Source organism: Balaenoptera borealis (assembly GCF_965194805.1).
Source record: "Balaenoptera borealis genome assembly, chromosome: 20".
NCBI classification, from domain to species: Eukaryota; Metazoa; Chordata; class Mammalia; order Artiodactyla; family Balaenopteridae; genus Balaenoptera; species Balaenoptera borealis.
In genome coordinates, this window is record NC_138879.1 from 53,521,825 (window position 1) to 53,640,597 (window position 118,773).

The 118,773-nt window shown below is 50.6% G+C and overlaps 4 protein-coding genes across 13 annotated transcripts in view; all 4 read right to left on the reverse strand.

Moving 5' to 3' along the window:
- Positions 1–6,261: 6,261 nt before the first annotated feature.
- Positions 6,262–26,517, reverse strand: CCDC42 (coiled-coil domain containing 42). Of its 5 annotated transcripts, none has more exons than XM_082372913.1 (9): positions 24,681–26,517; positions 23,915–24,061; positions 22,254–22,369; positions 21,854–21,959; positions 21,440–21,544; positions 18,821–19,018; positions 14,400–14,621; positions 14,080–14,238; positions 6,262–9,646 (listed from the first exon to the last, which is right to left on the reverse strand). In XM_082372913.1, exons 3-9 carry the CDS (start codon positions 22,334–22,336, stop codon positions 9,569–9,571), a joined length of 951 nt encoding a protein of 316 aa, XP_082229039.1. In that variant the 5' UTR covers positions 22,337–22,369; positions 23,915–24,061; positions 24,681–26,517; the 3' UTR covers positions 6,262–9,568. The 5 variants fall into 5 exon arrangements, with proteins under 5 accessions (XP_082229039.1, XP_082229040.1, XP_082229038.1 ...); XM_082372914.1 differs by having other exon boundaries at positions 24,253–26,517; XM_082372912.1 differs by having other exon boundaries at positions 23,915–26,517.
- Positions 26,518–26,546: 29 nt separating this feature from the next.
- Positions 26,547–48,986, reverse strand: MFSD6L (major facilitator superfamily domain containing 6 like). Of its 3 annotated transcripts, none has more exons than XM_082372902.1 (3): positions 46,584–48,986; positions 39,663–43,573; positions 26,547–29,198 (listed from the first exon to the last, which is right to left on the reverse strand). In XM_082372902.1, exon 1 carries the CDS (start codon positions 48,838–48,840, stop codon positions 47,068–47,070), a length of 1,773 nt encoding a protein of 590 aa, XP_082229028.1. In that variant the 5' UTR covers positions 48,841–48,986; the 3' UTR covers positions 26,547–29,198; positions 39,663–43,573; positions 46,584–47,067. The 3 variants fall into 3 exon arrangements, with proteins under 3 accessions (XP_082229028.1, XP_082229029.1, XP_082229027.1); XM_082372903.1 differs by having other exon boundaries at positions 39,663–40,600; positions 41,932–48,986; XM_082372901.1 differs by having other exon boundaries at positions 39,663–48,986.
- Positions 48,987–49,174: 188 nt separating this feature from the next.
- On the reverse strand, positions 49,175–78,007 carry PIK3R6 (phosphoinositide-3-kinase regulatory subunit 6). 2 transcript variants are annotated; one of them, XM_082372895.1, is made up of 18 exons: positions 77,037–78,007; positions 76,345–76,433; positions 75,600–75,664; positions 74,997–75,129; positions 74,783–74,852; positions 73,591–73,774; positions 68,844–69,009; positions 66,626–66,712; positions 64,316–64,739; positions 63,931–64,009; positions 63,155–63,277; positions 60,396–60,506; positions 59,053–59,143; positions 58,688–58,758; positions 58,106–58,196; positions 56,798–56,913; positions 52,495–52,607; positions 49,175–51,938 (listed from the first exon to the last, which is right to left on the reverse strand). In XM_082372895.1, exons 1-18 carry the CDS (start codon positions 77,330–77,332, stop codon positions 51,785–51,787), a joined length of 2,463 nt encoding a protein of 820 aa, XP_082229021.1. In that variant the 5' UTR covers positions 77,333–78,007; the 3' UTR covers positions 49,175–51,784. The 2 variants fall into 2 exon arrangements, with proteins under 2 accessions (XP_082229021.1, XP_082229020.1); XM_082372894.1 differs by lacking the exons at positions 76,345–76,433; positions 77,037–78,007.
- Positions 78,008–105,376: 27,369 nt separating this feature from the next.
- The window catches only part of PIK3R5 (phosphoinositide-3-kinase regulatory subunit 5), an 82,383-nt gene continuing 68,986 nt past the window's right edge, over positions 105,377–118,773 (reverse strand). For 2 of the 3 annotated variants that reach the window (XM_082372892.1, XM_082372891.1), the window contains exons 7-19: positions 118,169–118,343; positions 117,463–117,616; positions 116,737–116,820; positions 115,739–116,459; positions 115,448–115,610; positions 114,987–115,112; positions 114,377–114,505; positions 114,126–114,219; positions 113,796–113,872; positions 111,374–111,467; positions 111,072–111,154; positions 110,472–110,584; positions 105,377–110,368 (exon numbers count right to left, since the gene is read on the reverse strand). In XM_082372892.1, coding sequence (XP_082229018.1) covers positions 110,221–110,368; positions 110,472–110,584; positions 111,072–111,154; positions 111,374–111,467; positions 113,796–113,872; positions 114,126–114,219; positions 114,377–114,505; positions 114,987–115,112; positions 115,448–115,610; positions 115,739–116,459; positions 116,737–116,820; positions 117,463–117,616; positions 118,169–118,343 — 2,161 coding nt within the window. In that variant the 3' untranslated portion in view covers positions 105,377–110,220. The remainder of the gene's footprint in view (positions 110,369–110,471; positions 110,585–111,071; positions 111,155–111,373; positions 111,468–113,795; positions 113,873–114,125; positions 114,220–114,376; positions 114,506–114,986; positions 115,113–115,447; positions 115,611–115,738; positions 116,460–116,736; positions 116,821–117,462; positions 117,617–118,168; positions 118,344–118,773) is intronic. The other variant, XM_082372893.1, reaches the window with a different exon arrangement.

The following is a 118,773-nucleotide window of genomic DNA, read 5'->3' on the forward strand; positions in this document are numbered from 1 at the left end:
GTTAGGACAGCCTTACCCTCCCTCCTTCTCCTTCTCCTCCCCCTCCTCCTCACCATTGTCTGGCTAAGGAAAACACCTATTCATCGCATAAGTCGCATTCATCGCATCGCATAAACATTACACAGCTTCCTCAGAAAGACCTGGTTGGTTCCCCGCCTCCATCCCCTTATAGGATCTCAGCACCCAGCATTTCCTGACAGCCTTGCAGTGATAATTATTTAGTTATTTATAACTATTGGTTTAATATCTCTCGTTCCCAAAAGACCGTAAGCTCCAGGATTCAGGAACCATATCAATTGTTTGCTATGTGCTTGGCACATAGGAGGCACCCAATTATACCACTGTTTGTTGACTGACAGAGGGTGCTGATGCCCAGGTGTGAGGGTGGCGGATGGGAAGGGTGGGTGGGAAGGGCAAGGGCACACATGGGGGGGCGTGTAAGTGATTTATGGGTGGGGCTGGGAGGGCTGCCTGCTCTCTAATTCATGCTTCAGCCTCCTTCCCTTGAGTCCAGGCAGCCTGTAATTGGATATTACAGTCATCAATCTTGAACCACTGCTTCATCAAATCCTGCTTTTCCATCTGACTTCCCTGCCAGCTGGCCTTCCTTTTTGCTAACCTGCCATTAATCCCTGAAATGAAAGTGCTCCCAGAGTATTTCAAAATGCAGTAGTTCCAGACAGTTTAGCAGTTTCTCAGAAGGTTAAACAGAGTTACCACATGAACCAACAATTCCACTCCTAAATATATATATACGTATATACCTAAGAGAAACAAACACCTACATCTACAGAAAACCTTGTATAAGAATGTTCATAGCAGCCTTATTCATAATAGCCAAAAGGTAGAAAAAACCCAAATGTCCATCAACTGATGACTGGATTTATAAAATGTGGTAAATCCATACAATGGAATATTATTCAACCATTAAAAAAAGCAATGATGTTCTGATACATGCTACAACATGGATGAACGTTGAAGACATGCTAAGTGAACGAAGCCACACAAAAGACAACATATTGTATGATTCCATTTATAAGAAATGTCCAGGGACTTCCCTGGTGGCGCAGTAGTTAAGAATCCGCCTGCCAATGCAGGGGACATGGGTTCCATCCCTGGTCCAGGAAGATCCCACATGACGTGGAGCAACTGAGCCTATGCGCCACAACTACTGAGCCTGCGCTCCAGAGCCCGTGAGCCACAACTACTGAACCCGCGTGCCGCAACTACTGAAGCCCGTGTGCCTAGAGCCGTGCTCCTCAACAAGAGAAGCCACCACAATGAGACGCCTGCGCACCACAACAAAAAGGTAGTCCCCGCTCGCCACAACTAGAGAAAGCCCGCGTGCAGCAACGACGACTGAACACAGCCAAAAAAAATAAAAATAAAAATTAGAATTAAAATAAAAAATTTTAAAAATTAAAAAAAAAAAAAGAAACGTCCGGAATAAGCAAATCCAGAGAAACAGAAAGTAGATTAGTGGTTGGGTAGGGCTGGGGGTTTGGGAGGAAACAGGAATGACTACTAATGGGTATAAGTTTCTTTTTGGGGGGGGTGATGAAAATGTTCTCATATTGATTGTGTTGATTGCACGACTCTGTCAATATACTATAAACCACTGAATTGCACATTTTAAATTAGTAAATTGTACGGTATATGAATTATATCTCAATAAGGCTGTTAATTTTAAAAAAGAAAGAAAGAAAGGCAGTAGTTCCTAACCTCATTGGGTTAAGATCCTTGGGAGAATCTACTGAAAGACATGGACTTCCTCCTGCCCCCACCCCACCCCCTCACTCATGAAAAATCCATATGTGCATGTATATAAAAGTTTCATAAAACATCAGGAGACTCCCAGACTGGCTAAAGCCCATTTATTGCCTCCCTGGACGGGTAACAGCCCCAGGAGAACCCTGTCTTGATGAAACTATCATGAGTAAATGTTAGGTCAGCTGCACATCTGGAAGGTTCCTTTCCATCCACGCCTCATCTTGGCCTTGGACCACCATTGTCACATTCCCTCCTAGCCTTCTCCTCCTCTTCCTCTTCAAGCAGTCTTGACATCTTTTTTTTTCAATTGAGGTATAATTGACATACAACATTGTATTAGTTCCAGGTGTGCCACATAATTATTTGGTATTTGTATATACTGCAAAATCATCACAATGCATCTAGGTAACATATGTCACCACAGTTACACCACTTTTTCCTCTTGTGATGAGAACTTTTAAGATCTACATTCTTAGCAACTGTCAAATATGCACTACAGTATTAACGATGGTCGCCACGCTAGACATTCCACAGCCATCCACATCCTTTCTTGATCAGTAGGGTAGGTACAGTTCTAAGATGGCCTGCATGACCTTCACACCCTCGTGTTTCTCTCGTTGTATGACAAAAGGGAGATGGGCCTAAACTTATCACCTGAGCCCTTTAAAAGTGGAGAGTTTTCTCCGGATGGTATTGGAAGAGAAATTCGGAGGGATCTGACGAGTGACAATGACTCCATTGCTGGCCTTGAAGATGGAGGACATCACACGTGACAAGGTAGGCAGGCGGCCTCTAGGAGCAGAGAGTGGCTCCCGGCTGGCAGCCAGCAAGGAATTGGGGACCTCAGAGCCCCAGCTGCGAGGAATCCTGCCAACAACCTGGACGAGCTGGGAAGTGGATTGTTCCCTAAACCCCCCAGACAAGAGCCCAGGCCGTCCAACATGTTGATTTCAGCCCTGAGTGGAGAACCCAGTTGAGTCCACAGGGACTTCTGACCCACAACTGTGAGACAGGCAGTGGGTGTTGGTTTAGGTCTCTGAGTTTGTGGCAATCTGTCACGCAGAATGGAAAACTAATACCATCAGTTTCACGTCACTGTGCAGCTGGCTTTCCTTCTGTTGGATGTTTCTAGATCCAGCCTGTTTCCTCCTAAAATTCCTAAAATGGTTATTTGCCTCCCTGGAAGGTGGAACCCTCATGCTCTGGATGTCTCTGAGCCTGGCTCTTATCATCCCTGACTCTGCAGTTTGCAGTGGGACACTTCTCAATTTCAAACAGTTAAAAGTTTCGAAGAGTTAAAGCTAGGGAGGAGTGTCGGGGCGGGTGAGGAAAGTGGAGGTGAGGCCCACAGCTGTAGTGAAGGCTCATCTCCCAGGGGAAGGAGCTGCCTGGGGCCTCCTGGGACTCGGCTTGCCTTCCACACCCTGCTGTGGACACTTCTGATAGATATCACTGCATCGAAAGTTTCAGACCAGAGGTGCCTGAGGGATGACCCCTAACTAAGATGGCTTGAAATGACAGGAGGAAGGTTCCAGGCCCCCGCAAGCTGCCCAAAAGCCTTGGATGTAAGATGTGGGACCCCAGCCTGGAGTCTGAGAAAGGGGTGTGAGGGATGGGTGTGATCCCAGGGACCAACAGCTAATCCTACAGAAGCATGAACTCTTCAACTACTCCAGAGACACGGATACCACTCCGAAAGCTTTCAGCTCTTTGTTCTACGCCCGTTCCTCACCAGCAGCTTTGGGACATTGACTGCTGGTTGGGGGTTGCGTGTGTGGCGTGGCGTAAGTGCCAGACATGGAGATGCCCTCCTACCTGGCTGCTGGCGGGCTGGGCTCTTTCACGCCTCGAGGCCCTGTTCCTCCTTTTTCCTCCCCCCCACCCCCCGCCCCCAATCAGGAAGCACTAACAGCATTGAGAGTTAAGTCCCTGAAGGTCTTCCCTCCTCTTGCCTCCCGTTACCCATAAAACACCCGGAACCCTACTTCCTGCCTGTGCTGATGAGAACCATTCATTTCTGGAACCAATCAGTTATTTCTGCTTTAAAGAGCTGGTGTCTTTTCTTGCTGGGAAAACTCCAATCATCTTAACTCCATCTTTTTTTTTTTCTTGGAACGCTCTCTCCTGCTACTGGGAGCCCCAATCCCTCTTGAGTGGGGGGTCTTGGGCTTCTTTCTGTGGGTCCAGGGCCCGGGGTGGACAGGCTGAGGGGCTGCGGGAGAGGAGTGAGGGTCTGTCCGTGACCCCTGCCTGTGCCCCCTCCAAGGTGAAGCCCTCGCGCTCAGGCTCGGGACAATCGCTGGCCCTCCTGGAGCGGCTCTGCCCCTTTCTGTGGGTTTGGGAATGAGTCTGTGGACCTGTGGCTTCGCTTGGAATCAAGAAATCTGCCTATAGACCCACAGCATTTCTTCTGCTCCCGGGCTGGGCCCCTTCGGAAACCTGAAAAACGCGAGGAGTCTCCGAGTGAGTTATGCACACGCGTGTAAAGCCGTGTGGGTTAGGGTAAGCTCGTGTGTGATCACAGGCATCCTGAGTGTGACTGTTCACAATTCCTCACTTCCGGGAAACGTGACACTCCAAGACAGAGGAGCCAAGAAAGAGGGAGGGAGGGAGGGAGGGGCCTGGGGCAGGGCTGGGCCCCCCCCCGCCACCCCAAGGCCTCCCGGGAAGTGCGTTCAGCCCTTACAGGCTGAACTTCTCAAACACCACCTCACAGATACAGCAGAACACGGTGGGGCTGTGTGCATGGGGGTTGGGTAACGATCTGTCCTGCGCCCTTTCCTGCCTCCCAGGAAACAGCCCAGGAGGCTCAAAGGTGAGGGGAAGCTGTATTAGAGGCATATCCTTCACCCCCAATCCTGCTTCTGGAGGCCCAGACATCCCCTTCCAGTGAGAGACTCTACCCATCCCCCTCTCAGCACCACCCCCAGAACTCGCCCGTCCTGGGTCTGCGGGATGACCTCTGCCCTCCTGAAACCCAGTCCCCCGAAAACTGAGCTCCCCCGCCAAGTTTATGATGAACCTCTCTATCCAAAACTTTATTCCCTTTCTTGTCCTGCCCCTGTTCCTCTCACGATAGAGGAAGCTCAAAGAAAAGGGGGGACTGAAAGCAAGCAGGACCCTGCGGGGCCTTCCTGGTACAAAAGCCCCTCTGTGTTCCCTGTTTCTTCTTTGTAGAAAAAAAGGCTTCACTCTCCTAGACCCTCCCCGAGTTCCAAAGGGCAGGCTCAAGCAGTTAATGGTCAGGACAATAGTCCCAGGACTCCTAGGTCCTCCTGAAAGGGACACAGATAACAGCGTGACACATCTCTGAGTTGTTCTGCAGAAGCTAAGACCTCCCCACCCGACGGAGGATGGTGACTCTCTGCTGACCACAAGCACGCAGACCCCAGACCGGCTGCAACCAGAAGGTCGATGACTGAGATTCCCAAAGCATCACCCTGTTACCTCACCACCAACCAATCAAAAGGAGGTCCATGAGCTGATCGAGCACCCTACGACCCTCTCCCCTCACACTGTCTTTTTTTTTTTTTGAATTTTTGAATTTTATTTATTTTTTTATACAGCAGATTCTTATCAGTTATCCATTTTATACATATTAGTGTATACATGTCAATCCCAACCTCCCAATTCATCACACCACCCCCACCGCTTTCCCCCTTGGTGTCCATACGTTTGTTCTCTACATCTGTGTCTCTATTTCTGCCCTGCAAACCGGTTCATCTGTACCATTTTTCGAGGTTCCACATATCTGCGTTAATATACGATATTTGTTTTTCTCTTTCTGACTTACTTCACTCTGTATGAGTCTCTAGATCTATCCACGTCTCTATAAACGACCCAATTTCGTTCCTTTTTATGGCTGAGTAATATTGCATTGTATATATGTACCACATCTTCTTATAGGTATTTATTTATTTATTTATTTAATTTTTGGCTGCGTTGGGTTTTCGTTGCTGTGTGCGGGCTTTCTCTGGTTGTGGCGAACAGGGGCTACTCTTCGTTGCAGTGCGCGGGCTTCTCATTGCAGTGGCTTCTCTTGCTGCGGAGCACAGGCTCTAGGCTCGCGGCTTCAGTAGTTGCAGCACATAGGCTCAGTAGTTGTGGCTCGTGGGCTCTAGAGCACAGGCTCAGTAGTTGTGGCGCACGGGCTTAGTTGCTCCGTGGCATGTGGGATCTTCCTGGACCAGGGCTCGAACCCGTGTCCCCTGCATTGGCAGGCGGATTCTTAACCACTGCGCCACCAGGGAAGTCCCCCACATCTTCTTTATCCATTTGTCTGTCGATGGGCATTTAGGTTGCTTCCATGACCTGGCTATTGTAAATACTGCTGCAATGAACATTGGGGTGCATGTGTCTTTTTGAATTATGGTTTTCTCTGGGTATATGCCCAAGAGTGGGATTGCTGGATTATATGGTAGTTCTGTTTTTATTTTTTTAGGGAACCTCTATACTATTCTCCATAGTAGCTGTATCAATTTACATTCCCACCAACAGTGCAAGAGGGTTCCCTTTTCTCCACACCCTCTCCAGCATTTGCTGTTTGTAGATTTTCTGATGATGCCCATTCTAACTGGTGTGAGGTGATACCTCATTGTAGTTTTGATTTGCATTTCTCTAATAATTAGTGATGCTGAGCAGCTTTTCATGTGCTTCTTGGCCATCTGTATGTCTTCTTTGGAGAAATGTCTATTTAGGTCTTCTGCCCATTTTTGGATGGGGTTGTTTGTTTTTTTAATATTGAGCTGCATGAGCTGTTTATACATTTTGGAGATTAATCCTTTGTCCGTTGATTCGTTTGCAAATATTTTCTCCCGTTCTGAGGGTTGTCTTTTCATCTTGTTTGTAGTTTCCTTTGCTTTGCTAAAGCTTTGAAGTTTCATTAGGTCCCATTTGTTTATTTTTGCTTTTATTTCCATTACTCTAGGAGGTGGATCAAAAAAGATCTTGCTGTGATTTATGTCAAAGAGTTCTCTTCCTATGTTTTCCTCTAAGAGTTTTAGAGTGTCCAGTGTTACATTTCCTCTCACTGTCTTTAAAAGCCCTCGCCTGAAAGCCACCGGGGCGTTTGGGTTTTCTGAGCATGAGTTGCCCGTTCTCCTTGCTTGGCATCCTGCAAATAAACCCTGATTTTGCTGCAAACACCCGCTGTCAGAGCTTGGCTTTCTGCGCTGCCAGCACAGGAGCCCTTGCTCGGTTACATTCCAACCCCTTCCAGAGAGAAGTCCCTTTGGCAGGGGACAGCCAGCCCCTCTCCCCTCCCCTTTCCCTCACCTGTGAAGCAGATGACGGTCGTGTGGAGGCTTGGGGACGTGGCAGCTTGGCCAGGCTGTGCTGTGTTCCCCAGAATGCCTTTTCCGGGGTGTTTCTAAGGAGCAGGGGTCACAGAGGCTCCAGTGAGAGGCTTGAGGGCAGAGGTGGAGGCTCCCACCCGCTGTCCCTGCACTGCCCACTCCCCTCATTCGTGGGAGGCCGTGGCCCCAGCTGTTCCTCCCTCTCTGGACCCTCTTGCAGCGTCTCCGGCTCCTGGGCCAAGTGTGGGTGCTCAGCTCCGGAATCCAGGTCCACCTTCTACAGACGCCCACCCCTCCCGGCTTGGAGGCCACAAGAACTACCATGGGTTTCCGTCCATCCTCACGGGCCCAGCTTGTGAGTGTGGATTCCGACTCACTCTCCATCTCCCCCACTTTACGTCCATATTTCTTTCCCAACTACTCCCCGTCCTCGGGCTTCAAGCTCCAGCATCCGTGGGAAGACGACAGGTGTGCAGAGACTGCTCGACTGGCGGCCTCCCTGCCTGGGGTCGAATCCCCTGAACAAAGCCGCTGATGTCCATCTGCATCTCCCTTCTCCTGGTGCTGCTCCTCTGACTGCACGTGGACCCTACAGGTGGCATTACTGATAGGTACGACCTCACATGGTGGGATCCCAGGTCCTTGAAAGTGTTTGGTTTACCCTAAAGTGGTGGTTCTCAAACTTGAGCTTGTATCCGAATCACCTGGAGGCCTTGTTAAAACCCAGAGGGCTTCGCCCCACCTCCAGAGCTTCCAATGCTTGGGTCTGGGATGGGGCCCGAGAATCTGCCTTTCTAATAAACTCCCAGGGCATGCTGACGCTGCTGGCAGATGGTGAACACAAAGGTGAGGGGTGACCGCGGCCCACAGCAGGATCCGGGCAGGGGTGCTGCCGCAGACTCCCCTGGAGGTGACGGTCTCCCCGCAGGGCCTCTGGGATCACAGGGCCAAGGAGGAAACAAGCAGCCCTGTCCAGGCCGCCCCCTCGGCCTGCCCCTGGAGGGGAAAGCAGCCTGGGGGAGGGAGCACAGGCTGGGGGCAGGCAGACCCAATGCGACTCCCGACCCTGTCGCTGGAGCCAGCGTCCTTGGGCAAGTGTCCTGTTTGGTAATTCAGGTGTTAATGGTGCCACACGGTTCTCACTGGGATGATGTATGTGAAACATATGCTCAATAAACGCTGCTCTTGGGCGTCCCTGGTGGCGCAGTGGTTGAGAATCTGCCTGCCAATGCAGGGGACACGGGTTCGAGCCCTGGTCTGGGAGGATCCCACGTGCCGCAGAGCAACTGGGCCCGTGAGCCACAGTTGTTGAGCCTGCGCGTCTGGAGCCTGTGCCCCGCAACAAGAGAGGCCGCGACAGTGAGAGGCCCGCGCACTGCGATGAAGAGTGGCCCCCGCTTGCCACAACTAGAGACAGCCCTCGCATAGAAACAAAGACCCAACACAGCCAAAAAAAATTAAATAAATAAATAAATAAGTCAGGAGCTCTTAAAATAAAAATACAGATATTAAAAAAAAAAATACAGATAAATATGAGAAGATCTTGGCAACTTCTCCGACACAATCACCTGTCCCAAACACAATTGCTGGAACAAGTACCATTCAGAAACCTGCAGGCCCTTTGGATGTTCATTTAAATAAGATGAAAACTTAATTATCAGTGCAAATTCAATCACTGCTGTGTGGGATTGGGTATATGATTGGTAAGCAAAAATAAATAAATAAATAAACGCTGCTCTTTCAGTCCAGTCCCTGACCTGCCTTCTGCCATTGACAACTGATAACAGTGTCGTTGAGTTTTTGACCGTTAAGTGCGAGACTTCACATTTACCTCCACTCAGTTTACTTTTGCCGGTTTGAAGCCATCATTCCAGCCTGGTAAGATGCTGTCGCCTGGCAACCTGCCTGCTATTCCTACATCAGCGTTGCTGATACCATATCGCATGTCTTAGGGTCCAGCGGGGGCAGGACAGCAGGGCTTCCTCCCGAGGTCAGGGAAGAAAGAGTTCCTAACTTACCACTTCCGGTGCTCTGACCCAGGAAGCTGCCTTCATGGTTTCTAGTGAGTCTTTGCACCCCAGCTGGAAACACCAACTTAAAAAAAAAATGGAAGTGGTAGAGGAAAGAAGGGTCCTATGTACTCACCCCGCTGTGTGTTGCCACGTGGATACTTCCTGTGTAAACTGCAAAGCCTAAAAGATACCAGACCTGGGCAGCCTAAGTGACCAGCTTCAAGAGGGGGTGCTTTGGGGGATTCTCCCCTCAGTGGACCCTCTTCCCTGTGAATAAACCACCAAAAAGAGAGAGAGAACTTAGGAACAAACTTCTCATAGAATTTAATGTTTTCAGGGATGGGACGGGCTGCGGCCTGAGGGGAAAAACAGGGATTTCCGAAAGGCACAGCGGTCCCAGAGGGCTGGACTGGGCTGACTGGACGGCAAGGTCACCAGGAACTTTCTCTCTCCCTTCTCTGTCTCAGAACATTCTGGAACCATGGCTGCTCCTTAAACCCGGACTTGCTGTTGCTCCTTCTTCTTCACCTCTGCCCAGATGTCTGACAGGTCCTGGATAAACTGCTGGATCTAGCAAGGCCAGGGGACCGCAGTTAATCCCAGCAGGCGACAAGCCACCCATCCAAAAATGTCCGGGCATAACCTGCTTGCAAGGAGTCACCATTTCCTGTGACCGACTTTCCCTCATTTGACAATTATTCTAGTTGACGTGGAGAATGAGGCTTAGCAGACTAGAAGTGATGAACATGGATGGAGTTGGGAACCCCTAGAGGAAGACGCAGTGAAAGGATGAAGTACAGGCTGACAGTCTAACAAAGGGAGACAAAGCGAGTATCCTGAGCGGACTCGGAGGCTACACGCACTTAGCAGGAAGGGGTCAGCCAGGGTCAGGACAGACGGCTCTCCACTATTTAAAAGCCTTCAAGGAGGTCATTTGCTTGAAACCCAGAAATGATGCTCGTTATGATAATCTTGAGTCATCAAGGGAAGTTTAAATTCTGTTCACTAACTTTTGTTGTAAAGAACATGCAATCAGTATGACACAGTGGAAAAAGCACAGCCTCACAAGTCAGAAGACCTGGGGTCCTGCAACCTAAGCACCCATCAGCAGACGAATGGATAAAGAAGACGTGGTATACACACACACACACACACACACACACACACAATGGAATATTACTTGCCATAAAAAAGAATGAAATAATGCCATTTGCAGGAACATGGATGGACCTAGAGATTATCATACTAAGTGAAGTAAGTCAGACAAAGACAAATATTATATGATATCACTTATATGTGGAATCTAAAAAATAGTACAAATGAACTTATTTACAACACAGAAACAGACTCACAGACATAGAAAACAAACTTATGGTTAACGAAGGGGAAAGTGGGGGGAGGGATAAATTGGGCATATGGGATTAACAGATGCACACTATCATATATAAAACAGAGAAGCAATAAGGATTTACTGTAGAGCACAGGAAACTATATTCAATATCTTATAAAAAACTATAATGGAAAAGAATTGGAAAAAAAAGAATATGGAGATATATATATATACATATATATATATATGTATGTATAAATGAAGCACTTTGCTGTACATCTGAAACTACCACAATATTGTAAACCAACTATACTTCAATTTAAAAAAGGATGACGACCTGGGGTCCTCTGGGGAAATCACTTCATCTTTTTGGGACTCAGTTTCTTTATCTTTAAAAAGGGAAGAGGGAGAAAAGGTTGGCCTAGATGGCCTTTAAGATCTCAGTCCTAAAATTTCTCCTTTTCAAGAATGTTCCTAAAGATGGGGCTACACAGACTGTCCAACACTCTCAAAAACCCAGTTAGTTGCTAATACTGTTACTATTACCAACATAATTCCTATTTTGCAAGAGAGGAAAGAAACAAACAGTGACTGAATTAGAGCAACTTTCCCAAGGTTACAGAGATGACAAGTCCAGTATTTCCCAAACTATGTTCTTGTAGTAAGTAATCCCCTACCCCAAAAAGGGTCTGTGGTCAAGTAAGTTTTAGAAACTTTACCTGCGGGACTTCCCTGGTGGCGCAGTGGTTAAGAATCCGCCTGCCAATGCAGGGGACACGGGTTCGAGCCCTGGTCCGGGAAGATCCCACATGCCGTGGAGCAACTAAGCCCGTGCGCCACAACTACTGAGCCTGAGTGCCACAACTACTGAAGCCCACGCACCTAGAGCCCATGCTCCACAACAAGAGAAGCCACTGCAATGAGAAGCCCGCGCACCGCAACGAAGAGTAGCCCCCGCTCTCTGCAACTAGAGAAAGCCCGCGCACAGCAACGAAGACCCAACGCGGCCCTAAATAAATAAATAAATAAATAATTTTTTTTAAAAAAAAAAAAAAAAAAGAAACTTTATCTGCTTGGAGAGTCTCAGGGCAGAACCATAGCAAAGGCACTGTGAAGTCCTGTATTTTAAAACCAGCCAACTTTGTTTAACTTGAGTTTTCTAAATTTTTTAGACCGTACAGTCCGTTTATTTCCCTGGAGGAAACTTACTACCATCTTGGGATTCTAGGATTTGCCAAGCACGGTTTGGAAAATGCTGCTCCAGACAGTTTGGGTTTTATTCAGAAATAATAATGCTCGACCTTCCGCACACAGTACACTGAACGCAAATCGTCTTGGCCTTTTGCAAAATCACTTTCCCTGAGTGGTACCTTGTTCCTGATTCTAAGTAAGTGGCTGCTTTCTGAAGCCCATGCGTGGATCTGTTGGAGGAACACTGATGAGAACATCATTCACTGAGTGTCTCTGAAGCCTCCTTGAAAATTTTCAGCTAGAGGTTAAGTGCTGGGAAAGTTTTGCTCTTTCTGAAGAAACCATGTGTTTTCTTATTCTGGTACAAGAACTACGTGTTGCTTTTCCTTCTGGTAACCAGGAAGCTCAGAGCCAACTACTGTCCCTGTTGAACTACTGTCCTCTGTAATCCAAGAATCCAGAGTCCATACGTCTCTCTCTTGCCTTGACCTCAGATTTTAACTTATATTTTCCCAGGTCTTTATTTTTCTTTTTTCAGGCTACTTAATCATGTGTGTGTAGGCTCATATCCTACAGGAATGAAGTGGAATATTTAAAAATAACATTTGGGCAATATGAGGAATTCCTATCGAAGCAAATCAAGGTTGAGAACAGGAATTCCCTGGTAGTCCAGTGGTTAGGACCCCGCACTTTCACTGCTCGATGCTGGGGGACTGGGTTCGATCCTTGGTGGGGGAACTAAGATCCCACAAGCCGTGCAGCCAAAAAAAAAAGAGGTTGAGAGGGAGTCCGAAAGCTCAGAATTTGGAGTGGATGTACTCTAAGCTATGGTCTGAGCAGGGGATGCTTGCGCAGGGCCCATGGGCTGGAGATCACCACCTCCTGCCCCATCTTTCTTTACAACAGCTAAAGGAGAGGGATCTGAGGATGGCTGGGCGTCCTGAGACCCTACTGCCGGGGAGAGGGGTCTGCAAGGCCAAAACTCTTTTTATACTAATACTAAGATGTTACTTGTCTTTTTTGCTCTTACTTTCTCAAGAGTCTACAGGGGCTTTTACCAGAGTGGGATGTTCCCATGGCGTAGGCTATCACGACAGGCTGAATGCAGAAGCAGGTGTGAGAATCCACCTGTCCTCCAGGAAGCCAGGCATTCAAGGGATCTGCAAGTGTCAAATAATGCCACTCGTCCCATAAAATACTTTTTGAAAACGTGTTTTTCATTAAAAATGCTATTTGTGTTCATGTGCTTCTTACTGTCATTTTTAAATGAATTATTTTTACTTTTTCTGCTTGAGTTTCTAAAAAGGTAAACATCAGTTGATAGAACCCATATAAACAAAAGCTCTTTGAGGGTCTTCAGTAAATTTTATGAGTGTAAAGGTATCCTGCTACCAAAAAATTTTGAGGATCGCTATTTCAGAACAACTTTGCTTACAAATTCCCTTTTCAGTCTTTGGACTGTTAATAATTCTGCTCTAATATGCCTTACGATGCAGGCTGATTCTTTGGTTTAAGGAAATCCTACTTCCTGGCTGGTCAGTGGGTGAAATTCTTTACATTTCATGAGTTTCACCTTTTTTTTTTTTTCAACAGAGGAAGCACCTCTCAGTCAATTGCTTTTATCGGCTTGTGTTTCATATTCATTCACCAAATACTTATTGAGTGCCTGCTATCTGCCTGGCATTGTTCTAGATGCTGGGGATACAGCAGGGAACAAAGCAAACAGAAATCCCAGCCTTTAGGAGCCTACTTTCTACTATTTCATGGCAGAGCTAAAGGCTTTTGCCAAAAAGGATAAATAATTAGTCATGGTTCTCTGCATGTTACAAGAAGCACGGCTAATGCATCTGCTGGTGCAGTTTCCCAAATCGCGGGATGCGGGTACCTTTGGTCAGAAGTGAGACAATTTCAGGTGGCACACGGATATGGCATCCAATAGCTTTGAATTATACAGTGAAAAAGTCATTTCCTTTCAATTACTTCAAAGAGAAAACCTCAGAACGGTACTAATATGACTCTGACACTTCCCTGCCCTTGCTGATTTCCCTCCCCGCACCACCCGCCCATTTTCTCTTTTTCCCAAGCGTGGGGGTCAGTCACAAGCCTTCAGCATCTCACTAGAACTTAATAAGACTGTTTCGTGTAACTAATGAATGCAGTAGTGGGTCCCTGCTACTGCCCGTGTTGATTGGGGCCAACAGAGCCTTAGCGCTAATGCAGTGGTTCTCAAAGTGTGGAACCCAGACCAGCACCATCACCTGGAAACTTGCTGAAAATGGAAATTCATGGCTTTTTATCTCAGACCCACCGAGTCTGAGACTCCGGGGGTGGGATCCAGCAATATGCCCCAGCCCCCAGGTGATTCTGATGCTGTGAAAGTTTGAGAACCACTACTCTGTAGGAATCATGCCTCTGCTCAACCCATGGAGAACCGTCGTGGCTCAGTCGAGCCAGCTGGTCGGGCACTTGGGCCTCCTCTTACCGTGTCCAGCTGTTTGTGTGTGTCCTCCAGGGACACGAGGCTCGCCTCCTTCAGCTGCTTGCTCACGATCTGGAAGAGGTTCAGCGTTGCCATCTTAATGGTGCCAAGCAAGAGGGTCTTCTTGGCGGCGGTGTTCTGGATGTGTGCCCAGCGAGATTCCTGGGGAGGAGAATGAGGGCGGGGCGTGAGCGCTAGGAGAGAGAGAGAGAGACAGAGAGAGAGAGACAGAGAGAGAGAGAGTGTGTGTGTGTGTGTGTGTGTGTGTGTGTGTGTGTGTGTGTGTGTGTGTGTCCCTTACCCACCCGCCCCGGGGCGCTCACCCAGATGATGACATCGCTGCGGGCGCGGTCGAAGCGCATCTGCAGGCGCGCCAGCTCGTTGTTGTGCTGCAGGATCTCGTCGTCCTTCTCCTCCTTGTAGCGCGCCAGCTGGGCCTTGGCGCGCTCGACCTTCTCCTGGCCCTCCTGCGCCGACTGCATGAGGTCACGGTGCATGCTCACCAGCGTCTTGTAGCGCGCGATCACCTCGTGGATCTCTTCGAACTGCGGCGGGGATGGGCGGGGCGGGGAGGGGCGGGGGGGGGGAGGGACGGACTCGGACCAGTGCACCGCCGCTCCGGGGGCCCGACCCCACTCTGCGCCCTCCACTCCCAGCCTTGATGCCTCTGCCCGGCAGGGAGGCCCTGGGCCAAGGGGCAGAGGCTGTGAGGCCCTTGGAGTCCCCCTGCGCTCCTCCTGAGTTGGTATGGGCCGTGGGCCACGTGTTGGGAGCACGTGCATCTAGACCCGGGGCACGCAGTCTTGCCTGCAGGTTATTAGAATCACCTGGGAGCTTTAACAAAGACACGTGCCAGGCTCCACCCTCAGAGACCCGGATTAATAAACCGCTCTGAAGGTTCCCCAGCTGAACAGGAGATAAGAAAGCCAGACCCTGCTTTTAGGAAGCCTTACAACTTGGGGTGGCAGGGTAGGACAGACGGACAAGTAAATAGTCAGTTACAACACAGAGTGCTAAGCCCGCTCGGTGACTGGGGGATGGGCTGCAGGCGACGGCTGGGTAGTATCTCCAGCCTGGTGCTCATTTGTTCATCAGGGGCTGAGGCCTCCCTCCGGCGGGGGCTGGAGAGGGTGGGTGCCAGTGGGGCAGGTGGCTGGCCAGGCTCAGCTGCCCCGTCCGCCACAGTGCAGAGCCACGCTGCTCTGGCCCTAACTCAGCAGAGCGGAAGCCCTGTAACCCTCCCTCTCTAGAAGGCGCTGTGAGCACCAGCTCCAGCATGCCAACTCACATCCCGGGGGGGGTTATCAACACGTGACTTCCACCCACCCAGGGGACACTCCCTGAGTTGTCTCTCCATCTCATGACATTTCCAGTGATGGACTGGTGTTCCGGGAACTGGCCTTTCCCCAGATACATCCTCTGTGGGCAAGGCCCACTTAACCCAGCATTAGAGGAGATGGGGACAGCCAGAAAAGGCTTCCTCAGGAAAAGGATGGTTAAAATGAGACCAGAGGTATGAAGAGAAGATGGGCAGGCCAAGGCAGGTGGGAGAAAGTGAGGAAGTAGTACAGGTAGACGGAACAGCCTGGGTAAAGATGATGGGGTATGTGTGGCATATCCAGGATGAGCAAGAGAGTTTAATACGAATGGCCTGAGTTCAAGATGGGGAGGGAGAGATCACCCTGGAGAAGTTAAAGAAGTGCCCAGTAAACCCTGAGGAGTGTGAACTTCATCCATTGAAGGAGAGAGCAGAGAGAGAACTTCCTGTCTGCGTTTCTGAGAGATGCAATGGTATACAACAGCTAAAACGAATGGGATACATCAGAGCAACCAGGAGCACCTCTCCCAAACTGAACGCTGATGTCCAAAGGTCTCAGGTGCCAACTTGTAGAGGCTCCCCCTGTCCAAAGATGGGACCCTTTGAACATCAGTAAGAATAAGTGCAAAGGATTGAACCATATCAAATGTGTTGTTCGCAGTGATACTAACAACATTACAGGGCACTTTTCAGAGGATGCTGGAGAACCAACTCATTATTCTGAAGGCTGTAAATAAAGAGTCAAGCATTTAACAAGATTTTTCTTTAAGGCCCACCTAGTCATCAAATAGTTGATGACGGGAAGATTCTCTTTATGAAGTCCTTTTCCTGATGGTAGTATTCTAGCTAATATGTGAAGAGGGGGACTTAGAACATTTCCAGCACCCTAGAAGGATCTTTGGCCCCCTTTCAGTCAGTATCTGCCCCGAGGAAACCAGAATTGTGACTTCTATCCCCAACGATTCATTTTACCTGTTTTTAAACATATCAGTGGAATCATACAGTATGTCCTCTTTCATGTCTGGCTTCTTTTGATCAGCATAGTAATAATGTCTGGGACACTGGAGAAACACATCAACCAAATGCAGTTTGGGGACCTTAATTTGGACCCCGATTGGAACAAACAAGCTGTACAAAAAGCATTTGTGCAATAACTGGGGAAATTTTGATGTCGGCTGGATATAGGTATTGTGGCTATGTTAAAAAGAGCTCTTTTAGAGCCATATAATGAAATACTGATGGATGAAAAAACTATCATTTGCATCAAAATGGCAGAGATGGGGATCTGACAATGAGCTTATGATTGCTGGAATTAGGTGATGAGTAATGGGCATTCAATAGACTATTTTCTCTGCTTTTGTATATGTCTGAAATTTCCCATGATACAAAGTTTTTGTTTTTTTTTAAATCATTGATTGGAAAAAAGAAGCCATAAAAGGACATGTACATACTATTCATAGTTTATGGATAATGTAAACTGTGGCCCAAAATAATAACAACAAGCCTGAGAATGAGAAGCTTAAAAATCTGGATTACTGGTTACCTCTGAGGAGAGGAGAAGAATGGTGTTTGGAAGGGGGGCACACGGGGGGTTTCAATTACCAGTTGTGTTTTATTTTAGAAAAAAAAGGGGCAAATTGGGGGAAATACTAAGATTTGACGAAGCTGTCGTGAGTACTTGGGTGCTGTTATATATTTATGTATACTTTTCAGTACACTTAAAATATTTTGAAAGAAATAAAGGACGAGGAAAGAGAGAGATTGGGATCCCACTGGCTGTAGAATGCTGGACAGACTGGTGGCGAGGAATAACGCAGAGCTGAACTCCTGGTGAGGTACATTGGTGGTCTGGATGAGGAAGGGGCAGGGGCTGGATTCCAGAAATACTTAGGAGGCAGAATAGACCAGATCTGCTGATTGATGGCTGTGGGGAGGGAGGGAGAAGGAGGAGGAGTCCAGGAAGAAGCCCGAGTTCTGGCGAGGCTGTGGGTGGGTGGTCTTGCCATTCACCAGCACCGGACCCACCAGCAGCGGTGCTGGCCTGGGGATGGCAGGAAGCAGTTGTGGACTCAATAAATTAGATGTAGGGGCCTGAAGCTTAGGAGGGAGCTCCAGGCCAGAGAGATGCAGGCCAATCTCCTCCATTCTAAGACACACTTTACTAGCTCTAAATTTGAGTCGTGTCCTATAATCTATCTGCTGCTTTAATATACTAGTCTTCTCTCACCCCCCCACCTCCCCCAAAACCCAATTATTAAATGAACAATTTATCATACAGTAGGTAGTACCTTAGAATGCAGGAAGTAACACAGACTTGGGACTCAAGCATAAATAAATTAGGTTAGTGGTTCTATATGGAAATTGCCAGGACTTTTTAAAGAGTTGTGCATCCTTTGTCTCCCTGTGCCCCCCACAGGACATGGATTCATACCCCAGAGGGCATACCTCATACCTCTCTCCACCCTGGTGAAGGGCGGGCCCTGCTGCTGTCACATGGGAGGATGGGGGACATAGGTGGATGGCCGTTGACATGGGTGGCATCCATCAGAGGGAGAAAAGTGCAGGGTGTGGGACAAAGACCCGAGGAACTTAAGGAGGAGGAGCCCCAGAGGAGCCTGAGGAGGAAGGGCCAGAGGTAGCCTGAAAGTAGAAGGAGGGAGGCGTCCCAGAGGAAAGGGCACAGGTATGTTTCAAGCAGGAGCAAGGACAGTGTCAAATGCTCCAGAAAGCATGGGTGGGCAGAGGGCAGACAAGTTCCCTTAGCTCTGGCAACAAGGCAACTTTCTGAAGAGCAGTTGTCAGTGGCTTTGTGGGGCCCACCGAAGGGTGGTTAGAAGCAAGGGCTCTGCCACTTATAAGCTGTGCATCCCTGAGCAGGTTACCTAACCTCTCTGAGCCTCCGCTTCTTCCTCGTAACAGGGTGAAATGATGCCTTTCCTCTGGGGGCTAGTGAGTGGACTGAGCAAGGCTACGCTTGCAGCACCCACCCAGCCCAGGGCCCAGCACATGCTAAGTGCCCAGCTTTGCACAAGTCTGGCGCTTTCTCTGCCCATTTACTCTCAAGTAAACTAAAGAACACCAGGGAGGAGGGGAAGCAGGGAGCGTGTGGGTCACATCCGACGCAGGCCAAGCTGATCGTTGGTGCTCCAAAACAAAACCTCGCTCCTAGACACAGAGACGGGACCCACGTAGAGACAGGTCCACAGATGTCACGCACACAGACAAAGATACACCACCAGGTCCCCACCCTTGAGAAATGAGTCCAGCCTCGCCAGGGGCCTCTGCCAGCTGCCCTCCTTGGCTGGAGGCCTCTCCCCAGAGCAGGTGACCATCCGTGCCGAGGGGCCCCAATCCCCCCAGAGCCCAGGCCCCTGGGGAAGAGTAGGTGGGCCTGGAACCTCCCACCCCCCTCAGCCCTCCATGCACCTCGGAGTTCTCCACCACCTTCTCCAGGTACTTGTTGAAGATGGAGTATTCCTGCAGCTTGGCGCTCAGCCGCTGGTGCTCCAGCCGCAGGGCCGCCATCTCCTGCTTGGCCTTGGCCAGCTCGTGCGTGCACTGCTTCTTGAGTTCTCGCTCCTTGTTGGCCTTCTTCAGGGCCCGGATCCGTTTCTGGTCGTTCTCCTGGGGCCAGGGAGGTGATGCCCATCTGGCGTGGGTCCTACCCTCCCTGGGGCCCAGGCTGGTGGGGCTCCCACAAGGCCTCTGTCCACCCTGAGGGTGGACGGGGGTGGCCAGGCTGCCCATGTGGCGGATGAGGTGTAAGGAAGAGCATCTCCAGGGTTATTTGAAGCTGGTTGAGGGGATTTCTATGGACTGAGGAGGCTGAGAGGACAGAGATTTAATCCAACATCAGAAGGTGGCCTTATGGGGACGAGACAGGAAGTGATCCTGACTCTGCGGGATTTGAGCTCTGGAAGCCCCACGCCCCACTGGGCTCAGTGTCTGGAGAGAACTCAAACCCGGGGAAGGCTGGGAAAATCTTCTGATAAAGTTTCCGTCTCTATTCTTTTTTTTTTTTTTTTGGCCGCGCCGCTCCTCTCACGGGATCCTAGTTCCCCGATCAGGGATCGAACCGGAGCCCCCTGCAGTGGAAGCGCGGAGTCCTAACCGCTGGACCACCAGGGAAGGTCCCTCATATCTATCCTTAGTGGTGGCCATTTGTCACAGGGCAGAGTCCTGGGCCCAGACTTGGGGAGCCCAAATTTTCTCCTGATTTGGTGCCTCAGCTTCTCCAATTGTAGAAATGCGAGGCAGGAGGCCCTCTCTTCCTTTCAAAAGCTGGGGCAACCCTGCTGGAGCTCTAGGGAGACGAGCTAGGAGGTGGGCCCAGTCCGGAGCGCCTGGTGGGGCAAGGCCATTCCGGAGACGATGTTCCTGTAGCTCAAGCCTGGCATCAGGCGGGGACAGGAGGAGATGATGCAGGCAGTTCAATGCCCAGAAAGAAAAACATGAGGCTCAGCTGCTGCAATTGGGCTGATCCCGTCCTCCTCCCGTCCTTGGGAGGACAAGCTCTGCTCCCAAGATGAGGGGCAGACCTCTCACACTGCATGTGTGTGGCTCCTTTCCCCCTTCAGGGGCTGCGGTGCTTCCACACAGATGGGTGCCTGTCGTGGTGGCATTTGGAAGACATGGAAGAAGGCACCCGGAGGATTGGCATTCTGCCCTGTGGGTCCAGGAGAGGACAGCGGGGCCCCAAACCAGTGGTTTCCAAGTCCAGCTGGGCATCACAATCCCCTGGGGATACTTTTAACAATACAGTCGACTGGGCCTGACCTCAGGCCTGCTGAAAGCAAGGAGAGGGGAGGGGCCCAGGGTCCGTGTCTGTAACAAGCTCTCCAGGATTCCGACGATTTGCGGAACCCCTCACCCCCAAATCTCCTGCCACCCCAAGCACTCCACGAGCTTTTCTCTGGCCAATGAGGAAGACTGGACCTCTGGAGAATAATGCCTGGACCATCAGCCTCCTTTCCCACCTGGTTTAGGCACAGAGAGAGACAGAGATGCTTGAGAACAGCACTGCCCTGTAGCAGAGGCCAGAGGTTACCCCCTGGGGCTGGGCCAGCCCTTCAAGGCTCGGCAGGTGCCCGGTTGGAGCCAGTCTGGAGAAATCTGGATTTTAAAATGGTTAAATCCCTCCTCTCAGGACACACTGAGAGGGGTTGCCTCGGAGGGGACTCCAGTACCTGGTTCTTCAGTGCCCCCTGCCTGGGCCTTCAGTGCAAGGATGGAGGGGTAGGGTGAGCTGGGGGGACTAAAACCCTGTCTGGGGGCTTCCCTGGTGGCGCAGTGGTTGAGAATCCGCCTGCCAATGCAGGGGACACAGGTTCGAGCCCTGGTCCAGGAAGACCCCACATGCCGCAGAGCAACTAAGCCCATGTGCCACAACTACGGAGCCTGTGCTCTAGAGCCCATGAGCCACAACTACTGAGCCCATGTGCCGCAACTACTGAAGCCCACGCGCCTAGAGCCCGTGCTCCGCAATGAGAAACCTCCGCAATGAGAAGCCACCGCAATGAGAAGCCCGCGCACCGCAACGAAGACTAGCCCCTGCTCGCTGCAACTAGAGAAAGCCCGCGCGCAGCAGCGAAGACCCAACACAGCCAAAAATAAATAAATAAAATAAATAAATAAAAATAAAAAATAAAACCCTGTCAGATTCATCTTTGTACCCCCAAGTGCCTGGCCCTAACCGTGGCACATTCATTCATTTATTCATCATCCATCATTCATTCATTCACTGTATAAACTGTATGTGCCAACCACAGGCAAGGAAATAGGAAACAGCAATCTAGAGGGGGCAGTGACTGACAGGGCAGCAGGAAACTATCAATACAAACAGAGCAATAGGAGGGGGAGATAAAGGGGAAAGCCCCAGGCACTGGTGAGCACCAAGGAGACCTCTAACCCAGGGTGAGGAGTCAGGGAAATCGAGGATGAGGAGGGAGGGGGAAGAGGTGGAGAAGGTGGGGAGTGGGAGGAGGGGCAACTTGACCAACTGCAGAGTGTGACACCCCTGCTGCAGCAGGCCACACCCCTCCGTACCTGGATGAACTGCTCAAACTTCTGTACGTGGGCTTTCAGCTGGGCCTCCTTGACTCCCAGCTCCTCCCAGCGCAGGTTCAGGGTTTCCATTCTGCGCTGAAATGTCTAGGGGTGAGGGGGAGCAGAGAGGTCAGGAGGACCCCCGAATGGGAACCGAGGAAGGCCCCAGCATCTCCTGCCCTAGAGCCCCTGTCCCCAGGTGCCCACTTTCCACCCCACGTCTGGTTCAGAGCAGAGCATCGCAGGACACTGGTACCCCAAGACTCGGATCCCTTCTGCGCTGTGCAGAGGAAACACAGGACCACCACCCACGACGCCTGGCTCTAGCCACCACCACCCACAAAACAGAGGGCCGTCCTCAGGCTCTCCCTGAGCCCTGTGGCCCTCCCCGCATCCAACCCTTGCGTCTCCCACCTCCTTCTTCTGCTGCATGGTATGGTGCATGATCTCGGCCTCTTGCTTCTTCTCCAGTAGCCGGATGGATGGGGAGTCTGAGTGGTCCTCAACGCTGGGGAACTTCCTGCCCAAGACACAGGCAAGAGGGACTGTGGACTCAGCGCCTGGGGCAGCCCGGGACCGGGAGGAACCCGTGGAGACAGGCACCCAGGGGGAGGAAAGGCGCCCTGCCCCATCTGAGCGAAAAGAACGCTGTGCTGAGAGGGAGAGAAGGCCGTGCCGGGGAGCAAGCTGGGGCCGGGGATGGGTGGGATTGGTGCCGGGGTGATGTGGGGTGCTGGGTTATAGGAGCAGGGGGGACAGGTGGGAAGGTGGGGCGCCGGGTGGGCACGGTGGTCCCAGGACCTCCGACACTCACTGCAGCAGCTGCAGCAGCCGTTCTCCATACTGCAACCGGAAGTACTCGGCCAGATCCTCCTCCTCCATGATGCCCAGACTCATGGCGGCGGTGACCTAACGGCCCAGCGGCCGAATCTTCACAGTGAAACGGGGGTGGCGGAGCTCAGGGGTGGTGGCAGGGCTTGCTTCTCCCCTCCTCCTGCTTTTCAGGGTCCCACAGAGGGTGGGTGTCTGAGAGATTCAGGGAAGATGGCTGCAGGCTGCCTATCGGCAGCTCAGGATGTGTCGGGAAGGTGCTGGGAGATCTGGTTACCTAGCAACAGGTCTCTGGGTTCTGTGAACCACAAGCGGAACCCAGACTTTGCCCTTTGACCCCTGTCCATACTGACCCCACTCTGGCTGGGGTCTGGCTCTCTGCTCCTGCATTTATCCCTCAGGAACTCTGGGAAGAAGTTCGGCCCGATTTGAGGCCTGATTTGATGCTGGTGCCGGGGGCCGGGGAGGCAGGGGCTGGGCGTCCATGGCTGAGAAAGGGGGGTTTTGGTAGAGGCATGTTTTTGGAGGGCAGCCCTGCCCGGGGGGGCTCCCTCCTGGGCTCAGGTGTGTGTGCGAGGGCGAGGCAGGGGGCTGGGGCTGGGACAGATGGTCGAGGAGAAAAGAACTGAAGGAAGATGTTTAGCTGAGGCCGGGGTAGGGGTGGACAGAGGCGCATGGGCCTGTGGGAGGAAGTTGAGAGACAAGTAGTGGGCGAAGGATGTGTAGGGGTGTATGTGTTGGGAGGGGGCTGGGGCGGGGTGCAGATAGGCGATAAGCCTGGGGACCAAAGAGGCCGTGCCCCGGAGAGACGGAGGAGGCCCAGGACGAGGCCCCTCGTAGGGTAAGAGTCTCAGGTCCAGTGCCATGTTTTGAGGTTGGCGGAGTATTAAAATAGGAAGAAATGCTGAAATGTGTTAACATAAATGTCAGATATTTTACATGTCTGCTTTCTGACGCCTGCCTTCCTTGATCCCATCAGGGCATCGTGCATCAGCTCATCTGGCGCGAGGTCCAGCGTCTAAATCTGAGACCCTGTGTGCGAGGCGGACACCCCGGGGCCCCCGCCCGGAGGTAACAGCCGTGACCTCGAGCCCGCCGCTGCCGGGCACAGGCTTCCGGGCTCCGCTGGGTTCTCTCTGCTTCCCCCGCGCACACCGGCCGCGCGGCCCGGGTCCCTTCCGGGTCTGGGATGCGGAGCCGGGGTGGGGCGGGGGTCTCGGGCGGGGCAGCGTCCCAAGCCCGGCAAGTCCTCCGCGAGGCAGTGCCTGTCCTCTGGCGCCCCCTGCTGGCCGCCCGAGCCCGCCCTCAATCCCGGCCGGGGAGGAGGAGGAGACGTGGCGGGGCGCGGCCCACCCCGCCCTTTCCCATTCCCTCCCCCAAGTCTCGCCTCCAGAGCCAGTCCGGCGGGATCTGCAGAGGCAGCATGACGGCCCCCACCGCACTCAGCCACCCCCTCACCATCCCACTCCACCCTCAGCGCCTCCACCCGAGAGGGTTCTCCGTCGGGAGCACCCGCAAGAAACAGACCCTCTCCTTTTTAATCCCTAGAGTTTGGCACAACGGGGGTTTCCCTCCCTTTTCCCCCAAGAGGGTGTGTGTGTAATGCCCGTCCTTGAGGAGGAGGCTCTCTGTTTCTCGAATCACCTGCTTGCCCTGGTATTTTGACACGTCCTTGGTTGCATCTACGAATCGGGTGGTCCAGGGCCAGGTTGGTGCATACAGGCAGCTGCTAAGGCATCTTCTTCTCCTGCCGGTGTACGTGCCCGTGTAGCGTTTCTGTTGCTTCTGTACCTTGTGGGAAAGTCATGAGAATCTTCATCCCCATCACCCACCATCCCTCCCTGGGGTCTCACTGCCTTTTCCAGAGCTGTGGGTCAAGATGCAGGGCTGTCTGGGATTCACAGAAGTCTGTGCTCTCCCCCACTCCTCTCCTCTTCCCTCCTTGGGTGAGCCCAGCTTTCTTACCACCCTTCACCGCCTACCTCCACTTTTCCATCTTGATATTTGCCTCGGAGGCATCTAGGAAAATCTGATGGATTTAGGTTGTCGGGAACCAATAGGCATAATATTTTCTGTTTTCTATCCTGTCCCATCCTCCCTCTGAGACAATTATCTGCTTGAAAAGGGAGAGGGGGAAAAATATCAGGAGGAAAAAAGATCTAGGTTAATGTCTCAAAAAATATTTCCTGCCATATAGACCAGCACAGTGCTAGGTACACACAGAGTACTGGGTGTGAGGAAACCACTTTTTGTCTGTTATTTTCCATGTCTTAGATTCCATGTAAGTGGAATCACACAGATAAACTATATTAAATACATTTCAAAATGGACGTTATGGAAATTCCTTGTATTGGTCAACTATGTTGATGTTAGTTGTTGTAACAAACAACCTCAAGTCTCAATAGCTTACCAAGGTCCAAAGTGGATTTTCTCAGTGGGGCAGCTCTCCTGGGAGATTCTCTTCCAAGCAGTGAAAAGTGTAAGCCCCTTCCATCTCTCAGCTCCATGACCTCCAAGGTCGCTACGGAAGGGAAAGAAAGAAAGCAAAGGCCCTTCTGCTCTTAACAAACCCATTGCCATGTCCATTCACTGACCTCTGGTGGGAACCGGTCACATGACTAGTTATGTTGCAAGGGGCTAGCGATGTGGTTTAGCTGTGTTCCCAGGAGCATCAAACCAGTTCGTGCTGTACTTCTTTTGAGAATTAAAAGAATGTTTGGAAGTAAGCTGAAAGCAGAGCTTTATAGAAAAACTAATTATAGACAAAGAAAGAAAAAAACAGGCTAGTCACAATCTCAAGTATGAAAATCCTTGTAAATCAACTATACTTCAATTTAAAAAAAAAGAAAATCTTAATGAAAACATTATCAAATTTAATTTAGTGTAATGTTAAAAGAATAATTCACCAGGACCATGAATACAAAAATGGTTTAATATTAGGAAGTCTATTAATAAAATTAATTCTATCAATGTGTCTCAGGAGAAAAGACTTATGATCATTGGGATATATGCCAACAATGCATTGAAAAATTCAACATCCATCCTGATTTTTAAAATTCCAAATTATTAGTACACAAAGACACTTTATCAACATGCTAAAAAATATCTGAACCCACCAGATAACATTAAAATTTACATTAAAGACATTTTTGTTAAAGTTAGAGACATGACAGGTTTTCTTCTGTCACTACAATCATTTGACATTGTTTTGGTTGCTCTGGCTATTGCAAAAAGACAAAAAAAAGTTTTTTGTTTTTTTTTTTCCTTTTTCTTTTTTTCATAATGGCAGATGCTGTGATCATGTACTGTGAAAATCCAAGAGAATGGTTAATTAGTGAAAAACAATTAGAATTTAATGTAATTCTATGCTATTTATAAGAAGATTGAGGTTGATTTATATGCATGGACATGGAGAGGTTTCTGTGATAAATTGCTATGTGACAAATGCAAGATGCAGAACAGAATATGTAGTCTGTGTGTGTGTGTGTGTGTGTGTGTGTGTGTGTGTGCGCACGCGTGCATGCATGTGTGCCTGCGGGGTGTGTATAGTTAAGCACAGCCCTAGAAGGATAGCACCATATTTCTGGGGACAGAATGACAAGGGGGTGGGGTGATGGTTCTTTATATTCCTATATTGTTTAATTTCTTTTTGTACAATGGCCACATGTTATTTTTGTAATCTTGAAAAAAAATGAGAAAAAAATATCCATCCATATTGGCAGCAACAAAAGAAATTCTTAGAAATAAATAAATTTAGCGAGAAATATGCAGGATCTTCAAAAAGAAAATTTTAAATTTTTACTCAGTGATATAAAAGAACTGAGTATAGAGACTTACATTTCTGAATAATGACTCAATATTGTAAAGAGGTAAATTCTGTCCAAATGGATTTAGGAACTTGATGTACTTGCAATCAAAATCCCAGAGAGATTTTTTTTCCCCAGAAGCTGACAAAATAATGTCTAAATTATTTGGAGAATTAGAGCACTTAAATATTGAAAAAGAAGAATATCAAGAGAGAATGTCCACTGCTCCATACTAAAATATGTTATAAAGATAAAATATTAATGTTGCTAGTGTCACTCCAGACAGAAAAAACTCAATAACCTAAGAGCTTGGGCGAGTAACTTGGTCTAAGACAGAACTGACTCTCTAGACCCCCTAAAGCAGGGGTCCCCAGCCCCTGGGCCACGGACTAGCACCTCCGCGGCCTGTTAGGATCTGGGCTGCGCCGCAGGCAGGAGGTGGGCGAGGACCCCATCCCCATCTGCCCCTCCCCATCGCTCGCGTTGCCGTCTGTGGAAAAATTGTCTTCCACGAAACCGGTCCCTGGTGCCAAAAAGGTTAGGGACCACTGCCCTAAAGGTATTAAAATTTACAGGCTTAAAAAACACCTCTGGCCAAAACCAAAACAAGTTGGAACACACATCTGGAGGTCTGTTGAGCCCACAGTGCCACAGTTTGTGATTCTTGCTACACTGAATCAGAATAGAAAGCCCAGAAATAGACCCAAGTTTATATAAGTATGCATTATACGCTAATGTGGCATTCAACCAGTGGAGAAAGTGTGGATTATTAAACAAATGGTATTAGGGTAAGTAGCTAATTATTTGGAAAAAGAAAAATATATACAAATTTATTTTATTTTTCAAGTAAGAATCATATATACTTAAGGAGTACAACATGATGATTTGATATACATCTACATAGTGAAAATGATAACCACAGTCAAGCTAATTAACATAGCTACCTCACATAGTTACCATTTTTGTGTGTTTGGTGAGAGCACCTGAAATCTACTCTCTTAGCAAATTTCCAGCATTCAGTACAGTATTATTAACTATAGTCGTCATGCTGTACGCTAGATCTCTAGACTTATTCATCCCACACAACTGCAACTTTGTACCTTTAGACCAACATCTCCCAATTCCCCTCAGATCCCCACTGCTCGAACCACCATTCTACTCTCTGCTCCTTTGTATTCAACCTTTTTAGGTTCCATGTATCAGTTAGATCATGCTGTTTTTATCTTTTGGTGTCTGGCTTGCTTCATGTGGCATAGTGTCCTCGAGGTTCACCCATGTTGTTGCAAATGGCAGGATCTCCTTCCTTTTTGAAGGCTGAATAATATTCCATTGTTCATATATACACCACATTTTCTATATCCATTCATTGGCTGACGGACACTTAGGTTGTTTCCATATCTTGACTACTGTGTTTGTGCTGCAATTAGCATAAGAGTATGGATATCTCTTTGAGGTACTAATTTCATTTCCTTTGGATATATACCCAGAAGAGGGATTGCTGGAATGATTGATATGGTAGTTCTATTTTCAGTTTTGAGGAACCATCATACTGTTTTCCATATCGGCTGTACCATATAACATCCCCACCAACAAAGCACAAGAGTTACAATTTCTCCACATCCTTACCAATACCTGTTATTTCTGGGTTTTTTTGAAAGAAGCTATCCTGTTGGGTATGAAGTGATATCTCATTGTGAAAATATGTTATTTTTGAATTAGAAGGGTAATGAGTGAATATATTCTCATTGTCCATCATTCAAACAAAATTGATACAGCTGGAGCCCTATTGATCCCTATTGATCCACCATCCAATCCCATTTCCCAGAAATGAGCATGCATTCAACAAATACTTATGTTGAGTACCTGTGATGTGCCTGACACTACTCTAGGATGGGGATACAGCAGTGAACAAAACAAGGTTCCCAATCTTACGGTGATTGGAGGAGAAAATAGGAAATAAACTCTGGTGACTACATCTGAGAATGTTGTCTTCAGGACGCTGCCCTTACTACCACCACAAGGTGACCGTGAGTGGGGAGGAGTAGGGAGTTGGGACAAAGGAGCCAATCAGGGCCCACAGACCCAGGCACCTCCCAAAAAATCTCCCCAACTGGGTTGTCTATCCTCCAGGCCCTGTGGGCCCAGGGCCCAGGGTCTATGAGCTTTTCAAGAGCTTGCAACAATGTTTGAAGCCTGGAAATGATTGTTGGCTCTAGAACACAGAAAGAAAACCACAAAATAAAGAATAAATGTTTAATTAAATGCACACAAACACAGTATTCCAACTTCATGAAGTGTTAATTTTAGCATTCATACAGTGTTTCACACATTTGAAAGTAATCTGTGGATTTGATTTCCTCATGTCTCAAAAATTCCCAATTATGCACAGATTTTTGGAGAAAAATCAAAGCAAATTGCGAATTAAATGAGTTATTTATAGACAAAAATTTCAAAAGTGTGTTTACAAAAATCCTCTCACTTTTTTTTTTCCCCCAAATTATATTTAGTGTAGATGCAAATTATACTTAGTGTCGATGGGAGTGCATTTTTAATCTGTTTGCTGCAGCAGGGTTTAGGGCTGAGTGATGTAACCAGCAGGTTTGGGTTGTCTACAGATGGCCCAGTTGGGTTGTCACTAGTAGGATCATGCAAAGCCAGTGGCCTCCCTGACCCCAGCCATCTTTTCACAGAATGGTTCTTATTCCCTTTTGGCAGTCTGCTGAGGCTGAGGATGACAGGCCTCTTCAGAGGCAGTTTCAAGGGCCTCTTACAGGGAAAGGATGAGGCAGAACCTTGGTTGTATTCATCTCAATGACTAGTCATGAGCCAACTCTGACCTTGGCGCCTGGCCCCAAACCTCAGCCTGCTCCTGGGCTTGTCCCTGAAATGGTAAATGATTCCCTGCTGTGTTCTGATGCCTTATTTCCCAATGCTGGTGTTTCTGAGAAGTGAACTCCCACTGGTCCAAATGAACGGCTCTGCTAGGCAGCAGCTGAAACCATCCCTTTCCTTCTGATCTTGATGTTCTAAGAGTATGGCTCTCTCCATCAGGAAGAGGACCAACGCTGTCAGTCCAGCTATGGGAGCTTCTGCCAGTCACTGCGTCATCACCTTGGACAGACCTAATGAGCAGAAAGAAGTTTCTCATGCTCTGATCCAAGTTATTCCATCTATTTTATTATTCCCCTCTCCTGGGACTCCTTCAGCACTGACTTTTTTTTTTTTTTAACCTCAAACAAGTATTTCAATACATAGTCATCATACTTCTGTCTTCAAACATGAAAACTGATTTTTCAAAGACAAAATATTGTCTTGCATACATATATGAAGTAAAAGTATAAAGAACTACTGAGAATGATAAACATTGAATTAGGATAATGGCTACTACATCTTGGTGATGGTGGAGAGGAGGTTGCTATATGTTGGTCATGAGTAATATTTTAGATTGGGCACTGGGCACACAAGTGTTCATTATGTTAATTCTGTGCACTATTGGTAAGTCAGAAATATTTCCTAATAAATTAGAAAGAAAAGATGGCATCTGCTCCCATGGTGGGTTAATCACATTTGTCATTCTCAACACTTGCTGATTCTCCTCCAAACCTTTTTCCAATCAGTGGTTTTTCCCTTTCTCTTGTGACATCTTTCTCTTTCTCTGTCAATATCCTCCCCTTCTCATTCCTTGAAATTTGATTGACATTCCACCCTCTAACTCGACATTCATTTTCGTTAATAACTCTCTCTCGTTGGGTGTCCCCCCCATTATGTCTCTATATCACCTTGGAAACTGTGTGGTCTTAAAATAACTCAATGTCTCTTACCTGCCGCCTCTGCGTGTACTGCATGGAATCACAGAATTTTAGAGCTAGGACAACTTGAGATCATCTATTCCAAACTTCTCATTACAGAGAAGAAAAGAATGGAGGCTTGGAGATTAAAATTCATCTTCAGCCACAACACATGAGGCTGACTTCAGGTTTCCCACAAGATTGCAAACCAGGAGAGGTTCTTTGCTCCTGTCCTGAGATGCTGCAGAGATGGGAGGGAGGTTGAGGGATACCAGAACTGAACATAAAAACTAAGAAGAAAACCCTAGGGAAACAGAAAGTGGTTGGATTTCTTTCTCTTTCTCTCTCTCTCTCTAATGGTAGTCTAGAGCAGAAGAGGGCCAGATACCAAAAAAAAAAAAAAAAAAAAGTTGGGGGGGCTCGGACCATGCCATTTCTCTCCTTTACATTGCTGGGAAGATCACTGCACACCCTATTTCCACTGTTTGGTAAGAAAATAACATTAGCCCAGTGCCAATGTGATACCAGCCCGGAGCAGTGAGGTGAGGGGGAGGCAGCCTTGGAGCAGATACAGGGGCACCCAGGCTGGACACACCTAAATGTTCCCTCTTTCAAGGGACAGAGAGTTGCAAGAGGGAGGTAGCCCCTGGAAAAGAGCAATGTCTGGGGAGGAGGTCCTGGAAGATTTACTGAGAAAGAATATTGCCTGGTTGGGAGAGGGAAGGGGGAGTGGTTGCTTTCAGACAGCAACACAGAGACTCTCTGACTGCCCAAGTACACACCGCCAAGCCAAGGTCATTGGTGGTTCCAAGGACACATGAGTTCAGAGGGGAAAATAATGGGATCTCTGAGGAGGGTAACTGTTATAAAAGAAAGGGAACAGACAGAAGAACCTGTACCAAGGGAAACAGAATGAATGGATTAAAGGAATAAACATTTAAAATAAACATAACAAATATCCTCAGAGAGAGGAGGGAAGATGTCAGAAACATGAAGCTAGAAGCAAGCATAAAAGATGAACGAATTCAAAGGACATACTGGATATGAAAACTGACTGAAGTACTTAATGGAGGCATTGAAGAGCAGATGCCTATAGACAAAGAACAATTAGTAGGTGGAAGACCATTTTTAGCAACTCTCCCAGAAGGCATCAGAAAGAGACGGAGAATAAGCTAAGATACAGAGGATTGAAGTAAAAAATAGAAAATCTAAAGTAATAATGGAAATTTTATAAGAAGAAAAAAATGGAGAGGGATGAAATATTTGAAGAGAAAAATGACCAAGAATTTCCAGAAGAGACCTCAAATTGAAAAAAGTTCATATCTAAGAAGGAGAAAACAAAAAACAAACAAAACCCAAAAAACAAAAAAAAACCCCAAAAATCAACCACACCTAGACATAGTACAACAAAACTAATTTTTTTCATCAAATTTGGGAAGATTTTAGTCATTATGTTTAAAAATATTCTTTTTTTTTTCTTTATTTTTCTCTTCTCCTTCTGGGACTCCTATTATGTGTATGTTACTATGCTTAATGATATCCTATAGGTCTCTGAGGCTCTGTTCATTTTTATTCCTTAGATTGGATAATTTCTATTAACCTACCTTCAAGTTGCTGATTCTTTCTTCTTACAGCCCAGATTTGCTATTGAGACCCTTTAGCAAATTTTTCATTTCAGTAACTATGCTTTTTAACTCCAGAATTTCTATTTGATTCTTTTTTTTTTTTTAATTATTAGCACCTTTAATTATTATTTATGTATTTATTTATCTTTGTTGGGTCTTCGTTTCTGTGCGAGGGCTTCCTCCAGTTGTGGCAAGCGGGGGCCACTCTTCATCGCGGTGCGCGGGCCTCTCACTATCGCGGCCTCTCTTGTTGCGGAGCACAGGCTCCAGACGCGCAGGCTCAGTAATTGTGGCTCACGGGCCCAGTTGCTCCGCGGCATGTGGGATCTTCCCAGACCAGGGCTCGAACCCGTGTCCCCTGCATTGGCAGGCAGATTCTCAACCACTGTGCCACCAGGGAAGCCCTATTTGATTCTTTTTTGTAATTTCTGTTTTTGTTGTTGCTGTTGATATTCTCTATTTGGTGAGACATTGTTGTCATACTTTAATTCTTTAGGCATGGTATTCTTTAGGTCTTTAAACGTATTTGTAGTAGCTGGTTTAAAGTCTTTGTCTACTAAATTAAACATTTGTGCCCCCTCAGGGATATTTTCTGCTGGCTGTTTACTTTACTATTACGTGGCATATTTTTCTGTTTCTTTGCATGTCTTGTAAATTTTTGTCAGAAATTAGATATTTAAAATAATATATTGTAACAACTTGAAATCAGATTCTTTCTCCCCAGATTTGTTGTTGTTGCTGTTTTTTGGTTATTGTTTTTCTAGTTGCTGCTTATTTGTTAGTGACTTTCCTCAATTAATTCTATAGATTCTGTATTCCCTGAAGTGTATAGCACTTGAGTTCTCTGTTACGCCCCCCCCCCCCCATTTTTTTAACTTCGTATTTTAAAGTCTGGTTTCCTAGGGTTCACTCCTGGTTCAGTATAATTTAGTGGTAAGCCAATGATCGGTCTAAAGATTTCGCTAAATGCCTTGCTTATATGTCTTCCACCCTTTGACAAGGAGATCTGTGTCTGAAGACACACATTCAAACTTCAGGCAGTTAACAGAACAGACTTAGCTTTCACTTCCTGAGTACACAGGGCCTAAAGGTCAGTCAGAGGTGAGTGCCTGCAGCCTTTTTCCAAAGGCCTTTCCTAACCATGTGCATGTGCACAGCCTTCTAGATCCCTAGGAATATGGTGAAGCTTTTCAAAGTTCCCTGTGGTTTTCTAGTTCTCCAGGGCTTACTTTAAAACTTTTGTTGTTGTTGGTCAGGCTTCTGTTTGCTCCAACCAAAATCACAACCTTAGGCAGCTGAGATATTATTAGAAGATTGCTGTTGTTTTTGGTAATGCCCTAGGGATACCACCTGCCCTCCCCCGCCACCCCCAGCTGTGAGTCAAATCAAATAGCCATAACACCTTGGGAATGGAGATTTTTCAGGTAGCTTCTAACTTGGAAAAAATATTGACTATGCTCTAGGAATGGGCTTTTAACAGAACTCCAAGAGAAATCAGACTTCTCCATCAGCTTTGAGACTGCTAACTTTTCATGGCTACTGACCCACCAAGCTGGGGAGGGACTGTGGGCTGGACACCACTGTCTTGTTGAAGTTCAGTAGTTTCTCTTGGATAGATAATTTTCGGTTCAGGCAGTGGCTTTGGTACATTTCTAGAGTTCTGAAATGGTTGACTTTAGTTGTATTGCCAGTGTTTTTGTTGTTTTTATGGGAGAGTGGTTCACCAAGACCCTCACTTCACTGTTCTAGAAGTTGATCTCCCTTGAAAGCATTTTTTAAAAAAGTACCTCAGGAAGATGGGAAATGAATCCAGGATAAAGCAATGAGATATGCAAAGTAAAGAGGAGAACATACCTTAGAAAAGGGTAACATTACTTAAATTAACAATGCTTCTCCCCTGGTGGGAATATATATATATTGTAAAAATGAATTATTATATATATTAAATAAATAAATATAAAAACCAGATAATTCAGAAATAAAGCTGTATACTAGAAACGTGGCTGGGGAAGGGGCTTGCGGAACTGATGGAGGGAGGAAAAAGTGGAGGGTGCTGAAATTATGCTAGGGAACTTGTCCTATTTAAGGAAACATAGAGATTTGTTAAGCTTAAGAAGCTGACAGGGGCTTCCCTGGTGGCGCAGAGGTTGAGAATCTGCCTGCCAATGCAGGGCAAACGGGTTCGAGCCCTGGTCTGGGAAGATCCCACATGCCGCGGAGCAACTGGGCCCGTGAGCCACAATTACTGAGCCTGCGTGTCTGGAGCCTGTGCTCCCAACAAGAGAGGCCGCGATAGTGAGAGGCCCACGCACTGCGATGAAGAGTGGCCCCCACTTGCCACAACTAGAGAAAGCCCTCGCACAGAAACGAAGACACAACACAGCCATAAATAAATAAATAAATGGCCCCCGCTTGCCACAACTAGAGAAAGCCCTTGCACAGAAACGAAGACACAACACAGCCATAAATAAATAAATAAATAAATAAAAAGAAGCTGACAGGGGAAAGAATAAACATAAGTAAGGGTCATAATAAGCTAAGGTTAACCATGAGAAGAGTATAAATGGAATATATTATTTTCTACAGAATAATTTGATCTTGCCAATGGAAAGTAGAAAATCCAAACTTTTCAACTGAAGGAAGGACATTTTGAACCATTCCAAAGATGGAAAGGAGTAGAAAGAAAGTATATTAAATAGAAAACACAAAATGAGATAGCAGAAAGAAGTCCTAACATAACATTAATAAATATAAATGAGGATGAATTAAACTCACAAATCAAAATATAGAGACTCTGATGCACTCTAAAAACAACATGCAATAATATATTTTTTAGTAAGAGATCATTTAAGCAAAATTGGAAAATAAATGGTTAAAAAATCCTGGCACATTAAAAAAAGAACTCCATGGTAGCAATTTTAACATTAAAGAAAAAAAATGAATTTAAGGTGATAAATAATTAGAGATGTTATATGCTACTAAGGAATAATAAATCAAGAAGAAACACCAGGGAGTTCCCTGGTGGCCTAGTGGTTAGGATTCTGGGCTTTCACTGCCGTGACCCAGGTTCAATCCCTGGTCGGGGAACTGAGATCCCGCAAGCCATGCAGCATGGCCAAAGGAAAAAAAAAGAAGAAATAACAATCATAAACATATACATGCCCAGCAATGTATCCTCAAAATATATAAAACAACAAACAGCTAAAATGAGGAAAGGGGGAGGGGCAATATGGGAGTAGGGGATTAAGAGGTACAAACTATTATGTATAAAATAAACTACAAGGATATATTGTACAACATGGGGAATATAGCCATATTTTATAATAACTATAAATGGAGTATAACCTTTAAAAATTGTGAATCACTATATTGTATATCTGTAACATATAATATTGTATGTACATCAACTATACTTCAATAAATAAATAAAACAAAACATGAAAAAAATGAGGGAAATGAATATATCAACAATTATATTGGGAGATTATATCACAACTCGTTCAGAATATGATACATCAAGCAGATCAAAACTAGGCAGGATAGAATATTTGACTAACACAGCTAATAATCTTGAGCTAAAATATGTGTACACATATAGCTCTTTATACCTAGCCAACAAAGAAAATCTCCACAAATTACAAAGAACGACATTGGTTACATTTTCCAACCATACTGAAATAACGTTAGAATTTAATAAAAGGAGAACTCTTAAAAATCCCATATTCCTAGGAAAAAAATTTGAATCACCTTTGGGCTAAAGAGGAAATGACAAGGGAAATTATGAAATACTTAGAACTGAATTACAATGCCAAGGTTTGTGCTGAATTACAATGTCCAAATTTGTACTAAAGCAGTACATAAGGGAAATTAAAACATGGAGTACATTTATTGGAAAACAAGAAATACTGAAGACAAAAGATGTTACTGTGTAACTCAAGAAGTTAGAAATAAAAAAGAGCAACATAGTGAGCCCACAGAAACAAGAATGAAGGAAATAACAAAAATAACGGCACAAATGAAAAGAGAGAGCAAAAACAGTGGATAAAATTAACAAGACCAAACACAGGTCCCTTAGAAACACGAAATGCAAACTTCAGAAAAGAATAACTAAGCAAAAAGGACTGTGTTCAGCCGGGTGTGGGATTTTCTTGCTCATGCTTGTTGCCTTATGGCTGCAAGATGGCTGTTTCTCCTCTAAGGAAAGGGGAAGAGGAGGGGATGAAGCTTATGTAGGAGGTGGAACCTGTGTCTGGGAAAGTTTTTGCTTTCCCCACCTGCAAGGGTATCTAGAAAGCTATGCATTTTACTTGAACACAATTGCCGCCAGGAACACGATTTGGGTGAAGAAGAGAGAAGAATGGATATTGGGTAGGCAAGCAGAAGTTTCTGCCTCAATAATTATACACCAATGCATCTGAAAACTTGGGTAAAAAGGATAAATTTCTAGAAAAATGTAAAATTTCATATGACCAAATAGAAAACTAAGTGTATAAACACTTGTATGTACAAAAAAACCCCTGTTCTACTGACCTTCAAGCACAACCAGTTTTTACCATTTATTGAGGTTTGTCTTATACAAGTTGTTCCATACAATAGAAAATATAAGAGAGAGGGAAAGCTGCTTTACTTATTTTAGAGGCTAGTATAACCATAATGACAAAACTGATTAAGGAAAGTGAAAGGAAAGAAAACAAAGTGAACATTAATGCAAAATTAATTAAATAATTAACTAATCAATTAAATATTGGCCAGTCAAATCCAATGGTGTGTTTTTAAAAACATAATTTATCAGGATCAAATAGGGGTTATCTAAGATTTCATGGTTAGTTAAAAATCCAAAGTATTGATATATTGATGTAAAATTCATCACACAAATGGAGTAGAGAAGAAAAATCACTTCATCTTCTCCATACATGCAGGAAATTCTTGACATAGTTTATGATGAAATGTTATGAAAACTAGGGAAAAGGGGGAATTTCTTTAACTTAATAAAACCTTCAGCAAACAGCATACTTAAACCTTTAGATACTTTCTTTTCAAGGTCTGGAACAAAACAAATATGGTTATTTAACCATAACTATTCAATATGGCATTAGAAGTCCTCACTAACCAAGACAATGAACCTCATCACCACCATCACCACTGACAACAAAATGTTCAAGTGTCAACAGGGTAAAGACAAAACTGATATTAGTTGCAGATGATATGCTCTTTTACATAGCAAACCCAACTGAGTCAAGAGACAGAGAACTAAAAAGAGGGTTCGGCAAGATAACTGGAGATGGTGCCCAGCATACAATAACCAATAGGGTTTGTTTTGACAGCAGTAGTCAATACCAATTGAAAATACAAGAGAAAGTAAAATTACCTTTCACAATAGCATCAGAAACTATCAAGTATTTATGATCTTATATAATGAAAACTACATAAGATCTTTTTGAAGTAAAATTTAAAACTTTATTAAAGGATATAAAAAAGACCTGAACAAATGGAGAGATATACCATATTCATGGATAACGTGACTTAGCAATTGTAAAGATGCCAAATTCCTCCAAATTAATGTACAAATTCAATGTAATTCCAATAAAAGTTCCAGACTTTGGGCGGAGATGGTGCAAACTAACTCCAAATTTATAAGGGGAAATAAAACTTGAAAAAGAAGAGCAAAGAGGAAGGACACACTGAATACTGAGACATATTACAAAGCCAAGTGCTAAAAACAGTGTGACATTGTGCAGGAATAAATAGATTAAAGAAACTAAACAGAGAACTCAAAGGCATGTCTAGGTATACAGAGGCAGTACCATAAATCAGTGGAGGAAAAGGTGGGCTGTTTAATATATGGTATTTTAACAATTGGCTAGATGGAGAAATATAAAGGTGGGTCCCTATCTTAAGCATATGTGAAGGAAACCCCAAATGGATTAAAGACCTTAATGTGAGAGACTAAAACTGTGGATCTAACATTGAAAAATGTAAGACATATCTTTGTAACCTGGTAGTCAGGGGTAGTAGATTCTTAAATACGATCCTCAAAACAAATTGTAAGGGGAAAAAAATTTTAAGTTTGATTACATCACAAATCAAGGCTTCCTGTTCAGAAAAGGATACCAAAGTTAATAGATGGTGACAGACTGAACAGAGATATTTTCTGCATGAAAATCAACAAAGGATGAATATCTATAATGTAGAAGACATTCCTACAGAACAAGAAGAAAAAAGACAGGATTATTAGGGAAATGCAAATCAAAACTACAATGAGGTATCACTTCACACCGGTCAGGATGGCTATCGTCAAAAAGTCTACAAACAATAAATGCTGGAGAGGGTGTGGAGGAAAGGGGACTCTCCTACACTGTTGGTGGGAATGTAAATTGATACAGCCACTATGGATAACAGTATGGAGGTTCCTTAAAATACTAAAAATAGAGCTACTATATGTTCTAGCAATCCCACTCCTGGGGATATATCCACAGAAAACCATAATTCAAAAAGTTACATGCACCCCAGTGCTCATTGTAGCACTATTTACAATAGCCAAGACATGAAAGCAACCTAAATGTCCATCAACAGAAGAACAGATAAAGAAGTTGTGGTACATATATACAATGGAGTATTACTCAGCCATGAAAAGGAATGAAATCATGTCATTTGCAGCAACATGGATGGAGCTAGAGATTATCATACTAAGTGAAGCCAGTCAGACAGAGAAAGACATATATCATACGATATCACTTATATGTGGAATCTTAAAAAAAGGGACACAAATGAACTTATTTACATATCAGAAACAAACTCACAGACTCAGAAAACAAACTTATGGTTACCAAAGGGGAGAGGTGGCAGGGGAGAGATAAATTAAGAGGTTGGGATTAACATATACACATTATTATGAAATAGATAAGCAACAAGGACCTGCTGTATAGCACAGCGAACTCTACTCAATACTCTGTAATAACCTATATGGGAAAAGGATCTGAAAAAGAATAGATATATGTGTACATGTAACTGAATCACTTTGCTGAACATCTGAAACTAACACAACATTGTAAATCAACTATAGTCCAATATAAAATAAAAAATTTTTTAAAAAAGAAAAAAGACAGGACACCAGACAGAACACTTTACAAAGTATATTGTGGAAATATGAGCTGTGAGCTTCAAACGCTTTGATTTAACCTTGGCTAAAATTATAGTTGGAACCAAAGGTCACAGACGACAAATTGAATATCTTGGAAGGAAAATACTTTTGAAAATGCAAGGCATGATCCTGGCTCACAGCCCTGGAGATAAGTGTAGCCGGGCTGTGAGTCCCCTGAAATCCTTTCATTTCCCAAACGGTTCAAAGTGCTCTCAGCGTGGAGAAGAATGGCCCTCCTGGCCCTACAATTGCTTGGGCCTTGCTAAGTCTTTTGGTAGCTGGAGAACAAAGTAGCAGCTTCTTTGCTGAAGGAAGGAGGCAATATCCACCCCCACCCCCAGTGGAAACTCAAGCTCTCTTAGCGCTAAAGGTGCAGAGCTGGGACGCCTACTCCCTACCCTTGAACCCTCAGCTCCAAGAGCTAAACTCAGGAAGAGACAGAGCCTTCCTCCATTAGACCTACCTCTTTATTATTATTTTTTTTAATTTATTTTATTTATTTATTTTTGGCTGTGTTGGGTCTTCGTTGCTGCGCGCAGGCTTTCTCTAGTTGCCGCGAGCAGGGGCTACTCTTCATTGCTGTGCGTGGGCTTCTCACTGTGGTGGCTTCTCCTGTTGCAGAGCACAGGCTCTAGGCGCAAGGCCTTCAGTAGTTGTGGCTCACGGCCTCTAGAGCGCAGGCTCAGTAGTTGTGGTGCACGGGCTTAGTTGCTCCGCGGCATGTGGGATCTTCCCGGACTAGGGCTCGAACCCGTGTCCCCTGCATTGACAGGGGAATTCTTAACCACTGCGCCACCAGGGAAGCCCCGACCTGCCTCTTTTTAAAAAAAATTTTTTTTTAATTGTGGTAAAACATAAAATTGACCATCTCAAACATTTGTAAGTATACAGTTCAGTAGCGTTAAATCCATTCACACGGTTGTGCAACCAACCTCCAGACTCTTTCATCTTGGAAAACTAAAACCCTATACCCATAAACACCACCTCCCATTTCCCCCTGCCCCCAGCCCTGGTAACAACCATTCTACTTACTGTCTGTATGAGTTTGACCACTGTAGGTACCTCATGTTGTCTCCAAGCCAGGTTTGTTTGTCCGACGTGCAGCGAGCCAAACGCTGAGACGCTGAGGTTTGCACCAGAGAAAGGGTTTATTCACAAGGCCGGAAGACGGGAGAACTGATCTCAGCTCCACCTCCTTGAAGGCAAGGGCCTCGAGGTATTTATGAGATAAAGAAACAGGGTGGTCTGAGGTGTGGGGAGTGTGGGGAAAGGGGATTGGAAATAAGAAAAATGTGAGGCAGTCGTCCTTCTGCGCCGGTGCAGGTGCAGCTAAGTTACAGGCTTCCTCATGAGATGTATGTTTAGAAAAAGGCAGGATTTTTCGTTTCCTCTAACAGTGTACAAGGGTTCCAATTTCTCCATATCTTTGTCAACACCTGTTATTTTCTGGTTCTTTTGTTTCTGGTCTTTTGTTTTTTTGTTTTTGTTTTTTTGATAGCAACCATCCACAATGGGTATCTCATCATGGTTTCGGTTTGCATTTCCCTAATGATTATAGACGTGGAGCATCTTTTCATGTGTTTGTTGGCCATTTGTATATACTCTTAGGAGAAATGTCTATTCAAGTCCTTTGCCTATATTTATAATTGGGTTGTTTGTTTTTTGTTGTTAAGTTGTAGGAGTTCGTTCTTTATACTGGATATTAACCTCTTGTCTGATGTAGGATTTGCAAATATTCTCTCCCATTCCATAGGTTGCCTTTTGCTCTGTTGATTGTATGCTTTGATGCTACAGGTGCCTGTTTGCAAACTTTGTCCTCCACCTGTAAACCCCATCATGTTTCCATCGGTGGACGTCATGATGCTGGTGGTGGGCCCCAGTTTGGATGTAGTAATGGTACCCGGTATCTCTTCTCTCCTCTCCCAGGTCACCTTGCTTAGATTCCTTTGATTGTAGTAAGGCAAAGATTTCTGGGCACCAAGTAACACAGAAGAGTTCATTTTAAAAAATGGTTTTGTTTTCTAGATGCTTCTTTAGTCTCTATCTAAGAAAATGCCAAGCATATTCAGATATTACCCTCTCTGTGGAAGACAGTATTTCTTTAAATGTCCTGAGCCCCCGAGTTGGTCTGGCTCACCAGCCCCTGGGACAGACACAGCCAAGTATGTTTGCTGCCCACAACTGGCATGGTGGCAGCTGTTGTGAGGGGGGAAGGCATTGAGATCCCTCTCACAACTTTCCTTAGAAATGGTGGCCCCGCGTGGCCATTATTTATGGCAAGTTCAGTAGTGACACCACCCAACCATAGCTCTCTCACCTAATTCACCCCACTGAGGGCAAGCATCTCACTATTCTCCAATGGAAACCTTGAAAGCCTCTACAACCTCCAAGCAAAAGATTCTCTCCTGGGACTTCCCTGGTGGCGCAGTGGTTAAGAATCCGCCTGCCAATGCAGGGGATATGGGTTCAAGCCCTGCTCTGAGAAGATCCCACATGCCACGGAGCAACTAAGCCCGCATGCCACAACTACTGAGCCCGCGTGCCACAACTACTGAAGCCTGCGAGCCTAGAGCCCGTGCTCCACAACTAGAGAAGCCACGGCAATGAGAAGCCAACGCACCGCAACAAAGAGTAGCCCCTGCTCACGGCAACTAGAGAAAGCCCGCGTGCAGCAATGAAGACTCAACACAGCCAAAAATAAATAAATTAATAAATTAATTTAAAAAAAAAAGATTCTCTCCTTACTGGAAGTCTAGTCTCTTTTCTGGGAAAAGGGCACACAGATTTTAATATATCTTGCCAAGAACAATAGAAAGAGGCAGTTTGTCGATGCCACCTGCTTCCGGAGGGAAAGGAAGAGGTTGTATCTTGGTGGTATCAGAGGGTCTCAGGTTTTTCCCAAAGGTGACAAATCCTCCCATCTTTTTCCATCGGTAGGGGGTGAGGGCTGGTGAAAGCAGAGTAATTGGTAAACGCTGGTGAGGCCCTCACTGCAGGCATCCAGATATAAACAGGTGAGACTCGAGGGACAGCCAGGGTTGGAGGGATGGAGGCTGAGGAGCAGGAGGTGAGGACCTGTGAAGCTGATATTATTCCTATCAAGGCTGTGATCCCATATGGCCATCAGCCCTGGGATCTTCAAGTGGTACATGCAGTCTTTTGTTCTGTTTCTTTCACACTTACAGGGACTCCCACCCAACCTGACCAAGACCAAAGCAGCATAAGGGTAGCTTGTCTCCTCAGGAAGAAATACCAGCAGCTGTTCTGAGCTGGCAGGGCCGCTGGTACTTGTGTCTCTTACCTGCCAAGTCCACTGCAAACCCCGCAGCCGTCACCTCTCCGAAGTCCTTCTCCTGGAGGTGTCCTATCTCTCACTCAAAGCCAGCTCAACAGTGGCACCTGATCCTTGTTTTTTTTTTTTTCCTGTAGTTCCCAGCTTCAAGATCTAAAGGGTCCTCAGGGAGCTGGCCTCACCCTGAACTGGAGCTTTGGGAAGGGCCTGGGCCCATGTTTGCCAAAGGAAGCCAGGCGGGTGTTTCCCCGTGTGTTTGGTGCCCCCTGGTGGAACACTTCTGAATTGCGGGCTGACTCCCTTCCTTCCTGTCCTGGTTTGTTCTCCGCGGTCCCAGCTCACGGCCCTCAGCTTATGGCCCTCGCACTCCATGTGGAGGTAGAAAATGGCCTCTCTGGCCCGAGAGGATGCCCTCATCCCGGGCACAGGGTAGAGGGGATGCAGGAGTCCAAGGTTGCAGCCTATGATGGTTGACGTGTGCAGAGGTGGAATTCGGATGCTGCTAGGAGGGAGTTCCCTGCGCTGAAGGTGCCTGCCTGGGCCTCCCCCTTCCACCGCAGACCCCCACCCACAGGCTCGCAATTCCAGCCCCCAGGGACCGCCCCTCGGGTTCATCCCATCACTCCTCTGGAGCCCTGGTTTTGAGGGCAGAGGGTCAGTCTAGGGCTGGGACTTAGGGCTCCACGTGGCCACGCTGCACAGCAGACCAGGGGCTCAGTGCCAGGTTCAGGGAAGGAAATAAACATTCATTCAGTGCATCCCTCGGGTTCCAGGACGCCATGCCGTTCTGCTGGATGAGAAGGGCCGAGGCTCAAAGGAGGAGATCATGTCCAGTCAAACGGCACAATTTGGAAGATCATGGAGGCCAAGGCCCTTGTTTATCAGACTTGGAAGGTGAGACCTTGGAAGGATAAGTGTTTGCCCTAGGGGTCACATCTTAAGCTTCACTTCTGTAACAGAAGACACCTCACGACATCACCCTCCCATCACAGATCACAGGCTCCCAGGGTCCAGGGGAACTGCAGTCCAGTCCAAACTCATGTCTCCAAGCTATTTCCCAACCAGACTTGAAAAGAGAGTCAGGTTTCCTGAACATTGCTCTGGAAAAGCCCTCTGATTTTGGAAATGTCTTCTGCTCTGCCCCACATCACAAGTATCACCAAACAGCCATATCCCTGGTCTCGGTGACAGTCATCCATTGTGGAAGGGACCTAGCAGGCTTAGGAGTAATGTTTCTTCTGTATTGTCTTTCATTTTATGATATAGGCACTGGTTTTCTGTCATTCTGGACTCTGCCATTTCTACAGACTTTTTCCCTCATCACATGGGTTCAAAATTGCAAAATCTTCTGTGATCCATGATACCTCGTTCTTCCCTAACCTCCACATCATTAGTCGATCAATAACCAAGGGCTATATTGTTGTTTCCATCTCTGAAACTCCTTTGCATACTGCATTAGTCTTCTCTGGCTGCCATAATAAAATACCATGGGCTGGGTGGTTTAAACTACAGACATTTATTTTCTCACAATTCTGGAGGCTAGAAGTCCATGGTCAAATTGCTGGCGAATTCAATTTCTGGTGAGGCCTCTCTTCCTGGCTTGTAGACAGTGGCCTTCTCCATGTGTCCTCACATGGCCTTTCTTCTTGCACTGGTGGAGAGAGAGGGAGAGAGAGAGAGAAAGAAAGAAGGAGGGAGAGATGGAGGGAGGGAGGGAGAGGGAGAGAGAGCTCTCAGGTGTCTCCTTTTCCTCTTATAAAGACACCAATCCCATCGGATTAGGGCCCCACCCTATGACCTCATTTAACCCTAATTACCTCCCAAAGGCCCTATCTCCAAATACCATCACATTGGCAGTTAGGGCTTCAACATATGAGTTTGGAGGGGACACGATTCAATCTGTGGCACATACATTGTCACATCATTAGATCATCACATGCTTCTGAGATGCAGCCCCCTTCCTGCCCAGACAATTGCAATGGTCTGTCCAAAACAGACGTCCCAGCCCTGACGGAGCTCCCGCAGCCCAGACCCATTGTTCACAGTGCAACCCGCAAGAGACAGTCTAAACTTTCAGTGCCTCTCAACTGGCTGGTAAAATCTTCACTTCCAGGAAGCAGCGTGAATATTCAGAGGAAGGACCATGAGACTGGGTTCAATCTATGTTCCACCATCCAAATAGTCATGACCCTGAGCAGCTAAGTCGGTTAACCTCTCTGAGCCTCAGTTTTCCCTGCTGTAAAATGAGCATTTGTGTGGTGAGAATTATGAGCGTGACATGTGCAGGTGTCAGGCACAGAGGGGGTGGGCATGGTTCAACCTGTGTGAATTCCCTTTCCCTTAGGGTGATATTGAGGGTGTCCACAATCTGACTCCAACCCATGTCTCCAACCTATTTTCCACAACTCCTCATACAAAATCCACAAGCAAGTTTAGTGTCTTGTCCCCGCCATGCCCCTGCCTGGTCATCACCCGCTACCCTTGTAGAATAGCCTCTCCACTTATCTGAGCCAGTTTCAACATACAGCTTGAGCAGGTGGGCTCAAACAGATCTGGTTTTGAATTTTAACCTCCTGAGCCTTAGTTGCTTCACCTGTAAAATGAGTGGATGCTCTGACTTAATGAGATAGCTTTGTAGCACGGATACCCTCGATTCTTGCCAATCTGGGTATGGGAGCCCAGATTTGTTCCTGAGTCGAAAAGGTCACACAGAAAACTACCAACATTGGTGTTTTCCAAGCTTCTTCTAGGGAACACTAGTTCTGCAAGATAGTGATTTGTGTACCTGGAAGAAAGTTGTGATACGTGTTATGTCAGGGGAATTACAGGGCCAACAAAGTTAAACAAATTTGTTGGCTATAGGGCTTTCCAGAGTCTTTCTTTGCTAATATGTATTGTAAGTTTCTAAGAGGTGACATCATTTACATAATTTCTTAAATTGTTTGGCACAGAATTCTTTTTTAGTGCCCCCACCCCCCTCCCTGCTAGGATCAAGTGTTCTGCAAACTCACCTGGGAAATGAAGGTTTAAGTAAGGCTGAACAGAAAGGTTAATGGCTCATCCAATATTTACTTTCCTCTTAGCCGGAACTAAGATGTGTTAGAACTCAGTATCTCTGATAGCCACGAGGCTGCGAGCTAAGGATTTCATTTGCTTTTAACTTTATGATGCTGAACTGATCTAGTGGCTGGTTACTAGCGTAAAAGTCACACCTCTGAGGTCTAAGTCTTTGTGACCCGATCCTTCCTTCAATATGCAGGCCTATTTCATCATCTCCATGAGGTTTTCTCCCAGCATTCAACCATCACGCCTGCCCCACACTTCCTGAAACACTGTTTGAACTTCTCACTTGACATTCAGCTTGTCTTGTCTTGTTCTGTGTGTGTATATGTTTTCTGTTGGGCCTGCTGGTTGCCCCTTGTCCCTGGTTCCTGGAAGGCAGCCTCTAAATCCTTGGAATTTCCTGAGTTATAAGAGTGTCTTTGTTATTTTTGGTGGGTCTCTCTGGACCACACCCGTGTTTATGCTGATGCGTGACTCCAGGAGGGCCCCTGGTTTATGTTAATGAAGTAACTAGTGAGGGACCCTAATGCTAATGAGATAACTGGGAAGGGAACTGCTGTGCCAGAAAGAGCAACCACGTGATTAAATAGAAGTTTGGGGCTTTGAGCCCTGTGACAACAGCCTGACTTCTGGGAAGGGGACAGGGGCTGAAGATTGAGTCACAGACCAATGACTCAATGAACCATGCTGATGTAATGGAAACCACGGATGCCAGAGTCTCCCGGGATGGCGATGCTCCGTGTATTTGCACACATCCGTGGCTCAGAGGTGGTGGATTCTGACCCCGTGGAGAGAGGACGTGGCCGCTTCATGTTCGGGACCCTCCAGACCTCACTCTATGTGTCTCTTCTTTTGGCTGGTTCTGGTTTGTCTCTTTTGGCTATAATAAAACTGTAATCATTTGTGTAGTACTTTCATAGGTTCTGTGAGTCATTCTAGTGAATTATTGAACCTGAGGGGGAAAGTGGGAACCCCAAATTTGTAGACAGTTGGTCAGAAGTGAGGGTGGCCCTGGGGACCCCCGAATTTGTGGCTGGTGTCTGAATCCAGCCTTGGGAACTACTGGCATAGCGGAAAATGCACCAGATCTGCGGGAAGGAGATCAGGGCCCTGGAGGTGTTTCCGCCAGTGACCCAATGTGTGACTTTTCTGAGACTCTGTTTTCTTGCTTGTAAAATGCAGTGAACAACTTTGATTTATTCATAGGTTTGTTGTGGGAGGTCCAATGGCACAGGTACTAGCATCCTAGCCCTAAGGAGGCTGCCGCACCCTCACGAAGCAGATGCAAAAAGTCTCCGTGTGCTCTTGAGAGGTGGAGCCTGCAAAATGGGAGTCCAAAGGACGTGAAATGGCTCTTGCTCTCATCTAAGTATGGAAGACGAGTCTAAGGATCTTATTTTGGTGACGCACACGTCTGAGAGTAAGAATGAAAACCTACTCACTTCCACCCCCTATCCCCCCCCAACACACATTACACTTCCCATCATTTTCTCTTCTTGGAGACTTAACTACCTGGGTGTGAGTGTGGGCACCTGTATATCAGTGGAGAGAGAGAGAGAGACAGAGAGAAGAGTTTTGGTTCTCATTACCATCCTTACCTGCCCACGGCATGGCTTTTACAGGCTCGGGCTCAAGCCTTAGGATCCACAGGAATGTACATGACTCATCGAAGCCTGCTGCCCCCTCCGCCGACTGAGTCCTGCAGTTCCATCGCCTTCCCAGCCCCGTCAGTTTCACCTGAGCAGTTCAGCCGTGACTGAAATCAACAGCACCACGCAAAGCTCTTGCAAACCGCATACGCCAAAAAAGAGCGACCACAAAGGGAAATTTTTTGTTTTTTAGCAAATGTATTCTTGCTCCATTATTTTAAAAAGACTGAACAGCCAAAAGTTAAATCTCCTTTTACTACAAAAGTAAAGAAAATCATGCGATGAGATGATCCCGTGGGGCTTTGGCACAGACGTGCTTCTCTCTCCCCAGGCTCCCTGCCATCCTGGCAGGACTCGTGGGGTTTGCCCTCAGCAGGCTACGTGCTGTCCGTCCCTTTGGCTCCTTCCCAGATCACCGCATCCTGACTGTCTCTCAGCCCCTCCAGTCTGAGTGTTCGTCCCTCATGGCCTTCACAAGCCAGTCCCGTTCGGTCCCCTGCTCAGAGTCACTCGTGTCACTGGCCTCCACGGCCAGCAGCTTAGAGTAGTTGATTTTCCGCTCTTGGGGCAGTCTGGGCTGCATGAACAGGAACAAGGCCAGCCAGAGCAACAGGACCACGCAGCAGGCCCGGTAGAGCACAGCTAAGCTGAAGCGCATCACCACGAAGCCCCCCATGAAGCTGCCCAGGCTGGCCCCGCCCCCGTAAAAGTGGCTTCGGAACATGGCACTCAGAGGTCTCTCTGTTCCGGGAGTGGCCAGATGCTCTATGGAGGCCCCGACTGCCCACCACAGAGCCCCGTGGCTGATGGCGCTCAAGATCTGAGCGGGGAGGACGGACCACCAGCTCCAGAGGAAAGAGAAATACAGCAGCTGCCCCGCCAGGCAGCCCAGCCCCAGCCCCACCGTGCCCACCCTGGACAGCTTCCTAAGCAATGGAGTTTTGAGAGGATGAAGTAGAATTTCCCCCAGCCAGCCCAGGGCCACTGAGAAGCCCATGACCAGCTCGCTGCTCTCGTGGTCTTTCATGTGCCAGAACAGGAAGTTCTGCACGGTGCTGGTGGCGGTTCCTATCAAGAAGACAGTGAGGGCGAGGGTGATGAGGCGGGGGTCACCGCCTACGAGAGACAGGGCTTTGACCATTTTGTAGCTGGGCTCCCACCGCCTGCAGACGGGGACGGGAAAGGCAATGCTCACCAGTAAAGCCAGGGTGCTGACCAGTGAGTAGCCGTAGAAGTGCACTACACCCCGGGGGCCATTTGTCGTCAGGAAGCAGTCCAGCTGCCCCACCAAGGCTGAGATGCCACACACGCCTGCCGACATGCCCAGCAGCCTCCAGATCCACAGGCTTCTGTAGCGGTCAGTGGCGTCCACAAAATCCAGGTATTCATAAAGGCTGTCATCTGCCACCTGCTCCAGAGGGGATGTCAGCAGCTCCCAGAACACCATGGAGCCCAGGGAGAGGATGAAAGTCCACCGCAACCCTTCCAAGGAGAGGTCGAGGGCCCCCGCCATCCCCTTGGCTGCCGACTGGTTGGCCGGACTTGCCAACGCCATACCCCCAGCAAGCAAAGGGAGGGCAGGGCTGACCACCCTAAAAGCACCTTCCTGGGGAGTATCTTTCACTCTTGAAGTAATAGGATGGAGGAGAACTCGGGATGTGGTCCTGGTTCCTTGGATGGAGCCCACAAAGGAGCTGGGCAGACGGCTGAAAGGTTCTTGGCCACTTTCCCCAGGCCCTCCTCTGAAGCCATCGGCTGGGGCGACCCCAGTACTCCTCTCGGCTGGGAGGCTGGGCGCTGGCTCTGGGGCGGAGGTGACGTTCACAGTGAGTGCGACCCCCGGTGGTGGGACCGTGGCGGTCACACTGTGGCTTCCATTACACGAGCGGTACCCTGGGTCTCTGTCCAAGGGCGGCACCAGGACCATCAACAGGCTGGCTCCCACCGAGCCGAGCAGCGAGCCTATCAGAAGCACCCTCCGCTTCTGGTAGCTTTTGGCCAGGAAGGCACAGAAGGGAGCCCAGAAGGCTGAGATCAGGTGCTTGGTTCCCATTAGGATGCCCACCCAGGGCGCGGCCAAGCCCAGCTGCCGCAGGTAGAGGGTCAGGAACGGGGTCACGCAGGCATCCCGGACCCCGCACACCAGATGGAAGAACCTGGCCACCCCCAGCGCCCTGCTGATGTCCCACTGGGGGTTGGCGCTCATGGCTGCCCGGCTCCGTCAGACCCGGGCGGGCGGAGGGCGCGGCGGGGCGCGGGGCGGGCGCGGCGTCATGTCCCCTGAAGGGAGGCGGGGAGCGAGCCGCACGGCACCTCCAGCCTCCGGCGGCGCCGCGGTCACCGGGTCAACGGCCGCCCCCACCCCACGTCCGGCCACCGGCCCGGAAGTGGCCCCGCCCGGAGGGCACCGCCCCTAAGGGGCGGGGCCGGCGCACCTGCGGGCCGCACCTGCCACGCCCCACGGCCTTCGCCGCCGCACCTGCCAGATGTGCGCAGGTGCGGGAGGGTCGCGGGCTGAGGCCTGCAGGGTGCGCTCGAGGTCACCCCCAGGGCCCCCGCGTAGCCCACGGTGCTGAGTTAGATCCCTGAACTGCTTCAGGCAAGTAAAACTTGGCTGGGGAGGAGAGAGAGTGGAATTCATGATATGCCCCCCTGCCGCGTGTTCTTTAGGTCTTTACTCATGGGCCCCCTGATCAAGGACGACCCTGTTTCCCTCAGGGACCGTCCCTGTCTACCCTCGCTGACAAACCACCGCCCCCCACCCCACGCCCAGACTCACACTCTCCCCTTCCCTGCTTATTTTCCTCCGTGGTACGCATCGCTGTCAGACACACTACCGGTTTCTGTTTCACGGCTCTATCTTGTTGATTGTCTGTCTCCATTGGAATCAAGGTGCTATTTTTGTCCCCAGGGCCTAGAACTGTTTGACTGGATGTGAGCTGCCTCTGGAAGAGGCACGACCTTAGGTGACACGGTTTTCTTCAGTGGAGACAATCCCCAGAGAGGGACTGAGAGCTGAGGGTGGTCTCGAGGTGGCATCTCCTCCAGGCAGCCTCGTCCAGCACCCACCCTCAAGCCCACCCCCGGCCAACGTTACGCATGTACTGGATCGTTTTAATCTACACCTGAGAGTGCCTAGTTGTCCATTTGGGGAATACACACGCCAGAGGTGGTTAGCTAACATTTCATCCAAAAGTCACGCTCCAGAGGCAGTGAATATAAGCACATTAATGATCTCAGATCAATGGAAGTGGATTCATTAATTATCCCAAGAGATATTGGCAAAATTTCATTGGTGAAATTCGTGGTGTCCAAGTCACATAGATTGTTTATAACTTTTGGAGGCATTTCCTCCCTTGGTGAACAGGATTAAGAATCCGGAGATTCCAGCAGTCCAGACCCTTTGGAAGGGAAGACTTTACTTTGAGATGGCCCAGCGTCCAGCCACCCAGTGTCCTTGCGTGAATGTTTCAAGCAAGGTTTGTTCGGAGCACCTAATTTGACTGGGGGTGGGGATGAGGAGGGCTACTTGCCAATGCATATCTGAGTGTGCAGCAGAATTTGGTCTATGACGTACTTTCTTTGTAAGCTGGTGGAGAGATTGTTGGGGGAGAAGGCCCAGAGCCCTCACCTAACTCTAACAGCTGGTAAACCCTGCAGCTGTTTGTTTCAAGAACCTAGTACTTGTTGCCCAAATTGATATGAATCAATTTACATAACCCCAATGACAGAAAAAGAAAATCTAGCCATGTTCAGATAAACTCACTCGAATTCAGTGATATCAGTCATTTCCCGTTTAAAACCACCTCAGTTACATTCAGGGCTGTCCCTAGTCCCTCTCCTCCCTGGGCTCCGCGGGGGCAGCTTCGGTGGAGGACCGCACATCCATCAAATTCTCGGTCTTCACCTGTCCAGGGTGGATCGCCACTGAGGGGCAGGGATTTCACCACGTAGTGTCCATCAAGGTGCCTGCGGTCCACATCCAGGCTTCAGGTCCTGTGGTCCCTGTAGCCACTCATGGCTGCACCTCTTACCTTGGGCTTGTTTGCTTTCAACTACCTGGGGAAAACCGTACCTCCTTCCTGTGCCCACAGAGGTGCTGGGACTCTCTTTAAGCTTGCTCTTGGGCCCATCTGCCTAGGCCCCCAGGCAGCCCCTCTTACACCATGCCCCTAGGCTCTGAGAATGTGCTCTGAGACCTGCCCCCACTCCCAGGGCAATAAGGCCAAAAGGGAAGTGCCTACCTCTCCACTCTTGGGTCCCAAAATTGGAAGGGACTCTTCCATCCCACTGCCACCATCCCCTGGGATTGCCCAGGTGATAGGTATGGACTTAACATCTGGATAACATCTGGACTTAACATCTGAACTCAAAAGCCAAGAATTTGGATGTCTTTAACCTCTGGCTCCTCTGAAATGACCCTGCATTCCCCCCTCCGTTCTGGGGACATCTCTGGTCAGGAGGCCCTCAGTGAACGCGAACGAGGAGGGGGCCGGGCAGGTGGACGGAACACACCAGTGAATGTTTCACCAAGCTCTTACCTGGGCCTAAGCAGAGTCATTACGTTAGACTACGCAGTGCCTCTGCTCTCTACTAAAACACAAGTATTGCTCGATATAGATGAGAGCAGAAAGACTGTAGTGTGCATTTATTGATCTGACATTTCCTCTCAACCGGGAGAGACGCCTGCCTGGGAGTGGGCGAGGTGGGCAGTGGCCCGCTAGAGGGAAGGGAACAGACTGGGCGGGAGGGGCTGCCACTGCCCACGTCCTGTTTGCCCCAGGCCACGGGGCCCCAGGCCACGGGACAGCAGCTCTCACCTTGGTTTTAAGGGCTGGGTGGGGAGCTTGAGTGGGAGAGGCAGGGATTGGAAATCAACGAAGGAGTGGACACAGGCGCAAGGAGCTGGGCTTTGGATGCACGGCTTGGCCAGGGCCTCCTCGGCCCTTCGTGTGGGCCCTGCTCCGTTGCACCCGCCACGGCCAGCTCCCTGTGCTCCTGGGACTTGCTGGCTTTTAGGTGTGGCTGGAAGCCGCCCCAGGGAGCCTTGTTCTAGACGTTGGTGTGAGTGTTTGGGGCGGGTGGGGTAGTGTATCCTTCCTCTCGGGCCCGCTGCTCTCAGACTCAGCGATTCTGCAGCCCCTTTGGGCTCACTGGACGATGCCAGAGAACGTGTTGATGGGCATTAGAAGGGGCTTGGCCTTGGCTTTGGTTCTTTCCATCTCCTCCTGGTGTGAGCTGAGCCCCAGCACCTTGGATTTCTGGGCCCCAGAACACGGCTCTGGGCAGGGAGCAACCTCGAACCTGTGGGCGGAGAGAGGCCAGCTCAGGAGACCCATCTCAGGGGTCAGATCTGCCTGGGCATTTTAAACGTAGCCCCTTTATTGTCGGGTCTAGACAAGGGGGCTCCGCAGAGGGAAGAGGAAGAGTCAGAACGAGAAAGAGCACCCTGAGCCTGGGGCGAACGCGCGGAGAGGAGGAGACGCCTGAATGGGTCACCCTGTGTGCCTGCCTGACCCAAATACACCTCCCCGGGGGACACCAGTAAGTGTCGTGTTAACTGGGTCGTAGCTGCCACAGAAGGGCAGCCTGTGTTGGGGGGCCAGTGCCAGCACGGGGGGTTGGATCAGGAGGCCTGCAGGCTGAGCATTTGTAGAATCTCGGGAAAACTTAATCTCAGCTACTGCCCAGGGTCAGCCGTCATTTGCTCTTCTTCCTGGATTTAAGTCATCACCTGAGTCCACACCCATCAGGGATACCTGCCTGGCCCACGATCCACCCCGACAAGGCGTTCAGGCAAGAGCAGGGGCGGGGCCGGCAGCTGGGAAGCTTTGCCCAGGGGCACGGAGCCCAGCCTCACCTGGCCACGTCCCTGTACATGCGGCAACTGTCCTTGTCCAGCAACAGTGTCAGCAGCCTCTGGTCCTGGCTTTGGATCTGGATGTTAGCCGTCCGGAAGGTGTTTGTCACCGTCTGCAACAGAGACAGCTTGGGGGGCATCACCTTGGTAACAGATGGCCCAGCCAACACCTCCTAGCCTGGAGTCGTGTGTGTTTCAGTTCAGTACACAAGGGTCCCGCCTCTCTTCTTGCAAGTGACCCTGAGTAGTGACGAGCCTGCATAAGATGCTTCTAGGCTGCCCTGGTCCTTGGCTCTCCCATCATTTCCGCAGTTCTTTTTCCCACCTGTTGTCCTTAATTTCAAACACAACCTGGGATGTTACAGCTAGAGCTTGCCAGGTGCTGAAGTGACCTGAGCACCTTCTATTTGACAGGCATGTTATGTATGGAATTTGGGGATACTTCAGGGTTTTTATAAGTCCTGACCCCTGTACTCAGTGTTGGATTGCGTACAAAATTATTTCCCTGGGGCAGAGACAGAGGGTCTGGAAAACAGCCACCTATCCCCATGACTCAGACTAAGCCTGTACCAGTTTGTACCATGGGGCTAGTTACATCCTCTGCACGGGGAACCCGGGTCAAGGTGTTCCCACCTTTCACACCCACAGCCCTGCGCAGCTTCTCCAGAAAGTACCAGTAGCAGAGGAAAGCAGCCCCGAGGCAGACCTCCAACCCGTGACCTGAGGGGGCTGCTCCCGAGAGACCCCTCCCCCGGACAGAGAATGTAGAGCATCCTGGGCTCCAGGTGGGGCACTGAGGGCCTTTCCGGTCACTGGCCCATAGCACATGTGGACAGCAGCTTTGCATGATTCACCACCACAGAGCACTGGAGTTTCTAGAGCCTTAAACTGCATCTCATTCAAGTATTCTCAACCCTGGAGTCACCTTTCCAAAACATAAAATTAGAAATTCTGATCTAAGTGGTCTGGAGTCCAGCCCCGGCCTGGGCATTTTTCATAAGCTCCCTATTGTAGGCAGGGCTGATCCACTTTCCTGCTGTCAAACAGCAGAGGGACAAACAGAGCCTCAACCTGGGGGGTCAAGCATGTCCAGGCATTTCTGCTGGACTTTTGTGGGGTGGAAGGTGGGCTTGGCTGCCAGGAGTCTATGGGCAGAGTGTGTAAGAATCTCCCGGGAGACTCTACACCCAGACCACCGGGTTTCTCATCCTGGCTCTGCCACTTATTAGCCGTGTGACCTCGGACATGATTCTTAATCACTCTGTGCTTTTGTTTCTCCCCTACTGAGAAAAAAATACGGTAATACTAGCAACTACCTTGTAGGTTGCAAGACAGTGCAGAGGTAAAAGGGAACTCGCCAGGGTGGTAAGTTTAGATTTTCAAAAAGCTCACAACCAGGTTATTTAAAGAGGTCATTAAAAATAGAAACCGTGGTAAGGAACTGACTTTGAAAGAGGAAATACATAAAGGTAAATGGGTCCACCCTGGAACCTGAAGCTCAAATACACAGCTGTCCTGTTGCAAGATCTCAGCTCAATACAAAGCTCTCAGCCCGTCAGAGCGCTCCTCCAGTGCATAGGCTGCCCCAGGAACAATGAACTCTGGTTAGAGGTGAGATCCTGCATAGGTGGAGGCTGGGTCAGATGATCAGGGAACGTCTAGCCAGCTTCTGCTGTGGGCCATTCCCACAGTGAGTGCTGGAAAGACGGAGATAGGGCCTGAGCCACGAGATCACGTCATTGACAGTTTTGCAAATGCTTCAGTGGCTGTGTCCCCAGGGCTCTGGGGGAGCACAGAGGTGGGGTCCCTAGCTCTCCGGGGAGTGGGAAATGGGTAGTGGGGTGGAGGAGGTGGAGGGAAGGGCCTCCTGGGGGAGATAACACCTGAGTTTCATCTTGAAAGAGAAATAGGGGTTATGAAAGGAAGATGGGGAAGAGAAAGGGAGGAAGGGGGTTTCAGGCCAAGCAAAGCGCATGAACAAAGGCACAGAGGAAGGTCTGCCAGTACACTTCCAACTGTAACCGAGCAGGACACTATGGGACCTTCCCTGGACAGACCCCCTCCCCCACATCCTCTGCTGTAGCTCCTCTCTGAAGTACCTAGATAACAGTATCTGATGCACATTTCCTGAGTTGTTTTACAGATGCTAAAACCACCACCAAACGGAAGAAATTAACTACTTGATGATCATTAGAAGGTAGCCCCCAGACCTACTGGTGCCTAAGGATTGATAATGTTAACCCCTGTGACACCACCCTGTTACCTCGCCATCAGCCAATCAGAGAACTGTGCACCAGCTGATCACATACACTGGGACACCCTTCCCTCACCTGGCCTTTAAAAGTGCTTTGCTGAAACCCATCGGGGACTTTGGTGGTTTTGAGCACCAGCTGCCCTGGACTCCTTGCTTGGCACTCTGCAATAAACACTGCACTTTCCTTTGCCGCGACCCAGTGTCAGTGTATTGGCTTTGCTGAGTGCAGGCGAGAGGACCCAGGTTTGGTTCAGTATCACAGATACCCCCGTGTAAAGTGCATGCAGGGGTGACCAGAGTTGCAGATGGAGAGAAAGAGGAACCAAGCTATGCAACACTGAAGTTTCTCTGCCCTTCTGCCCTGGAGAGTAGGAAATGGTCGAGGGATTTTAAGCACAGAGTCATGTGTCCGAGTTCTATTTTAGAAAGATCACGCAGGCAGAGGTATGGAGGGTGGCTTGGAGAAGCGCTGGAATGATATTGGGGAGACCGGCTGGGAGGCTGTAGAGTTTGTCCAGGAGAAGGGGGTGGATGAAGGTCTGGCCCAAGGGTGACCAATTCGTCCCAGGAAACCCCTTAGTCCCTGGCAAATTGGGACAGATGGTCAACCTCACTGGACCACAAGGAGGAGGATAGAGAAGAAGGGAGAGGTGTGAGAGTGTTTGAGAGAGAAAACCAGTGGACACGGGAGGTGAGAAAGAGGAGGCATCTGAGCTGATTCCAAGGTTTCTGGGACACGTGACTGGTTAATGATGGTCCCGCTGAATGAGAGACAGGACACAGGGGAGGAGGGGATGAAATAAAAACAGCCGCTAATACATATATAGCTCTGACTTGGCCAAGCACTCTTCTAGAAGCTTGACACGTCACCATCATTTAATCCTCACAACAACTGGATAGGTAGGTACCATTATTGTCCCTGTTTTCCAGATAATGAGACTGAGGCACAGAGAGCTGGAGTGACTTGCCTAAAGTCACGTAGCTGGTAAATGACAGAGCCCAGATCTGAGCCCAGGCAGTCTGGCTCTAGAGAGCTCTTAACTACTAGAAAGCACTGGCTCTGGTTTTGAATATCTTGAGTTTGGGGTGTCATGGGACACCCAGTCATGCTAACTTAGTTGAATGCAGGAGTCAGACACTCAGGGATGAATGTCAGAGCAGGAGATAAAGGTTTGGGCACCCTTAACAACTTGGACTAAAGCCATGGACGTGGTTTTGAGAGTCCAGGGAATAAGAAAAGAAGTGGGCCACGGACTGAGGTGGAGAGCAGTAGCTATTTAAGGAATTGGCTTAGGAAAAAAGAGTCCAGAGGAAAGGGTTGAGTGATGCCAAGCATCGGGACGAGGTGGAGGGTCACGACGGCGCAGCGGCCCTGACCTGCATGGATGCAGGATATCGCGGAAGCACTCAGACACCTGGGCATCAGACCGAGTAGGCGGCTTGACCTAAAGATAGTGTCTGCCTGGCAGGCGATGTGGGGAAGTCGAGGCTGTCTTGAGAACTGGTTCAGGTATGATCATGGGCTCCAAGCCCAGCCGAGTAGGGCAGTGAAGTCCAGAGAGGCCATCAGATAGGGAGAAAATGGGCGGGTCCTATGTCTGTATCAATAAGGGACTCTCTCTGAGAGTATCAGTAAGGGTTAAGGCAAAGGGCAAAGGGCAAAGGGTGGCGGTAGGGTGATGAGGTTGAAAGAGCTGGTTTGATATGGTCAAAGGCTGGGCCATTGCTGTTTGGGAGTCTGGCTGCTGTGTGCAGGGGACGCCAGAACTCGGGTGCATTTTGTACTATCTGGGTACGTCTTAGGTCCTCAGATGGTCCAGGTGGAGGCGGAGGGCGGGGCCTTAACTCTTCCAGCGCCTTACTTATGCCAGTTGGTGCTCAGTATTTCAAACAGACTGACTGGAAAGCGGATTGTTTCCAACAGGAAGACCCACTTCAACAGCAAAGGCTCAGAAGAGTCCATTCCCCCTTCGCTGAAACCCTCCCCCTGGGCTCCCCGCCACCTACCCTGCTTGAATCTCCCCAGTTCTCACTCTACCCAGTACTTACAGAGAAGGACCTTCCTGCCAAGTTGGAACTCTTGACAACCTCTGTCACGCTAATATTCAGGCATGTGTGGTCTATATCGGGAGCAGCAGTTGGGGGGCAGTGGGTGGGCCCTGAAACTGGAAAGAATGAGATGGTGGGTGAGGGGCTGTGAATGGGCCTCTAGGGAAGTAGGGGAGCTTGAGATTCCACCTCCTAAGAAGGACATGAACCCACCTTGACTACCGCCCCGCCCCCTTTTAACCCCTCCCCACACCCTGCTCAGCCCCTACTTCCTGACTCCACCTTGGTCCTCACCAAGCCTCAGTTCCCTCCAGATCATCCGTCTCCCTCCCCTGGAGAATCCACATTTCTATATCCTGAGGCATAGCAGCCATCACCAACCTAAATCCTTTCTTTCACCTCCTCCTGTACCCGTCTCCAATGGGAAGAAGTTCTTCTGAAGCTACTGGGCATGCTCAGAATGGCAGGAACACGTAGCCCAGGATGGTGTGTAAGACAGATGGAGGGCATCTGTCCCAACACGTTGGGAGCATTTCCTTGACTTTCCTCACAGTGTATAATGTGTCAAAAATCATTACTGTGTGACTGCTGCCCGGCTTGACCCCTCCCTGCCGACGAAGGAGGGTTCTTAGAGATCCAAGAACAGTTCGGAGAGGACTGTGTGATGGAAAATTTGGAGGAGATTCAGGAGTTAGAGCCAGGGTGGGTGGGGTGGGAGTTTTGTAAAGGAAACAGAAGAAATCAAAGTTTAACAATAAGGGCTGACGCTACAGTTTACTACATGCACATATGTTAGTATCTTGTCTCTATTTTAGAAATGAACAAACAGGTAGAGGGGTCACAAGTAACCCGAGGTCACACAGATGGAAACGTGGCAAAGCTGGGCTTCGAAGCCTGCCCATCTGGTTCTAGAATCTGTGCTCCTGACCCACTGCTCTGTGACCGCCTCTTAGAGCTGTTGCCAAAGTCACACGTCTCCTTCATGTACACGAGGCCAGGTACACCCCTCCGCGTGGTCCCTCCACCTTCCAGCTCAGGCTCATCCGGCGGCAGCAGAAGCATCACCCAGTGCTGCTCGATGGTGACCAACCTGAAGGCCAGGCGGGTCCTCACCCGGGCAGCCTGGCGCCCAGCTCCGGGCCCAGCACGGGTAGGAGTTCGACCACGTCCCGTGATCCCAGGGACAGGGAGGGAGGCCTCCTTCCCCTGGCTCACCCCGTCTCCTCTCTCTCCGCCCTCTCTCCTCGCCGCCCCAGCTTTCCCGTGCGTGCCCTTCCCTCCCTCTGCTCTGCGTGCCCAGCTCCCCACCTTCAGTGTCACTGGCTGGAAGGGCCTTCAGGACCAGCCCAGCGGCCCGCAGGGAGACGGTGACCTCTCGGGTGCGGTGGCTGAGCAGGGCCTGGGGAGGGGGATGCAGGGACAGAAGGGGGTCCTCAGGACAAGGTTCACAACGCCACATCACCAGCCCCGCTTCTGTCCCCTCCCCCCATCCCCCGCTTCCCGCCCCTGCCCTGAGTCTTGGCCGTGTCACTAATGTCCAGTGAGGAGCCAGACGACGCAGGCTCAGAACACTCAGCCCAGGGAGCCCTTCAGCCTTCCAGACCAAGGACTACGCCCCCATACATCGGGTCAGCTAGCGAGGAGGGTATTTTTGAGCAAGGGGACAGCGCCTTGTTCCTTAGGTCAGATCGCCTCCTTGGCTGTGTGGAAGGCCAACTGTAACCCGCCCACCCCTGCAAAACTCCCTGGAGGCTGGGAAACTCCGGGGGCAGCCACGAGAAAAGGGCAGAAGTTTCCTCTGGCTCTATCTGCTCCCCCTGACGCCCCTGACATCTGCTTCCCTCCAGCTGTGCCTCCGGGCCACCTGCTGACCACGCCACACACACTGACCTTCTGGTAGCAGATGGAGAGCTCAGCGCCTGGGCCCTCGGCCACGCCCCTCCTCCTGGGTGAAAGACTATCTGCAGGGAGCGAGAAGAGGCTGAACGAAGGCAGGAGGTCCCCGTCCCTCCCGCCCTGGTTCCCCACCTCACTGAGGTGGAGCTGAAGCTGCATCTGTCCCGGGATGGAAAGGCAGCTCCTCGGGGGGGCCAGGCTGCCCTTCAGTCTGGGAGGGGGCAAAGCACCCCGGTGTTCAGCACAGGTGGGACGGGGCTTGGGGGGAACCATTGGGGGGGGGTGGGAGGACTTTCTGGAAGCGGGGCTTGAGGAGCTGAGTCAGGGTAAGCTTTGGGAAAGGGGAGACAGATGCTCACCTCTGGGGAACTTGGAGTCTTGGATCTTGACTTTGAGCTCGGTGAGGAAGATGTCCTCTGCAGGGTCTTGGCTCAGGTCACTGAAGAAGATCTGGAGGGAGGCGGGGAGGAGGGAGGTTGGAGGAGGCCGCCCCCAGCAGAGGCAGCTCCCCCCTAACCCCCGCAGCCCGGGATGCGGGGTTTTAATCCAAGTGCCCTCAAATCTTCCCTGTGCCGACTTCCTTGCCCTTATCTTCCCCTATCTTTTAATTTATTTTTCTACTCATTTGAATTCTCACAGAAACCCTGTGGTGAAGATTACTATTCCTATTTTAAATGGTTGCCCCACCTCCTACATTGCACATGCCTTCCAGAAAGGAGAAAGGCTTGTGCCAATTGAGACGGCCCCACCTTTTCTTTCTTTCTTTTTTTTTTTTTAATATTTCTTTCTGTCTTTATTTAGGCTGCGCTGGGTCTTAGTTGTGGCACGCGGGATCTTTAGTTGCGGCCTGCGACTCTTAGTTGCGGCCTGCGAACTCTTAGTTGCGGCATGTGTGTGGGATCTAGTCCCCTGATCAGGGATCGAACCTGGGCCCCCTGCATTGGGAGCGCGGAGTCTTAACCACTGGACCACCAGGGAAGTCCCTATTCCCATTTTAAAGATGGGGAAAATGAATGTTAGAGAGGTAGAGGTACCCGCGATCACACAGTGAGCAGGTGGAGGGACCAGGAGGCAAAGCCATGAACTTCTTACCACCTCACATTGGCTCTAACTTTACACCCACTGCACCCAGCCAGTCCCACACTGACCCGCTCTTTGGTTTACACACACACACACACACACACACACACTCACACACACACACACTTTATGGTGTTAATAGCAGGAGATTCAAAGATAAACAAAGGACAGTCTCTTATCTCAGGGGACTCAGAGTCTTGGTGGGGAGGGACAGGCATCTGCAGGTACATGACAAAGTGGCAGTGAGGTGTCAGAGGGGTGCCCAGGGCATCACAGGGGCACCCAGGGAAGCACCCAATCGGGCTGAGAGGAGCAGAGGTGAGGGCAGTTTTGCTGTAGGGCGTGAGGGTTGGCAAGGATGAAGGGGAGGATGTGAGGTAAGGGAGAGAACCTTCCACATGAAGAAGACCTGCTTCTGCTTGAACTTGAGGCCTTAGGAGTTAATAATTATCTGACTCATCCAGAGAGTAAGAAGAGAAAGTTAACAACCAAGAATGTCTGGATGAGTTTATGACTTGCATCCTGGCCCCCTGTTTCCCTGGAGCCAGGGTATTTAGGTTGTGGGGTCCTGGGGTCCAGCAGGCTGCCATGGTCTCCTTGGAGCCCCAGGTGGGAAGCTTACCTTGACTGCGTAGATCTGGAAATAGATGGGTTGGGTGCCCATGCGAACATAGTACGTGATGGCATCCAGGATGAAGGGGTCTACGGTCTGGGATGTGTCCAGGGAGAGAGGCTGTGAGTGAGGGAGAGGTACTGTCTTCAGCCAGCTTCCTTCTTCCTACTGTCGGAGCTGCCACTTTCTTCCTTTTTTTTTTTTTTTTTTTTTGGCCATGCTGCATGGCTTGCAGGATCTTAGTTCCCCGACCAGGGATTGAACCTGAGCTCCGGCACTGAAAGTGCCGAGTCCTAACCACTGGACTACCAGGGAATTCCCACCACTTTCTTAACAGAGAAACTCCAAAGCCCCCATGTGCCCTCTGTGATACACTAACCCAGCTGGTCCTTCAACAGTCCAAGCCTTTCCCACCACCCAATTTCTGCTCCTAATCAAAAGATGCCTGTCTAAATCCCCATCTCAGGGACTCTGATTCATTTCAATCACACACAGACATATTGGGCAGTTCTGTGTATAAGGCGCTGTGCTGGGTGCTTGGGGTAGACAAGATGCTTGAGAATGTAAGTAATGATGAGAGGGACTGGAGTGGGTTCTAGTTTGCATTAGCTACTCACTAGCCAGGTAACCTTGGGCATGAGAGCTGGAACCAGATGATCTGATGTCTCTTTGAGTTCTTGTGGCATCTGAATATATTAACACATGAGCTAATATTTACATGCTATTGGGAAATGACTAGCGCCATGTCCTACAGGCCTTCCCCAACCCCATATGATTATAAAGCATAATGGGTTTTTCAGGTAAACAGAATGTCTATATAATGTCTGATAGTATCAGAGTTGGAAAGAAGCTCAGAGTATTTCACCCATATCCAATCTTATAATATCTCTTCTAACTTTCACATCTGGTCTATTGAAATCTTGTTCCTTTCAAAAAGCTCACACTGAGGAACTATGAACTTATTCTAATAGTGCTGCCATTGTTCACACTATTTCTTCATGTGGAACTGCTTTTGGAGTAAGTGTAAGGGCCACATAAATTGTTAATTATAAGGGGAAAGAGAGCAGGGGAAAATAAAAATCCTACATGTGTCTTGGCAGGGAAAAAAGCTACCAACAAAAGAGTATAAATGAGACCCTGCATCAGATGTTTCTCCTGTATCTTCCAGGTTTCGAGGAAAAGGTATTTTAATACCCAGCTAAACAGTCTTTCATATATAGGCAAAGACATTTTCAGATAAGTAATAATTCAGAAAAGATGCCTACCTCCAATATCTTTATTAGAATATAAGAAGATGCCCTAATCAATCAGGCAATGAAGCAAAATGTGGCCAGTTAGAAAGTAATTATGTAAAAATCAATAACTTCCTTTTATACTAGCAGTAACTACTACCCAAATATAATGGGAGAAAAATCCACAACTATAAGAAAAAACTATCAAACATAAGGAATAAATTTAGCAGGAAATGGGTAAAATCTATATGATGAAAACTGTACAACTCTCCTGAGGGAGATACAAGAAGACTTTAATAAGTGAAGAGTTATACCTCACCCCCAGAGAGTGTAACATAATGTGCTGAAGATGTTAATTCTCCAAATTTCAATCGAGATCCCAAGGGAATTAAAAATAAAACTTGACAAAGGGATTCTAAAATTTATCTGGAAAGATAAAGAAACATCTAAGTCTGGAAAGTTTTGAATGAGTAATGGGGTAGATGTACCGTGCCAGATATTAACATTAAAAAGTGCTAATTTATACAAAAATGAATAGATGAATCAGAAAGAATAGGTATCCAGAAATCAACTCAAGCATGTGTGACAATTTAGTAAATGATAAAAGTGGCATTTCAAATCCATGGGGCAAGATGGTTTATGCAATAAATAGCTTTAGGACAACTGGCTAAACACTTGGAAAAAATAAAATTACATACTAAAATTAACGGCAGAGAGGTTATTTAAATGTAAAAATTGAGACCATAAGATTGTTAGAGAAATTATCAGTAAATATTTACTTAATCTTGGAGTGGAGAAGGCCTTTCAAAGCATGGCTCCAAAGGCAAAAACCATAAAGGGTAAAAATATTGAAATTCTGTAAGTCAAAGAAAACACTCTGACAAAATTGATAGGTGAGTAAAAAAGTGGGGGGAAATGTCTGCAGCACATATGACAGCAGAAAGGGAAGGCCTTTCAAATCAGTAAAAGATGAGCTCTCCTTGCCCCCCACTGCTGCCTGGGGTAGGGGATTGGCACTATGGCTTGTGGTCAAGAGAACATGCTCTGGAATCAAGCTGTCTGATTCCAAGCGGGAATCCTTCTGTTACTTTGGGCAAGTGACCTAATCTCTTTGTGCCTCAGCTGCTTGGTCTGTAAAATGGGGATGCAGTGGCAATAGCGCCTGTAGACAGACAAGAGTACCTGGTTGGTAGGGCTGCTGCATATAAGTGCTTAGAACAGTGCCTGGCATGTGGCAGTGCTCAGGAAGCATGAACTGTTGCAGTTGGAGAGAAAATAGCACAAGAAACTCACAAGAGAAGGCATATAATCGGCCTACACACTTAAGAATGTTTTACTTTATCTTCTCCATAGCGTTCCCGTAGGTGCCTGGTATGCGCTCCAAGTGAATTCCAGCCACTAGCTGGTTAGGGCTCCTCTTCTGTAGCCCTTCCTGCCTCACCCCTCATGGGGCTCCCTGGGCTGACTCCTGAGGTCAAGGGTCAAGAAAACACCCCCTACCCCCTCCCTCCTGCCCTCCTACCCTCGCTGCCCTACCATCTCTGCCAGCTTGCGGATGGCGGGGCACAGGGTGTTGACGACACTCTCGTACCACGGGTCTGCGCGGCCCAGGAACGCAGCCAACTCTCCGAGCTCTGAACTCCTGGATGCTGTGGGCTTCTGGGGACAAAGGGACAAGGGGACAGGGCAGACCTGTCAGGCCCTCTCTGGCACTCTCTTCCTACCCGGAGGGTCCCCAGGTACCAGTCCCAGGCAAACTAGCTTTGGGAATGTGGCCAAATCACTCAACCTCTTGGGGCGTCGATTTCTGCACCATGTGAAGACTTGTTTTACACCTGAGATGAAGCTGGAATCCCCTTCCCTGAGGACGCCTGCCAGGGACACTGAAAAATGATCATCAGCCTTAAAAGGGGAGAGACAAGTATTGCCTTGAATTTAATGCTCTCCAATCAGAAGCAGAGTGGGCAACAGAAATGAAAAATTGCCAGTGCGGCTTCATTCCTGGCCCCCCAGGAAGGGTGGTGTGTATGTGGGTGAGTGTGTGTGTGTGTGTGTGTGTGTGTGTGTGTGTGTGAGCCCCGTTTGAGAAGCTTGCCATTAATTCCATTAGAAAAGCAAAACGATGCTCCCAGTGAGAGAGCATCTCTCTCTGGCCACATGCAGCCCCCAGGGCCCACATCTGTGGCTTCTGGGACAGAAGGCCTCCAGGTCTCTCCCAGCACCACATCCTAAGGAAGAATGACCCCAGTTCCTGCTCCTGACACCTTCCATCTCTTCCCCCATGTCCCCCGCCCCCCCCCCCATCCAGCCACCTCAGGTGCCAGCACAGGGATGTAGTAGAGCTGCAGGCTGAGTCTGGGGGTGAGGCAGAACTTCTGGGTCTCTCGTTTCCTGGCAAGGGGGAGCAGAGCACAGGCATGAGGGCAGGTGTTTTGGCTTCAGACAGACTTGGTTCCACATCCTGGCTCTGTTATTTATTATCTCTTGACTCTGGGCAATTGACCTACTCTCTCTGAACCTCTGTTTTCTCATCTGTAGAATGGGTGCAGTAAAGCAGGAAGCTGGGTGCGAGGGCAGGGGGAGCACTGTGCACCATCCTCTGCCCTCCCACCCTGGCCTCGGTCTCCTGAGCCCCCCCCCACCCTTCCATCCTTCACCAGCACAGGCTGGGCCCACCTGTGCCCCTCGGGGCCCTACCTGAGGCTGTGGTAGGCCCGGGCCAGGCGCCCCAGCATCCGGTCGTCCCCCAGCACCAGTACGCGTGCCGTGTGCAGCCGGGAGACCCCAGGCAGCAGCTCCCCGTCCCCGCTGGGCCTGCCAATCCTCCGGTGCAGCCCCGGGGGCCCATCCCAGCTGCCGGGCATCAGGATGTCCGGGGGCCACACCCGCTTCTTGATGCCCCCTTTGCGCCGCAGCACGGCTCGCTCCACCTCGGGGCTGCCGGGTGTGGGCGGCTCGTCGGCCACCCAAGGAAGGTCCCGCTCGATGCCGCTGTCGGTGGACAGCACGGACGCCCGGGCCAACTCCTGGTCTGGCAGGAATCCCTGCAGATCCAAGGCTTCCAAGTCTGCACTGAGGCGGAGCTGGGATCGCAGGCGCAGGAAGAGCACCAGTTCCTCCCCTGGGATGCGGAGACAAAGGGGACCGTCAGGGCGGAGAGGGGACGCGAGGCTGGCAGGGCCCCACCCTGGCAAGGCCGGTGGTTCCGTGTTTCCCACACACCGTTAGCTGAACAGAAGCCCCATGAGATGCTCCGTGAAGGAACAGAGGTTCTGTGGCCAACAGAGACTGAGAACCCCACACACTCCTGCCACAAGTAAACATCTTAAAGGCTCTGAGAAGTCCTGTAGCAAAGAAATCAGCTTAAAGCAGTGCCTCCTGACTCTGGAGCCCTCTTCTCCACATTTGCTCCTTAGCAACCTCCATTCTCCAGCTCCCCCCCCCCGTTTCCCCCGGGACACAGATAACAGAGCATCAGCTCCTGGCTTTTCTGATCGACCTTCATTTTATTGCTCATGAGGAAACTGAGGCCCCCAGGGAACTGAGTCCGTCTAGGGTGACCCAGCACGTGAAAGGACGTGTAGGCCTTGAACCCGGTTCACCAGTCTGGCACTTCCCACCACAACCTGCCGCTCTATCTTCCCCCCTCCCTTGAGAAGAGCCAGGGGGACTGGGGGACAGACATCAGGGTGGAGGGGGAGTGTGGGCAAGTGGGCCTCTCTAGAAGGCCCCCTCCTGCTCCGGAAACCATAACTTTTTTGTGCCTGCCTCCTTCTTGGGGACATGTATTGTCTGTTGGCATCATCATGGCATGTGACACTTTCTAGACACATGTGGCCAGTGGCTAATGCACGGAGTGTTCTGACATAGAGAAAATGTATCCTCTTTTTAGATGCTGCAAACAACTCAGGGAACAAGGAGCACACACAGATACACAGGCGGACACAAAGCCACAACACAGACACACAGACGCACAAAGCCACAACACAGACACACAGACACACAAAGACACAACACAGACACACACAGACACACAAAGACACAACACAGACACACAAAGACACAACACAGACACACAAAGACACAACACAGACACACAGACGCACAAAGACACAACACAGACACACACAGACACACAAAGACACAACACAGACACACACAGACACACAAAGACACAACACAGACACACAAAGATACACAAAGACACAACACAGATACACACAGACACACAAAGACACAACACAGACACACACAGACACACACAGAGACACAGATGCAGACATACACACAGATACACAGGCAGACACAAAGACACAACACAGACACACACAGACGCACAAAGATACACACAGGCACACACAGAGACACAGGCAGACACAAAGACACAACACAGACACACAGACGTACAAAGATACACACAGGCACACACAGATACACAGGCAGACACAAAGACACAACACACACACACAGACGCACAAAGGTAGACACAGGCACACACAGAGACTCAGACGCAGACATACACACAGAAACACAATAAATATACATAGAGATAGACACACACAGTGCACACACAGACGCAAACATAAAGACACATACACAGACACACAAAGACACAACACAGACACACAAAGATAGACACAGGCACACACAGAGACACAGGCAGACACAAAGACACAACACAGACACACAGACGCACAAAGATACACATAGGCAGGCACACACAGAGACACAGGCAGACACAAAGACACAAGACAGACACACAGACGCACAAAGATAGACACAGGCACACACAGAGACACAGACGCAGACATACACACAGATACACAATAAATATACATAGAGATAGACACAGTGCACACACAGATGCAAACATAAAGACACATACACAGACACACAAAGACACCTGCACACACACCGACATACACACACACACACACACACGCACACACGCACGCACCACTACTTCCAGCCCCCTCCCCCCGCGGGGGTCAAAGGCACCGCACTTACAGAGCTGCTCCTCATCGGTCCACAGGTGGAAGGTGATATGGGGGCTGGGCAGAGGGATGCTTGGCAGCTGGGCCTGGGGGCGGTCACCTGAAGGAAGGCGCAGGCTGTGGCCGCCACGGAGGAGAGGACTGTGGGATTCTCCTCTGCCCTCGCCCCACCCCCAGCTCCTGTGTGGGGCCTACGGGGGTGGGTGGCAGAGACCCTCGCCCTCCCGTATTTGGCCCTGTCGAGTTCCTCTGCCTCTCTGCCACCATCAGCTCATCCAGGGCCTAACACCTGCCCAGGAATGGCTAGCGGCTCCCAGTTTCCTGCAAACTTCCTAGCTGGGCCTTTAGGACCCTTCAGAAGCCAGCTCACTGCATCATTCCCAACCTTTTTTCCCTCCTCCAGCCCTGCTGCAGCCATGCTGCCTTTCCCACTGTTCAGAGACATCCTGGCCACATGCAGACCAGGGGAAAGGCCTCCGTATTTCTCAGGGCCTCCTCCAGGAGCCTGCACACAGTAGATGCTCAATTAACATTTGCTCCTGGTGCTGAAAATAGTCACGGCCAAGTACGAAGGGCAGCAGGAAGCCTGCATCCAGGGGAGAGACCAGGGCCAGCCAACCCCCCTGTCCTCCTTCCAGAAGCCTTCCTGACACTCCAGCCCGGGAGTCATCCCCTCTCCAGACCTTATTGGCTGCCCACTGGGCACACCTAACATGTAGCCTTAGGATTTAACTTCCACATAGCACAGCTCCCTCCTGAACAAGGCTGCCAGCTTCCTTAGGGGAGAGCAACCCACGGTCACAGAACACTTACTACTGTTCTCACCACGCCCACAGTGCTATCATCTCACCAGGTCCTACCAGCGACCCTGGGGCACAGGTAATATTATCTTCACTATAGAGGAGGAGTCAGGGGCACAGAGAGGTTAAGTAACTGGCCTGAGGTCACACAGTAAGTGGCAGAGCCAGAATCTGAGCCCAGGCAGCCCGGCTACAGAGTCCATGCTTTTACCCATGACACGGTGCCCATAACCACTGTCCCATGCTACCTCCCAGCAGCAGGGGCTCAACGCGGGTGCTGGCTGGCCATTAAGGTGCGCAGGGCAAGTCTGGGCGGGAGGCAGGTGCCTGGATGTCTGGGATGGTGGGGGCAGCCCAGACTGGTCTTGTCCTGCCCACGCAGATTTACTGCTGAGTTAGCAAGTGGTACCCAAGGAGAGCAAAGCCAGATTTGCCCCAGGGTTTGGCCCAGCTTTGGGAGGGGAGAGGCTTCATGAATAGACATTTCCATGTGGCAATCAGAGGCAGTGTAGAATATTAAAGCAAAATAAGAGGAGGTTAACATGGAGGAAGTTTTAAGTAGGTGCCCAACCTGCCTGCCTCACCCTGACTTCTGCAGTCTCCACCCCACCTGGGGCTGCCGAGGTCAAGCCCAGGGAGGGCTGGCACACTGGCCTCTGCCCATGGTTTCCAGTCCTCAGGCAAGTGCTGTGTACCTATGGGTGCACCGTGTGTTCGGGGCGTGCAGGCTGACGAACTCCATGGGTGCTCTGAGCGGCCATGAAACAGGACACAAATCAGAACCGTCCTCCAATAGCCAGAAAATATATGTTCCAGACACTTCTCTGGGCTCTCTGGAGTTTCTGCAACACACACGGGCTTGCTTCCCATCAGTGTATGGCATTGTCTTATAAAAATGCAAGCAGAAAGGAAGCGTTGGAATAAAAATCTGTGAGACCAGATGGAAGTGATGTGGACTCAGATGCTATTTTGGATGCTGTTTAGAGGATCTGTGGACCACTGGATCCCTTGGTTACTATAGTATAGTGGTTAAGAACTAGACAGCCTGGGTTTGAATCTCAGCTCTGCTACTTACTAACTGGGTGATCTTGGGCAAGATTTATAGCCTCTTTCTAACTCTGCTTTCTCACCTGCAAAATGGGGTTAATGCTTTCTACCTCGTAAGTAGTCTACTGTGAGGATTAATTGATTTAATATATGTAAACTGCTGAGAACAGCAACTGGGGTATAGTAGGTGCCCAGTAGGTGTCAGCTGTTATCATGACCCTAATTACCCACCTTCTAATTAGCCCGGGACCTTCAAGCTCTTGGGAGCCGCTGTGTGTCCCACCCAGCTTCAGCCACGCGCGCAGACTCGGAGCGGGTACAGCGCCGGTCTCTGGCGCCCCCTGCAGGGTACCCGGACCGCAGCTCACCGCGCCTGCCGCTTACCGACGCAGCGCCCCCTGGCGGCCTCCGCCGGCCCCAGCAGCGAGCAGTAAATCTCCTCCAGCCTCTCCAGGTGGCCCTCCCGGCTCGGGCTGGGCTCGCTGGCCATCTGCTCCACGGCTGCCACCACGGCGTGGAAATAGCGCTCCAGGGCGCGGCGGGAGCTGGTCTGCCAGGGAGGAGCATCAGATCTTGAGTGCCGGCTCTGCACCCACCCACCCCTGCTCCAACGCCAAGCCTGCAGGTGCACGGACAGCCCAGTGGCACCTCCCCTCTGCCCGGGACTCTGGCAGGAGCTTCCCCATGAAGGCCTTCCCACGTCCAGGGCTCCGCTCCTGCCCTGCCATAGCTGTTGCCCGATGCCGCCTGCAGCTGGGGGTCCCCTCGGCCCCTCACACCGTGGTGTGGGGGGACAGCTGGTGCCCGGCAATGTCGGGAACCCAGGGGGCCAGGGATGGCCTCTGGCGCCCACCCTCCTTGGAATGTCACTAAGTATCTGGATCACTGTTCTGCCATCACTCGGATGTGAACTCCAGGAAGGCAGCAGTTTTGTCTGTTTCATTTACAGCTGCATCCCCAACACCTAGAACATCTGCTGGCACATAGTAAGTGCTCAATAAATATTTGTTGAATATTTCCTAAACGTATGTCTCTCCTATACTGCCTTGACATACCACCTATAAATCATTATTTTTCTTTAAATCATTGCACTTTTTTGGTTCAAAATTATCCCAAAAGCAAATTTTACACTGCTGCTCTAAGTAAAACGGCTAGTGTCACTTGTCATAAACAGAAAATAACTAAGATGAATATAATGATCACAAAACTCTATTATTAAATTCTAGTCAGGTACTATGGCCTGCCAAGGCTTTAGAGCTGGAAGCTTGCTTTTTTTTTAAAAAAAGGCAGATTAGCAAGCGTTCAAGAGGTTAAGGTTAAAGCACCAAGCTGAGCCTTTCTCCTTAACGCAAACAGGCTTTGAAGAGCTTCTCACTCTCTGAGTTTCACCATGCTCTCCAGCACCGAAGGCTCCCGTCTCCATGGGTACCTCTCTGACACCGTGAGAACTCCCCTGGATCACTCTTCTCTGGCTGTGTTCCCTCACCCCCACTCACCACCAGCTAATCCCAGCTCATGACTGAGGATGCGGGGCCCAAACGAGTGACACGGGCAGGGACAGCAGGGCTTGCTCTGATCTCTTTTTTGTGCTAGGGGTCTGCTGAGCAGGGTCTTAACTTCCTGGGCTAAGGGAGAGTGGGTCATTCTGACTAGCTAGGGCTCCAATAAATATCTGCTGAATGACCAGCTGAATGAACACGAGCAATGAGAGGGACAAGGAATCAGAGTTGGAAGGGGCCACAGGGACCATCTCGTCTTGTTGCTTCATTTTATAAATTGATTATAAGTGAATTAATTAAATAGTTATCAAGTACCCACTAGGTGCCAGGCACTGTTCTAAGTGCTGGGGTACAGCAGTAAACAAAACAGACAAAAATTCCTGTCTGCATGCAGCTTATATTATAGTGTATCTCTTTGTGTGTGTGTGTGTGTGTGTGTAATAATAAACAAGGTAAGTGAAATTTATAGTATGATGAATAACAGTAAAGTGATGAAAAGAACATAAAGCAGGGAGGGAGGATGTGCAATTTGGGGGAGGGGCTGAAGTTTTAGATAGTGACCAGAGGAGCCTCACTGAAAGGTGACTTTTGACTAAAAGCCTAAAGGGAGTGAAGGGTCGAGCCATGTGGGTACCTGCCACGGGGCAGCCCCACCTGGACATCATCTCTAGCATCCAGAACACAGAGCAGTGTCCGAGAGCCGGGTTGTCCCAGGCGGACCTCCCAGTCTCGAGACCTTGTCAGATCCTGTGGACACGTGGGGAGACCAATCTACGCCCCCCGCCTCCTACCTGGGCCTCGGACCAGGCCCTCAACAGACAGGATGTGGGCTGGTGGCCAGATAAGGCCTACCCACCAGACCGTGGTTGGCTGGGCCACCTCTCCCAGGCCCCACCGGTCCTCGAGCCAGCAGGTATGACTGGGAACGGCATCCCTAAAGCAGAATTCCAGATAAGGAGGCTGGGGTCTCAGGAGGCGGGGAGCCCCAGGCCGGGCTGAGGTCTAGGAGCCCCAGCACCCAAAAGGGGAGGGGGGCTGCCAGGGGACCACTGAGGACCCCTTAACTCCAAGCTTCCGAGGGTCTCTAACTTCAGATGAGTGACGCATTCCCTGGGTCTCTCCTGGCTCTTCTTTGGTCCCTCCCCCACCAATTCTCTTTTCACAACAATGGAGACTCAGAGCCGTGAGCTCCGGATAAAGTGAGGTGGCGGAGGGGGCATAAGATTTTGACTATGCTTAAAAAAATACAGCTTTCACTTTCAGCATTTCTTTTTTCTATAGCGAAATAGTGCACGCATCAGACCCATTAATTTCAGCCCTGAACCCCACCCCATTCTTGACCCAGCACCCCCCAATCCTACCCCATTCCTGATGCCCTCAAACCCAGCCCAGCCTCACTCCCAAGCCAACCCCTGAACTCCAGCCACATCCAACTCGGGGATGGAGTGAGGCTGGGGATCCTCTAATGCCTGCATCACTGAGAAACAAACATCAATGCGCTTAAAATGTTAGGGAACTGTTGACCAAACCCACCCACTTTGGCCAGGCACGCTGATCACTGCTTGCCTGAGCTGTCTCACAACAGGAGGTCCCGAGAATTCAGGAGGGGCCAAAAGAGGGAGGAGACGACCAACCTCCCAGAATCCTTCGCACTGGAATCCACCTTGGCTGAGAGATACACCAACAGGAAGGACCCTGAGTCAGACTATGGACCAAGCAAGATGATTGGCCAGAGACAACCCGGAAACTAACCCCATCACCACAAAACCCGAGACTGCAAGCCACGTGGCAGAGCAGTTCTCCTGGGTTCCCTTACCCTGCTGCTCTCCGCCCGGGCACCCCTTCCCAATAAAGTCTCTTGCTCTGTCAGCACGTGTGTCTCCTCGGACAATTCATTTCCAAGTGTTAGACAAGAGCCCACTCTCGGGCCCTGGAAGCGGTCCCCCTTCCTGCAACACTTTGTCAAAATGGCGCCTTGACCATGGGCTGTTTGGTGAGCCAGAAACAATCTCCAGAGCCGCAGGTGGCCACACAGGGGCTGCCGAGTCAGCTGATAAACTCTGGTCAGGAAGGCAACTACCCTCCCCCCTTCCCGAGAGCCACGGCCAAGTGGGGGGAGAGGGGACAGTAGCCCACATTAGGACAGACACATGAGACACATTAGGGGCCATAGGTGCTTGTGCTAAAAGCAGCCTGGGGCTTAGGTATGAGTCCGGGGTGGGGGGGGGCATTCCTCCATCACGCGTCTGTGTATTGTGAGCCCCCCAGGGGGCTGTTATGGAAGGAGGGATGTCCTGGATGGTGGCATGGGGGAAGGGAGTCAAGAACCCTCAGTGGGTCCAAGCAGGTGGGCAACCACAAAGGAATGGTGTGGATGGTCCTTTTAGAGAAAAGGAATGACAGAAAACGACCAACACGGTTTAAGGAGGAACCCAGCCGTACATAAAAGACACCCATCAAAGGAAGGATCCAAGACCTAGGGCTCAGGGTGTGGAGAGTTCCAGATGGAAACAAGAGCAGGAAGGGCAATGGCTCCAGTGCATTTTGATGGGCAAAGCGGGGTCTGAGACTTGGGCTGGAGGAAGGACAGACACCCACTTCCTGGGGCAGGACAGGCAGGGGATCGTGGACCCCTCGAGGGCACGCCCCCGTTCTGGAGCCGGCCCCTCCTACGGCACCACAGCCCTGAGCGATCCTCCAACCCCGCTTCCCGCAGGGCAGGCGCCTTTCCTCCTACTGTGCAGACTCCGACTGGCCACCCTGGCATCCTCCCCGACCCAGGAAATCCAGCACCTGGGGCCACCGCGGCCAGAGAATCCGCAACCTGCCGCAGTCTTGGCTGTGGACAGGGGTGAGGCTGGGTCAGAGAGAAAAGCGAGGAAATAAGCGGGCAAGTGTTGGAAGCAAACTAAATGCCCGCAACAGGAGCAGGGGATAGTTAAAAGAAATAGCAGCACATTCACGAGAGAGAATTCTCTGCACCAGCAGAAGCACATGTTTTCCAAGGAAAATATTTCCATATGGCCTATTTCCAGTGGCAAGGAATAACAGATATTATATATATGCACATAGAGAGGCAGTATGTAAACTGTATACAGAGTCTGATAGCTCAATTGTTAAAAAGGAGTGGGGCTGCGGATGGGGCTGGAAGGCGAGTGAACATAGGCTTGAAGTCAGATAGACCTGGGTTCAAATCCAGGCACAGCCACTTCCCATCTGTGTCACCGCAGGTAGGTTATCGGCTTCTCTGTGCCTTTGTTTTGATAAGTACATCCATTTCACAATGTTGTGGTGAGAATTTTTTAAGGTGATACCTGTAAAGTGTTTAACACGGTGCCTGGAACACAGCAGACGTTCAATAGACGGGGGCTCTTATGATGATCACTGTTGTTATTATTCAGGAAACATACCAAACGTTAATAGCTAATGTGTGTGGGTAGAGGGGTGTGAGTGATTTTTATTTTCTTTCTTGGCTCTTCTGCATTGTTTTTCAAATTTTCCTTAGTGAATGTGTCTTTATTTTTGGTTTGGGGAAAAAGGTGATATGGAAACCGGAGAAGGGGGAAGCCGAGGGGAGTGAGGACTGGTACGGGGGGTGGGGGGTGGCAGGGGGGGCAGGGCAATGACCTCACCTGCAGCTTCCTTTGCAGTACGCCTGCCTCGCAGGCCTCCCCCAGCGCCGCCTGCAGGGCGTGGGAGACCACGTGGCGCATGCAGGCCTCTGGTGTCTGCTGCCCCTGGGCCGCCTCGATCTCCAGCAGCAGGGCGCTGCACACGGAGGGAGACACCAGCTCAGGATCCACGAAGAGGAACACTCTGAGGGCAAAGGTGGGGGGACCGGGAGCTGATGAGGAGGACCATGGGGAGAAGGGCCACTGGAGGGGCACCCTCAGAGCCTTGCAGCGCCCGCCAGCCCCACCCCTGCAAGTTATTCACTTCCTCCAAAAACGGGAGCCTCAAATTCAAAGTTCTATTGGGGGACAACACTAGGGAGTGGTGGGGACTGCAGCAAAGAAGAGCAGGGACAGCGCTTCCAGGGGGGCAGCTGGTCCCTCTGGGTCCCTCTCGTGTCAGGTAAGTTCCAGCTGAAATGCCGCTCCCTCCCTCAGCGTCGTGGCCCGTTGACCCCGTAGCCCTCTAGGAGGGACCCTAAATCCTGCCTGCTGAAACGAGCTCTGAAGCCTAAGTGAGCCCCTTCTTCTCTCATCACCCTCAGCACACCAGAAAACCAACCTCGCCCACCCTCTCTTCCGTACTCAACTGTCATTTCAACCTCTCCAATGCCAAGTCCTCTGGATCCCTTCCCCTCCCTGCACCCTCCACGAACACAGAGCCCCAAGCTACACCTTTCAGTACCAGGTGAGCAGAGGTACCTGCAGGGGAGGAGGCTACGCACCCCCCGCTCCACCCCCGACTCCATCAGCCTCTCTCCCCAGCACGAGCAGTGGACGTGTCCTCAGTCTTACACACGCACAGATGAAAGACCCCGGATCTCATGGTGTGACTGTGGCCTGAATTATTGATATTCTAGAGGTGCCTCTGGCTGCTTGATGCAACGCCATGGCCAAGGGCAGAACGGAGGTGGAACCATGGACCTGCAGAATGGCCCAGTGCTCGTGTCCACGTTCTGCATGTGAGCGGGCGAGCTCTGAATCCAGCCCAGGAAGAAAGTCCTAACTGCTTTCAGGGATCTCCAGGGAAGGACACGCCCCATCCACCCTGAGGACGTCCCGCTGCTGGACCAATGCCATGGGTGGGAGGGGCTGCTCCGCATCCGGCCTCCTCACCTGTCCTGCGGGCAGCACCCTGGCTGGGGCCACTCACCTCTCCCGGTAGGGGTACAGCTCACTCGTCAGGTTCTGCTCGGCAATGACCAGCCTCTGGTACAGCGTCCCTGCAGGGCAGACCACTTCAGCCAACCAGCGTCTGAGTCTCTGACCCCCATTCCCTACTTTCCCAGAAGGTGCTGGGGCTTTTGAGCTCCCTGGAATCCTGGAGAGGAAGGCAAGACCTTGGGCGGAGCTGGAGCGGCTCTTACCTGGGACGGCCGTCTCCGTTTTCAGCCTTATGGCGCAGTCCAGGGCGATGGTGCAGTAGGGGGCGGGCAGGGTCAGCAATCTCGTGCAAAAGGCATAGGTTCTCCGGTGGAGCTCCTCTGTGATGCCCGTGGCCTGGGTGACAGGGAGGAGTCAGGGTGCCCAGAGCCCTAGGTCTCGAAGGGTCCTGGGTGGGGCGGGGTGATGGGGGGCGGGGGGGAGAGCAGCCAGACCTGGGCTCACACTTCCCTCCCAAATCTACACCTTCAGCCTCTTCTCCCAGCATCTCTAGGACATCTCCCCCCGCACACCACATTCAGGCTTATCAAGATGGAAACTCATCCCCATCCTGTTCTGCCAGCAAGTCAACTCCCCTCGCAGCCCTTCTGCTCTGTCGGGGTTGCAGATTTACCGCCACTACCTCCCCAATGTCATCTCTTCGTGTATCAGGGCGAGGGCAGGGCTATGGGGAGAAGCCAGTGAGGGGCAGGTGCTCCTAGAGCTCCTCTAGGCTCGCTCGCCAGGCAGAGACCGCTTGTCTCCTGAGTGTCCAGCCCCGTCACCCATGGGTCACCCCGACCCCTTCACCCTCAGTCCCCGCTCACCTTAGTGAGCACGTACATTAGAGTGTGCAGCAAGGGAATGATGACATGCCGGGCGTCCTCACTTTCTGCCTGGAAAACAGGAGATCACAGGACATGGACGGGGCTGGGGGTCGCAGGGGTCTCGCCACACCCTAGCGGGAGATGGGGTGGAAGGCAGTGCCCCAGCAGGCCGAGGGGAGTGGAAAAGGGCCACAGCCTGCCCTGGTAGAAGAGCCGGGCGGGGGGGAGGGCGCACAGGTGCGGGAGCCCAGGTGTGAGGGCGTGGGGGAGGGGAGCAGGGAACTCCCTGGGGGGGGGGAGGGGCGGCACTGTCTCTGGGGAGGAGCCGGCAGCAAAGCGACAGGCGAGGCGCCAGCTTGGAGGCTCCCTTGAGGGCAGCATTTCCCAAACCTAGAGCACGGGGTGGTGTGGAGGGTAATTATGAGGACAACTGTGAAAATTTTTAGTAGTTAGGCATTTACATTTACAGGTACTTTCCATTTCTGTCCAGTGATACGGGATTTCTATTTACGGTTGTGTTGTAGAGATCCTTTTTGAAAGACGTTAACTCAGGTCAAAGAGTGGGAGTCAACGTAAAGATAAAATTGCTTATAGCAAAGTACTGGAGAGGGAGAAATACGGTAGAAATCAAAAGACCAAAGTGTGTGGGGACACGGGGCGGATGGGCCCGAGTGCCCAGCGGGAATGGCCCCTCTTCCTCTCGTGCCCGTCTGCCCCCCCACCCGCCCGAAGTCCGAGGACTCACCTCCAGTTCTCTGAGCAGGATGCGGACCAGTGCCGGACTCTTGCCAGGATCCCGCTCGACCTTCTTGTGCAGGGACCATCTCCACATGCCTGGGTCAGGAGAAAGGGGTGCCCAGCCCAGCCAGGCGGGATGGGGTGGGGGGGGCCTCTGAGAGGAGACCCCTCTGAGCAGGGCCCTGAGCCCTGGAGTCCCAGGTCTGACCCCCGCCCCCACTGCCAGGTGCTGGGCTCCGCGCCCATCGGGGGGCTTCTCTGATCTGCAGCCCCCGTGGGCAGTGAATTCCCAGGGCAGAAGGGAGGGAGGCGGGACGCTAGCGGGGACAGGTGTGTGCACGTGGCTTCCGGAGCAGCGACGTTTACAGCTCAGCACCCCAAGCCCCGTTCCTGGGAGTCATGCGGGCCTGGAGTGCCAGGCGACTTTTATTTGCAAGGCAAGTTGGAGAAGGCGGTTAAGAAAGAGGGCGGCAGACCCCCGATGGGCTGTGTCACAGTCCCTGAGGGCTGAGCCAGGGGGCAGAGAAGGCCTTCTGGGTCCTTCAGGCTCCAAGGATTTTCAGGAGGACGGGGGCTTGGCTGGAAGCCCCTCATTCTGTGAGCTCCAGGCTGGGGCGCTTTCCCGAGAACACGTGGGCAGAGTTGGCTGGGCTGGGGTGGGGGAAGCAGAGAGAGCAGACGATGGCTGCTGGCTCTTACCTTGGTTGCTCGGCAGGGCAGGGGCCTGGGCGCTGAGCTCTCGGAGCACAGCGTGCACGCTCCGCTGGAGGTCCAGATCCACATCTGGGCAGCAGGGTGGGGAAGCTTTGAGGCCAGGAGCCCCTGGCCTTACCCTCGCTCCCACCTCCACTCTCCCTGAGAATGTCTTTAGCCTCTTCTCCGAGCCTCAAGAGGTGCCCGGAAGTAATCAGCTTCGAGCTGGCAGCCTGCATCCCGGCCAGGACTGCAATACAGCCTTTCGACCAGCACTCCTGTGTTCTTTGTAAAATCCACATTCCCCAGAGTATGGTACGTATATTGCCAGTGACATGCGAGACAATTTTAGATGGTACACAAATGATTCTAAAATTTGAGTAATTATGCACTTATTTTAATGTATAGAAAAAATATATAACTAGTTCCTCAACTAGTATGAAGCTAAAATTTAAAGTCAAGTTAAAGAAACATCAAATACCAGGAGGTGACAAGAACTCTCTTCCTGACCAAACTTCACTCAGGATCCTCGAAGCCCTGTTCTCCACTAGGCCCTCAGCGTAGCCCCTGTCCTGTCTTTGGTCTCCAAGCCCAGTTTTAGCAAGAATCCTGCTGTCAGTCGATAGAAGTCCCTCTCCCTGATATCTGATCAAGTTCTCTACTCCCCACCTTTGATGTGTAAGTCCTTGACCTGCGTCCAGCAAGCATCCTGTTAGGTCAGTTTAGTAAGAATCTCCCATCCCTGAGGTCCCCTCTTAGGAATGTTCCATCCACTGACCCCTCCCTCTGTTTGTTAGCTGTAAATCCCCAGCTGTCTTTGCCTTATTCAGAGCAGAGGCCCATCTCTCTCCTCTACTGCAATAATCTTGAATAAAGTCTTCTTTAGGGTTTAACAAGTGTCAAAATAATTTTTTTCTTTAACAGCAGAGCATTGACATTGCCGAGCGGTGGAGGTGGGTACACGAATCAGTAACTGACATTTGGAAAGTACCTCACTGATCTCCCGCTACAACAAGTTTAAGGAACCAAGGAGCTTTGTGCTGTTGGGCTGCGAAATCCATCACCTCCTGCCGAGGCCACACTTCCCAGCCAATAGGGACAGCAGCAGGAATTCTAAAGCCAGCTCCTCCTCGGGAACCTTTGTTGGTGGCTGACTCTGGCTCAGGGATTCCCCAACCCAAGACCCGTCAGTCTAACACATTTCCACCCAACCCTTCCTCCCTTCCTCCTTCCTTCAGAGTCAGATTTTCATCACAGTCTGGGCGCTCGCTCTCCCAGCCCTCACAGCTCCCTCTCCATTTTCTGTCCCGCAGGTGTTTCCCCACGTGAAGCCTTGCATGTCTCATCTTGTCTTGCTGTCTGCTTCTTAGAGGATCTGGACCAACACAGGAAGTACAGGAGACACTCCCTGCACCATCAATTCCCCTTTATGATCAGCTCCAACCAAGAGGATGTTTTTACAGGCGAGGGTGCAGTCTCTTGTTGTCAGACAGTACAAACCACACGCCTCAGAGGTTCCCCTTTTGCCTTGGCGGTCAGGAAACTTACAGCCAAAGTGGGGCCCCGTCTCAAAAATCAGCTTATCTCAAGTGACAGAGACCTCTCTCCTTTGCTCCTTTTCGGGTGCGCTTGCTTCACGTTCTACTAAACATATATCTTAATTGCCTCAGATTCCTTTGGAAATAGGTAGGGTAGAGAGGACAAATCTAAAAAACCAGCAGGTTGCAGGCCAGGAGTTAGAATTTGTTTAGGTCAAGGCACCCCATGCCCTGGTGCTCAGGGACTGGCCCTTCCATGGCTCTGGCGTGGGCCCTTGCACGTCTGCTGGGGCCACCCAGCATCTCTGAAACCCTCACTTTCCTCCTGCCTCTCACTTGTCCCCCTGCCCAGACCAGGTCCAGGTCTGATCCTGAGTCTCCTTCAGGCTCAGAGCGGGCAGGAAGTGGGCAGGTGTTACAGCGCACGCTTGCCCACCCGGCCACTCTGTTGGGCAGTGCAGCATCTCCCAAAACTGGCAAAGAAATTATTTAGCCTGGCAAGAAGTCCTGTCACAAGCCATCCTTCCATCTACCCAGCTCCACCTGGCATGAAAATAAATGAGTTAACGCAGGGTGAGTTATTAAAAAATAATGCTATGTCCTATTTCTTCTTTCCTTCTTTCTTCCTTCTCCCCTCCCTTCTTCTGCCCACCTCCTCGCCATGGACTACACAAAAGACTTAAAACTGTGATAACTGTGATTTCCTCCCTGCCCCCTCATTAGAAGGGCAGCCAAACCTTTGTCTTCTGAGTCCTAGGTTCTCCTGCTTTGCAGAGGGAGTTAACTTTTTATGTTTCAGAGAAAAATGGAGAAGTTAAACTCTGCCAGTAGCCCCGGGAGACAACCCCAAATAAACTTTGTTTCCAAAAGTCTGGGCAGCTGGAACAAACTCTCAGGCTTTGGTCACATCTGGCTTGCAGACGTGTCTTGTTTGGGCTTGTAGAGTGTCTTGGGAAAAAAAAAAAAATTGAACTAGCTGCCAACATTTACAAATCAGGAGATTTTGCATAAAAGTTCGGATTTCTGGCATCTCCTGAAAGTCTGTCGACACTGGGCATACATTCTTTTTACATGTGACAGTGACAGGGGCTGGGGAACAGATGCCCCTTGAGACAGGGCACAGCTCCCCTAGGGCTTCAGAGTGGTCACTCTCCTTGTTTCCCTCACTTACATCCTCTCCCCGGCCCCTTGACTTTGAGACCCCTGGCTGTCTGATTGACACAATCAAGCTGGATTGTCTCCAAGGGATGGGGGTGAAGGCTGCTGCTTATTTAAAGAGGGGAGTGGCAATTCAAGGGTGGAAGGTTGGATTCCCAAGACTGTGTGGGCACGAGGGTTATGGGGACCCAGGAAAGAGGGAGACCAGGGTTGGCTGGGACATAGCTGACCGGTGGTGGCAAAGATCTCAGATGAGGGCAGCTAAGCACTAAACTCTGTATGCTTGAGTGCCACTGCTGTGGTTTCCTGGGCCACCTTTGCCAGAGTACAAGAATGTCCCCAAAGGAGCCCCCTGTCTCCTTATGGACCATGCAAGCTGTTCTGGGGGCTGCAGCCATAGTGGACTGAAGACCACTGACACTTCCCATCATCCACACTTTGTAACCCCTGGGCTTCTCACAGGATCCCAAGGAGAGGAGGGGGGTACTGCAAGTGAATGACATTGGAATTTGTACTGACCTTGGAAAACAAGAGCTTGAAGCTGGATTTGATTTGATTAAGCCAAAGAAATAATATTTCTCGTGCCTCAAGTATCTCAGGGTCGTTTATACATGATATGCAATGTCTAACAGCATTCTTGATCCAGAACAACCACTAAATAAATAACATTCAATATCCACCTCTCCATCCAGAAATAGGATATAACTATCAGGTGTCCAGATTACTATTAACACCTAACATTTAAATAGCACTTGAGGGCCCCCCTGGTGGCGCAGTGGTTAAGAATCCTCCTGCCAATGCAGGGGACACAGGTTCGAGCCCTGGTCCGGGAAGATCCCACATGCCGCGAAGCAGCTAAGCCGGTGCGCCACAACTACTGAGCCTGTGCTCTGGAGCCCACGAGCCACAACTACTGAGCCCACGCACCACAACTACTGAAGCCGGAGCGCCTAGAGCCTGTGCTGCGCAACAAGAGAAGCCACCGCAATGAGAAGCCCACACACTGCAACGAAGAGTAGTAGCTCCTGCTCGCCGCAACTAGAGAAAGCCCACGCGCAGCAACAAAGACCCAATGCAGCCAAAAATAAATAAATACATTAAAAAATAATAATAAAATAAATAGCACTTGAATGGTATACACATAGAGAGTCTTATGTAGGCGTAGCAAGACAATGGTACGTGTTCATCAAACCAAGTTCATTTTTGTCGCAGGCAGATGAGAAGACTACATTTCCCAGACTCCCTTGCGGTTTGACAGGAGCCATGTGACTGAGTTCTGGCCAATGGCACGTGGTGGAGGTGGTATGTGCCACCTTCAGACGTGGCCATAAAACCCTCCTCCCTGAGCTTGGAATATATACGTGGAAGATGATGGTGCCCCGAGGGGAAAGAAGCCTATGTCCCTGAAAGACTGTAGCCCAGATGGGGTGGTGACATGAGTAAGAAATAAGCATTTGTTACGTTGATCTGCTGACACTGGGGTCATCTGTTTTGGCAGCCACTGTTCTCTGAGTCAGGGACACACAAAGTGTGTCCCCGGTGTGTTGTCTCATTGGATTCTGAGCAGAGCCCTGTGAATTTGGCAGAACAAACACTGTTCTCCCTGTTTTGTGGAATCTAGATTAAAAGTCGCCCCATATCGCCTCTCCAACCACAGAAGGTCAGACCTCGGAGGCTGACTCTCTTCCCATTTCCCAGAGGGGGAAATGAGACTCACAGGGGAGAGGCGATTTTCGCAAGGTCACAGAGCTTTTTGTTGGAGGAGAGCTTTCTGTTTGCCAGAATGCACTTCCTCTAAAGCTGTCATCTTACTCGTGACCATTCACCTCTTTACTGGGGAAAGGGAAGAGGGGATACCCAGGTGAGACTGTGAGCATGTGTCTACCTATGTGTGCCTGGGGCTTGAATGCAGAAAAAAACGCCCCTGATAAAGTTGCCTGAAAAAGGGTTCCCAGCTCTCCAACCAGGATAGATGTTATTACAGCTAAAGAGACAATAGGGAGGAAGGAAGGGAGAAGAAAGGCTGACAGGGTCCTGCTGTGGCAGGACACCCATAGTTCAGGGTTTGCTCTTCCACTTCCGGCCACTCAAAGCTGACCCAGGACTTGGCAATGTCAGCTCTCCATTGTCCTGCGATCCTAGACAGTCAAATCTCTCCCCAAGCCCCTCTTAGATGTTTGCTTTTCCCCTACTTCCCAACCTTGGCTCACATTAGAATCACCTGGAAAGCTTTAAAAAAATACCGATGCAGAGCCCACCCCAAACCAAATAAATCAGATATCTGAGGGTGGGGCCCAATAATCAATTTTTAAAAATATCTCCCCAGGAGAATCTAATGTACAGGATTGCAGAACTAATCTAATTCAGTGAGAATTACTGTCTTAGGCGGTAAGTTTGGACATATGAATAACTGATCTGTTAGAGAAGCTGTGAAGTGACAAGATGTTCAGAGTTCACAGAGGACAATCATCCCTGAATTAAGAATGAAGGTCACAGGGTCAGGATGGCCCCTCCCTGGCAATACTCCTGGCTCTCACGGTGGTGGGAGGAGATTTAAAAGAATACAATTAGGGGCTTGCCTGGTGGCACAGTGGTTGAGAATCCACCTGCCAATGCAGGGGACACGGGTTCGAGTCCTGGTCCGGGAAGATCCCACGTACCGCGGAGCAACTAAGGCCGTGCGCCACAACTACTGTGCCTGCACTCTAGAGCCCGCCAGCCACAACTACTGAAGCCCGCGCACCTGGAGCCCGTGCTCCGCAAGAAGAGAAGCCACCGCAATGAGAAGCCCACGCACTGCAACGAAGAGTAGCCCCTGCTCGCCACAACTAGAGAAAGCCCAAGCGCAGCAACGAAGACCCCCAACGCAGCCAAAAATAAATAAATAAAATAAATAAATTTATTTAAAAGAATACAGTTGGAGAAAGTTTATTATTATTACTATTATTTTTGTTGTTGTCCGTTAGCTTGTTTGCAAAAGATATAACCTTTGTTTAGAAATGTAAGCCTTCTAGACACCAGTGCTCTGACTCTCTTTGGGTCCAGCCATGACAGGAATAAAATCTCCTAAGATTTTTTTCAAGCAGACCAGTCTTTGTTTTCTTGAAGTTGTCCCATACCCTCTTGTGATCGTTAATTTTATGTGTCAACTTGACTGGGCAACAGGGCACCCAGATATTTGGTCAGATGTTATTTTTTTTTAATTAATTAATTAATTAATTTATGGCTGTGTTGGGTCTTCGTTTCTGTGCTAGGGCTTTCTCTAGTTGCAGCAAGCGGGGGCCACTCTTCATTACGGTGCGCGGGCCTCTCACCACCGCGGCCTCTCCTGTTGAGGAGCACAGGCTCCAGACGCGCAGGCTCAGCAATTGTGGCTCACGGGCCCAGCGGCTCCACGGCATGAGGGATCCTCCCAGACCAGGGCTCGAACCCGTGTCCCCTGCATTGGCAGGCAGACTCTCAACCACTGCGCCACCAGGGAAGCCCAGATGTTATTTTGATTGTGTCTGTGATGGTGTTTTAAATGCGTTTAATATTTAAATCGATAGATCAAGTAAAGCAGATTGCCCTTCCTAATGTGGGTGGGCCCCATCCAATCAGTGGTGGCCTGAATAGAACAAAAGGCTGACCCTCCCCCAAGGAAGAGGGAATTCCTCCTGCTTGACTGCCTTCCAGCTAGAACATTGGTTTTCCCCTGCCTTTGGACTTGAACTGAAACACTGGCTCTTCCTGAGTCTCGAGCCTGCTGGCTTCTGGAATGGAATTTACACCATTGGCTGTCCTGACTGCAGGTCTTGGTACTTGTCAGCCTCCGTAATCACGTAAGCCAATTCCTTATAATAAATCTCATTCTGTATATGTATATACATCCTACTGGTTCTGTTCCTCTGGAGAACCCCGACAAACATGCCCAGAGAGGACCATGGCATCAGTATGGGGAAAGTTGGTGGAAGAATCAAACTTAAAATTGCCTCAGCCTTCTCCAGCTGGTGGTCATAACCACCCAGATGAGAGGGTTACAGGGAACACAAAATTACTACCAGAGAGATTGAATTCATAATTCCCAAGGGACGTTTCCCTCAAACTAGGATGTTGTGGAGAACTGTCCTTTTCCACTCTCTGGGTATCAGCCATCAGAATCAGAACCCCCTCCCTGGAATGGAAATGGAAACACACCAGTGAACTCTTTCTGGTCCCTTCCCTTTAAAATCACAATAAAATCACTAACCCGGGGGGTCCCACTACCTCATGCCGGGTGAGCCATAATACAATTGAGAAGAACATGGCTTGTTTGCCTGTGTTCCAATTCAGACTCAGAATACCCGAGGCAGCTTAGCTCTGTACAGGTGAATGTCATTTGGTATATGTTGTGTTTACTAGTTTCCATTTTGGAGGATGACCTTTTCCTGACCTTGACCTTTGAGCTGGGCTCCATTTTCCTGGAGCCCATGGGGCCCCTACACGCTGACCACCTGGACCTTACCGACTGCCCTTCCTACCAGGGGCGAGGACTTGTCTGAGAATCCCCTGGTGAACAGACAGCCCTGTCTCAGCATCTCAGCTGCTCACCGAAATCATGTGCTCAGCAGCCAGAGGCACCAGTGGCTGGAGTAACACGGCTCACACTCCTCTTTCTTCCATCCCGTGCCTGATTCCCACCTTCCCCCCATGTGGGCTCAGATGGTTCTAAAAAGGTTTGCAATCTTGCCCCTGTTCGCAGGAGTGGCAAAATAACGATACCTTTGGTGCCCTTGAAACACTGCTCTTTTGCAGCCCTCAAAATAAACGTCTTACTTTTCAGGTGCCCCTCTTCTTGACTCTAGGATGAGAGGACTCTAAGGGCTGTAGGAAGGTGGGAAAAGTTTAAAACAACTCTAATTTGGGAAGCCAGCCAGGACAACTGCAGTCCCTGGTCCTGACGGAAAAACTCCCTTTCGGAGTTTCCAGGGCAAGCATCCTAATTTGCGGGTGCTTCTCTCACCCACTGGACTTTGGGTCGGGGGGGGTCATCTGTCACATCTTTGGGGGGTGGATGTTGGTGGTCTTTCTTGCCCTGTAGCCTTCCCCGCTCACTATAATCCTGGTGACACTGTGACCCAGGTGCCCTGCTTTGCCCTGGCCTTGGAGTGGCACGGGACCAAGCTGGCCAACGGACTCTCTCTCCCTCTGGGTGACCTCTGTGTGGGTGACAGCCCGGAGTGGAGAGAGCCTCCTCTTCCTGTCCTGATGGCAGATCCACCTTGTTCCCTGCCCTTTCTGGTGCCTGGTGCTTCAGCTGTTCCTTCAATGCTCAGTCACTTTTTATTTTTGAATATTAAATGAACCCTATGGGTTTCTATTGCTTGTATCCAAAGAACCTTTATCGGTATACCTCCCTTCCTAAAACACGATACCGATGTGTCTTAATTGTTGTAATTCAAGTGAGTGCAAAGTAAGTTGGTTTTGAAATGTTCAGTAGGAGATTTTCACAGTGCTGGCTCCACCCTTATCCTCCCAGCCCAAACTCCAGCTGGTTAAAGACAACTAGGAACCTTGTGACACCAAGATTCACTGGTTGAAGCGTCTTCTGATTGGGTGATTCACTGGCTGAAGCTTCTTCTGATTGGGTGAGGCTCTCTGAGGGTGAGTGGGGTGTGGAAAGGGTGCTGTCTTGGGAATGATAACAAGCTGGTGGCTGTGCCTGCCTCGGGGTGTCCCCTACCCTTCCGTGGGACAGGGATCTTCAACGGCCTTGGAGTCTATGCCTGGTGGCCAGAGGAGTGGTTTCTGACTTGCCAGGTGAACATTAGTTGATACGCATCTTGGGGGAAGGGTCATCTCTACTTGTTGTCTCAGGATGGTGTAGGGAGAAGAGTCTAGGTTTTGGAATCAGCCAGACGTGGGTTCCAATCCTGGATCTGCCACTTACTAGCTGTGTAGCTTTGAGCAAATTACCTAACCTCTCTGAGCCTGTTTCCCTTTTAGTAAAATGAGGACAATTGTACTGATATCCCTACCTCGCAGAATCCTTCTGATGTTTTGCATGAGGCAACCCGTAGAGAAGTCATTCACAGCACAGGTGCTGGAGCTAGATTGCTGAGTTCAGATCCTGATTTGACCATATAATATCTATGTGACCTTGGGACAATACCTGTCTTCTCTCACTTTCCCATATTCTGTAAAGTGAAAGTAATAATAATATCTATCTTATGGGGTCTTTATGAAGACTAAACGAATTAATATTTGTCAGTCGCTTTTCCCACTACTTGATATATTGTAAGTGCCATAGAGATTTTTGTTAAATAAATGCAAGTGTTTGGCAATATATATTGCTATTATTGTCATTACTCCCAGTGTCCAGCTCAGTGATCTGCCGGCAGCTGGGGCTCGTACAAGCGTGTAGATGTCCGTCTCTCAAGATGTTCTCGCATTTGGGGAGCTGAGTGGGGGTCTCTCAGCCCCGCTGGGTAGAGGTGGTCCTGCCAGCCCTGGGGGCATCCTCACCTGCCAGGTGGGCCTTCCCCACTCTGCAACGAGGTACACCAGACCCCCCTCTCCCGGACCATACTGACCTGAGCTCTCCATGGGGGCCTGGGGTGAGTGCGAGGAGGATGTGATTATCTCAGGCAGCGGAATGGAAAGTAAGGTGGTTGTTTTCCTGCAAAGAGGTGGTTCTGCAAAAGAAGAGACAGTTAGTGTAAGTGGTGGGAAGTGTACAAAGTATATCTGTGGAACGGAGAGGCTCCCAGGGGACCAAGGCTTCTCTCAAACTGGAGGGGAGGGAGTCTAGGTTTATTTAAGAAGTGCTTCTGTGGTGCTTGCTATGTGTCAGGCACTCTCCTAAACACTTAAAAACTATCAACTCTTTAATATTAACCTTATGAGGTAGGCACTATTTTCTCCCCATTCTACAGATGGGGAAATTGAAGCACAGAGACAAATAACGATTCAAGGTCAAATAGCTAGTAAGTAAAGGAATGATCACTTGAACTCAGACCATCTGGCTGTAGAGCTCATGCCCTCAATCACGACCACAGGCTGCCCCACTGTGACCCCAGAGGGAGGGACACCCGAAGTCTGCTTCCCGGAGCAACACACTTCTGCTTCTGAAAAGCAGAGGAACTCCGAAAGAATCCAAGAGCTTGTTCTTTGAAGAAAAGAAAAATACACACATACACACACACTTGGGAAAGCTAATCGAGAAAGAGAAAACAAAGAGACAATATTAGGAATGATAAACATCCCATATGACATTTACCTGTATAAAGAAAGTCTGAACCCTCTGTATCATACACAGTTTTCTAGGAAAATAAAAATGACTCAAAAGGCTCTAGAAGAGTTAGAAAAACTGCTTATATTAGTAACCAGTGAGGAAACAGAGAAAGCCATCAAATAACTAGCTCTTAAAAAGTGGTATCTGGCTCCGATGGTTCCTTTGATAAGTTCTCTCAAACCTACAGAGTGAAGCAAGTTTTTATGTTACTCAGCATAGAGTTTACTGTTCCAAAGAATAGAGAAAGAAGAAAAGATTCTCTGAAAAAGCCAGCCTACCCTTGGTACCAAAAATCGAATGAGGATAGTTTAAAAAAAATAGAGCAAGCACTTCACATCCACTGGGATAGCTACTAAAAAAAGAAATACAACAGAAGGGACTTCCCTGGTGGCGAAGTAGTTAAGAATCCGCCTGCTAGGGACTTCCCTGGTGGCACAGTGGTTACGAATCCGCCTGCCAATGCAGGGCACACGGGTTTGAGCCCTGGTCCGCGAAGACCCCACATGCTGCGGAGCAACTAAGCCCGTGCGCCACAGCTACTGAGCCTGTGCGCCTAGAGCCCGTGCTCCACAACGAGAGAAGCCACCGCAATGAGAAGCCCGTGCACCGCAACGAAGACTAGCCCCCGCTCGCCGCAACCAGAGAAAGCCCGTGCGCAGCAACGAAGACCCAATGCAGCCAAAAATAAATAAATAAATAAATAAATAAATTTATTACAAAAAAGAAAGAAAGAAAATAGGTCAGTGGTTGTTAAGGGTTTGGGATAGGGAGAGGGGGTGACTACAGAGGGGCAAGAGGGAACTTTTGGGGTGATGGATCTGCTCTGTATCCTGACTGTGGTAAAATCGATATATGTGTTAAAACTCATAGAACTGCATAGCAGTAATAGTCAATTTTACCGTATGTAAATATAAAAAAATTAAAAAAAGAGAGAAACCCACATCTTAATTTGTAACTGGCATCACGTGCTTGTGTGCTTAGTTGGTTTTTACCAAATTCTAGAATTTACCAAGAAAAAGGCATGTTTGTTCAATGGTGCTCTCACATCTTTAAAAAACCAGATCATTTACACACAAGGCACAGCTACCTCTTGAAAAACATCTGAGGAACTGGAGTGGAAAAGTAATTGACATTTTAGTATATACCCTTTTTTTACCATTTTAATTTTTTTAAGCTTGTGCATGTTTTATATACTCAAAATGCAAATAAGCCTCTAGATCTAATTACCAATTTATAGGAAATACAGATATTACCAGGATGCAAAATCCAGCATTTGAGAAACTCTACAGGACAAACATTCTGTTTTCTTTAACAAATAAATTGCAGGGAAGATGGGGTGAAGGTGAGGAGGGGAGACGTAAAGCCAAAGGAAGCGGGGGCTACAGATTAACAGGATTTAGGAGACATTATCAACCAAGTGAATCTTATTTCGATCCTAATTCAAACTATTACAAAAAACTATGACATTCGAAGCAACTGGAAATTTGAACACCACAGAAATTTGGGTGGAGGGAGATAATAGTTTTGTAGTTCTGTTTGAAAAAAAATAACAGCTGTTGTCTTTTTTTAAATTAAACGTTCAATGTTGAGGTAACTGTAGATTCACATGCAGTTGTAAGAAATAACACAGAGAGATCTCACGTGTGCTTTACCCAGTTTCCCACTGTGGTAACACCTTGTGAAACTGCAGTGCAAATATCATTACCAGGATATTGACATTGATACCTTTTTATTCAGATTTCCCTGGTGTGTATGTGTGTGAGTCCTTTATCTTTTAATGATACACACTAAACTATAAAAAATAAGTGGTATCACTTACCCATAGGCACTGGTTTTCATTTTTAATACATTTCTACATCTGATGTCTTAATATGAAATAGGTTTGACTTTATTTTTATTATGTGGCAGAGGGCACACAAAAGAGAGAGCTGACAAGTATGTAAGTTGGGAAGCATAATAATAAAATAGACATCTGTGAGCTCATCACTCAAGGACACGGCCATTGAATTACACTGTGCGTGTAACTTATAATCGTGGGGAAAAAACAATAAAACTATTAAAATAATTGCTCTTCTCTTCCTCCCTGGGTCTCTGGGACCGCTGTGCTGTAAGGCTGACCATGCTGAGCTGTGGGCGTGACTTCTGGAGTCTGAGGAATCCGGCTCAAGTCCCAGCACCCCCATCCCCATGGGGCCCCCTGGGGGCCTCTCTGAGCTGCAGTCTCCTCCTCTCTTTGTGAGATGGACACCCAGAAGAACCAGCTAGAATGTCAGACTATTTCATGATGACATTTTGATCAAGGGCTGGGCATGCAGGTCAGGGAACTAAAACTCCACTCAGGAGAGGAAGGTGTCAGGCATTCATGATGTTTGTTCTCTCTAAAAATGCGCAGTGGCATGTTTTGGTGGGCAAGACTAGACACTGAAATCTAAATGAACTATGAAACTTCAAACATGAAAGTTCGACTGTGAGTGGAAGACCCTGGGGTGTTCCCAGTCTATAGGGAGGAGCTGGAAAATGGCAACACAGAGCCCCCGCCCAAGGCGGACAGGCAGTGGGAACAGGGCAGATCCCCAAATCCAGGGGTGGAGGGACACAAAGAGAAGCTTCCCAAGTGGGACCCCAGAAGTTGTGTTCTCAAGTCCCCCTCTATCGGCTATGTGGTTGTGAAGAAGGATGGTGATAACCTCTGCTCCAACCCCACCGCCCCACCAGGTCCAAGCCACCATCATTTCTTGTTCAAATTACGGCAGTGCCCCCAGTGGGTCTCCCAGCTCCCACTCTTCCCCTTACAACTCAGCCCCTGATTGAAGCCCTCCAATGACTTCCCTTAGACCTTATCATAAAGTCCACACTCCTCATCCCGCCTAAATCTTGCCCGATCTGGCCTCAGTGCTCCTCTCCAGCTGCATCTCAGCCCGCTCTCCCTCTGGCTCACCAGGATCTCACCTCATAGCTCTTTGTGTTCCTCCAACTTGCCAAGCTCAGTCCTACCTCAGGGCCTTTGCACACCTCTGCCTGCAACACCTTTCTCTCAAGCTTTCCTCACAGCCGGCTCCTTCTCAACACTCAGGTCTCATTTGAAATGTCACCTCCGTAGAGAGGCCTTTCCTTGACCAGTCTTTCTGAAATAGCTTTCCCAGTCATGCTCTAGCACACTCTTTTATTTTATTCATAGCTTTCATCAGGATCAGAAATTTTCCCATGTAATGAGTAGTTTTCTGGGCTCTTCATTAGAATGCGAGCTCCACAAACAGTGGGTTCCAGTGTGTCTTTCTCACTGCAGCATGCCCAGTGCCTAAGGCAGTATCGGCACCCAGGAGACAGTGAATAAATATTTTGGAGAAATATTTGAAGTCACATGTCCAAAGAATGATGAACCAGGGCTAGGACTCAGATCTCAGCCTGGGGTGTCCAGTCATGGCCCCCTCCCTTCCCTCCGTACACATTCTTCCCCAGCTCCAAACCTCACAGAGCACCCTCTGCCCGAGGAAAATAAAGTAGACACACAGTCAAACTTTTGTCGGGGAGGAATCAGCTAATAATGACCACTGAGCAGCCTTAAAGGAAAAGAAACCACAAAGATATAGATTAAAAGACAAGTGTAGGTTGGGTTGGGGGAGGGATAAATTAGGAGGCTGGGATTAACATATACACACTATTATGTATAAAATAGATAACCAACAAGGACCTACTGCATAGCACAGGGAACTATACTCAATATTATATAATAACCTATAAGGGAAAAGAATATGAAAAAGAATATATATAGTTGAATTGCTGTGCTGTACACCTGAAACTTACACGATATTGTAAATCAACTACACTTCAATAAAAAAAAAAAAAGAGAAGTAGGGACTTCCCTGGTGGTCCAGTGGTTAAGACTCTGCACTCCCAATGCAGGGGGTCCGGGTTCGATTCCTGGTCAGGGAACTAGAGCCCACATACCGCAACTAAAAGAGCCCAAATACCGCAACTAAAAGAGCCTACATGCCGCAATCCCATGTGCCGCAACTAAGACCCAGCTCAGCCAAATAAATAAATAAATATATTAAAAAAAAAGAGGAGTGTATTCTCAGGACTTAACTATGTAAAGCTGGGGGTGGTCTGGGATGATGTTTAATGGAAAGCAAATTCTAAGAAGCTTGAACAATCGCTGTCAGAAAGCCTCCTTCATTCTTCTATTCATTCATTTGCTCACTTATTCACTCATCAACCATGTATTCAGTGCCTGTATGTATTTGTGCAGGTCCTGGGGATACGCTGTGCCACCGCCCTGTTCCTCTGCAGGGGCCCTCTGTAATCTATTTCCTGTCCTTTGGGGCTGCTGACCACACCAGTATAGGGCAGAGCCCTCAGGGGTCAAGCCTGCACCAGACAGGAAATGGAAACAAGCAGAACCCAGGTCATTCTGGCAAAACGCAGCAACATCTCAGTTGTTTCACTTCAGGATGATGTGAATTTCTCAGGAAATAAACCTTGCCCTTTTAAGCACCCAAACTTGCCTCTGAGGTTTTCTCGATGAATCTCATGGGAGTTGACTGCACGTACCTCGCCGTAACACAGTGAGGATTTCAGGGGCTGTCGGTAGGTGAAGGAAGCCTCCATCCTACGCTGAAAGGCTCCTACTTTCTCAGGTATGAATCCTGTTTCAGCAGTGGGGACTGCACCTCGCACAAAGTGGGTGGATGGGGCTGCCGTCTGGCCCACAGCCTCACTGGCCCTCCCAGCCAGGAAGGGCGAGGTTCTGTAATCCATCCAAAAGGGCGCTTGCTGTAATCTTGTGTGTTCAGAGGGGATGCCTCTCTTAAATTGGAACAAAGGCTCCTCTGTGTTGGTGACTGCCCTGCTGCTGTCTCTGCTCTTTCACCAGACTGCCGATTTGCCGAAGGCTGGGAAGCCAGACAAACACACGGCATTGTCTTGTATGTAAAATACGGAGACAAAGCCCGAGAAACTGGTCTATGAAAAGAGCGTGGAACTCCCATGCTCTTGGAACGTCTATTCGGGCTGCTCCGAGGCCCTCTGGCTCTCTTCCTAGCTCCTGGCAGTGTTTCGAGGGACTGAGATTGCCGAGTAAATCCAACAGCATCTATGGAACACTGTTCACGTGGCAGAAATTGTGCCAGGCCTGAGCGTTTAGAGGTAAATAAGTGAGACACAGTCCTTGCCCTTAGGAGCTGGGGGTCTACCAGCCCGTGACTTCTCACTGACTGCAGTGTGGCCCTACTCGCCACGTTCTCCGCCCACGACTGGCACACTGGTCCCCATGCCCACAGCAAGCTTGATGACACACATATTTCACAGAAACCGAGGGTAGTTATCAGTTAGCCATTAATAAATAATAAACTGCCTTTGCTGATCAGGCTCGCTTTAATTTACAAAAACTTGCGTGTCTTGCAAGTGTCATGAAGACTGAACAATAAGACGTTTGCCCAAGTAGTCTTTTAGGAACTCAAAGCTGTGTCCAGTTTGAGTTTGAGCCCATTAAGACTCGTTGAGACCACCGACCCTCCATCTGGGCAGGCGCAAGTGTCCACTTGGTGACCATTTGGCGTCAGGGGCCCAATACCTCCACCCTCAGAACATGCTAATGGCACCATTTTCTGAGCATGCGTCCCGTGAAGAAGCCTGTAGCTTAGCTGCACCTGCACAGAACGATGATTACCTCACCTTTTCTTGTCTGCATCACCTTTCCCCATGCTCCCCACGCCTCATCTTTATCTCATAAGTACCCCTCGCCCCCTCGCCTTCAGGAAGGCGGATCTGAGATTTGTTCTCCCGTCTCCTCGATTGGCTGCCTCATGAATAAACCCTTTCTCTGCGGCCAACCTCAGCATCTCAGCGTTTGGCCCACTGCAACTCGGGCAGACCAAACGTGTTTGGTAATATTTGCACGGGGAACCAGAGACTTGCTCTGCCTGGTATATTGTTAGAATTCACTGCCCACGCTAAAAACTCTGCCCATGGCAAATGTCTGAAAGGTACACATGCTACACAGTGAAAAAGCAAGCATCCTCTTTCCCTAGAAGCAGCCACGGTTCTAGAAAATTTGACTCTGTAGCCCACATTTAAAAGTCAGATTTCACATAAAAATCAAGATTCTCAGCTTTTACTTAGAAGGAATAACTGGAAGATCTGGAAACAATGGGCCCATAATTCCACGTGGCAACCATCAGTGGGCTTGGACTACAGCTGCCCCCCTGGAAGGGCCATGCACCCGCCCCTCCTACTGCGTCCACCACTGTCAGCTGGTCTGTGGCATCGTTCATGCTTCCTGCTGGGCTCTTTGAGGCAGACAAGCTGGCAACCCACAAGCTATATAGATCTTTCTTGATTTATGATGGGGTTACATCCCAATAAACCCACTGTATGTTGAAAATATTGTAAGTCGAAAATGCATTGAACACACCTACCCTTACAGAACATCACAGCTCGGCCCTGCCTACCTTAAACCTGCTCAGAACTCTTCCATTAGCCTACAGTTGGGCAAAATCTTCTAACGCAAAGCCTACTTGATAATAAAGGGTTGACCATCTCACGTAATGGATTGAATACTCTACTGAAAGTGAAAAACAGAATGGTCGTCTGGGTGCAGAATGGCTGTACGTGTATTAGTTGTTGATCCTTGTGATCGTGTGGCCGGCTAGGAGCTGCCCTGCCCAGCGTATCGTACCCCATATCGCCAGCCTGGGAAAAGATCAAAATTTGAAGTACGGTTTCTACTGAATGCACGCTGCTTTCCCACCATCGTAAAGTCGAAAAGTCTTAGGTCAAACCATTGTAAAGCTGGGGACTGTCCGCTGTGGCCCAGGTCCCAGTTCTCAGAGAGAAGAGTTAATTACAGACACGCCTGATGTAAGCTGGGCGTTGCGGTTGCCCCGAGGTGCCATGTGAGTCATTCGACAAGCATTTACGGTACACTCCTCTACTTCTCCGTAGCCCCTGATGCGTTGCATCGTGAATGTCAAGCACTTGTACGAAGACAAGACAGGGCCCCTGTCCCCAGGCCGCTCTCAGGCTGCGGAATGGAATCAAGCCTGTTCGGCATGGTTGCTATGGCAAGTGGCACAGGACACAGAGGTGACGCTGACGTTCCGAATACTGGGGAAGAGGCAGCGGTCCCGCGGGAAGGGGGCCCCAGACACAGCGGTAAGGACGCTGCTCTGCCACTTGTGCGGGGCACTGGCCTCCGGCTCCATCTCGGATGACCGACTGTGGCTTTTGTGCTGCTGACCAGGCAAGCGGCACGTCCAAGCTCAGCTCCCAAGCCCCTGCCCTCTCCCAGCTCCCCCAGTCACAGCAAGAATGCGACATCACAGGATAGTTGGGAAGATTCCCAGCAGCTGGTACAAGCAGCACGGAAAGCGGCCAAGGGGCGAATCCCAGCCACCTGGGAGCAGCCCCGCGGTCACGGCACTGCAGCCTCTCATACATCCCCCACCCCCATCCCCGGCCAGTGCTATTCGTTGCTTGTCTCATTTGCTCAATAGTGATTGAGCCTTATCTGTCCTACAGACTCAAGGTAGAGAGAACCAGGTCTTCAGCTGAAGATCATATAAGTGGATGGATTCATTCATTCACGCAACGAATATGTTTTGAGCCCCTTCTAAGTGTGAGACACTGTTCCAGTTCCTGGGGATGCGGCAATAAGTTAAAGTAGACAAAAACACCTGCACTCATAAAGGTCGCACTCCTGAGGGTATGTAGTGAGGGTGGGAGTGGGGGAAGACAATAAATGCCATAATTAAGCTGTATATAAGATGCTGAGAAGTGCTATAGGAATATGGCTGAGAAGGGGATCGCGAGGTTCCAGCGTTGGGGGTGCCATTTTAAAAGGTCTCCCTAAGGAGGTGACATCTGAGTAGAAGCCTGTGGGAGGAAAGGAGCAAGCCAGGCAATGTCTGCAGGAAACATGTTCCATACGAAGGGAACAGCCACCCAAGCGCTGAGGAGGGAGGTGCCCGAGGTTTTTCAAGGGACAGTGCAGCTGGGGTGCAGTCAGCGAGGGGACAGTAGGAGGATGCTGGCAGACAGTCCTCCACGGGTTTGTGCCTGTCTGGTGAGCTTTTGTTCCAGATCATTTCGTCAAGAAGGTTTGTATCGTGAACAGCCTTGGAACAGACAGCAAGTATCTCCTCCAGGGCCAAGGGTGGATCTCTTTGCCAACCAGTGTGATAGAGACAATGTCTCCTTCCAGGGCAAAGATGGAAGGTTTGCTCGCAGCCCACCGTGAACACTGGGGGTTTCCTTAGCTCAGGGCTCCTCAGCCGTGACACACTGCATCCACTTGGGGCCACCTCCCCGCTCTCCCAGGGGACTTGGGGGCAGGACGCTCACACTGCCTGTTGCACCGTGAGTGATAAACACCTGGGTCTCTGACTCTAGAATCTCGTGTTTTCTGCCAGCATCCCTAAAACTGTGACACGCTAACCTGTTAGTCACAAGGAGGGTAAAATCTTAGACCCTTTCCAGCAGAGGGGCGAGACCAGAAACAAAGAATGAATGAGTGAATGAATGAATTGGGATTCAGAGGACATTCCTCCTTAAACACAGAACATTAGCAACGAACAGTCCTCAGGGCGGGTGCAAACACATGGCTATTCACTGCCTTGGGGTGAAATAGGCCACAGGACCAGCCACAGAGCCACAGAGGCGGTTCTGTGACACGCGGCAGGAAGCAGCAGATGGGACCCTGTTCGCAGCTGCTGCTGCCCATTCTCTCTGTGCAAGAGATTGTGGGAAAGACTTCCCGGCTGGAGGAAGGGCTGCAGAGAGCAGGACTGAGCAGGTCTGGCTCCGGGTCAGTGTTCGGCCGTGAAGATCCCAGCTTCGGAAGATCCCCTGCCTGCCCCATTGCTGGCTCCCGGGCCAGACCCTTCAGACAGAAGAAGCCACCCCTTGGGAAGAAAGACACGGAGTTTCCCAGGACCACACCCCTGCCTCCCTCCTGTCCTGTGCCCACCGCCCCGGCACAGAGAGAAGGGACCCCCCCCACCGCTGAACCACTCCCCTCTCCTCCCACCCGCGTTGCCAGCCGGCCGCCCCCAGGATATTGGGGCAGATGCCATTTCCAAGACTCTGAGTTTTTCTCTCCGTAGAGACAGACTTGCCGGACGACACACCCAGTTCTTTGGTTTAGAGCGTGTGATTAGTGGGGGTGGAAGTGCAGAGCTTGGGGTTCTGAGGGGGCCCCTGTCAACCCTCATCCCACGAGGCCCGCTGGGCTTTCCAGATTCCCGAGGGCCCTGCTCCCCAGCTGTCCCCTGAGGACCGGGCAGGCCCACTTCCTCCGCCGAGTCTGCCTCTGGCTGGGAAGGAAACACCTGGATGCGAGAGGGCTGCTCGAGGGGGAAGGAGGAGAGCATTGTTCCTGGGGTGGGGGGGGGGCTGGGGGAGCCTGGGAGGAATGTGACAGGGCCTGGATGCAGACCAGGAAGCCGCGAGCCAGCCTCGCATTCAGGTCCACCGTGAGAGCCGAGGAGGTAACAGAGGAAAGTGGCAGGGCGGTCGGGCAGGTAGCATTTGGTGCTGGACTGCCCGGGTTCCAAGCCTCTCTGTTGCTATGGCAACATGTTGCTTAGAGCCCTTGCGCCTCAGTTTCCCTATCTTTAAAGGAGACCTAATATTAGCACCTACCTCATAAGATTACTGTGAGGACTCAATGAGATGATATTCAAAAGCCACTTACTTAGAGCTAAATAAAGAAACAGGACAGGCCCATGCTGCTACGTCCTCCACACACCCCATGCGTTAGCAGCCAAACTGAATCTCTAGCTGTTCTTTCTCGCTGTTCACACCCACTCTCCTACTCTGGGTTTGAGCACCTTGCCCCCCTCACTGGCACGCCCGCCGCTGCATCTCTGCACACAAGCCCTCTGTCTCCCTCAAGACCCAGGTGCCACTTTGCGTGGAGCCCTCCCTGATCCCACACCTGCGGGGCTCTCTCCACCTGCGCGCACACCTCGCCTCGCCAGCGGCCCCAGCACCTGTTACTGTCTGTGTTAGTCACTGACAGCCGTGTCTCAACCCCACACCAGCCGGGCAGCTTCTCAAGGACAGAGGCACGGCTCTGGTTGGACTCTGGCACTGGCTGCACACGTAGAAGATGCTCGATCCACGTGTGTGTGTGTAGAGAATGGCCAAGACCCGGGACAGAGATGGACAGATAATGTCCAAGGAGGGGCACAGATGGGGACCCAGAAGATTCTCTCTGAGCCCTGTGCCTTGCTTACCCACTCTGCAGTCTTTGGCAAGTAAGTTGCCTCAGTCTCCTGACCTACAAACGGGCATTATAAACATACCCAGGCTTCCTCCAATTGCCCGTGAGAATCCAATGGGCTAATGAATGTATTCTATAGCACCAGGTGTGAATAATTAGTCCTGTTATTACTGGCATTTACAGGATTCGGAGAAAAAAGGAGAGGTCTTCTCACAGGGTCCTGCGTCCTTTCTTCTTGTGAAAATGGATTGAATAATCTTTTTTTAATTTTTTTTTTGGCCGCACCTCGAGGCACGTGGGATCTTAGTTCCCTCACCAGGGATCGAACCCGTGCCCCTTGCATCGGAAGCGCGGAGTCCTAACCACTGGACCGCCCGGGTTGGATAATCTTAACTTGGCAGAACGGTCATAGCAGCCACCACATCTGGGCAACCCGTCTCGGAAAGGCTGGGCGTGTGTTCATAGGCGCCAGGGGTGTCTTGCCCCTCACGGGCTCCCCTTCCAGCATCCCTCCTCCTGGACCCTCTATCTGCTTTGCTCAGATCTGCCTCTCCCGGCTCCCTCCCTGGAGACCCTACCCCCAGCCAGCGCCTACCTTGGCTCAGCTGCAGCTCAGCTGTCCACAGTCCTGCCCGGGGAGGCCTCCAGCCCCGGACCAGCTGATGTCTTAGACGAGCCCTGACCGGTGTCTGCAGCCTCCAGACCTGCAGAGAAAAGCCCAGTGTCGCACAGGCCTGGTTCTGTCCCCTCCTCTTCCTTCCCCTTCCCCATGGCCCTCAAAGCTCCACCCAGAGCACATCCTGCTGCGAGGCTGCTTTCTAGAGAAGTGTCTGTGGTCAGCCACTGGCCACTGGAGGTTCTTTATTCTGATTGGGTGTGAGGGTGGCACCTCCAATGGGCCCCCCGCTGGTGCTGCCTGGGCAGCGATGCAGGGAGCCCTGACTTCTTTCTCAAGCTCCAGACACACCAAGAACCCCCCCGCACCGGACACCATCAGCCAGATGGTCCCAAGCTCCTCCGACTCAACAGGTGCAAAGCCAGTTCCTCGTTTCACCCTCTAAACCCACTTCTCTGCTGCTCATCTCAGAATCAGAAACCTGGGTGTCATTCTTCACACCTCCCCCTCCCTCACCTGTTACACCTAAACAGCACCAAGTCTTGTCACTGTCTCATGAATTGTCCCATTTTTTTCCCCATCCCCCATGGCTGTCATGAGGTCACCACCATTTTTCTCCTAAATTATTAAAACTGCCTGATGTCTCCCTGCCTCTGCCTCATAGCCAAAGGTCTCTTTCTGATAGTGAAACACAAATCTGATCGTGTTACACCTTGTTACAACCTTCAATAGCTCCCTATTACCTTCAAGAGAATGGCCAAATTCCTTAGCATGACTTGCAAGGCCCTTCTTGATCTGATCCTTCCTTGATCCCCAACCTCAGGCTTTATTCCCTTGCTCTGATGCCTTCCAGAACGACTGCAGTTCCTTAATGATCCAGGCCGTCTCCCACCTCCAGGCCTTCACATGTGCAGTGGGATTCTCTTCCCAACCCTTCTCCTGGCTCACTCCTAATCTTCCTTCCTTCAGTACAGAAGAGGGAAAAACAGGTCAGGAGGAAAAGTGGAGTACCATGGAAGCTGGGGGTGGGGACAGTGTCAAGGGCTTGATGGTCAATGGTGTCCAAGACTGCAGAGAGGACATGGATGAAGAGCACGAAAAAGCATCTGCTGACCTTGATGATCAGGAGACAGCAGTGCTGGGGAGCAGATCACCTCCAAGGTGACATGTTTGCTGGTTTGTCATATTCTTTCTTTTTCTCATATTTTGAAGCCAAGCAATATTTTGGGGAATCTCCAACACATTTCTAGACCTTTGAAAAACTCACACACTCTATGCTGTCATCCGATTTGGCCTAATGCCTAAATGGCTCTGGAGAGAGGCAGATTGCAGACAGCATGAATGCCTGGATTCAGCTGTACCTGAAACCCTGATGCCTAGATCTTCTCTTAATTGTTCCACTATGTGATCCAATAAATGCCCCCTCCTTTTTGATTAAGATTGTTTGCATTGGGTTTCTGTCACTTGGGTTCCTCCTTTGCAACCAAAGGAGAAGCCGCTGACCTTTCTCTGCAAGGGCTGAATGGGCTCTGTTCCATCCCTTCCTTCTGTAGAAGAGGCCATTTGAAAAAAAGAAAAAAGTCCAGAAATTTGAATCATTTGCTCTAGAGCTCAGCTTCCCTCCCATAGCTACTTCTTTTCGGTCCCACTCACGTGACTGAACTCACATTTTACCTTGCATCTTTGTATTCTTAGGTCACATGTCTGCCGCATCCCTGCCCCTATAAGTTCTGAGAAAGCAGAGGCTAGGTCTTATTCATTATTCTATCCATCACAGGATAAGAGAATGTCAAGAGACAGTTTGGCTCAGTAAATAAAACAAAGGGATGAATGGATGAACGAAGGAATGAGGGAATGAATGAGTGAAGCGAATAAGTCCAGGACAGGATGAAGGACCAAGAACTCAGCCCTTGCAGGTTCAGGACTCAGCAGCAGCCAGCACTGTGGCCGTCACGGGCAGCCCCTTCTCCTTATCAGCTTTGGCCTGAGTCGGAAATCACAAGTTGATGTCAGCCTCTTGTGGCTGCTCTGCTCCTCTTATCATCGGCTGATGTCTCTGCAACTACCATGGGTGTGGTAGCCACGGAAGTGGCTGCTTGGTGACCGTGGACAGCCTGGGAGCTGTCCCCTGCAAGGAGGAGCTGAGGCACCCTCATTTTGAGGGCACGCAGCTGATAGCCAGCCAGGAGACAAAGAGAGAGTGACGGAGGTGGACAGGGGAAGGACCAAGACCCCACACCTGCCCCCAGCGCACCACGCCTACCATCACCAAGGGGGTGGCATTGCCCCTCTGATTGTTCCCAGTGACGCCGTGTCCCTCCAGATCCTCTTCTTAGGGTTTGTTTTATCTGGGCTTTTCAGGCCGTCTGTTGCCAAGTTTCCCACCTGCACCAGTCTCTGAGGAACAGCCCTTTCCCCCAACAAGACCACATGATCCATAAGCATCAGACTCGAGAGGGTTAGGGTTCCCTGCACGTACTGCTCTGGTTCCCAGATCACCTGGTTAGCTAATGGTTGCAAAGCCACTCTGGGGTGATCAACGCCCAAGATACAGAAGCAGAGGCTCAACATCTATGGCCCCTTTGGGCACACCTGTGATAGCTTCCCAGGTTCCTCTATCCCAGCCTGGGCGTTTGGAAGTCTGCTCACTAATTCACCTTGGAGCTGCCAAGTTACTTATCTTTCCTGCAGACAATCCACTGCATCTGTTCCATCCTCATTCCTCTTTCCAGCCCCCTTTATTCAGAAAGATATGTCTTACTTATTTCCCGGTCTATTACTAAGCAGCTGAGAGGTTTAAACAAATGAAACTTTAAATTTTTAAACAAATTAAAACAAATTAAATCCTCTTGTAACTGTGGTGGTAGGGAGATGAGTGCTGGGATCAGGGCCCTCTAGAGGGCCAGGGTACTGGAGTCAGGGAAGAATTATTTGTTTTGGATACAGGAAACCCAGGGCCACCTGTGCGTTGCTCCAGCCCCATCTTCTGCAGGGGTCCCCTCTGGGAGCATTCAGCAGCCGATGCAGAACCCATCATCTCTTTGAGTTTTCTAAGGAGTTCACTCTCAGAAAATCCTAATAAGCAATGTAGATTTTACTGATGATTACATTAGGAGGATGGAAAAGAAGTGGCTATTACTCATCTCTTAACGCTATTTAAAGATCTTCCGTGGATACTTCTGTTGTCCGGACGCCCTCCTCCAGGCCATGCTGTTGGACTGGTAGAGTTTTTTTTTTTTTCCTTTCTCTTTTCTCCCCGTGACCCCAACTCACTAACTCCTGGCTCCTCCCACCCAGATTTTTTCACAAACATATCAAAGTCCTCTTGAAGTGCATTCAGAGCACCTCAACTCCATTCTAATCCTTGCCTCCCAGTTTTTATACCCCAAACTCATTAACAACAACCAAAAAACAAATGGTTCTCTGGTTGGTAGGACCCATCCTCAGAAAGCAGTGAGAGGTAATAAACCAGAAAATAGCTGTTACAGAAACACATTTTACTTTATCTATACAATCACTTCAAGAGTTAGGACAATTATGGAGATGGGTAAACTTGAGTTTAAAGGCTCGTATAACTGGCAGGTGATGGGACTTGAACCAGGAAACACCGAGTCCAGCGAGTTCATTGTAGGACCACAGGGAGGACCTTCAGGCTGAGCCAGCCTGAAGCCTGGCCCGTGTTCCTTGGCTCTCAACTCTATTGCAGGAAGACCAAGGCAGTGGCAAGGCTGGCGCTCACCTGGTGGGCACCTCTGCTTCTAGTGAATTCCCTCCAGGGCAGCAGAACAACATCATGCCCTAAACCAGCGTTTCGCAAAGCACGGTTCCTGGGCCAGCAGCATCGGTATCACCTGGGACCTTGTTAGCAACTAGTACTGTCTGGTGAGGAACAGTACATGTATCGGATTTTTCCACCCTTTACTTCCAGCAGTGTGGTTTTGTTGGTGTGAGCACGCAGAGTTAGGGCTAACGGGGTGACATTTGTAGGAAGCTGATTTATGTTTTTATCCATTCCCTCACCTTTCAGCTGCTCTTATTTTGGGGGGAGAAGGAATTTTGATTTTAAACACTGTCAACATTTTTTTAAACTTTAGTGTTTAAAAAATTGCTCAAGCAATTCAAAAATATATTTTCATGGTAATAACAAACATTATACAGCAGTATATGGCATAAAAAAGCAAGCCTCCTCCTCCGCCTTCCCAGTTTCCTTTCCCTCCCCTCACAGTGATCACCATTGCCCACAGCTTGGGGTGATTTATACAGATTGTTTGTCAGCTTGCTTTGTTTCTTGGAAATCATTATCAGTACCTAAGGACCAACCACATTCTTTTCTTAAATTTAAATGTCCGTATTTTCTGGACTAGTAACACATTTACATGGATCAAGGTGGGAAAGATACAGAGAAACCCAGACCATTCCTTCTTGCACAAGCCATCCTTCAAGTTGGTGAGGAAAAACTTCTCTGCCCAGGCCTCCCTCTGCACCTGTGCCTCCTCCAAACTCCTCAGGCCCCTCAGGCCCCTCTGAAATGGGGTCAAGGGCAGAGAGAACCTGGGGTGGCCCTGGAGGGCAGGGCCTGGGATCCTCTTACTCCCCCTGTTCTCAGGTCAGCCTGGAGACCATCCTTCCCTGCCCCAGCACCCTCGCACCGCCCCCCCCTTTACCTTCCTACTAAGGCAGGTTCCTCCAGGGCAGGTCTGCAAGCTTCGCAGAGTGTGGAGGAGGAGCTGGAGGCGCTTGTCTGTATAAAATTCGCCCCTAGAAGGCTGAGGATGGAGCAGGACATCAGTGAGAAAACCCGAAGAGCCCAATCCTTTATTACCTGCGCAAATTGCCTGGCCTGTGCACACGCATGCGCACGCACTCCGGCAGGAGACAGAGCGTCCTGGCCGGGCTCTGCTCCTAGCTGCCTCTGCTCCGTCCCCTCCTCTCCGGGTCTCAGTTTGACCATCTGTAACCCGAGGGGTTGGAGAGTGTGTTTGCAAAGCCTTCCTAGCTTTCTCCGGCTTCTTTCCCAGGCAGTCTTGCTTCTGTAGACCTGCGGCTACAGTTTTGCTCAGAGAGGCCCCTTTCCTTGGTGGGGGAGGGGTTGGGCGTGGGGAAGGCTGCTCTGCTCCCTTCCCTCCCCGCACTTTCCTCTCTCCCGAGGTCTCAGGGGACCCTTTTGGGGCCAGGGCCAGCTTTGGGGGCTGAAGCGACATTCATTCACTAAGGGCTTCCTTCCTGACTCCCCCACCCCGCCCCCCAGCAGTGGCCACACAGACCTGCCTGGAGCCCCGCCAACCCTTCACTCTCCTCCTTCACCCCCCCACTTCCACTTCTCCACACCCCGCCCGCCACCATCCCCAGGGAGTGTGAAGAGGGTAGCTGTGAAACCAGCAGGGCTCCTCTGGAAGTCCATTAGGATGAAGCCATCCCCCTCAGATCTGTGTGAACTTTACTTTTCTGGGCCTCAGTTTCCCCACAGCTCACATGAGGGGGTTGAGGGAGCAGCAGAGCTTAAGAGCAGGGTTAAGAGCAGGGAGTCTGGTGCCTGGCTGAGTCCTGGCTTCCCCTTTTCACTGTCTCTGTGACCTTGGGCAAGTTCCTTAGCTTCTCTGTCTCAGTTTCCCCAACTGTAAAATGGGGCACAATAGTACCTACCTCATGATGAGACAGGCTGGGACCTGGGACCCTCTACTGCAGTGCTTGCACCTGGACAAACGTCTCCTCCAGCAACAGAATACAAAGAAACTATACGGGACTAAAAATACCTGCACGCATGCGCAGTTTAGGCAAATTATGAACAAGAAGATACAAAAAGGTCAAAACCCAACTGCCACTTCTGAGGGGCGGGGAGCAAAAGCAGGGTCCTGCGTATGACCCCTGCACACGCCACCACCAAGGGGGTGGGCACACCACCTGAGCCACCGCTCCGGCCCAACCCCCCCTCACCCCATTTAAGGGACCAGCTCGCCCCACCTCAGGGAGTGAGCAAGGGCACCTGTTGCTTGTTTTCGCTCCCTTCTGCTGCAGCACGAGTCCCAGTAAAGACTCGCCTGAATTCCTCCTCCGGCCTCTCATCAATTTCTATTGATTAAAGAGTCCAGGAACCCTGGTCGGTAACAGTGGTGGCTTTGGGAGGCATCCGTGAGATGACGTAAGCACGTAAAGCGCGTGGACAGTGTTGGGAAGCGTAAGCGAGATGACGTAAGCACGTAAAGCACGTAGACAGTGCTGGGCCCGTGCACGATAAGTGTTTGCTAGTATCTCGGTTTGTGCTACCTTGATGTTCAGGGGACATTCTCTGGTCAGGCTGCAATGACCCCGAGGCTTGGCCTCCAGCTCTAAATTTCTGAGATTCCCCGAATGGGTCCTGTTTCTTCCCACTCGCCCTGTGCAGAGAGGGGCACAGACGTGTGGCTGCCGTGACCACAGCCGCCTCTCCAGGGACCACATGCTCAGAATTGCCAGGTATTACGGACTAAATGTCTGTGTCCTCCCCAGATTCTTATGTTGAACCCCCAGTGTGATGGTGTTAGGAGGTGGGACCTCTGGGAGGTAATTAGGTTTAGATGAGGTCCTGAGGGTGGGGACCCCATGATGGGATTAGCGTCTTTATAAGAGGTAGAGACACCAGAGCTTCCTCTCTCCACCTTGTGAAGACGCAGTGAGAGACGGCCGTCTGCAACCCAGGAAGAGAGCTCTCACTAGACACTAAACCTGGCAGCACCTCGACCCTGGACTTCCCAGCCTCCAGAATTATGAGAAGTAAATGTCTCTTGTTTAAACCACCCACTCTATGGTATTTTGTTATAGCAGCCCAGGCAGACTGAGATCCTGGGGGCTGTGGACTGGCCCAGGACACAGGTGTGCCTGGTGCCTGGGACAGAGAGAAATAAAGGGCACAGATGGGGTTAGCCTGCCAGCTGCCTGTCTTTGCCCCAGGGGGATGGGGTGGGCACTCTTTCCCAGGGGAGCCGGCTCCCTTTACCCTGCTTTGCTGGTTAGGGTTAGGGGAGTGAAAAGAGGGATTCAGAGACTTGGGTAAAGGAGGGAGTAGCTTCTTCCCCAAGAAAACCAAGAAGCCCTCTTCCCAGGGCAGCGGCTAACCTCCCAGTGCTCGAGGGTGGGGTGGGCGTGACAGTGGGGGAAGGGAAGTCTGAAGCCCCAGGGCAGGTGCCAAGCAGTCCAGGTCCACACACGTCTCCCATGTGGGTGAAGCTGCAGGGGCTGGAAAACTCTCTGATGCCTCTGCTTTGAGCAGACTGAGGGGGCTCTAAGCGTTCCTTGACACAGGGGTTGTGGGAGAGCCATCCCTCTGGAGGAGGCGTGACGTGGATGTCAGGGACCATAGAAAGACGTCTGAGGATGGTACCAGACCACTATGGCCTGGGCCCCAGAGGAAGCTGCCAAATCGACAAATCGGACTTCTTTAAAATTAAGACCATCTGCTCTGTAAAAGGCACTGTTAGGAGAATGAAAACACAAGCCATGGATTGGCAGAAAATATTCGCAAAACGCATATCCGATAAAGGACTGGTATCCAAAATATACAAAAAACTCTTAAAATTCAATAAGGAAACAACTCAGTTAAAACATAGGCAAAACCACACCACTGTAAAGCAATTATACTCCAATAAAGATGTTAAGAAAAAAAAAAGGGCAAAAGATCTGAACAGACACCTCACCAAAGAAAATATACATACGGCAAATAAACACGTGAAAAGACGCTCAACATCATAGTCTTTAGGGCACTGCAAGCTAAAACAACAATGAGATATCACTACACACCCATTAGAATGGATAAAACCCATAGCACTGACAATACCTAATGCTACTAAGGATGTGGAGCTACAGGAACGCTCATTCATTGCTGGTAAGAATGAAAAAAGGGCCCAGCCACATTGGAAGACAGTTTGGCATATAAAAAACAAAACAGAAAAACCTAAATATATTTGTACCATACGATCAAGCAGTTGTGCTCCTTGGTATTTACCCAAATGAGTTGAAAACGTACGTACGTCCGAACAAAAAGCAGCACACAAATGTTTATGGAGGTTTTATTCAGAACTGCCAAAAAATGGTATCAACCAAGATGTCCTTCAGTAGGTGAACGAATAAACAAACTGTGGTACATCAATAAAATGAAACATTCAGCAAACAAAAAGAAATGAGCTATGAAACCACGAAGACATGGAGGAATCTTCAATGCATATTGCTAAGTGAAAGAAGCCAATCTGAAAAAGCTGCATACTGTATGGCTCCAACTATATGATATTCTGGAAAATTTGTAACTATGGAGACAGTAAAAAGATGATTGGTTGCCAGTCTGCTTAAGAAAATAATGGTTTCAATTTCTTTAATTATATTAGCCTATTTGGGATATCCATTTCTTCTGTCAGATGGGCAAACTGTATTTTTGAGAAATTTCTCCATTTTATCCAAATTACCAAATGTATTGGTAAATCTATAATATCCCTTTATTACCTTTTTAGTGTGTATAGGATCTGTAGAGATGTCTTCTTTTTCATTCATGATATTGATAATTTGTTCTCTCTCTCATCAGTCTTGCTAGGGGGTTTTCAATTAGTATGTTGGTTTTCTAATTCATAGATTTCTGCTATTACACTTCCTTCCTTCTACTTTCTTTAGGATTGATCTACTATTCTTTCTCTAGCTTTCTGAGATGTAAATGTAAATAACTGATTTTTAGCTTTTGCTCTAAGATATGCTTTTTTATGGCAATAAATTTTCTCCTAAGTATTGCTTAAGCATCCTGAGAGTTTCAATAACATACACTCATTATCAACCACTTCAATATATTTTCTAGTTTCCACTTTTATTTCTTTCTTGACCCCTGGATTATTTAGAGATGTAGTGTCTGATTTACAAGCAGTTGGAATTTTCTAGTAAAATTTACCTTATTGATAATTTAATTTCATTGTAGTCAGGGAATATACTCAGTTTGATTTCAATCATTTGAAATTTGATATTCTACTCGTACTTGAAAACAATGTGAATTCTATTGTTGTTGAGCAGTGTTCTATTTCAATGAGATCAAATTGGTTAATTGTGTTGTCCAGATCTTCTATAACTCTACTGATTTTTTTTTTTTTTTGGTCTATTTGTTCTATCAGCTCCTGAGAGAAATGTGTTAAAGTCCTTCACTATGGTTGTGGAGATGTTAATTCTGTCAATTTTTGTTTTATAGTTTAAATTTATAAAATGTCCCTCTTTATCTTCTGTAATGCTTCTGACATTAAAATATTTGTCTGATACTGGTGTAATGCCACCATCTTTTTGGGACATGTTTGCATGGTGTTATCCTTTCCATCCTTTTGCTTTCAGCCTTTCTGTGTTCTTACATTTAAAGCATTTCTCTTGTGAGCAGTGTATAATTTTTTAAAAATCATTGAACAATTGTAGGTATAGAATTCTAAGTTGACAGGTTTTGTTTTTTTTCTTTTCAGCACTTTAAGTATGTCATTTCATTGTATTCTGGCTTCCACTGTTTCCGTAGAGAAGGGAGCTCTCAGTTTAGTTGTTGCTCCTTTGAAGATTAAGTGTATTTTTTTCCTCTGGCTGTCTTTAAGATTTTCTCATTACCTTTTTTCCCTCAGAAGTTTGACAAGGAGGTACCTCTGTGTGTGTGTGTGTGTGTGTGTGTGTGTGTGTGTGTTTAAACTAAACTCCAGACTTTATTGGGATTTCAGCAGTTTTTCCATTAAGATTCTCTTTCTGTTTCAGGATCCCACATTGCACTTAGTTTTCGGGTTTCCTCGGTCTCCTTCAGTCTGTGAATTTTTGAGTCCTTCCTTGTATTTCATGACACTGGAGTGAGTACTGGTCAGATTATCCTGTAGAATGTCCCACAATCTGGGTTTGTCTGGCATTTTCCTCATTATTAGTCTTGGGTCATAGGGTTTTGGAAAGAATATCAGAGGTGAAGTGCTCTTCTCATGTAGTTTTATTTTTCTCTTGTGTGAGGTTTGCTGAGTTTATTGACTCTGTGGGCTGATGTCTTTCATCGATTTTGGCCAACTGAATGTTGGCAGAAGAGATACTGTGCCAGTTCCAGGCTCAGGCCCTAGGAGGCATCACATGTCTCTGCTTACCCCTCCTATGCTAACATGCTGACCCAAGGTACCCGAGGGACCCATAGAGCAGACCTGAACCCAACCTGCAGCTTGGAGCCAAGCCAGTCTGAGCCCCACCTTGATCCCTAGATGTCCTGTAGATGTACGAACAAGAATAAATGATCACAGATGTAGTCCATCGAGCATTAGGTGTGCTTTCCTGTTTGCAACAGCTAGCGGATACAGAGCTAAAGCCTCTCACGGTTCCTTCTTCCTCCGTCTCACGTGGTTGTGCTGGAAGCCTGGTGCTTACCTACTTCTCCCAGGTCACAGGTGTCCTCCACCATCCCTTCACCTCCTTTTCTCTCCCTCCCTATGAGCCAAGTCTAATAACAGCCCCAGGTCCGGAGGGTCAGCAAGGATCTCACTTCCCTTCCTCTCGGCGGCACGATGAGGATTACACAGAAAATTTCGGCACAAGTGTATTTTTGATGGAGAGGAAAATTACAAAAAGATAAACAAAACAACCCCCCAAGAATCTTATTTCCACTCTATGTGAAGTGATTTACATGAACTAGCCAACTGGCAGGAAAATAACTGTAAGTCATGAAATCCAGGAGGAATCAAGTTTTATTTGACAATAATATTAAATTCCACTCGCTTATTCTTGAACATCTGTCAATAGTAGGACAACCAGCTCACACAACAAAAAATATTGAAGGTATATTGCCAACCACTGTCCGGGGCCTGAAGCAAGGACAGATGGCCTTGACAGCAGAAGGGTGACGATATGCGGTCAGAGACACTCTGTCCATTTCTCTCAAGTCCTGAGTTCTCTGGGCTGGGGTTTCATGGGCTCCTATAAGCCCAGAACCTTTGGACCAGATGAAGCCGGAGCAGGAGGGAATGGAGGGGTTCTGTGCAGAATACAGTTGTCTTGCTTCTGTGGTTACTTTCTCCACCTCTACGAGTCCAAGTCCCGGGCCCAGGCCCGCCCTCCGCCTACCATCCTAGCCCACATCAGCTTCCAGCTTCTCAAACCACTGCAACCTGGCAGTTAAAAATTTTGGCTCTCATGTTGTATCAGCCGTTTTCCCCCAATCAGGCCCTAAGCTCCTCAAGCTCAGCTGTCCATCCTCTACTCCTCTGGGAACCTGCCCAGGCGCAGTGGTGCCAGTGAACTTTGGGGCTGGAAGATTTCACACACAATGGAGTGAGACGGGAAGTGGGGCACAGGGGCCAACCCGGGAGAGGAGGAGGTGAAGGCACGTGTGCAGCCCTCCTCTCACCCTGGCCAAGGCAATTCCTCCTTCAGAGGGTAGAACTGAGGGCTCCCTACCCCCTCGGTCTGGGTCCTGCCTCGTCAGTGAATTAGAAAGGAGGGAATGAAGAGCATCGCCTCCCCACCCCCTGCCAGACAGGTGAGTCAGGGCTTAAAGGGCGAGGCCACTGATCTTTACTGAGCACCTGCTATGAGCCTGCGGCTGAGCCAGGCGCTTTGCACACAATTTTGTCTCAGCCTTTTAAGGAGGTCTTATATCCCCCCATCTTAGTGCTCAGGAAAGGGAGGCTTGAAGAAGCTAATTCACTTCCTTCTGGTCATTTAGCTAGAAGGTAAGAGCCGCCACTGAATCTAAGCTCGTCCTGTCTCCCAAGGATCTCGATCCAGAAAGAGGCTCCAGAGAGAGTCTGTTCTGAGTCCTGACAGCAGACAGGTCAAGTGTTAGTGCTGTTTTTTAGAAGATCCAGGGAACTTGAGAGAGAAGGGGTGTGTGTGGGTGTGTGTGTGCGTGCGTGCCTGTGTGTGTGTGCGTGTGTGAGACAGAGAGGGGTGTGGGATGGGGGCGACGGCACTGAGGTCAGAAAAGTCGCATCTATGTTTCTACCACCTGAACCCCTGAGTAGGGGGACTGAAATTCCAGACTCCAAGGGCTCCCCAAGCCCCTGACAAAGTAAGGGGTGGGCCCGGCCAAGGGTTGGGGGAGGAGGCCTAAACCACACCCCAGAGCACCAGAGCCTCAGATCTTTCTTCTAGAAAGGATCCTAGACCACACCAGAGGGCAGGGCCTTCAGAGGCCAGCCCACCCATCCTTCTCCTTTCTACCTGAGGAATCTGAGGGGCTGTAGGGCCAGGCCCCTCTCCCTAATGCCTGTTTCTTTCCCAAACGGAGCCCTGAGGCGCCATCAACCCCCTAACCCCTGCCCCCTGCCTGCTGCAGGGCCCACAGCGGGACCCTGACCCAGCACAGGGTCGTCCAGTTCTCCCCGGGGAGCGAGGCCCTCCAAGAGGGAGGGGGCTCCGAGGAGGCTGCCCCCGGGCTTGCTGTCCAGGCTGGTGCCGGGCCGCTAGGGCAGAGCGCCACTGAAAGTCATGATGGGCAGACAGAGCAGGGAGCAGAGGTCGGGTGCGGCCTGCGCCTGCAGGTAGGAGGGCCTCTGGGGTGGGGGGCAGAGGCTGCTCTTCTCCGGCTTGTAGCAGGGTGAGACCTCACACCTGTGGGGCAGGGCAGGTGTCAGGGCAGGCCTCCCATCCCTCCAGCTCCTTCCAGGCCTCTGGGTGGGTGCTGAAGCAGAGCTGGGGGCCCCTGCTTTCCTACCTGACCACACTCTGCAGGATCTTCCTCTCGTCCTGGTCCAGGCACACGGCAAAGGGGCAGCTGTTAGAGCCGATAATCTGCACCTTGTCCACTTTGATCTGCGAGATGCTAATCTAGAAGGAAGGCCCGGGTCACCCGGGAGCCCTGGCCCCAGAGCTGCCAGCCCTCGGCAGCTTCTTCCCTTGGAACCGCCCGACTGGGTCCAGGGGGTGGGGCAGGAGCTCGGCTGCCAGCTCTCCAGGCGCAATGGGCGTGCAGGGGACTGGTCCCCCCATCGGGCCCTGCTTCCTCCCCAGCCTCTGCCCTTTCTTGAGTCTGGAAGGAGCAAGTGTCCTGGGAGGAGAAACCCCACTGTCCTCACCGTGACAGCCCGGGTTCCCTGACACAGAGGCCACTCCGCCTTGGACTCGGGGCTCCCCCAGCGGCCACCACGGAGCCCCACAGGTGTGCACACCCTTCACCTGCCTCTCCTCCCACCCACAGGCCCCAGTGCAGCCCTCGGACACCCCCCCATACATACGCATACACACGCACACGCGGGCACACACATGCCCAGTAAGTCTCCCGAGGGGATGACAGGGAGGAGAGGAAAGCTCTTACCTGGTTGAAGCCCTTCTTGGATTTAGGGTTCTGCCTTTTCACCACTTCTGTCAGGTTTAGCGTCAGGGCCTCCGTGCTGCAGTCTGAAGGGCAAGGGTGGCTCAGGCCAGGCTGAGGAACCCACACTCCCTGCCCCTCCCCTCCCCTGCCCCACCCACCCCTCCCCCTCCCCCTGCCCCTACCCGACCCGACCCTCCCCCCACCTCCCTGTCCCCCTCCCCCTGCCCCACCTGTACCCCACCCCCTGCCCCACCCCTCCCCTCCCCCCTGCCCCACCCCTCCCCTCCCCCCTGCCCCCTCACCTAGGTCCTCCTGCTGCCGGCAGGCCTTGCTGAGGTTGACGGAGGTGCAGACCTTCTCCATGTTACTCCAGCGACTGCGTCCACTGATGGCCCCCTGGGAAGGCAGCAAAGCCAGACCCTCTCAGCGGCACGCCCTCCGGGGCCTGCCGCCTCCTCTTTGAAGAAGCAGCTCCAGACCGGCCAGCGACGGGGCGCCGCCTGCAGCCAGCACACCCAGGAAGCTCGCTCTCGCTCACCCGAGCCTGCCAGCTTCTTCACCAAGAGCCCCTTGACCCCTGTACAGACCTTACTGGCTCCAGGGAGGAGCATCAGGTCACTGGCTTGGACCACAGGTCAGCCTGGCGACTGGGTCGTAGGGTGCGAGTGCTGAGAACATCTCAAGGGTTGGTCTAAGGATCTTCTGAACCCCGAGTGAGGGAGAGACAGGCTCACGGGCAGGGGGTCCCAGGCAGAGCTGGGCCGGAGCCCCCTCTTTGGGTCTTTGTCTGAACGTCTCTTTCATCAGGGACCTCCGCGTTGCCAAACCCACAAGCACTCTCAGTCCTCGGCCTGCCTGACCTTACAGGAGAATGCCATCCTGTTCCCTCCTCCCCTCTCCTGGGCGTCCGTGGCGGCACGCTCCCGGCTTCCCCACCGCCAGCCTGGCCGGGGCCTCTGCTTTGCGCGATCGCCCCCCTCTGCCCCCATCACAGGACGCAGGTCTCAGGAGCTTCTCCTGGGGCCTCCGCTCTGTTATTCCTACTTTCTCCTTTAGGGAGCCTCACCCATGGCCCTTTCTCCATGACCACCTATACACCCATCTCCACATTTCACCTCTGAGCTCAGGCCCACCCTCCCACTGCCTGTTCTGCTCTCTCCTTCCCTCTCGAACCCACTATGCCCCACACCCACTCCCCCCACTGGAGCTGGGCTTCTTCTGAGAAAATGGTCCGGCCAGTTGCAGAAGGCTGAAATCCAGGAGTTGGAGCCTCTCCTTTTCTAATCCATCCCTAAGCCCTGCTGCTCATGTGATTCACATATAACCCCCATTTCTTTCCTCCCTAGTGCAGGCTGCCCATGTTTCTCTCCTGGACAACCACGGGAGCCTCTGACTTGGCTTTCCCACACCTCCTGGGGTCCCCTCCGATATTCCCCACAGAGCCACCACAGGGGGCTTCCAAACCTTAAATCCGATCCTGCCACACCCCAAACGGAAAGCCCTTCACAGGATACCCATTACTCTTAGGACAAGGACAAAACTCCTCTCATTGAACCAAGGCCCTTGGCATTCCAGCCCTGCCAATTTCTTTAGTTTCACCTCATCATCCTTTCCCCCCTCACTGTCTCTGCTCCAGCCCCTCTGGTCCTCCTTCAGTGCCCTTGGATGTTCATGTTCTCTCTCACCACAGGGCCTTTGCACATGCTATTATCTCTACCTGGAGGGCACGTCTCTCTTCTTTTCTTACTTAACTAACTCCTGGTTTTCTTTCCAACACTGACTCAATGGCCCTTCTCAAGGAACCTTGCCTAACTTTCCTCACTGGGTTGAACAATCCCCTTAAGGGTTCTCACAGAACCCTTTACCTCTCCTTCATCTGTTCGTCACAGTTGTAATTATACATGTTGTGGGATCATCTAACCCCTCCAGACTGTAAGAGCTTTGCTCACTCTCGTGAACGCTCCTGTGCCATGAACAACATCCGGGACACAGTGGGTGTTTAACGAACACCCGGAACACAGCACCCAGTGTCGGTGCCCCTGCCCACCTCCTCGGCCACTACATGGAAAGAATCCCATTGTCTCTATCCCACCAGCCCTTTTGTTGCCTTGTCATCACTTGCCACTCTTTAATATTACCTTGGGCACTTTCTGTTTCCTTGTTTATTGTCTGTCTCCCTCCTCTAGAGAAGTTAAGAGGGAGGGCCTGGCCCAGCACAGAACCTGACATGAGTAGGTGCTCAATAAATATCTTTCAAATTGCTGAGGGAGGGAGGGAGGGAGGCAGGGAGGCAGGGAAGAAGGCAGGAGGCTGCCCGTCCGGGAGGTGGGCCTGTCGTGGCCCAGAGGCGGGGTGTGCTCATGGGCTCCCCCCGCAGCTCCCCTCACACCAAACCTACTCCCACACACCCACCGGGCACAGCAGTCCCTGGCCGGTCCCTCGCTCTGCCCCGTTCTCACCCCCAGCCCTGAGGCCAGGCCCCAGCACTTCTCGGAAGGGCTGACTGAACACGTTCAGCGGTGGGGAGAACCCGGGGCGGGGGCAGCTTTGGAGGCAGAAGGGGAGAGGGAGGTCCACCGCCTCTCCTTCCCCCTTCTCTCAGCATCCAGGAGAGCCCGCCGCGGCCTTCCAGCTTAAAGGCCGCCCGGGGAACACAGGAGGCTGGCTCTGGGGGGGCGGCATGGGGAGCAGATCCTGGAGGGAAGGGGCCAGCATCAGTCTCACCTTGCTGTAAATAATCTGTAGTGTTAGAGGGATGGCCTCCCGGTCACCATCGATGCCCAGTCGCTTGCTGCCAGGACCTGTGCCACACACAGACAGAGCCTCTGCTTCTCCTTCCAGTGCCCTTCACAGACCCCGGGCTCTGCCTCCCTGCCCCACCGCCCTGGGACCCCTCCTCCCCAGGGCCCCAGATCCCGGCCCACCTCCCTCTAGCTCTACCTCCAGGGGCCCCACCTCCTGGCGCCCTCTCGCCCCGCCACCCCAGGGTCCCCCTCTCCGGTGTGACACCCCCCCCCCCAGCCCCGCCTCCACTGGGGCTCAGGCAGCACCCACCCGAAGCCTTGATGGCGCGTGTGGCGGCGGAGTGACCCAGCTCCAGGGAGTGGATGAAGATCTCTGTCGTCTTCTCCCCGGTGATGAAGGTCAGCTGGAGAGGGCAGGAGCGTGGGCGTCAGCGTGGACCTCCAGGAGGGGCCCCCAGCACAGGCTCCTCCAGCACAGGGCTGCTGGCTGCCCGGGTGTGGAAGCAGCCCTGCAGCTAGTCGGGGGGAGGAGGTGGCGCAAGGCGGCAGGGCAGGCCTTACCTCGGTCTGATAGACCTGCAGCAGCACCGGCCGGGCAGCGAAGCGGCAGTAATAGAGCAGCATGTCCGCCAGGATGGGCAGCTGGGCAGGAGAGCCCTCCAGGGGCCGGGACTCAGCCTTCAGAGACTGCTGTGGGTTGGGGGGGAGGTGAGACCGAGGGACAGGGGGACAGAGAGGGAGAGAGAAAGGGAGGACGAGAGGAAGAGAGACAGAGGTGCAGACACAGAGGAGAGATCCCAAGGCAGACAGGGCCAGGGAGGGGGACGGTGAGACGGGAGCAGGAAACAGAATGGTCAAGGGAGGCCCCGGCCGAGCTGGACAAAGCTGGGAGTTGAGGAAGGGAGCTGAAGCCTAAGGCAACTGGACCCTCTGGGGCCCCTCCCTCTCAGTGTGGTGACCCCTCCCTCTCGGTGCGGCGACCCCTCCCTGGGCCCCCGAGCCCCGGCTTCAGCTCAGCCCTGCTTCCACCCACCCTCCTTGCTCGATCCCAAGTGAGCCCTGGTCCTCCAGTGGGGCCGCAAGCTGGATCCCCCAAACTAGGGCCTTCAAAGCGAGGCTGGGTGACCACAGCCAGGGCCCTCCACCTGCACCCAGGAAAGGGGCCGCTTACCTGGCACAGGACTTCAGGGGGCAGGTGCATGAGGCCCAGCACGTTGCGCTCGTACCAGGGGTCAAGCATGCCGAGGTAGTGGGAGATGTCATTGGTGCTTTCCTCCCAGGGGGCTGCACCCAGCTCCTGGGGCGGTGGCGAGAGTCATTCCCAGCCACCCGGACGCCTGCCACCCTAGCTTCGGGGCCCTGGGTGGCACCTGCAGCCCCACCCTGGGCTTCTCTGCGCCCTTGGAGAGGTCTGACAACTCTCAGTCCGTGTCACACAGCAAAACGTGCCCCCGCCCACCGTCCGGCCAAGTGCAGGGCAGGGACCACGCCCGGGAGGGAGGCCCAGGCAGGAGGCAGCGGCCCCTAAACACAGGGATGCTGGCGACTTCCGACCAGCCCCCTTCCGGTGACCGGGACCTGCTTACACCTCCTCGCTTTGCCGCCCTGCTGGGTCCAGGGCTGGGGACCTACCGCAGGGCCGGGGTGCCTTGGGGGGTCTGTGGGGAGCGGCGGCGTCTGGCTCCGAGGGGCTGGGCCGGCACTGGCGCTGGTCCCGCGGCTCCGCTTCATGGGCACGTAGAAGAACTGAAGCTTGAAGAACCGTGTGAGGAGCGGACGGTTGCTCTCCAGCCGCCTGCTGAGAAGAAGATGGTGAGAAGGGAGGCCCTTGGCCCCTCTGGGACCCCAGTCCTCGAGCCCAGACGCCGCCAGCACCACGCCCCTGCTGCCCGGGGCAGACTGATGCCCTGTTTCGGCTCTCACCGCAGTTTGCTGTACGCCCGGGCCACCTTCCCCGAGATCCGATCGGAGCCGAAGACCACGACTCGCAGCGTGGAGGCCTTGGGGTCCTCGTCCCCGCTCAGGAAGGGGCAGCGGCGCCGGTGACAGGAGGCGGGGGCCAGGAGCCAGCCGGGCGGCTGGGGGTCGAGCTTGTGCTGGGGCAGGGAGTGGGAGCGCTGGGCCCGGGACGGGGGCAGCGCCGGGCCATCCAGGGGGCGGCAGGGGCTGCAGAGGCTGCCGGCCCGCCGCAGGGGCGGGGCGCTGTCCGGGCTGCCCTCCAGGGTCCGGGAGTCCCTCCGCAGCACGAGCTGGCTGGTGCTCTTGAAGAGTTTATAGATCCTGTTGAACTTCTGCCCGGGCCTGCGGTGGCCCCGGCGCTCCTGGCTGCCAGGCCTCTTGGGCCACTCGAAGGAGCTCTCCTCGCCGTCCTCCACGTAGCCACTATCCATGCCGTCAGAGAGGCCCGCGACAAAGGAGGTCAGCAACTGGCGGGAGAGGGTGGGTCCCGAGGCCTGGGATGAGGCAAGCGACAGCGTGGAGTCGTGGAAGGCTGCCGAGCCGCCGGAGAGCAGCGAGTCCCTCTCGGCACAAGGCCCCTCGGTTTCCAAGTCCTCCTCGTCCTCCCCGTCCTCCTCCTCATCGTCCCCCAGGATTCCTGGTTGGAGCAGCTCCTGTTCCTTGAGCAGGATTTCCTGCAGGATGTCTGCAGGGAAGCAAGGGGAGACACCGTCTGGGTGTCCGAGCCCTTGGAACCCCTCTTGCACACCCTTGGGCGGGGTGACAGACTGAGACAGAAGGAACTTGGGGAGCAGAGGGCAGAAGGAGGGCAGAGGGCAGCCCAGAGCCCCGCCCCCTGCTCTGCTCAGAGCCTGCTCAGGTGGGAGGGCTGGCAGGGGGGTGGGGTGAGGGGCAGCTGCAGAGGAAGAGAGCCCGGGCAGTTTGGGGGGTGGGCACCACGAGGGCCCCAGCGGGCTGCTTACCAAAGCTGTCCTGGCTCCAGCTGTAGGTGTAGCACCTGGCGACAGGGATGGGGATGGTACGGAGCTTGCCAGGCTTTGCAGTGTCTGCAGGAACGGGGGAGGGAGGGACAGGAGGTGAGGGCTGGGTAGAGGCCTTGAGATCGGCCAGCCCAGACCCCTCGTCTCGGAGGAGAGGCCAGAGTTGGGAGAGGACCGGTACAGGACATGCAGCCGAGTGGGCCGAGGCTGAGTTGGAAGCTGGGATGCCTGGCCCGCAGCCAGAGGGCTTCTCTCAAGCCCACCAGGTAAATGCCATGCCCTTTTGTGAGCTGCATGAATGTGGCCAAGTCTCAGCCCCTGTGCCTCTGGTTCGAACAGGAGCACTACGGCACCATCTCCTCAGGCATCCCTTCTTCTATAATAGACGTTTCCCGGACCCACTGGGGCAAGGTGGGCCATGTGACTAAGGTGGCTCAAAGGGGTACGTTGTCTTCATTGTGCAAACGAAGCCCCTTGCCCTTGATCAGCACTCTTTTCCTCCTCCCCCAGGCCGCCCCAGGGGCGATCTTGGCAGCCCAGCCCTGCAGACGGGAACTGCGCCCTCGGGGATGGTGGAGCCAGGAGGTGTCAGAGAACCTGGGTCCCTAAATGATTGTGTGGAGCAGAACCGCCAGGCCGACCGGGGCTGCTCACCTGGGGAGCTGCTGGGGCCACACGGGGAGATGGGCCCCACCCCCAGAGCCTCACCTAAGGCACCAGGGAAGCCGGCTTTCTCCCCCACCGCCTGCAGCTTGGTCCTGAGCCACTGCCGGGCCTCAGCTGCATCCCCGATGCCAGATGCCAGTTCCTGTGCTTCTGCTGTCTCCGTGAAGATGTCCTCGAGCTCTGCCAGGGTCTTGGACTGAAACCCAGGGAGAGGCAGGCTTGCTCCCGAACCACGGCTCGGCCGCCCGACTTCTCGAGCTCCTGGTGACCAGTCCGTCCCCGGCCTCATTGCCTGCCACCACCCACGGCTGAGCAGGGAGCCAGGCCTCCCTGCTCAGCCCCTATTCTCCAGAAGTGGTCAGAAAGAAGGGCCCAGAGCCAGAGCCCTGCAGAGTTGGGAGGGACTTCAGAGCTCACCGCTGTGGCCCAGAGAGGGGAGGGCGCTCCCCAGGGCCACACAGCTGACCTGTCACAGAGCTCGGACTAGACCCCAGGGCTTCCAGCTTCAGTCTAAAGCTCAGTCCTGTACCACCCAGCCCACGCTGGATTTGGAGGCTCTATGTCCAGTCCCACTGTCTAGGGTGCCACCCACCTGGGTTACCTCCAGCGACTTCCCCGCCGTGTCACTAGGGGCGAGGGAGGCCAATGTACCCGGGCCTCGGAGAGGGACCGGAGAGGGGACCCTGCCTTTGCAGAGAGGTGCTCTGCCGGGAGGGGCGGTGCTGAGCCCAGGGCCCCAGACACATACCTGCAGCTGGCAGTGCAGACCTGGGAGGTCGCAGTGGGCCCCAAAGGTGGCCTGGAAGGCGTGCAGGAGGAGGGTGGTGTAGGCGCTGTGCGGGGAGTGCCCAGGCGCGCTCAGCTTGTCGGCCACGGCGAGGAACTCGGCCTGCACCTCCACCGGGTTCAGCAACAGTACGGTGCTGGGGACGCAGAGGACCGGCCATGGGTACTGGGCGCGGGGGCGGGGAAGGGCAGCCGCAGAGCCCACGTGCCGGCCGGAGGCCAGGAGAGAGGCTGGGGGCTCAGGGGCCCCAGTTCCAAGGGGAAAGCTTATGATCTACTTTTGAGTAGTTTTCAGCTGGGGTCTTCAAAGACCTTTTAAAAACTGAATTCGGGACTTCCCTGGTGTCCAGTGGTTAAGACTTCTCCTCCCAGTGCAGGGGGGTGAGGGTTCGATCCCTGGTCAGGGAGCTAAGATCCCGCATGCCTTGGGGCCAAAACCCGTCCCCCGCAAAAAACACAGAAGCAATACTGTAACAAGTTCAATAACGACTTTAAAAATGGTCCACGTCGAAAAAAATCTTAAAAAACCGAACCCGATTTTCACAAATAAATTCTACCTTAATTTTT

Bases quoted from the DNA above. Each gene is read 5' to 3' on its own strand.
- CCDC42 (XM_082372913.1), bottom strand. From the start codon at position 22,336: ATGAGTCTGGGCATCATGGAGGAGGAGGATCTGGCCGAGTACTTCCGG. The intron at 21,545-21,853 runs GTGGGAGACGCA...CCTCACCCCTAG, and splicing joins CCATGCAGCAGAAGAAGGAG to ACATTTCAGCGCAGAATGGA. The intron at 19,019-21,439 runs GTACGGAGGGGT...CCCTGGCCCCAG, and splicing joins AGTTTGAGCAGTTCATCCAG to GAGAACGACCAGAAACGGAT.
- PIK3R6 (XM_082372895.1), bottom strand. From the start codon at position 77,332: ATGTGGATTTTACAAAGAACACAGGAGTGCTGGTCGAAAGGCTGTATT. The intron at 74,853-74,996 runs GTAAGAGCCGCT...TCTGCCCTGCAG, and splicing joins AACGGAGACGGCCGTCCCAG to GGACGCTGTACCAGAGGCTG. The intron at 69,010-73,590 runs GTGAGGTCATTG...CCTCCCTGGCAG, and splicing joins TACTGCAAAGGAAGCTGCAG to ACCAGCTCCCGCCGCGCCCT.
- MFSD6L (XM_082372902.1), bottom strand. From the start codon at position 48,840: ATGAGCGCCAACCCCCAGTGGGACATCAGCAGGGCGCTGGGGGTGGCC.